The sequence below is a fragment of the Halichoeres trimaculatus genome, unplaced genomic scaffold (genome assembly GCF_033239565.1).
Source record: "Halichoeres trimaculatus isolate MK-OKI-2021-1 unplaced genomic scaffold, fHalTri1.1 fHalTri1_scaffold_15, whole genome shotgun sequence".
In the NCBI taxonomy this organism is placed as follows: Eukaryota; Metazoa; Chordata; class Actinopteri; order Labriformes; family Labridae; genus Halichoeres; species Halichoeres trimaculatus.
The window spans coordinates 12226874-12336648 of record NW_027437193.1 but is presented as its reverse complement, the minus strand read 5'-3'; the positions used below and the strand labels follow the sequence as shown (position 1 = coordinate 12336648).

Below are 109775 nucleotides of genomic sequence, written 5' to 3'. Positions count from 1 at the left end.
GGCAGGTGTTTTTCCTGATAAATTTGTCCCTACTAAAACAAGTTCTGCCTTTACCCCAGAAGTTAAGTTCCTGTTGTCTTTCTTTCATGTTCAACTTACAGAAAAAGAAATTACAGTAAAATCACAAGGTATAATCAAACCTGGCAGGGGAAAAATCAGGCTTACATTCAAGAACACAAAATAACAAGATTGGGGAGCAGGATTTGTCTCTTCTCAGATGTACAATTTTACAACTGTGTTGCCCTGTGTTGCAATCAATGATTACTGTAGCAGAGTGTAGCCCAACTTAAAGTTCAGTAAACACATATCGCCTTCAAGAAAACAATGCAGCTGCTGATTTATAATATTGGGGGTTCTTCTGACTCACATAGTCTGACTCATATCCTGTTTTCTTGTTGCCTGTACGAGGCTAGCCTGTCAAAGATTTAAGAAATCAGAAATCTTATCAATGAGAGCTAAGCATGAAATTCCTGTCTTTATCAGTGTTAATATATTCTCAATTAAAATACAAAATAAATTAAAATCAAACAGTAAAGATAAATTATTTTCATGTTAGATGGGCTAGTAGTTCTTTTATAATTTGAGGTTTAAAGAATGAATCCTGAGTAGGATGTCAAATACCTTTTGTGTTTATCTTCTCTGACATTTATCTGTGAAATCGCCCTTTATTTTCCAGTTAAATGCCATCTGAAGTAATGGCATGGACCAGATAAACATCATCAAGGATTTTCCTCTACATAAGCAAAGCAATGAGCTCCAATTGACAACTCTGCAGAGTCTGAGTGTCCCGGTCAGTCATGTGAATCTCTTCATATACGACTGCACACAGAGAATAAACTGGTCACTGTCACAACCAGAACAGCCGCATGACAGCTTGGCTGTCTGATGCATGACTGTCTCCCTGTCCCCCTACACCCTCAGCCGAACTAATGATGACCTTTGATTCCCAAAAGATGTCAGGAGATGAGAGAAAAAAATGCAAACGCACCCAATTAATTTGGGGTGAAGAGGACTGGAACGTGTGAGCCCGTCATGCTGCTGAAGTGAACGGTGAGGAGCTCCTGGAAAGACAGAGCTCAGTGTAATTAGGATTCAAGAGGCCCATTGTCAAAGATAATTAAAGCTGACAGCCACTGTGGAGTGGAGAGGAAGAGAGCGGAAAACACCTTCAGACTACATGCTTCACTTTTTCCACACACTTCCTTGCAGTCTTTCAATCTTTTCTGCTCACACACACTCGGTCTGCAGTACGATCCATCATCCTGGTGTGTGCCCAAACTGCACACGATGCAATAAAATAGATGACAGATTAATAGAGACAAAAAGTCAGTTGTGGTGTCTACATGTACAGCACTTTGAGATTAAAATCAAAGCATTATTAGAGGTGACAGATAAGGTAGTGTGCAGACAGCTAGCCAGACCTTCAACACATACAGTACATTAATGGAACGCTCAAGAGGATATTCTCTGCAAAATTCAACTTTCTCTAGGTAACTGTAGCTAGAGGTCAAAAGTTGCATTACCATATATTGTAAATTGGCTGTAATGAACACTGTAACTACTGGTATCAAAACTAATCAGCAAATCAGCACCAAGGAGAACCTGTTCCCAAACCTCAATAAATAACAATCAGCAAAGAGGACATTTCAGCTCTGCCTGTTGACACTGTGGCAAAAACATTACTTTCACTTAGGGTGATGCATGACTTCTCTTGGCCACTTGCTTTAACAGTACAATTAGAATAACAAAACATGAGGAGTTGGTTGTGACAAGGTTAAAAAAAAAAATAGTACTTACATTTACAGGATGGTCCAAAGCATAACTCCATGCAGGTGAAATTTCTACATCAGATCCTCTGGATGGGTAAGGCACAAAACTTTGCTTAATACTTAAGCAAGTGAAAAATAGCTGGTAGTGTAACAGCTAAAGGACACACAACCAAACCTGGATCCACTCTTATCCAATCAACCCTTGGGTAGTAGGGATGGGTACCTTTCACATTTGAAACCATACGGTACCGATGCCCCGTACCTGGCAATTGGTACCGGTACTAAACAGTACCAATTTCTGGTACTTTTTTGTGTTTATGTGGTAAAAAATATCATTTTTTTAATAATCAATTATAGGAATTTTTTTTAATTTTACATATGTCTTCTTCAATATATAACCTTGCAATGCCGTGTTCTTGTTCAGCATGAAAAATCACCTACTCTTCCACTCCCTCACAGTCACGATGATCCATTTAGGTACCTAAACATGGTACCTTTTGATATTACCTGAATTGGTACTCTGTATTTTCTAATTTAGTGCCCATTCCTAGTGGGAAGTTTCAGAGAATATTGTTACTCAGCTTGTTGACACTGTGGCAAAATGATCTTCTCCCTTGGTATTACAATTTACAGAACCACCCTCTCAGTATATGTTACCCAGTGATAATAAGAGAAAAATTGGCTGTTTGACATGAGTTATTAAGTCAGTGATACAACAAATAAGCTGACCAAAGTTTTCTTGAAGGCACACAAAACTAATGGCTACTCTAATGAACTGTGTGTCATTTCAGAAACATGAAAAAGCCCCACCATCAACCGTTCTTGTCTTTAATGAGTTACATTTGATGAATGAAAAACTGTATTCCTTGGCATTTAACAATAAAATGATTACAGTGATAAAAAAATCATGAACCACTGTAAGTTTATGTTGCTCTTTAGGAAGAAAACTGTACTTACAAAGGGAACTAAAGATTCGCTTCTGTACAAAAATCATAAAAAACATGAATGCCTCCTAACATCTTTGTTAAAGCATGAAAAATTCAAAGAGTGTTAAATGTTTTTTTCCAGTATACTTGCAAGAAATAAAGAAGAGTTATGGCCATAGCAGTTCATTAATGCTGGCGGTTAAAGGAGACTGTCCTCTGTCGTCTTAATAATAATTCTGAACTGATCCGACAGCTCGTTCCAAAACGAGACATAACACACACTGTTACATTTATCTGGGTTCTAAAAAATCATCTCTGAATCATCATGCAAATGTCTGTCCTGCATATTCTCCCTGTCAGTACTGCCCGCAGGAATAGGATATTTTAAACAGTGGTACTGAAGAATTTAAGCAGCATTACTTTCTCTTGGATTTTTCCTTCTTTTTTTTTATCTTGGTATTCACATTAACAATCTATTACTCATATTCACAAATACATCAACCTACAGTACATACTGTACACCCTTCATACTCTCACAGGATAAAATTGGGTTTTCAATCCAGACTGACCCGTCTGCGAGTTACTTCTTCCTTCATTTCCAGTTCGGTTATGTCTCCTGACATTTAACAGTGCCTTGAATACCGTCTGTGAATGTCCAAAGTAGACAGCTGTTGAGGCTGAAGTGTGTCGTCACAGAGACCACCAGAGCCCCTGTTGAAAAGGCACTTAAAAGTGGCTGATAAATTCTGATTGGCTGAGTCCTTTTGGTTGTAGTGGGTAAGCCCCTCCCCCTGCAGGTGGAGGAGGAAAGAACTTAAGAGTACTGTTGTGTGAACTTCTGGTGGAACTCTTTGACTTTGCTCAGCAGGATCTTCAGCTTGTCTGTTGGTGGCAGGATGGTCATTCTGTAAGGGGAAAAAAGAGCAGGAGAACAGGGTTAAATTAAGAAATGTGTTAATCCACACCAAATTATGGGAATTATTAGCTACAAACTTTGGTAATATTAAAAAATGACTGCTTGCTACCATCTCCTCTTATTCTTTATAAGTGAAGCCAACACACACTCAAAGTGTTCCTCCTCTGCTCTACAAGCCCAGTAAAGACTCAGCAGCAACCTGGATTTGTCTACAGATCTGTTAATCATGATATCACAACCTTTTCTTTGTAATATGGAACAATTTAATGATTATTTGCACAAAATATTTGCATGAGAACTGACTGCTAACAGCTTGTATGTGTGTTTTTATTTTCTATTTTGACCAGCGTTTGCTCTGCTATAATACAGGAAGTGGGTTTAAACCTATACTGCAGACAGTCACCAGGGGAAGCACTTACAGTTTTGGCTTTACTTTGTAGAAGTTGTTTTGTCGCCAACATTTTTACACAGTCTATAGATTAAAAAAAAAAGAATACCAAACAAAACCATTCTCTTTCTTAACATTTAAGGGGAGATTTAGGCAGGAAATGTTATTTCATTACATTATATTAAGATGTCTGACTTCTGTTGTGCAGAGTTGATACACTGTCCGACACGATATGAACTTTATAAGCTGCTGTCAGTTAAGCTTGTAGAGGCGTCTAAATGAGTCTTGAATATCAAATTAATTTTACAAAAAAGGAATATGCACAACAAGAATACAAGTAGGGACCAGGTGCTAACTGAAGAGCTGTCAAAGCTTAAAAACTGTTAAGATAGTCAAGTTGCACAAGTCAGCAAAAACGCAAATATTAGTCAGGAAGCTAGGTAGTAGGGATTTTTTTTATACTTGTTTTGTTTCTTATATTTTAAAGCATTTTTTTTTGTTTATTGGATAGGACAGAAAAAAGCAGGAGCAGAGAGTGGGGATACTCCACTCCCTTGCAGTAAATGGTTGAGGGTGGGAGTTAAAATGTTAACTGCTATGGCGTGGTCTATAACCTCTGTGTATGGAGCTTGCATCTTAACCACAAGGTACCAACTATTCAATTTTAATATTTACACTGAACAATCATAAAAATGTAAATAGATGGCTTATTACTGTTATTATCAGCCCTGAAAAATAAATTAATCTTTCACATTCTGTGCTGCGTACCTGAAATGGTATGTTCCATCCTTCTGGCCAAACCCGCTTCCAGGTACAAGGCAGATCCCTGTCTCCTCCAACATCTTCATGCAGTAAAACATATCTGGCTGCTGACCGATTTCCTATTGAAGGAGGAAGAGGAAGACAAACATTTGATCGAGTACTCTCTAAAACTTCATGTTCCGATCCAACAGGAGGAAAACTCAGGCTGCCCGTAAAAGGAATTTACAAGTGTTGTTCTGCTTTTAGGTCTTACTAAGAGTGGCCTGCTGTGAACATAACATGTATTTATAAGAGACCTATGACTCACTGGAGCTGTATTACTTAAAGTACTATGTGTCCTTTTTTGAAGCACTCCCACTTAACCACTTTCTAGGAGCACATTATTATGTTCATGCAAGGACATGTACAAGGGCTTTTCATTTGTAGGAGATCAAAACTACTCTGAGTGGACAGTATCAAAGTAAGTAAAGAATGAAGCATGCCTATGTTACATGATGTCTATTCTTGGTCTTCACACAAAAATGTGTATTCAGAGGTATTATACAATAATCCTGGAGAAACTCCTCATAATCTAACCAAAGTTCTTTTGTCATTACTCTGTTAATAATTGCTTTCAAGGAAACAGGTTTTGTGTTTTATTAGTATGGTATTCATTACTTATTCTTCACCGGACTTTGAGTGAACACAATCAAGTTCCTTCATCAATGGAAAGAAAACAAAAGATTGGTGGGGAAAATGTGCAATTTGGAAGTAAAATAAATCTGAAGTACATCCAATTTTCCCGAGATAAACCAAGCTTCAGTACATATCCCTCAGTCTTTGAGGTGCTGAATTGAAAGCTCAAGTGGCTCTATTTGAGCTCAGTATGGTAATATTAGAAAGAGTGATGTAAGCCGCTCTGTGTTCATGTTTTGTTTATGGTTACAGCATGCTTATAAACTCAGTTACGCCACAACCGTGTGACGAAGACGCTGTGCAGAGTCACTGACATTGATCAGGTGTCAGTAGGTCAGCTTTCCTCTGACCTTATCCTGTGTTCTGGTAATCAGATCCCCAGTTTGGCTCATCAGCTGCCCCCCCAACCCTCCATTAAACTCCTACTGAGCAGTCAACCTTAGCAGGGACACAACAGCCAACTATTGGAAATCATTTGCGCCTTTAAGCAGACAGGGAGGTGGATACACGGTGCACTGAACCTGGTTAACGAGTTACTTAATGCAGCAGAGTGCATGAGAATGCACTGATGCTTATCTCTCAGTCTCACTCTTTTTATTCCTAAAAAAGTATGTGAAAGCATATTCTTGGTATTTGTGGAGAGGGTGTGATGAGGAGGGAAAATGAATGGAATAATAATAAGAAGCAGTTAATCAAGGCCATTTACTGGAAGTGACAAGAGCCCACTTGAATGACTGAAACCTTTATGAAAAAGGGTTAAGGACTGACCGTGGCCTCTTTGACAGCCTTCTCAGGGATGGTTATGCATGGGAAGGAGTACATGGCACCCTGCACTGGATTGCAGCTGATACCTTGCACCGTGTTAAGAACTTGCTCTGTGAGCCGGGCCTTCTCTGCCAAGGCATTTAAAGTGGCTGTGCGCTCCTGGATGAGGGAGAGAAAGGAGAAAGGAGAAAATCATGACGGAGAGAAAGAGGAAGTAAATCAACCGGAGATGTTACGAAAAGCAGAAAACAAATCATGACATTTGTGATGCTTGGGCGAACTGTTCTAGAGTCAGTCATCTCATGTGGAAATCCAGTTTCGTGAAGCTCAAGGAGGTTGAAAGAAAAATGTAGCGTAAGAAACAATTATGCTCGCGTTTCACTTTGAAAGATGTGTTTTGTACACAAGAAAGGAATCTGTTGTGTTGTTTTTAGGTGGATCAACTCCTGCTGTATCTCTCAACATACATTATATGCTTGATTTTTTTTTAGACTTTGAGTTTTGCAAGACATTAAAAGCTGTGTCAGGAAGTATTAACAATAATCATATGATCTCTTAAGTACAATGACTCCACCCCATCTCAGTTTAATAATATTACCCATGATACAACAGCATTGAGATACACTGACTATGATAATGATTTCAGTCTCTATTACCTCTGGATAATCATTTACATCCCCATTTCTAAAAGCTGGGACAATGAGTAAGATGCTGATGGTTTTAAAAGTGCAAAGACAGCGGAACACTGGAAAAGTTGTGAAATGTCTAAAAAAGAAAAAACCCTTATGGAACATCTTCCAGCTAGTTTGGTTACATGATTGGACATAAAGAGTATAGTTAGTCTCTTGGAGGTAAAGATGAAAAAAGGTCACCACTCCGTTAAAGAAGGTGTGTGCAAACAGTTCAACAATTTCGTAATAATGCTCAATAAACTGCAAAAATGATGATTTCATTGTCTACAGTACAAAATGTTGATAAAAGATTAAGAGAATCTGGACAATCTGTACAAAATGGACAAGTGAAAACCAATACTGGCTGAAAATTGTTTTCAAACTATTTTAACCTTTTCCTTAAGTAGGGTTGTATTATTCACCAAAATTTAGGGACAATTTTTCTCTCAAATCAGAAATAACAAAACATGAAATAACATTTTGTGATACATAATAAATATATTACTTATTTTCCACCATTTTTTTAAATAGTGCAAAGAAATGCAGGCAGTCTGTCAAGTTCATGAACATAAAACCTCTACGCAAAACACTATTTCGTCAACTATGAATAACCAAAAGTTGCAGCATTTTACAGTTGTTGTTTTTTTAATCTTATCTTTAATGTTAGAGAAACATAAAATAAAACTGACCAGTGAAATTCATAATCAGTAGCATAAAAGTGTTAAATAGTAAGTAATACAAGAGGTCAACCTATAGTATGTTGTTGTATTAATTGATTTCCTATGACCTAATGGGAATAAATGCCCATGGGACGTAGAGTGTACCTTAATGAAGTTAGCATATGAGGGCTCTCCTGGCTGTGGAGGGTTAACCACCAGGTCCATTAGGGCCTGTCCAGGAACGGGAGGACACAGACGGACCGACACCAGCTTCGTCAGCTGAGCCTTCACTTCATCGTCCATGTTGATGATTTCCATGTAGCCTCCACGGAAGCCGCACCTAAGAGAGGGACAACGTTTGAATGAGGCCAAGAAAGACGCCAGGAATGAGAGCAAGGTGCTGATTTAAAAGAACTCACTCTCCCATGTAACATTTGGAGGTAGAGTGGAAGGATGCCAGCTCCACTGTGTTGGAGTACTCTGGCCCCATGTCAAAGAGAACCTTCTTAAAAGAGTGGAACTGGCAGCCTTCAGCATACACATTATCCTGGTACACCTGGAAGTCAAACACATAATAACACATTGCAGGAAGCAAAGCTAACAGAGCACAAAGAGCTGTTGAAGTTTAAAGTGATGCAGACAGAGTACCTCATCAGCCATGAGGAAGAGACGCTCCTTTGCTGCAAATCGAATCACATCCTCAATGCACTCTCTGTTCTGAACTTGACCTGTGAATGAGACGAGACATGATGGAGAAAGGTTTGAGACAGTCAGAAAGCGCAAGCAGTTATGTCTATTTGCTGCCATCTAGTGGCTGATCTTTGAGAACTCCACATGGATTCCAGCTAATGGAATCCTATGGGGTTTTTTTTCATAGCCCCAGGTTATTTGTCAAGTGCTGAAAAACCTCAGTGGCCACATTTCTTATATATCAACAAAAATAAAAACGAAACAAAAAAAATCTGCTTTGAGTCTCCGTGCTTCCCTTTATTGTGGTTTTTCAACCACACCTTGCATTATTGCAACAGCTCAGCTTTCATGTTGTAAAAACTGATGACCCAGTCTAGGGCTATGTGATGAAAACTGAGCCGCCACCACAATAAGGAAGTACACAAGATACAGCTGAGAGCAGGAATAAAGTTAGGCCATAGACCTTGCGTTAGGATTCTTTTAAATGCCCCAGTTCCAAAGGTGAACAGTTCCCATGAGCATACTTAAGGAAGCTTGGACAAAGATTGACTAAAGCATTATAGAAAAATAACTGTCAATTTGACACTTTTACTTCCCCCATTTGGCATTTTTTACATGGTTTCTGTGATCTCTTTTCTGTCTCATAAAGCTGACTGTTCTGTATTAGCTTGACTGCTGAACAAGATGCATTCATTTGTGATCATAAAACACAAAAAAGACTTTACCAGTGGGGTTTCCAGGGTTGATAATGCACAGGGCTCGTGGATTGCAGTGTTGCCGGGCCTCATCCAAGGCACGCTGCAGCTCGCTGATGTCCAAGCTCCAGCATTTCTCTTCGTTAAGGTAATAGTTGATCTGCACTGCGCCCAGTTCAGCCAGAGCAGCTGAGTACAGTGGATATTGAGGTATGGAGATCATAACGCCAGTGCGGCTGGTACCCTCGCCACACACAAGCAGCTTCAGCATGGTCTACAAAGGAAAGGATGGAGAGATCATTTCAGGATTGTAGATAAACAATGAGGCAGTCTGCACATTACTACACAGGCATGTGAACACAAGGTTGGGAGGGAAAGAGGTTCAGTTTGGTGCTCTGAAACTGCATTTAGATGTGTGTCAGGGTGACGGCACAGTTTTCTTTTTGGAGATTGTGATTTTATTAACACCAATGACCAAATTCAGTAGATTCAGTGTTGAAACACAAAATTTAGTCTAAAGCCATGTCCACATGTAGCTAGGTATCTGTGAAACTGTATATTTTTTTAGCTTTAGGCCTGTCATCCGCACAAAACCTCAGTTTTAAGTCACTAAAAATGATGCCTTTGGAAAAATGCAGCCAAAGTTAAAAATTTGGAAAACTCCAGTTCCATGGTTCCAAGTAGACGTTGGGAAACAGAGTTTTCATTCTCAAACGTCACAGGGGGTTCATACTGATTGGCTGGCACTGGTTTTACATCTGAATAACACTGCCAAATATGGGTTTGGCATGTTTCGAGCTGTACTTATCAGCAGGTTTCCCCAGTGCATGTGGACGAAAGTATCTTTAAAAACATATGTGGGGACGGGGTATTCGTTTTTGAAAATACCTGGCTATGTGTGTAAAAGGCCTTAAACCTGCACTTTGATATATTAGGAATATGGAGTTACTAAAGGGTGTTGTCATTCAACTTTATAAAAAAATCATAGGTGACACTGCTTTGACATCAGTGGTCTTAATTCAGCATTTTTACCCTTTGAACTTAAATCTTTCCAATTTTCCTTTAATTTGCAGCTTTGATTTTCTTACATGCCTTCCTAAAAGAGAACCCACTGACAAAGGGTAATAATATCTGGTTTGTTAGTTCAACTGTGTGACCAAATTCACCCAGAAAGGTGAAAAGAAAACAAATGCTTTGCAATCTAACACTGCAGGAGTGTTTCACTGTGATCATGATTTCTTGGTAGAAATGAACACACACCATTTAAAGTACAACAGGGACAAAGTCAGTATAATGAATGAGAGGTAATTTGTACCACAATGCCGTCGCTGGCTCCTGTAGTGAGGTAAATGTCGTCTGGGTCGCAGGGCACGCCGCCATCCCTTCGCTCAATGTAGCGGGCGACATCATGACGCACAGCGTCAATGCCCTGACTGGCACTGTAGGAACCTGAGGGAGAATCATGGGAGGTAAGACCAGCTGCTGGAACAGCTCCTACTTTAACACAAAATGCTGTCTGAAGCAAACTTAAAGGCACAATAAAGAGTATAATGATGAGAGCGGTTGACAAAGCGTTTCGTGCTTGGACAGAAATACACACCCATACTGTGTCCCCCACAGGACTGCAGAATGCGGCGGGCTCTACTTTTAGCATCCTCTGGGAATGTGCTGTCATTCAGCAGTTCAGGGTAGGAGCAGAGTGCCAAGACCTTGAAACAAAGAGAGGTGTGCGTATAAAGTGTGAAAGGGATGTTATGCAATTTTCTGCACAGATTACTGCATTGGGCAAGAAGGAAATGATTGACACCAATTTGGCTGAAGTGGAAGAAATCAGTTTCATCAACACTGACAGGTCGGAGGGGAGGTGTTAAATTTAGATGAAAGGTGGGGGTGGAGCATAGGAGCAGACCTGTCTGAAGAATGTGATTGGCTGCTGGCCCATGGCGTGAGCATCACCGATGTTGGCCTTTATGACCTCAGCAAAGGGTTTCTTCATTCCCTGAAAGTCACAAAAAATATGAAAATGACTTCAGGGAAAGATGTAAATGATTAGAGCAACATTACCACAACATTATTTTTTTCCTGAAACAAACAGAGACAGACCATCATCCAAGCTGACTCAAATGATTGAAGAGAAGAGCGTGGTCTTGGAGTCCCGTTACACCCTTGACACTGTGCTTACACACATACATAAACATACATAACTTTGCCATATATATGCATGCTGCAGGAGGCTGAGAGAGCAGCAGCTGCAGAGATCACAGCGGCTTCAATGGTTCACACACAACCACATCTAGAGACAACTCATGTTGGCTTTTAGTTTGACTGCATGTGTGACTCCCATGCAATCAACAATCAGTCCTGGTATCTCTTTTTTTTTAATTTAAATTTGAGCGTGCCTGTACATCTTTACTGCTAAGAAAACATGTTTCACAGCTAAATGGGCTAGTTATAAAACCTATGCAAGCAAAAATGAAACTGCACAAAAAATGCACAGGAAAGGCAAAAACCTGTCCCTGCAGTGGTGGTTTTGTGGGAAACAAATGTATTACACTTGTTCAGCTTAACAGACCTTAGACATGTATTGAATGTGTTTAATGTGAAACATGAGGTGTGAAGAGTAAAAAGTTAATCTCCTGATGTTAAAAGAAGTTTTACAATCTGATTGCATTTATCATAGATTGTGCAATGCTTTAATTTGAGAAAATATGAAGTTTGATGCAAGTCTTATCTTTTACATAAAATGTATTTAACATGAGGGCTTTGAGAAGTCTTTCAGTAAAAACTATTTCCATGTCTGCAGAAACCCCCATTAAAACAGCTTCAGCAAACATGGGAAGTTTCCACCCATTTAAACCACATTGTCCTGCTGATTCTATTGACCTTCTGACACATTCACACACATCATTCAAAGGCTTTTCACTTCCTTAGTGGAGAGTGAGAAAGAAACTGATACCTCAGCAGGAAACTTCAGGCCAGAAATACAGGAAAGACACAACTACCACACTGAAAGGTGCTCATCTACTGTCCTCTTCAACTACAATTAACATTTCGAAATAATCGCTCCTTGAGTTGATGAGATCGCTGACAGAGGACACACAGTGACGCACACACACACACACACACACACACACACACACGCTGTTAACACCAGATGTTGGAACAGCGTGTGACTGCAGAGAGGCCACAAGTTGAACCTCACACTGACATCCTGCTGTAATCAAAACAGCCTGTTTGTTTGAGTTTTCCAATTCAGTACACTTTTTAAGAGGCTCTCCCCAGCGCTCTCATTGGTCACATATTAGAGGCGTATCACAGCCTGGACCAATGACATGACAATGGGTGAATAACACCCCCAGGTCAAAGTAACCGCCTGTTAGTGATGAGGAGGTTTTTGAGGAGCAAACCGACCTCTGCTCATGGGAACTAACTTGTGATGTTTGTCCTGCATCGCTGATAAAACACGGCAACAAACGATGCTGAAGTTCTGACAGATGATACAAATCCGGCACTGTTGGTTTAATTAATTTTTTAACTCGAAAAAGAACATGTTGTCTCTGAAGCTGTGCAAACAAACTACACGATTCATGTAATGAAATAACATAAAAGAAAAAAAAACACTCATTATTTAGATCCGTGTGCTTGAAATACACTCATTTAGTGTCCTGCACAAAGCTAACTCTTTGGCAGATAATGTGAAGAGAATTCGTCAAACCGTCTTTGTTTGCCTCTGGTCTGTTCCCATAGTGACTCCCTCAAAAATGTCCCCTTTCACTATCAGCTCTGCGCTCATTAAGACAAACAAAGACCATAACAACCGTGCGTAAAGCCTTTATCTGTGTTAGCGAGTACAGTCAGTTGGCTCAAAGTCTACCTCATTTCTATCCCCTGATTAATAAAGCTATGAACAACTAACACTGCACTAATTTAAGTGGAGAAATGGCAGCAACAAAGCTTTACTTGTATTTAAAAGGCGTTTAAAGTTACAAACAGCACAGTGTGTGGGAAACTAAAGTAGGGGATCAGCCTGTGCATTCATGTTGTGTGTGATTCGTGAAAAAAGTGAGATTACCTCCATGACCTGTTTCCCAAAGTAATCCGAACCCATACAAACTGGAGCTTGAAAGGGAGTTGTACATATAAAGAAGAAGAGTGTGTTGTGAGGAAGAAAAAAAGATGGGAGGACTATACTTGATGTGAACACAGGGTGCATTTTTTGGCTTCTTGGCTGGCTGCTTTGCTTGTGAAAAGACTGGCACAGGCAGAAAACATCTGTAACTCTTCTGTTGTCTCACGACAGTGGTAAAAAATTGGGTAATTTTCATTTCTTCCACTGAAAACGTCCCTATTTGTTGACAACATGTCTGGCTTTTTTGAACACTTAAATATCAGTTTGATAACACCTAATCGAACGATTTTACAGACAGGAAAGAAATGTAACAAAGACACAGAGATGGGGATCAGCTGCTCCACACAAACAGTAGATAAAATCTATGATGCTGGTGAGCCATCTGGTTAAAAAGGTCACCACTGTCATCACAGTCCCTGCTGGCCTGCATTACCTTGCCTTTCACCTGCGCAAGGACCTGTTGGCATACTCATCTTCTTTCCTGTGCAAAGCACTCAAGAGGGGACAGTTTTCACACCAGACTGCACTCGGTACACTAACAGCTGGTTGCCACATCACCATAAATTGTGCAAGAGGAAGGGATCAGACAGTGATCTATTACCAGAAAAAGAGAAAGTTAAGGATTTCTTTAACTCAAAGATTAAAGCAAAAGACTCATGACGCTCAACGCAGACTACCTCTGATTTCATGGCTGGTTCCTAGATGGCGTAAGACAGAGATAACAGCCTGTGTGTGACATCTACAGCTGTCACAATAAATCGTATGATAAAGACAAGAAAGTCGGACAATGGGAGGTTTCTGATGATAAAGAAATATGAATCATAGTCAGTCAGACAGAAAAACGTAATATCTGGTTTAAACTTTGACATCTCATTGTGGATGTTTCCTCTTTCTGTGACTAAGAACTGGTTAGACATTAACAAAAAGTAACATAGATATCTGATCATTTGAGACGACACACTTTCCAGCATGATCAACAACCTCCGGATCTGCTGTGTTACTGGTGGACTTTGACAAGAGGGTGTGTACGCAGGGCAGGTATTGATAACTTTTGGGATAATGTTTACATGGAATTAGAAAGGCTATAACCAGGAATAGGTGCTTGCTGGTTTGCAGTTTTGTTTACTAAAAGACCTTGCTTGGATATCTACTAGAGGGGGTGCAAAGCACACATGGATAAGACAGCTGGAAATGAGCACACAGTTTATTCCAATTACATCAAACCTATTAATAAAACGTAATGACTAAGAGTTTCAAATGGTCTTTATGGCATGTTGTGACAGGCTTTCTCAGTTTTTAAGTCACAATTAAATGAATACCTAACGTAGACTAATACATTTGTTTTAATTTACAACTTAAAGCCACAGTCTGATCGTTTTAGTGAGTATACTGATTCAACTGTTCTGATTACATCAATATAAGGCATCAAAACATACATTTCGAACAGACAGATGAGAGTAAAAGCTTTTTATCTAGTGCTTAAGAGGGACAAAGCATGGTCCATCGAGGATGTAGATGATGCATACAAACACTGAGATAACAGCCTGTTGTACAAACCTCAGACAGCTCCCTCTCCAGCTCCACCGCCCGCGCCACGATGGGCCCCCGCACGGCGTACTCCACGTTCTTCACCGTGGGGTTCATGGTGTCGATGGTCAACACCTTGGCCCGGGACGTCACTCCATTCTCAGACATTTTCTCCTGGGGAAGCCCGCGCCGCGTCGCACTCAGACTCGATAAGGCTCTGCCGGGAGAGGAGGAGGACAGAGGGGAAGAGGTCAGTGAGCGGATCCTGGGTGCTGCACCGGCACCGGGCCGCTGCGCTCCACTGCAGCCGGCTAACATCTCGCTTCGCCCCCGGCTGAAAAGTCTGGGTGACAGCAGCTGCATCCGAGAGGCTGACATTTTACACGTCTCTCTCTTTTTTCTATCTGAACAAGTTAACTTTGATAACTTTTGAAGCCTCAGCGGTGCGCTGCGACCTGCAATACACCGGCTGCCTCACTCGATAGGAGTGAAATTGAAGTTGTGCAAGTGAAGCAACCTAAAAATGACTGCACTTAGACCTTTGGACCCCTCCGGAGGTTAAAGTACAAAGTAAGGGGTTTCTAAAAAGTTGTAACCAGTTCGAGGATGTTTCTTGCGTTCCTGGCTGCATCGAGAGTGACTCCGCTTCTCACTCTGAGCATTTGGGGGTTTGTTCCCTGCACACATGGCAACGACACAACCCACGAGTGTATCCCACCCCTTTATGTGGATCCATGTCCACCCCCTTCTCCCCCCGTTTTCCAGCACACCGAGTGGCTGTCAGTTCAGGTCCGATCTCCAGTTACTGAGCCTAAACGGCCATGGACGGGTGACGTGGCTCGGAGGGGGGTGGATAATGTAACTCAAACAGGGTGAAGCGTCCAGCTCTGTGCTGGGCTCAATGCACAAACTGAGCCATTCTTTTTGTTCTGAGAGCCTCACGCGGTTTGGCAGGAAAGTTTGAATTCTTCATGATAAAAAAAAGAAAGAAAAGAAAGAAAAGAAAGGATGCTCCTCCTATCCTATTTCAACCGGATCAGATTGGTTTCCTCGTTTTGCTGAGGTGGTGAAAGAAAAGCTACACTCAGACCTGATTTCAGTATTAAAGCTATTTTAAAATGATCTAATTGGAATTCAGACTGAATGAAAATAACATTTATATTATATAACTAGTTAACTGAAATCCCACATGGTTCAACTTTTTGGGACTGTTGCCTAGTGTTTACACTTAGGCTGGGTTACACCACTGCTTCATATTACAGGTTAAACTAGGCCAGTCCTGTGAGGAAATTCAGAAAACGTCCTGTTCACTATCATACACAGAATTAGAAAAGGAATCAGAGCTGTATCTGTGATTCAAAATGGTGACCCTATTTTAAGAGCATGTCACAGTAAATCTCAATGCCTCTTTGCTTAAAGAAATAAATATCTAAACTACAGCCTGTGTAATCACAAGTTAGGCATTCTTTGAACAACATGTCATTATGGCAAAATTCAGTGTGGGATACCAGAGGAAATGCAGATCACTCAGAGAGTGATGGCTGTTTGCTTGAATCAGTGGCTAAAATTGTAAATATCCCAGTATACTGTTAATATTCCTGATGCACATTTTATCCCAGCCCTTTTTTTACACCTACTTCTTTTTATTTATCTTTTTTTACTGTCATGTTTATGTGTCATGTTTGTGTCTACCTCTTGTGCTAGAGAAAACAACTACCGGAGTCAAATTCTTTGTATGTGTTGCATACCTGGCAATAAAAACGATTCTGATTCTGATTTTGAAAATATGAAAATAACTGTCAAAAATGAAAGGGTTTCATGCCAAACAGTAGCAATAAAACATTAGAACACTCAATTTGCTTTTGTATCTTTATGTTTAGCACATGTTTGACCCTTTTTGGGTAGGTTAGTAATAAAAATCCAACAAACACAACCCGTACAAGTGATTTCCTTTTTACTTTAGAAAAAGTAAAATTCTGAAACAAACCAATCAATTTCACAGACCCAGAGAAAGTGACCCATCACCATTCCACCCACAAGACTAAAATACTATCAAACATGTCAGTATCAACAAAAAAAGTTCTCAGTACTTATCTCAGTGTGACTAAGTTTCACATGACTTTCATTTTTTTTTGTATCACAGTACCATACCAGCCAAAATTTTGGTATTCCTTTAGTTCAATGTATGCTCAGTACTGTACTTAAAACCAGTGAAGTTAGACTCAGCAGTGACATGCAACCAAAACACAGAGTAGTTCATTTTAGTGTTATATTTTTGAGTTTTTTCACATTGTGTTAACATAAGATTCCTTGTATAAGTGTGGCTTGCATGTATGTCTCTGTACCTCTTATTGTGACTGTGCATGTTTATAAATAAGGATGCAAAACAAATTTAATGTCAGTAGATTTCAGTATTCAAATGATCTGATAATCATCATCAAAAACAGTGACTTCATCAAAAATTTAAGCTCTTGTGTGGAAATGGAGAACACAGTTAAAACCCAGTGGGAGCAACTATATCAGACAGTGTTTGTGTGGCCACGGTGCGTAACGCGAAGGTGGGCACTGACAGTGGAACAAGCAGGAAAAGCTGGTGTTGTGGTGTCTGGAGTCCAAAGCTTTTACATTCCTCTGTAACAAGATAGCACTGCAGCGGCTGGTGAGTGAATCCCTGCACAAAGTCTTCAGTGTTGCTCCTCTGAGCCCTCTCCTCTGGGGACACACTCACAGTCTCCTCCTGGGTGAAGTAGCGTGTGGTGCTGAAGATGTAGAACAGCTTCAAGAGCTCCCAGCAGCGGGGCTTTGAGGGTAATGGAGGGTCACTGCGGGGTTGATTTGTGGGAGTACGAACACATGAGACTGAGCGACGGGTTTCACGATTGATGAGAAGAAGAGCCAGCACGTCAGGGCGCAGGGATACTGATCCTGGCAAGCAGCGGTCACCAACAGCAAGGCAGTCTCTCAAGGTCTCCACAAGGGGTGTCCAGAACTGACCTACCAGCCTGCTCTCAGCTCTATGCAGAGATGGGGTTGGGCCACACAGCACGCACACATCTGCTCCAGGGAGAAGCTGGAAGCGTAGCAGGCGGTGAGCTACAGTGGGGCTGCCCTGAGGAAGGAACACTGGGTAATCACAGGAGGCTGAACTTGAGGTTGACAGGGAGCGCATCACAGCAGAGAGCAGCACAATTTCTTGTGGGGCTAGACGCCACCACTTCTCAGTTGCTGCAGCTATCCGTCCATGGACTATAAGACAACCAAACTCACTGTCTGCAGCCTGAGCAAAGCCCTGCAAGGCCTCTTGTAGTAGAACAGGGTTTGGGGGCAGCAGTGAATCTGCACAGTGTGTTAGAGCACCCAGGATGCCCTCTTGTTTTTCTTCCAACAGCTGATCAATGAGACAGAAACAGGACCGCAAATCCCTCTTTAGCCGCTCTACATTCCTGACATTGGCCAGCTCATCCTGCCCCAGCACCAGAACCATGCAGTTCCACACATTCTCCAGGAGGCGTTGTAAATGGTACTCCTCCTCTTTGCTGCTGCTGCTGCTGCCTGCACCCCCGCGTCCACCTCCACTCACAGCGATGAGCATCACGCTGTCCTGGAAAACTCTCCACACCACCTTACCCCCGCCTTCAGTATCACAGCAGGATAAAACAGCTCCCTGACCACTACCAAACATGTGAACGCCGTTCAGAGAGCCGATGACAGAGAAGGGCAGCTGTTTAGAGGCTCCTCTGGTGAAAAGAGGAACTCCGCTGCTGGCTGTGAGGCAGAGGAGCTGTGTGGAGCCATCCTGGAGCATCATCGTGGCTAAGCTAGCGTTAGTCCGGCTTCACTCTTGAAGACACACTTCATTAAATAGACTCGCTTTTTAGCTAGAAAGGTTATACACTAGCATTCTTTATTTTACTGATTGTACTACTACGTCCATCACACGAGAAACAGACCATCTAACGGTGAACGTGACATCTACTCCTAGTGTTGCATCAGTGAATGCGTGGATCGTTACCTTGGTGAGCCGTTAGCATCACGTAGCGTCAAACCGTTTCCCTGCACGCGGTTAAACGGGGTTGAACAATGATACGATAGGAAAGAACAGCTTTCTGTGAGAGTGGGGCTGGACAAAAAAACCCCCAGCGAGCTTCAATTAAACAATATTTCTCATGCTAGGTTAACAAAATAGGTTACCGTCGTTTCCACAGTAACGATGTCCCATGATTCATTCTCCAAGCTAGCGAGGGAGGTTACATTCGGCTGGTCGAGCTTCAGTTGTGATTTACGAGCTCCGCGTTAACCGCTAAAAAAGCCGGAAAGTAATACCGACCTGGGTTCAGTCCACTGCGTCCATAGCAGCGCTGCTGTTCACATGGTGCTGACGCTCGTTCGCTTTTTATCTCGCGAGAGCTGGAACAAAAACTTTGCTGATCACAGTCACGCGGAACAGGCTTCTGGATGACGCCTCATTGTCCTTTTTTAATGTTAATTCGAGGGAATTCAACCGTTGATAAGTTGAAATATAGCCTGACATATGCTATGCTATCCAACAGCCAAAACTATCGCTGATTTTGAGTTCATAACTATATATATATTTTTTACTGTGCATGATCACAATAACATTACAAGTATTCAATATTTTCTCATACTTCATACGTCATTCGTACATCTATCCATGTATTTTAAAATGATTAAGTAATAAAACAGTAATCAGTTCCATACAAACCTTACAGTCAGGACAATTTTAATTCGTTATACAGCCCCTTATAAATCTGAAGTGACCTTTTTCAAGTCTCTCAAATTATTAGTATTTAGAATGATCTTTTCTATCCTGAAGGTTGAATGTCACAGGTTTTACTCTTTTCAACTTACATCTACTATTTAAACTTTTGTTAAAGCACATGCGTTAAATTCCATTCATCCAACTAGTTACACACACTCACATCCATGGGCAATTAAGAGTGACAAACTGACCCAATAACTATGTTTTTGAATTGTGTAGAGGAAATCAGAGAGAGAACTCACACACGCAAGAGAGCATGCACACTCCATACAGGAAGCCACCTGTCCAACAAGGAACTCCTGGAACCTTCTTACTGTGAGGCAATGGCACCAACCTGTGCAACACTGTACATTTTTAAATTGCAGTGTTCTGACAGTAAAATGAGGTGTAAGTTTGTTTTTACCTCACAGTCACCTACTACCCTTTGTATGTAATGTACTTGTCTCACATTACTAATGCTTGTTATCTAGTTATGGATTACTTCAAGATTAAGTTAATGGACTGATGTTCCTACAGTATTTCTATTACTATCTGAGCATTAAAAATTAATCATGTAAGGAAGTAAATAGCTTTATATTGCTGATTTCTAGGCAAAATCACCTACACTTTCATTTCTCCTGTAATACTCAAAATAGCTTTTTGGCCCAAGCACACACATGGACATAAGAAGAAAAGAAATGCAACACTAGTGTAGTAAAGAATGCTTTTATTCATTAAATACAAAAAAGTCCAGAACAGTGATGACTAAAATAGAACAATAGAAAAGGCACAATAATTCACTCAAAAAATCATACTGTGCCATGAAAAATAAAACTGTCTTCGTTCTACTGTGGCTTAAAATAGATGGTCATCTTCCTAACATGTTTTACAATACGTTCTACACCCAAGAGATCCTGTGGCAGTACGATGGCTTGGCATGAGGAGCAGTGTTGAGGTCAATTTTTCCCTGTAGCATCAAAATGAAGGCCTGAAGGAAAATAAAACACAGAGGGAAAATGAAATTTGGATTTAATTTGATTGAACTATAGATCTTGTTTTAATTTCAAAATCAACTGAGCTTTTCACTCTGTACAAGGATATCCAAGTCTTTAAAATACATTTTACCTATAAAACTTTAACTTAGCAACACTGAAGCTGGCCATAATTTCTATTTTAATATTAGGGATACCGCTGTCACTGTATTACAAAAGCACACTTGATGATTTTGTCTAGCAAGTACAGTATGTGGATGTGTCAACAGGATGGTGAACTTACCGATGAGCACAGTGATTTTCACAAGAAGGAGCAGACTTTCTGCGGCCTGAAAGGGTTGGTGCTGGAGGACACACCAGTAAGCAGGGGGTCCTGCAAGGCATTCTGCATGCAAAACTGTTGGAGGTCTGCCGCTGCCTGGGAGACCTAGCGGTAAAAAACAAACCGAACCCTTGTAAAACATCATACAGATGTATGACAACAACAACAACACAGGTAGCTACTACTGTCAAAGAGAGTGAAAACACACTTATGCAGTTGTAAGCGGACCTGAAGCAAGCAACATAGGCAATTTACAATTGAAATATAGTTAATGTGAAAATGTTCTTATACTTGTTCTTGTTTATCCCTTTTAATCTTTTAAATGCAAGTGTCAAAATGTGTGAAACAAGTTTATAGTAGTTTGTAATTTGTCGTTGCTTTTATGTATGCTTCAGTGTGACTTTCTGTTTAAGTGTTAGTTTGTTATGCAACTTTGTGAATTCATTCTTTAACCTTTAGACATTTTTCGTTTGTTTGGTCTCCATTGGTGTTAAAGATACCCTTTGTCAGGGGACCAGACCCAAAATGAACACTCAGTATTGCAAATTCTCATACCTCAAATAATCATGCAATTGATAAAGTGTATAAAATACATTTTAACCTTAATACAAATTCAGTGAGAAGTTTACATTTTCTAGCTTGACGTAAAAATGTTTTGCCATTAGTTGCCTTAATATTTTCTTTTTTAATCTTGCATATATTTCGTTTGTATTTTAGTTTCTACTTTTTTAATTCTTTTCTCGGCTGAATGAGTTTTCTTTGGAAACGATGCAACAGGTCGAGGACCGAGTCCAATTCTGTTCAACTATCTTTTCATGAAAACGTCCACTCTTCGAACATTAAAACGTCTTTGACAGTTAAGCGTAATCTCGAAAGTTTAGATTTCAAACTTTTACAAATACTTCCCCTTACAGTACAAGCAACGCCCTGCTCAGCCTGTTGACCAGCAGCTAATGTTGCTATTGCTAGCTTCTGGCAGTCGCTAGCATTGTTAGCGGAACGGGGTAACGGTTGATCCTTTTCCCCCTCGTTATTTGTCAGAAAACAACAGTACGACCATAATTACCTTCACTCTGTTTATGCTCGCCTCGAAACGAAGCTGCTGTACGACTTTTTTCATGGCTACGAGATTAGATGAACCCGACATTCTTGGTGTTTCTGTGGAAAATAGACGCTGGGCGGTGGGTGGGATCGAAGGCTGGCTCTGGATGCTGAGACAAAAGTAAAGATGATCACATCCGGATTCCGGTTGTTCACATTTTTTTATGACTGCAGTTTGTTTTTAAACACACCAGAGGGCGCCAAATGAAAAACAAAACATTTACTTAAAATTCTCTTTATTGTGAAGTTATAGTCATTAATAACAATCCAAGGTCAACATATACTTCGGTTAAAACTGTAATCATAATTTAGCCATGAATAAAATGTAAACAAGTTAGTCTTCAGCTAAACTATCACTACTTGGTACCCTCCAATGAACAGCTCAATGATTTGTCTGTGCTGATTCGTTTGAAGACAAAGAATCTCATGGTGATTAAAGTGCTTTCTGGTTTGTTCTGCTTTGGTGAGTGTTCAGTGCATGTGAAAGCAATGTCACAAAAATATGCTGAAAGATGATCAAAAGTGATGGAATTCTGCCTTGAAATTGAAATGATTGAGTCCATTGCAAAAATCATAAAAAAAGGCACTGGAGGTTCAAGTGAGGCTGTTCTCATCTTCACCCAGGGAGAATATACTCAAGTCCCCACATCGTACTCTGTTTTTGGATTTAAAGCGAGAATCTCCATCTTCAATGGTGCTGGAGTCTTGCCAGCAGCCTCGATTTGAAAGTCTCGAGGAACTGAAAGAGAGGAAAAAAAAGGTATTAAAAAAACAATCGTATCAAGCATTATCTGCAGGGTGTTAATCCTTTACAAGGAACTGATTTATGGAGCTTAACGGCGCTCTAGATTCTTTTTACATATTACATGTATGATTAATACCTGCTATCTGGTATCAGGCGGAGTGTTCGGTACAGCTCTGATGTGGATGGCACAGTGCAACTTTGTGATGCTTTAGGAGTGGAGAATGTTGCGTAGGTTGAAGATTTTGCCAGTGGAGCTTTTGTGGAAGAAATCCTCATCTCTGGTTCACTTCCTAGTTTCAAATAGAAAATACTTGAAGGAACGCCTGTAGTATTTACACCCTGACAGAGAGCTATTATGGTGTAAAGAAAAAATCTAACATTTTCCATAAATGATGATGATAAAAATAAACTCCAATACTAATTTCTGCTACATAATAGGTTTGAACCTAAATGTCACTTCTGAGAGTTCAAAGATAACTTTGACTTACTGATGGATAAGGCACTTTGACCGTCAGATGAGGAAAACCTACTCCTGTCTGTGAAAGGAGTCATGTTCAAAAACTGATTCTTGAGCCAAGAAGCACGATCCTCCTGAAAGGCTTTTTTCTTTTGAAGTAAAAAAAAAAAAAAAAAGAAAGGGTTCAGAAAAGAACTTATTTATGAAGAGAGCATTACATGAAATCAAACTGTGAATCAACATCAGTACCTCTCTTCCCAGACGAATAGCAGCCTCTGTGAAGTTCTTCCTCTCTCTCTCAAAGTTCCTCTTCTGTTCCTCAAACAACCTCCATTCTTCCTTGAGGCGCTCTTTCTCCTCCAGCGTGTAGCAGTCATTAAGAAGGGCTGCTGTCTCATCGTCAAATGATGTGTTGAGTTGTTGCTGCAAAGACAGAAAAAGACAACCACATATTTCAGACTGACTTCGTTTATAGGATTCAGCAATGCTCAAAACAAGCAGAGACAGACCTGGAGGAGCTGCTGCTGTGCATGAATGAACTCTTTGCACTGCTGCACTTCACGCCTCATCCTTTCCATCTCATCCTCATGAGTCTCTCTTGGTATCACCTCTTTATTGGCCTCCAGCTGATTCTGCACCTGTGAGGCTTTAAAAATAGACCCATCAACAGTTTGTCATCTTTCAGGGACAGCTTTATTTTTGACAGAATCCACCTTTCTCATTGTACCTTGGTTGTCTAATTTTTCCATGTGATTCCTCAGCCTCCTCCACTGTTGCCGGATGCTGTTGGTCAGCTGTTCCCTTGCATGCTCACAGGAGTGGTCCAGAGTTTCTCTGCTTGAGTCACACGTCTTCTCTTCCCCATCAGAATCCAACTGAGATAACAGTAGAAAGATAATGAAACATTCAGCATGTATGCACCAATGCTCATTTACACCAACAAGACTGATTAAATATGGGGACATTAAAGGATTAATGTGTTTGTGTTTCATAGCAGAGACAGAGCCTTGCCTCAGAAAAAAAACATGTTGGTGAACAGAGGGCTGAATACTAGTAGAAGCTGTTCATCCAGCAGAAAACTAGCACAACCATAAAAAGATACCTGATCCTGGCTGTCCTCAGCAGAAGCTCCTCTGGTAGAAGCCCGGAGCGGACTCAGGATGTGTATCATCTCTTTCTTCATCTGCTGGAGAACTTTCTTGAGCTCAGAATTCTCCAGCATCAGGGACTTCTGAGTGGCCTCGTAGTCCCTGAGCAAGGACTTGTACATGTCACCCTCATGGCTAAAAGAGTAAAGTAAAGCAACAGTTATCCACCTGATGATTGCACGGCATAAAGAGAAATCAAAACCTCCCTATAAAAGCTTAAACAATACCTGGCTGTTGCTTTAGCATTCTTCCAGTGGCTCCTTTTTCCATCCGAGCGTCCCAAGCTGTTCAGTACATCAATAGCTTTTGAAAAAGAAAATAAAAAGCCAAAATTTGAATCTACTTCTTCTGAAATTCTCTTTGCAAGGAGGGACTTGCAACATTCATCTGAAGACATACCTAGTTTCTTCTCCTTTCTATCAACCAGTAGCTGGCTGAGGCGTTCCTTGAGCTTTGTAGCTTCTCTTTCTTTTCTTTTGGCATCATGACTGTACTGAGAGGCACGACTGGCGATGATGCTCTGAAGCTTCTGAACCTGAACCAGAGGGTTAAATGAATAGTTAGAAGGGCTAAAGCAGGATCCACAATGTTGCATAGTATGTAAAAAGAATCGGTGCTGTTGTTCATTAGTTGATGATAAATTAAAGTTATACCTCATCTTTTTCTGTTTTGAGGCAGCTCTGTAGTGTTTTAATCTTGAGCTGCAGCTGCCTCTCTGTCTCATGCAGACCAGATTTCTCCCTTATAGACAGCTCCAACTGATCCTGGAGACAAAAAGCATATGTAATTTATGGGAGCAGTGAAATGAGTGATATTCTGCACAGACCTTGAGCCCCGAGCGAAACCTAAAAACTCTCAGTCTAATCCTAAACTCTGGTGATTTACTGAGGTGATTTACCCTCAGATGGGAAAGGAAGAGTTCCTAGATTGAGGACAGCTGATCTGGGTTACTTCTAACAAATGAGAGGTTCATTCAGAGTTCAGCACATGCACCACAACTATAAAAAGACAGCATTAATGGAGCTCCAATGAGTCAAAAACCAGAGCAAAAGCAGTCCTCCAACTTTACCTCACTTGAGCTAAAAATCTTTATGCAGCCACACTCATGTATGAACACTTTTTTTTAAAGAGAGAAAAGCAACACTGCAGACTCACTCAATTACCACAGTAATTAACCCAGAACTTTGAGCTGCCTGTCTTTTTTGGAAACAGGCTTGGTTACCCTATTATCTCAGGTTTCACCTACCCCCCTTTACTGCAACACTCATTTCAGTGTTGACACATGCAGTTGGTGTTAAATCTGCTTCCTGAAATGAACCTAAATTCTTAAATTAAGTAAATTCTTCAAGTTACTTTGTGCCACCTGAGGCTCCAAAACAGCACTATTTTAACCCACCAACACGCAAAGTTTTTAATTTTTTATAAAGAAGCTAAAAATGTTTGCTAACTCAAGTACTTCCTGTATCACTCCAGACCCAAAAAACATGGCTTCTGCACTCACAAGTGCAGGTGGATGAGGAATGTTTAGACTTGTGAGCAAACAACTTTTGAGATAAGACATGTAGTAAAACTTTGGACCTTACTTCTTGTAAGGGTTGTCTTTGTTGTACAAAAGTCAAATTAAGTTACCCTTTGAAATTTTGTTTGCTTTCTTTTTGCCCTCTAGTGGTCAGTGAGTTATTACTGCACACATACAACATTAGCCACATTACATTGTGCATATACACTGTGTGGCATACTTGCCTTGAGTCTCGAATTGTTCATCTGCATATGTTCCAAAGAGTTTGTTTTCTTCAGCTGTTCCTTCTCAAGCTCCTCTACTGTGCTCAGGTTGCGCCGATTAATCTGGAGCAGCTCGTACATGGCGTTCAGGGCTGGCACTGCATTCAGGCTGGCGTCCCCTGATGAGGTGGCCTCGATACATGTAGGGGAGAGGCCTAGTGAGGCTAGCTCCTGCAGAAGGAAGACAGCAAATGATATTAGAGGGCGATTGCAAAAAAAAGTCAAATATCAACAAAAACACATTTGCACTTTAATTTAAAGATCACAGGATTGAAACAAGGGTATTCCCATACCTGATTGATGTATGAAATGCAGTTGTGAATGTTGTCTTCAGTGCAAAAGGCACTTATCATACTGTAGGAATTTCTCAACAGAGGGGGTAAAGAGGAATACACAAGGTTGTTCTGCCTTGAAGGCGACATTGTCACATGTGATATGCTGGAGATTTCATAGTTTCCTGAAAAGAAACAAAAAAACAAAGAACAGAAAGATCAAACATCTGGTACATGAAGGGCTTTTACAACTACTTTCTCATATGGGGCAGCTTCAAATAGGTTACTTTTCTAAAACGAGAACAAAAATATGGGTCACCTCCAACAGCTCCCAGAAAAGAATGACAGTCTTTTAAAATTAGAAATTTACCCATAGACGTCCCCAATGGCACAGTTGTCCACCACTCTCCCATATCACCGACACATCAGGGTTGGAGGAGGAGAGGTCATGAGCTGTAAACACGAGGTGGATTAGCAGTCAGGCGGTGGATCCTGGTACAGGGCCCTGCAATGGAACATCAAGCTATGAGCTAAACCAGAGAGGGATAATCTGGGTCTGCCGCTGCCTACCATACCCACACAGGATTAACTGTAAAAAGTGTGCCAGTGGGACTTGGATTGTAGTTTGAGAGGGCTCTCTGATTGGCCACTGGTGACTAAATCACAAGGCAGTAAGATGATCTCAGTCCCAGGCCAAAAGCTTTATCCTGATACAGCTAGAAAAATACTATGACTGAGAGGCGAAAAATGGAAGTGTATTTTTGACTTTGTGCCCCCAGGCCAGTATTATGATCTAACATGTGTGCGGTGAAGCCAGATGAACCACATATCTGCTATTGCCACTCCCACGACTTCTCAGTGAACTAATGTCTGGACTTGTGTTCAGGGCTTTGTCAAGTACACCGTGTTGACGTACAAACCTTGTAGTCATGTTCACTAATGAAGAGGTAGAAGCTTGAGAGAACACAACTAGTACACACAGGCGCTTGGTTCTCAGCAACCCCCTTATCTCACATAGCAGAAAGCTCTTTATCTGGAGTTACACGAGTGGAGGCTTTGACAGGGTGGTTTTCTGCCTCATACTGTCATGTAAAACTGAAGTACTCGGTATAGAAAAAAAAATCAATTTGGCGTGACGTATTTACGTTACAATTTAACATTGGCCACATTTACTAATGAGTGCTAATTTGCTTAACTGTTGTTACCCACAATATCTTTCTTAGTAGCTTTATATTGTAAAATAAAATGCAACAACTTAAGCTGTTCACGCTGAACTCCGCCTGTAACAGCTCCGACTACTTCAAAACTTTACGTTAAATTCGTTGCTCACACGGTTACTCGGGATACGCAGACCTGCTGTTTACGTTACTGACGGCGACTTTAAACGTTATATACCACCTTATGCTAGTTGGTATGCTAACGGCATGCTATGTAGAATATACTCACAAGAACGGCGTACATCAAACAGGTCAACTCAATCCCTTTCCCTTTCAATCCCGTTTTCAACTTCAGCGATGTGAGGAAAAATGAACAAACTGCCCCCTCATTTAAACACCTGCTGGTCCAGTTCCGAGCTCAGCTGTCACCTGCTCAGCAGCAAAAACAAACACAAAAACCCTCAGCTAGTATTGATGTGGAGACAAGCAGAGAAGTCTCGACAGTCAGCAGGTAGGCTGGTTCAGGCTGCTGGTGCAGCAGCTGATAGTGTTTTTGAAGTCTTTTCCCCTGCTGGCTTCAAACCAAAAGTCTTTGTTATTGGAGGCAGCGTTGTTAGGTAACCAGTATGAAAGACGCACATTGGTTGAAAGCGAGTGCCAGGGCGATTATGCTAACCCGGTCAGGTGTGAGAAAGCACTGCGATGGGCTCCAATGGGAGCAAGAGGTAAGGGTCACTGCATTATACTGAGTGTTATCTATGGATTCTATTTAAACTATGCACAATCCAATACACGTTTGTGTGCATTATTGACAGCTTTGCTAACTGTTAACCATTTAAAAAAAAAAAAAAATAGAAAAAAGGGCTCTTTTCTGTTAGTGCTGCTTACCTCAAAATAAATAAGCTTATTATCCTTTTTTAAATGTGTGTTCCTAGCACAAGACAATAATCTAAAACGTGTTCAAAGTCAAATGTTTTGTCAAAAAAGTAACATTTATTTGGTCAAAGGTAAAAAAAAAAAAAATCAGTAAAATCAACATTTCAACCCTCTTAGTTAAAAAAAGAGATGTATTTACATAACTGTGTATTTCAGTGCTTGAAAAACATTACTATTAAATTTACAACAGCTAAGAGGACTCAGGAACTACAATTTATTCTGTGTAAAATAGAATACAAAACAAGCATTAAATTAAAAAAAGTAATTCCTTACTTTTGTAACAAAAAAGAAAGAAAGGTGTACATTTTTTGTTACTGTAAGAAGAAAATTAATCATCAAGTACACTGATGAAAAGATGCCTATCACTTTTATAAATATAAGTGGACTAAGAAGTGATTGGGTTTCCCTTTACAAAAATTACCACATGGTTTTTACACCTGAAAAAATAGATACATTTGTTCATTAAGTTGTCAGTGTTTAGTAACCCTATGCCAAACTTTTTTTAAAGTTCTACTTCAGTAGAAAAACATTTAAAAATTATCTTCCCACATCAGCATCTTTATATTCTTCATAAAGTATACTTGGGACTGCAAATGCAGTCAAACTTCATGTGCCAGCCCAAGAAAATTCTACATTTTTCTGACTTTATCCAAGGCAGCAGCAGGGAGAGAGGCAGCAGGAAGCTGGCTCGTCATCAATGTGGTATCTTCCAGACTCAGGCTGGTCCCTGCACTCTGCTATGAAAGCTTGAAGCTGGGACACTGGCACCTTGTCCTGCTGGTGCTGCTGCAAAACAAAAAAAGTGCAGTATTACGTAAATAGTAGAAAAAGCTTACTATGTTTCTTATTCTAGATGACTCTGACTGACCTTTATGGTCTCATATGTGTCCGTTATAAGAGCGATGAAGAGACTAAGCACCATGTAGATGAAGAGGGAGATGAAGGAGTAGAGGTATAATCGACTGAAGAGCCACACCATGTAAATCTTATCGTTCATGTTCAGAAAGGTGGCATACATGTCATCCCCATTGATGAGAGAGAAAAGGCACTCTGTCACTTTGTCCAGTGTCCGGAACTGGAAAAAAAATGTGCTTAGGTTAAAAATGAAGACACTAGGATCAGAAATTTACACCTTTGATTTCAGTACCTTGTCGTGGTAAGGCCCAAGAACAATCCAACCACAGAAACAGTATCCAAGGTAGATCATGGCAGCACAACAGCAGAATCGAATCACATTAGGAAACGCCGCCCTGAGGGTTAAGATTAAAATCTGAAAAAAAGTAAAGATTGCGTATTCTTTAGATGTGAAAAATGATAAAATAACAGTAACAAAAACCCTGTCCTGTTATTTGTCTTACATTATATTTCTTGAAGAACCCAAGGTAACGGATCACACCGACCCAAACAAGCATTGTGGCTGTTCCCAGCAAGATACTGCATACATCATAGTTTGTCAGGTACTACAGAGGAAAACAATAGAAGATGCTTTTATTCTTACATATTATGCCCAGAAAATAATCATAATCACTTGATCAACTTTGAAATGTGGCTGGTAAAAAAACAACAACAACAACATACCTTTGTTTGTATTCCAATTTTAAGCACAGACCCAGCAATGGTCAGTGTGTCGCTGATGATTATAAGGATGTACCAGCCATTCACAAACTCCATGCGATCTGACCAGCTCACAATTTTACTGTAGTAGGCATGGAAGAATATGTTGAACTCCTGCAACAGAGACACTCAAGATATGTTAATACCTCTATGAAACAACTGCAAAACATTCAAGGATTTATTACTCGTTATGATAAATAGATAATTTAAAGAGGGGGTATTATGCTTTTCCATTTTTGAAACAGGGATATGAAAATATAGATAAACAAATAAAAGGAAATATAAATATAAAATAATGGATGTCCATACCCAACCTGTCCAGAGTTTCCAACAACTACACATTCATATGTTGTAGAAATCCCAGAATCTGTCTGCTCAAATAGTCCATTATAAAAATAGCATGAGGTCTTCACAAGATCTTCATGAGACTTGCTAAAATAATGAAGTCGATACATAAAGATCTCCTAACTGATTCATGACACAATGGAAAGGCAGGCCTCAAACACCGAGGTCTGACCATAGCTCTGCCCTAACAGGCCTCAAAAGGGCCGGCCAATCCGTGGGTATGGGGTTTTCTGAAGCGGGGGGGCTTAAAGAGACAGCAGCTAAAACAAAGCATTTTAGATAAAGGCTGAAATGAGGGCTTTCTAAAAAACAACAGTGTGAGGAAAATACATTTTTAAAGCTGTAAATCAAAAAAAAAACTATGGGGCAACAACAGGGTCAGGAATAACTTTTACATAAAGTATTGATTTATATTGAAAGATAAGTCTTTTATTCTCATTAACTTATTCGGATGTGTCGAATGAAACAGTTACCCTTAATGTATTCACCCCAACATGTATTCATCTATATTTTCATTATCTAGTATGTGCATTGTCGACCTCAAAAAAAAAACTTTGACTGAATTACTCTGTGAAATGTGCCTGTAAATTCATCCCGTTATCTTTTCCCTTGGTCCTCTTGACTTACAAACTGCAGCTGGATGCCGTTGATGACAGACCGCAGGCAGAGGATAAAAGAGGTGAAGCAGGCAAGGATGACCAAAGAATCAAACGACATGAGGAGGTAGTCGTTCTTGTCGGCTGCAAACCAGAGACAAACACAGCAGGTTAGTGATTGCAAGTGCAGTTACACTTTTGAATAGGGGTGGTGTTGGTCCCTCTGACTGTACAGGTGGCAGAATAATGTCACTGCCCCCCCTGCAGGCTGCTGAAATTTGATGTGGACTAAGATTACAGTGAGTTAGCTTTAAAACTTACAAGTTCCTTCCACATTCCAGTCTCTGCATTCAAAGATCCTGACGTTGTTTTCAACATCAACCTTTATCTTTCCACTGTGTGCACGATTGTCAAACACAATCTGTGCAATAAAACAGAACAATCATTAAAAAACACATCATGTGTTTCTGTTTCAGTATCCCATAAATTCAGATTAGGCTGCAGCTTTTTTCTTTTCAGATGATGTCACCCACCATAATATGGAAGTCATAGCAGTCTGGCAGCTCGTGGTGGCGCACAGTCTGCAAATTGATGGTTTTCAGAGTCAGGTAGATCCTCACTGATAGCAGCCTAAAAAACACAAACACAAATTAGGAGGTGGATCTCTTATCACCTGGCATGAAACCAGCATATGCAGTTTGGTCACCTTTTGAAATCTAAGGAGAAGTTCACACGTGACACCACACTGCTGTTGTCAACCAACTGCACGGGAAAAATAGAAATACAATCTGTGGGAGGAAATACAGACAGTGAGTTCAAAGGAGCTTGTCAGTGAGTGTAACTCATTCCTCTGCATGCTTCCTCTTTTTATGCAGTCATATAAATGCACATAGTGATTATTTTCCATTCATGCAATGAATCACTGTCTATAAATACTTCCTGCACAGAGCTTGACAAAACACAAAGAAGTTGTTTTACAAATACCTGTGAATGTGTTTGAGAAATTAGTTTCGTTTAGGACACTTTTACCTTTATCAATATGTGGGTCGATGTGAAAGGTCTCATTTCCAGGATCGATGCTGCTGTTTCTGTAAAACTCTTGACACACAGTCAGAGGAGTGTACTGTCCATTGGCCCTCTCATATGCAAGATTACCCACTGTCACGTTTTGGAGATTTATGTACTGAAAAATAAAATTAAAATTAAAAACTCAGCAGAGAATCATTACCATATTAAAAAGAAGAGACTAGATTTGATGTACCCTGTTGATGATGTAGTACATGTGATCGTACACTTCTGCTTTGGTGTACAGAGCGTAGCTTCCTGGCCGATGATCCTTGTATCCTTTCAGAAACAGGTGTCTAAATGTCATCAGGTTTTGCTCTTTGAAGGTGACCATCATTTCGTTGCTCAGTCCAAAAGAGACTAACTGAAGCAGAGACAGGGGGAAAATTAAAGTTCTCTTTGTGCATTTACATGACCGATGTGAACCAGAGGCTTTTAAGAGCTACCTGGACTGTGATGATTGCAATCTTTAATATTTGTAACATCAGTTTCCATGGCTTTCGACCCCTGGCTCTGTATTTCTCACAGGGGTTCATGAAGAAGTACTTGAGCCTCCGCCTGAAGTCCTCCACCATCTTTGACTCCAGGGTGCGGGTACTCCACCTGCAGTGGCCGTTGAGCCTCCTCCTCTCTGACCTCCTTGCTAACAGCGGCTCAGTGTCCTCCATTGCACAGGATTTCCTGTTTTTGGAGAAGCTTTGCAGAATGTATGTCAGAGATGTGCTGAAGGTAAGGTTCAACCATTCCAGTCATTCTGATGTTTATCGAACTGGTTCGCCTACATACACTCACAGCTGCTGTTCTTGCAAAAAAACCTCTGTTTTAAGTTCATAATAACTTATAAATACGAGCTTAAGTGTCTAAAAAGCACATAAAAGTGTTTCAGCCATTTGTATAACTTACTCGGAGCTCAATGTTTTAGGCTGGCTTGTAGGAGTAACAATATGGCAGGCAACAAAGGTAGATTTAAACTACCTTCATATCAAACAATTTCATATCATACACTTTTAACTTTAAAATCTTTGTAGGACAATGTCAGCTTAGTGAGAGGCATGCCAACTGACAATGCAAATCATACTCTTTTGACATTAATGTTCACTTAAACAGTTCAAGAAATTAAAAAAGACACATTTCCATCATACAATACAATAATTCTGGTAGTAACAATAAATAAATTACCTGTTTCGCACCAGCTGGCCAAAGAGTGACTAGTCTTACTCAGAGCGTCTCCTTTGAATGAAGACCAGCCCGTGCAGTCATCACACAGACTTCACCACAGTGACAGTCACTCTGCGTCATTCTCAGCTTTTCCAGTTTTTCCAAAACATTCGTCACTGTGACAATCTGCACGGATCTGATACCTGAAGTTAAAGTCTGAAGATTTTGTTGATTAATGTGTCAAAAAAGACTCCACACATAATCTTGACAAGACGGTAACACTGATAACACACATAAAAACAGGACACACAAGTTGAGTTGAGACAGAAACCTTTAGTTATGTGATTGATTATTGTACATAACCAGTGCACCAGTTCATACAGTAATAAGCAGGTTATAGTTTGTATTTCACATTTTCTTATTCAAGAATTCTGTAGTGAAATCTTTGCTAAAACTCAGCTGCTGAGACAAACCAAGGCAGCATCCTCCAAGTAGACGTTCCAGTGGATAAGACTTTATCACAGCACATGAAGTGTAGCTGCCATGTTTTACAAGCATGCGGTTCATTGAGAAACCACACCATGGAGAGAAAAAGAACAAGAGAAGAACATATAGATGAGTCAAATCCGTACCACAGTATCAAACCTCAATACTTTCATAAATACAGACCAGTATGCGTTTGAAATATGAGAGCTTGAAATAATAAAGTACACAGAGCTGGAAATCTTCCTCACAGCTGTTTCTCTTTTAAAACTGATTTTTGCTTTAACTTTAAGAAAATCAGACAAAGCATAATTTAAACTATGATGTAAAATTCATGAAATATGTCTCATCAAAAATCTTTGATAGAAAAGCACTAGATAGACATCTAAACATATTTACTGAGACATGATTTTGGCCTTTTTTTTTTTTTTTAATCTATGGCTACACATTTGTATTCTCCTTTCAGACCAAGGGATATGTTAAGAAGCAGTTTTACTTTGTTGCACCCACTGATAGTTTAGAGGTTACTTAAGTTTGGTCTGTCAATAAATGTGAAAAAAGTGGTTTCTTTAAATTTCTTCCTCTGTCTGACCAGCAGTACAAAACCCTAAGACGCTACGTTTTACTATGATGAATGACAAAAACAAGCAGCACATCCTCCCCTTTACGAAACAGCAAGGTGTTTGAATTAGTTTGCTTGAAAGAAACTAAAACAGTCAATAAATGATGATTAGACCGAGCTGCAATGAGCTGCAACTCTTACTAATCGTCTGTTTATTGAAAGAACAAAAGTAGAGGCTTCAGTTGAGCAGATAATGCTTGTTAAACCCAGTGACTACACATGAACTGTCTTTTTGAGATGAAGAATTAGAAAATGCTTCTGTGAGATGTTGGAGTGAGTGAGCGTGACCGAAGCGGCTGGAAGTTAGGGTCTCCTCCGGTACTGGTGCATCCTTGCGCTGCAGCATCTATGTTAGAAGGGGATTCAACCATTACGTCATCTGGTAGAGGAGGTGCACCAGGGTCTCCAGGTCTTGGCAGGCTAGAGGAGGTGGTGGTGGTGGAGGAAACTGCGGCAATGCTAACACAATCCCCTGGCGATATGTCACAGCTTTTCTGCAGCGATGGGAGATTTAGTGAGGCTGATGTGTCGGAGGTAGAACAGCTTCGTTCTCCATCAGGGTGGAAGAGCATGGTAGAGTTGGTCGAGAACGATGTAGGGAGGTCACTGGTTCTGCTTGGGAGGCTAAGACCGCTATCTGATGAGGAACTAGAAGCTTCCACTGCACAATGAAAGGAAAGTTAAATGACAGCAACTCAACACAACTGATGTCAAACAAAATTTCACCATCAAGACTCAACACACTGACCTTTGAGAGACTCAATCTTCTCATTTTTGACCTTCTGCACTTCATCTGTGATTTTGGTAATGATGAAGTTTTGTGAACGCATCTCCCGGATGGAGTCAGTCAGTGCGTCCAGGCCACGTGGATTCTCAGCAAGTATGTCTAACAGCATGGCTGTCCTTTTGGTCTGTGTTGTCCTGCAGCTGATTTCTTCTGCATCATCTCGTGTTAGGATCCTGCGGGCACGCAGGAAGTCCAGGTGGCGTTCAGCTCGGATCTTGTCGCAGAGGTAGTGCCGCAGCCTGGTCAGCACCTGGACATCCACAGTGGCCATGTAGAGGGAGTAAAGAATTACAAATTGAGTCATAAATACCCTGTAAATGAGTGGTTCACTAAACTATAAAAAAAACGCAGCTTGTAAGTATTTTGGCCTAGTCTCTTTGCAAATCTGTCACTTCTTCTATTGACTTTTTCCTCAACCCACCTTGTAGGCCAGGAAGTTTTTTCTTACAGATGAAAATCTCAGCAAAATTTACAGCAGTAGAGACTATTAACTAAAACCTTCAGCAGGTGTTCTTAAATCTGCTGAATAACCCAAACTTCTTCTGCTCACTTTATAACATAGTCCTTAACTCCTATTTCTTTTTTTCTAATAAAAACTGAGCACACACACCCTTTTCTTTGCAAAACAATGCACTCAAAACCTGGCATGCCAAAAATACCAGGTTTCTAAATACTATGGAAGATTTGTGTCAGTGTGGTCACAGAGAAGTGGTTTGGGGAATTTCCCTCTTTAACAGGCCCTGATGTCAAACAAGGAACAAATAAGAAACGCGTCAACAACATTATAGACCTACTATGTATTGTTCTTTATGTATTAACATTACTTGAGTGGTTATCCTTTTTGAGGCCAAAAAAGAGTTTCTTACTCACGTCTTTTTTAATCTCTGCCATTTCATCTTCAGTGAGATGAGGAACATCCATCCCCTCACCCGTAAAGTAACAATCCAGGTGTTCCGGGTAGAGAATGACTTGTATGCGTTGGTAAGATAATATCACTTTAAATAAAACTGTAAAAGCGTGTGTAGCTCAGGTTCAGGTTAGTAAAAAGTAAGTTAATTCATTAGTCATCGTCAATAGTTACGCTACCGACTGTTCATTCAACTTTCTGCCTCAACAATCCCCGGACTTCCTGATACTGTCGAAATTTACGTCGACACGAGAACAAGCGAAGAAGAAAAGCGTAGGCACGGTCACACTCCGGAGGTAAACACTGTGGAAAAAAATCTACATATCAGGTAAAACGTTAGAGAAAAACTGAGAAACGTTTAACAAACTTTTCTCCTGTTGAGTGAGTCATTCTTGATTGTTTACAAGAATACTTAAGGTTCAGGTGACTTGCAGTTTCCAGTGTGTCCACTGAGCGGAGCTGTTGGACCTGTTAATGCTTGAGCACTCAAGTTTTCCAAATTACAGAGGAAGCTTGGGACTTACGTAATAACACTGCAGGTAAAATGCTATTTTAATGAGCAAATAAAGCACTTTTAAAATATTTCTGATAGGCATTTTTCCTACCTTCTGTCAAACCATTGAAAAAACAAAACTTCTTAATGCTCTCAGGGTTTAGGCTTAATGGTTCAAGCCAGCGTGCAGAAGTTGTTCTCTTACCCCAAACAGTGGTTTTATTAGCTGTAATAAGTAAAAAAAAAAAAAAAAAAAAAACGTGCAAGAGTGTGCTTAACAGGGACTTGTATTCGTTTTTTAAGCTGGAAACCAAGCACTAAAATTCTCATAAATAATAACATACTTTTTGCATTATTTTTAATGCAATATTTTTTTTTTTCGGAGTGGTATATCTACAAAATTTTGATTTAGTTTACTATCAACAGGAGTCTGTCAGCTATTTTTCATATTTGCATCATATTTCATAAACAGAATATTTTTGTAAAATGACTATATCCACTTAAAATGTCCAATGTATTCAATTAACCTAAGTTTTTTATTATTATTATTTACAATTATAGGCTACACATCCCAATGTTGCTTTTGTCAACATACTTACTCTTACTTCAGTGTGCGTTAGAACTACTGTTTGTTAACTGAATCAGACAGAATGGGATTTTAGAGGTTTGAACCAGATACATCATTTTGTAGGTGTAAACTTAAGGATAGAGAACAAAGTGCCCTCACACCTGCATCATAAAATACACTACACAAGAGGAACCAAAATAACATCTCAGTAAACATATGATTAATAGTAAATTGTCAATACACAGGTGAACGCAAGTGAAAATTAAATATCCCTATAATCAAGATTCTCCAAGTTCTCCGGTCTTCTTAAGAGATCCCAGAGGAGGTTGTTGTCAGGCCTGTTTTATCATGTTCTGCAATGTGTTGCTGAAAAACGTTAAGCAGTTAAATGTGCAGGTCATATTATTAATGCCAAAATGTTTCTCTTTTTGTCTGTGTTATTGCAATGATTTAGAATTGAGTGGAAAACAGGCCCAAAAACTGCTTGACTCCTGTTACATCCCAGCTATTTCTGGAGGAGAAGTGCTACAGAAAGATGCCCTTTAAATGTCAGGTGCTGAAAGGGCAAACTGTTTCAGGATGAGCCTCTTTTCTTCAACCAAGAAACAAGTATTTGATTCCAAACTCCACAGAAACTGCCCTCTTCATGCCCTCGTTGTTACAAAAAACTCATTATTATTCACACAAACAACAGAGAGCAGTAGCCCGTAAATAATGTCAATTCAGCAGTGAAAGATTCAGATGAACCCAGTGTTCTATCTCATGAGTGGCCTCGTGAAAAAGAGACAGAAAAGGTGAAATGTTTATAGAAGTGATGTAATGTACTGGATTTGTGATCAAATCTGTATAGCTCCTATAGATATTCCAGTCCACAGCGTTCAACCAGCTCTCACGTAAGAGCCAAAACAAGCTGAACCCAGATCCTGTGTGGTTTTACACTGAGGACCACAATGAAGGTAGTACTGCCTTTCCATTCCCTGTAGCCAATACTTCTTCCACACAATTTGAAACCAAGATTTTGCCATTTTCTTCCTGCCTTTATATAATGCATGCTTTCTGCCCATCCATCCCCCCGATCCCATCCCATGTGATCCACGTATCATACCCCATCAGTTTGGGTGGAATTTTGCTCAGTTTTGAGTTTGTGTATCTGACTGTGGATGAAAAAGGTACAGCCTGGTGTCCCTGATGAGTTTATCTCAATGACAGATAAATGTGACATAATGTTGACATGAAAGGTTAAACATCTCCATAATTGCTTTATGATCATGAGAGACTGACATCTGGTTGAAAGGAAGTGATAAAATAGGTAAATTGTGATATTATTTTACATTCTGTAAAATATGAGTGTTTGAAAAACACTGATCCGCGTCATTTCTACCAATAAGTTTCTGCATCTCAAGGTTTTTTTTGATAATGAGCAAATTTGCTTCAAAGAAAGACTTAAAGGTAGAGCTAGCTTCGACCTGTCTGGAACTATTATTAATATTAAAACCTCAAAATGACTTTCTAACTTGGTGTATCTTTGTATATCCCGTACAAAAGTAGTATAAAACAACATTAAGATATTGTGCTGACGTTACAGAAAGCTGTCCTAGCTGCAGTCAATAAAGGTAGCTTAGTTTTGCTAGAGAGCTGTTAGCTAGTCAAGCTAATAGAGGTTTAGCAAGCTTGCTAGCGTGCAAGGAATAATCTCATTAGTCAGTAATTTATGAATGAAATTATGTACAATACCTGGTTTAAAAAGTGAAATAAGAAACAGAAAGAGGCTCAGAAGAAACCACATAATTTATAAACACATTAATTTTCATTTTACTGGACTTTGAGCGACATGTATTTTCATCACTTTCTAAACTAAAGACCTACCAGATGCTCAGGTTAGCTGCCTCCCTAGTATCTGTGCGCATTTTTTTTCTTTCAAAATCTTTTTTTCCTATCTTTTTTTTTTTGGCTGACTTGAGGAAATAAAATCAAAGATTCGGCATCTGCAAGTTCTGCTTCAGCCAAACCCCTATTTAACCAGCATATTTCATTTTTTTCATGTAGTTGTGGCAATATCTGTGGCTGATGATTAAAATAAAATCACTCATTCATCTTTCATCGGCTCCATAACGTGCTTACAATTAATCTTTTGGGGGGATAAGGCTTAAATTGAAGGGAAATGTAGTGCACAAGAATTAATTTTGGAAAATATTCCAGAAATAGGGCTGACCCCACAAAAATAAATGCAAACGTTTTCTGATAACCAAGTTGACAATAAATAGTCAAGTTGCCAGAAAAATAATAAATACAATTTTATGATTTTATAAATGAAATGCAAAAGAATTTGTCTTTGGAATGGTTTAATAGTTTTACACTTCCATTAATAGGCCCATATAATTTGCACACTTTCACACAGTGCTCTGCAGGAATAGGACAAAGTGTTTCCAGAAACATCTTGAGCATAAAATTGTTAAACTGGTCAGTTTAACGTGCAACTATAACTCCTCCAAGTTCTCCAGCTGCAGCCTGACATACACTGTATATTTTTCTGTTTCTTATACTTAACATAGTTCTGCAAATTCTTTATGTCACACCTCTGCAGTGAAAAGGCTGCACTCCACACCACAGCACATCTTTTTCTAGCCGGGAGCCCGCAGCCCGGCTCACTTGTTCACTCTTCATCTGCCTGAGCTGGCTCTGGTTCAAGCTGGCCCTTGTAACCTCAGTTAGATAAGAAGGAGGCCGTGCCAGTCTCAGCCTCTTGTTCTCACAGGTTATAATGAAAGGAAAGGCATGTCTTCCCTGATATCTACCATTGTCCTTTGATGTGGATTGAAGAGGATGCTTTTTATCCTGGCAGCTATTTCAAAGAAACACTCACTGTTCATCCTGAGAGGAATGTTGCTCCAGGCACTGCTTAAGTTTTAGTCTCTCTTTCTTCTTCTTTTGGTGTGTTTCTCATTCTAGGCACTCTTATTCAGACCAAACAAAGGATTTCTAGGGCTCAAGCATTCCAAGAAGCTCTCATCCCTTTCTTGAAATATTTAAGTCAAACAAACTCTGATCCATCCACACCCACAGGTGACAGAAAGGAATTTCATCTGTGACTTTTAACACCAGTGAGGTTCGGAAGTCCAAACACCGATCACAGACATCTGCAGCAGTCTAAACACTGCTTCATCTGAGATAGAAATTCAGTAGCTCATAGAAGTATGTAGCTTCTCTTCAATATTTATGTCAGGACTTGTGGTGCCCTGATGTTGAATGTCTTTGCGGGGCTGCTCACACATGCATAAGGCTGATGATGAAATATTTCTGGTATCATGTCTAAATGTGCCCTCTTTATATAACATTACATAACCATGATTAAACAGTAGTCTCTTCCCACCTTTAATTCAACAGGTCAGGTTGCACAAAGATGAAGAGAGACCTTACCTAAAGAAGAACTGTTAAAAAACAAAAACAACAGCATGAATGTATCAAGCAGAATAGAAAAGGATTTCTTTAATTTTGATACTTGATAACGAACAAAAAATCAGAAATGCACACACTGCATGTTTTGAAAGTACACTTCTATTTTTGCTTCATGGTTGATATAAAAAAGATAATGAAAGCCCTGAAAGAATGGGAGTGAGACAGACTGGGTGGTTCTTGGCTCAGTAAGAGAGACGAGGGCAGAGAGGGAGGGAGGGGGGCCTTCTTATGAGCTTATGGGAGGACGCGTGTAGAAGCATTCCTCTCATAGTTTTGGGACACCTCTTCAGCCTTAGTCTACGTCAGTTCTTCACAGGGTCGGTCTATAAAAGAGGATTGGGACTCCAAAATAAGAAGAGCAACTACCTGTGAACCCACTGCAAGGTCTGGTTTATGGTAGAGTCCTTAAGATGTGGAAAGTCTGGGTGGTTTTTATCCTCTGCACTGTCACGGTGAGCAAATCTGTTTATTCATACGTTTCCAATTCAACTAGAAGAAAGTTTTATACTGGAAATGTGTCCTGTTTTGTGCTGTTCTTAGGTGTCAGCTTCATGCCCAAAGGACTGCCAGTGTCCCCCTGACACCCCCACATGTGTATCAGGAGTTGGTCTCATGCCGGATGCCTGTGGATGCTGTAAGGTTTGTGCACGGCAGCTCTTTGAAGACTGCAGCAGAACTCAGCCATGTGATCACACAAAGGGACTGGAGTGCAACTTTGGAGGGGGATACGACTCCGCTAAGGGCATCTGTCGAGGTACAAATCCCTTTTTTCTTATCTGTTACCTGCTTATAGGGACTTCACTCGCAGTATGTCTTCATTATTTCAATCTCACCTCTGTGTATTTTCTCGAAAACAGCCAAATCAGATGGAAGAACATGTGAGTACAACAACAAGATTTACCAGAATGGGGAAATCTTCCGTCCAAACTGCAAACACCAGTGCACTTGCATGGATGGTGCAGTGGGATGCGTCTCTCTGTGCCCACGTGAGCTCACCTTGTCCAAACAGGCCTGTGCCAAGCCGAGGCGGGTCAAAGTCCCAGGACAGTGCTGCGAACAGCTCATCTGCCCTGAAGACAAAAAGACAGACAGTTCTGTGGGAAAGAAACACAGGAAGAAGCACAGCAAAGACACAAAGTCTGAGGATGAGCTGACCAATGAGAATGAGTTGGCTGCAGTGTGGAGAGGAGAATCAAAGTCTTTACCCGGTGAGCACTTTTATTCTTTCAGACTGTGAAAGATTTTAAAGGAGTCATGTGTCAATTTCCATTCAGTTTCATCTGAACCTTTTGTTTTCTCTCTGTGCAGCTTTCCAAAGCCACCACACAAGCCGCACAATACCCAGAGGAGTCAATTGTGTATCCCACACCACAGCTTGGTCACCCTGCTCCAAATCCTGCGGCACAGGACTGTCCACAAGGGTGACCAACGTAAACACTCAATGCAAAGTGGTGACAGAGACTCGGATCTGTGAGGTCCGCCCATGCAGCTTTATGAATTTCAACACACTTAAGGTACGTTTCACACTTCAAGGGTCAAATTAGAATAAAAGAATAATACTAGAATCATTTTGTAACATGGGATCTTTACCATAACCTAATCTTTGGGATGTCTTTTCTCTACAGAGAGGTCAGAACTGTAGCCACACAGAAACGTCCAGACGTCCAGTTAGACTCTCCTTTGCGAGCTGCCACAGCTTGAAAAAGTTCCTGCCGAGGTACTGTAGTTCCTGCTCAGATGGGCGATGCTGCAGGCCTCACCTCACCCAGACCTCACCCGTCCACTTCCGATGCAAGAATGGAGTGACTGTCACCAGGATGGTGATGATGATCGAGTCCTGCAAGTGTGACCGGAACTGTTTCGGCAGCAACAAAAAGAAAAGTCACCGCAAAAGGCTTTTGAATGATGTCTACAAACTGAAAATTTGAGGGGGAAAGAAGTGGATGAAGATGGTTTTACCAATTTTAGGGTGCCTGGTGGAATCCTGAATAATGTGTTTTATCATTCTGCTTCATATAACTGGAGCCATGTGATCTGCTTCCTTTGAAGCACAATTCCTCACATTTAAAAAATCTGTTTATTTTTCTAATTAATCCAAATTTTGTTTGTTTCATTTTAATTCAAGTGTACTCCACATATTTAAGCCTCTTTGGACAAGACATCATTGAAATGACTATGGCAGCTAATAAATCAGTCATTACATGTGTCGCCCTATTGGTTTACTGATTAATTTTGTTTATAGTTGATGTTCCAGGTTATAGATAAATTAACCATAAAATACTGTACAATGATATTGTTTTGAACTCAACACGTGGATTTTGACCAGTGACTGAAAATAAACTTCACAGAAACTTGAAATGTCTAATATTTTGTTTTTTTGTGTCAAATTCTCAGCATTTCAACATAATAAAGACACAATAAGTGTCATTTTCTAATAATTCTGGCAGACAAGCCTCGGGTTTTGGGCTTGTAGTAGTGTGAAGCAATGTCGAGGGATCTGTTCTGACGCTGTTTGGTTGGAAATGAGCTGTACTGTCACACCTATGTCTGGCTGACCTGCTTCAGAGAAGCTACACGTCACTGAATCTTTTAAGGAATCAGTTTAATGTAAAGCTCAGAGGCTTCTCCTGATGTTGGACAGATGCTAAAGGCAGGTTATAGGGTACAAGAAGAAGCTTTGAATTCTTGTAAATTAGTGTCACATTATTGATTCTAGACTTTATTCAAATGCATCTTTTAGGAGTTAACTACACAAGGAATTACATAAAAGGTCAAGAGCAAGAGTGAACAGGAAGAAGGAAAAAAAGGGGAAAAAGAGGGGGTGACGCACGCAGAGATGAAATGCTTCAATCCCCTGACAGAGAGCACAATAGAGCTTTGTGTCTGAGAACTTTAGAGGAGCAGAGCTCACCCAGAGGGAGTCTGTCCACATCAGAGTCTGGACGCAGGTCTGGACTTATAGGAGACTTTATTATTGTAGATTCAGAGAGAGACCACAAAGAAACAGCCACAGAACAAAAAGTACAGCATTTGAAATCATGCTGCAGCAGATACCTGCACTCTCTTTTATAAAGCTTTAATCAGAAAAGTACAAGAGCAAAACAGCAGCAGAGCTTAAAGTGGTTTGGAAATCTCCCAGAGGAGCATGTAATTCATTTATTATGTTTACAACCCTGCAGGCTTTAGCTCAACAATTGGTCTGCAGCATCACTGATCTCAGTCCAGCTGAAAAATCAGAACATAAACACATTAAATAATCAAAGGTTTTCTATCACAACAGAAACAGACATCATAGGTCTGAGCACCCACAGGACGTCAGTGACATTAAGATCCTGAGAAAATCGTTTTCATATCTAATTTCCCATCTCCAGCATCACGCACTGTGAAACAATTATCACGACACAAAGCAGAGCTGAATTATTTCACAAAAAATGCCACAAAAGTGTATTCTACCTGTTTGATTTGACATATGCAAGGACAAAATTTGTAAGCACTACTGCTGTTGTGTTACAGTTAGTTCAGCTGTGAGTGTGCAGTTTCAAATGATCAGAAGTGGCACCAGTCACCTTCAAAATTGTAGACCAACTTAGTATTCTTTCTAAGACCTCTAAGGTTAACAACATGACTAATAAAAGAGCTCCACCTAGTGGGACATTGTATTCTGATGCTGGGGGACGCTTGCTCTACTTCTTGGGCTTATTAAATGGTTATGAAACACCAGAAATGAACATTAAATTGTTTTTAAAAATACTCGTAGCCCAGGAAAACATCTCCAGATACTTTTGACTAGCAGTTTCAAAACAAAAGTCTCTAATTTAGATCTTTTTTAATGCAATAAAAAGCAGATTATACTTATATTTAATTGCACAGATTACTAGTGTTTTATTGATATGATAAGAGGGGCTTTAAGTTATGGCTTCCTAAGTCACACAAAGTATGTAAATGATTCCACAGACTGTCAAAATCAGAAACCTGGCTGTACTCAACAAACCAAGTTAAAATTTCCCTGCTCAAAATGTGTGACGCTGCTTTATGTGTCTCATGGGAAAAATTCCCCACGGCACCAATATCCAGTCACATGAGTGAAAAATGGTCATCAGAACCACTTGCACAATGTCAGACTTCCTGAAGCCTCTTAATCCTCAGTGAACTGCAGAGCAGCACAGGAGATATCCAATTACAGAGAAAAACCATCCCATGCTCTCTAAGATTCTACCTCCTTTCTTTAAAATTAGGATTCAACAGCAATTCATAAATAAATAAAATAAATAAATAAACTAAAATAAAGGCACATACACCTGTCATCACTTAAGAAAATATGATGATCCAAAAGTTGTGGTCTGCAGCCCCTCGTCAAACATTGTTGTGTATGAGTTCTTCAGGAAGTCCACATAGTTCTGGATGCTCTGTTTGTGGCTCTCTGATTGGTCGAGGCTGTGCTGCAGGTCCTTCAGACGCACCTCAAACTGTTTCTCCGCCTAAAGATAAAGATACAGATGAAAAGATACAAACTTATCATCCAGCTATTTGAGTCTGATCCGTGGCATCAACAACAGCTGCAGACTTACAGTGATCTTTTTCTGGCGAAGAAGCCGCAGCTCATTATCCCTTCTGCTCTTTTCAGCTTCCAGCTCCAGTATTTTGGTCTGAAGAGCCTCTTCTCTGGAAACAGCTTGGTATTTGACTTTATTAACCTGGACAAGAGGAAAAGTAAAACCCATCAGTTTATCAGTACAAACTGAAAACACAAAGAGTCACTGGAAACAGAGTGCCAAAAGCGGTTTAGAAACTTTATTTTGCAGAAATATCACAGCTTAAATACAAATAAGACCTCTAAGAGTGTGCATAGTTACAATTTATTGTTATGTATCTTTCTCTGCTGGTGTGTTGCCTCACCTGTTGTCTGACGTCTGATAAAGCTGCCTCCAGCTGCCGACTGAGGGCCTGACTCTCTGACGTGCGCTGATCCAGCTGACGGTTACTGTAGCTGAGAGCCTCCTCCTGAGCTGCCAGTCTGCGGACCAGCTCCAGGTTCTCCTGCTGCAGCTTCTCCATCTTCCTGTGGACTCATTTTAAAACCCTAAGTTTGAGACTGTTTTAAAAACAGAAACCTGACACTAGTTTAAGAGGAAGCCTTACTTTTGGACTGAGCTGACGGTCTCCTGAAGTTGTAAATTGGCTTCATGAATGGAGTCCTTCATTTCAACAGATGATGACAGCAGTTTTGTCTGACTTTCCATCTGTTTTTGTGAAAAGTGATAAATTCAGAATCACCTGAATTTAAAGTGAGCAGAGAAAAACAGATTCCAAATCACACGCAAAACTAGAGATTAAAAGTCCAAACAAGGTTTTTTAGACCAATCTTGCAAACACAAAGCTGACAGAACATCAACATTGATGCAAACATGTTGATGATGGAAAAGGGACTCTCACAGCACAAAACACAAATATGAATGGGTCCGTATGTTAGAATGGTTTCAACCTCATCTCACTGCAGGACCAGGATCACAACAACAGACACATCACATGACACTACTGTGATCAGGTGTAGGATAAATGTTGACTCTTGGACATTCTCGGACTCCTCACATCGCACACCTTAACCTGCAGTTGCCTAACGGACTCTGACTTTTCTGAGCACTTCCTTTCCGAGCGTCGCAGGCTCTCCTGGCACTCGAAGAGACTCTGCTCAGCTGAGCTCAGTAACTCAGGAAAGGACTTGAGCTCCTCCACACGCCTCTGCAGTTCCTGCCTCACCTGGGCTCCACAGGGCAGCAGACGTGTGGGGGGAATACATAAAATATGAGGCCAGACATTTGTCACATCTTTAAAACAGATGTGTTGAGTGTACAGACGGTTTATCTTTATAACTCCTGTTAGTTATCAAAATATATTTGAATCAGGAGGATATTACCTTCTCAACCTCTGTATCTTTTCCATCTAGAGTTTCCTCTGTCTCTCGTAAAAGATTTGCATATTTCATCCTTAGATCCTCGACTTCAGCTTGAAGCTCAGCAGCCTGGAAAACACAAAACAGTAAACCAAAACCTGCTGTGTCCTTCATTAACAAGTGTGTATGACTACTCAGTATCAAACATGATCATTCATATCGTATCATATGTCCAATGTTCAGCTGTTTTTGGAAATCAGATTATTGGTACACCAGAACTTTTTGCTGATTGCAGAAGTTTTTGTTGACAGAGAAACCCCAATCTCCCTGTATGAGCTCTAAAAAGTGTGAAGGAGCAGAATCAAACCTGAAGTTGGCACTTTTCAGCTTGATGTTTCCTCTCCTCAGACAAAATCTTCTCCTCTATCAGCGCCGACTCAAAATCAGCCAGCTGCTGCTCCAACTGAGCGATTGATGCCTGCAATCACACCAACGTGAGAATCGTTTCCCAAATCACAGAGACTGTTTCAGACTTCCTTCTGATGAATCAACAAATGAGGATGGATGTTTATTTGTTTGCTGCCTGCGGATTAATGACCGGCTGAATGAGCAATTATGAACAACATATTCACGTAGCGAGGTTTCACAGTAATGATTCCCTCAGGGATGCTGTTTGACATCTGGTACCTTGAGTGTTGCATTATTGACGCTGAGCTCTCCGTTTTCAGCACTGAGTTTTTCAACCCGCTGCATCACTTTGTCATTGGCTGCGCTCAGCTCATCCTTCTCTTTCTGCTGCCTTGCTGTCAGGTCTGCAATTTGGCTTAATGGATAAGACACATTTAAAACTCATTAGCAAAAAAGTGAATTCCACTTTTCTACTTTTTGTTGTAAGTAAGAAATGACCAACCTTTTTAGCAACTCTGTATGAGCTAAAAGTTTGTTTTTCTCATCTGTCATCTGCTCCTTTTGTGTCCTCCTGGAGTCTCTTTCTGAGCGGGCATTGGCCAGCTCAGCATCCTGTAAACACAACAATACAAAAAAAGGAAAAATTCAAAGCAAGATCTTAAGACACCTTTTGTTGGAACCAAATCTGACCTCTTACCTTTTCTCTCAGCTGTGCATAGCATTTCTCAATAGCAGCTTCAAATCTCTCAGCTCTCAGTTTCTGTGCCCTTGTAGCTTTTTTAAGACATTCCTTGTCTTGTGCTGCCTTATTAGTGAGTGATGTGATGGAGCCTTTCAAATCATCAATCTCCATCTTCTGCTGCATCAGGGTTCTCTCCAAAGTCTAAAAAAACACAAGCAAAGCACAAATAAAGTCCAGTTTATTAAAAGTTTGCCCGAAAATTGCTCCTAAGTAAGTAGAAAGTAGATTATCAAGGCATTTTTACCCGTAGTTGCACAGTCAGACGATTATTCTCAGCTTCCTTGTTGCGCAGCTGCCCCTGCAGGTGAGCACGAGTTGCCTCCACAGACTTGGTAATGTGAACGGCGCTCTTTATGTTCTCCTGTTAAATGCATTATAGATACATTCTTTCAAATGCTGTCTTATGATTCTGAAAGACAGACATGAAATCTTCTTCTGTGCTTACCTGCTCCTCTCTCCGCTGAGTCATCAGTTTCTCGACTTTTGTCTCTGATTCGATCAAATCTCTTTTTAAATTCTTTAGCAAGAAACAAGCACCAGTGATCAGTACACCATATGAGACTTAATTTAATTTTTTTTGGCTGAATATCAATTCAGAGCACTACAACCTAAGTACAGATCTTAAATCCAGTTATTACCTGTAGTTCAACACTCACCTCATTTTCACTCTCAGCCTGTGAGATCTTCTTCAATAAAGTGTCTATTTGGTGGTCAGCATTAGGTCGCTGAACCTGCGTAAAAAAGACATTGTTCATCGAATAGAAATTATGGACAGCTTTAGGTAAGAAAAAGAAGGATTCTTACCAACCTCTGCATCTTGGAGATGTTTAAGTTTCTGTCGCACAGACTTATTTATTCTTCTAAAGTCCTCCAGCTTCTCCAGCAAAATTCTTCTCTGTTGAGTAATTCTGCGCTTGTCGAAGGAGGACTGTTTTGAAACCTTTATTCAATAAAAATTAAAGTCAAACTTGTCCTCAATTAATGCAAAAATTAATCCAAATGTTTGTTTGAAAATAACACAATACATGAAAACACCCAAAATATGAAAATAAAATAAAACCTACAGCATAATCATCTTCCATGGCATCTCTGAAAGACACAAGTTGTATGGCAGCAGAGTTGGCAGCTGCTTCTGCATCTGTTAATATTTTTAGGAGACTGTTTTTTCCATCCATGTTAAGGTCTTCATTGCTGAATGAATAAATAATACAGAAAAAAATAATTAAAACAGGAAGAAAACAGTTAGGCTGTAAGTCTGATGCTTATACATCAAAGGGTCTCTCACCAGATGATGTCAGCCTCTGAGGCTCTTGTTTGGACACAACTGCGGGCTCTGGTCCTGCTCCCTGGCTCCTGGGAGGTAGCAAGATCAGCACAGCTCAGAGCAACATCTCCCCTTTCAGAGCCGAAACCAAGAGGAGGGCTCTGGAGTTCATCCTCTGGAGACATACCCACTCCTGATGAAAGCAACATACAGATAAGAGGAAGGAGTGAGGTCGCAGTAGGCTTAAACAACCCATAACTTATGTGTAACATTTTCTGTTGATCATTATTGAATAAGAAAGACAAAGTTGCCATGCAAGCTATGTGACCTTACTCCATAGCAACACAAATGACACTATAAAGACAAGTGGAGGTTAAGCTTCGTTACGCTTACGAAAGTCAGCACTTACTAACTCTCCAAGAAAAAACAGGCGACTGTACTTTTGGGTTATCGGAGCTTAAATAAGCAATCCGGGGTCGAAAATGCCATTTAATATGAAAAACCCTACTCACACTTTCGGATTGTCGGTTGGCGAGCAACGCCACTCAAAACTGAAGAGCCCCCTCTTAGCGGATCACCACGATTGGTCAACACCGCGATTGCGTAATGACGTCAAACTTTTTCCCAAGCGCTCATTCGTTCACTGATAAAAAAGGAGGCGGGAAATATTTGATAAAACTCGAGAAGAACCAATCAACACAGGGAAACATAAAGGCGTGGTTGAAACCATAGAAACAAAACGGAAGTTTACTGCCAAGGTATCTGGGACTCCTCATATCGTAGGAGTTACCAAGATTATTAACAGATTATACACAGTGAGAAATCCGCGAAAATCCAAACCCAGCATTGGATCTTCTAGACATACATTATTCGTTTCTTAATTTGTTTGGTGGTGCCTCTTGAATCGTTTTAAAGCGAAGTTAGCTGCAAAGCTAACTCAGCTAGTGCACGTCTGCTTTCGAGCAGAGATGTTCAAAGCAAAAATACTCCTCATTGGTCCCAATGAGGTAAGTAAATGCACAATTTACATGCATTGTGTCATCGCACTCTGGAATAAAATAGGCAGAATCGTTGGTCCTAGGTAGAATCGTACTATCTGTTATATGCTAAATACATTTGCAATTTCATTGCACTTGTTGCAATGACAAATAAAGTTCTATTCTATGCTGCAGCTCAGAGCCCTTTTACAGTGGTTAGTAAACTAACCCCATATTTTGCCCATCATTTCTATGATCTAAAAGATGTTGTCAAGCATCCTGAAAATGTCTTTATCCCAAACGGTAACAATTTAACATTTTAACTGCTATGATTAAGACAGTTGTCCATCTTTTTTTAGAGTGGGAAAACAGTTCTTGCAAATTTCATCGCGAAGGCATCGGAATATTCAGGGGGTGAATACAGTCCGACCCAAGGTGTGAGGTACATATCCTGTAACTGGTTTTACTTTTTCCATATGGTACAGACACTTTACTTAAAAAAAAAACCTATTTGAATAATGGACTATGTTTTAACACCTAACATTTTCTTTCAAAAGGATACTGGAATTTGAATCTCAATCTGAAGGCAGTGGAGATAATGGGCCTTGGGATGTTGAACTGTGGGATTGTTCAGGAGACTTCAAGTAAGATCATTAGAGTAGAGAGGTAGAGTAGTAGGGGCCTACACACTGTATTGCTTTTTTGATTTTGTATCAATATTTATCTCATTTTTGTTTATGAGGGTGGTAACCACTGGACAACTATCATTATGGTAACTAATTTGTTGCCCATGACAAAATCACAGTATGATTCTGCAACAGTCAATGAGAAGCAAAGCAACCATGATACATCAAGATATCTGAATAGCTGAAAAAGAAACTTTGCCCCTGAAAGGTTAAGTTCAAGATTAATGTCACTGTCATTGCAGCTAGTGGTGTCAAATTGAAAGAGTATTGTTATTTCTAAACCATAACACTGACTCTGTAATAGAAAACAATTTTCCGGTCCATTTGTTGTTCCAGGATACAGATTTAAATTCTCTTCACAGATTTGAATCCTGCTGGCCAGCACTAATGAAGGACTCCAGTGGTGTTGTGATCGTTTTTAATCCAGATGTTCCAAGTCACCTCAAGGAAATAGAAACGTGGCATTCGATGTTCATTTCTTCTCAAGGTTTGCAAGACAACCAGTGTCTCCTCATCGCTCACCATAAACCCGGCAGCGAAGTAGAAGACAGACGCCTTCCTTTAGGTATTTCTGTAGCCCACTCAAAACTATTACATAAGTTATTATCATCAGGCTAACTTGTCCTTTCCTTTTAATGCAGCTTCACACTTGAGCAGACTGCCGCTTATACACTCCAACCTGGATGACGAACCAGAGGACGTGAAGCTAGCGTTCTGCAGATACTTGGGAAATGTTGTGAATGCAATGTCAGAAAGTCGAGAGCGAGAGGAGATGTCCATCATTACATAACAGCAGTGGTATTCATGAATCATTTCTAAAGTACCTGAACTTTTCTGTCACTCAGCCTTGCATGAAAACCACCAAAGTCTTTTCCAAACTTTTCTACAGTAAGCTGGGTATATTCTGACAGTTCCCTAAAGTAGACCTGATTTGTTGTGTTTTCTTTTTGTGTCTAAATAAAACATGAACTCACTCTGGAAATGAAGACCCTAGAGACAATGTATTTGTTTTATTACAGACATTTATTCTTCTTAGTGCAAGTTGTTGAGAATGTGACATTCGGAAGTGCAGGAGAAAGAACAGCTCAACATTCAGACATCATATCCAATTAGCCCTCCTTTGCCAATGCACTCGCCGATGTAGAACCACATCAGAATCTCAGTTGTCACCAGTCCATTTCTCAAGGCATCCTGCAAAGTAAAACCAGGAAAAACACGATTGTGCATAAGAAATAAGCTTTAATACAAACAACTCATGGTCTACTCTGGCTATACAAACTTCACGCAGTGTGCTACCTTTGATGTGAACAAAGTCTGTGTGACGGTTAATATTTAACATTGCCTCTGCACATATATTTTTTTGCTTGACGTGAGATTCTGTTCCACTTATTTTACAGTTAACTGAGATGGCATATAATGACAGTTTGCTGCTGTTGAGGTAAATTATCAAATGCACTGTGTGTTTCTGTCATCAGCAATTTGTTATACTCTTACATTTAGGGATACACTCTGATATAAAAGAAAAACTCAAAACTTTAATCACTTCTTGCTGAAAAAAACTACGGTATACACAAACTATTCAGTATAATATTAAAAAATTAAAATACATTGCCATTAAGTAAGTTGACACTGTGCTCCTGTGTTACATCAGATAAATACATTTATCAATTTGAAGTTGCAACTTAAAGATTGAACATTCATTGGCTTAAAATGTATCTTTAAATAGGGTGTTATGTTATTCTAACAACAGTTTGAAAACATTTTTTTTTTACTTTGTCTATAAATAATAATAATGATATCTAATTGAGATAAGCATAATGTAATGAAAAAATAACCAAGACCAACAGATGCTTCTTTGCATTACTTATGACTAGATTATTTTCAAACCCTAACACTTTTTAGACACTACTGGAGTACAATTGTGCAAAAACATGTTGAAATGGGATTTTCCAGAGACCAGACTGATTGGGTTTACTGATTTGAGCAGGTGAAGTTTTATTAATCAGAAACATTTAAGAGGTGTAAACATTGTTAATGCTTTAACATACATCAAATAAACGACACGTCTTCATAAAGTTGTAGGTACCCACCTTTACAGTTGTCTGTCCAAGACGTCCGGCCTGATAGCTCGCATAAAGGCCCTTTGCTGCCTCTATGGCTTTGGGGATCTCAGCAGGTGAGGGAGGGACCAGTTCCACGCGGGCATAGTGCCAGAAGGTAGCGAGTCTGGGTTTTGAGTATGTGACAGCGGCTGCAAGGGGCACAAACATGTATTTCAGACAAACAGTGGAAGCTAGGAGGCTGTCAGATTTAAAACGTAATAGTTTCGTCCCTGAAGATGAACTGCTGAACTAAAATACCTAATTTTCACCATCCTGGCAAAGACCACCTGTATTGGTGGTTGAAACATTGACACCTGAGCTGCCTTTACCTTACCAGAGGTCACACTGCTGCGGCTAAAAAGCTACTACAACTCGGCCTACCAAGTGAGCACTGGACAGTTGGTCCCTTTGCATCAGTTCATGACGGTTCCGAAAAACAAAAGGGAGAAAACTTACCACCCACCAAAGTCGGAACTTTGGCAACGAGTTTCTGGACAGCCTGTGCCATGTTACCGTTTACCCAGGGTAAAACAGAGGGGAAGAAGGAAAAAGTGACGTAACGAGATATCCGGATTGATGATTTCAAAATAAAGACCGTTTAAGGCGACGTGCACAGTACCCAGATACGTAACCGTCTATTTGCCAAGGCAATCTCATCTCAAACCCATAGACTGCATTAAACATTGATATATACCGCCCAATGTGATTTAAAAAGGAAAAGAGAACAAAGACAGATGATTATATCAATGTGTGACAGAAGTCGTATAAATATAAGTTGAACTAAAATCATTTCTATAAAATCAAGATAAGAGCTAATGTGTACCCTGATTCCAGTGAAAACAAAATTAACTGAAACGAAAGAAAATAAAATAGAACCAACATTAACTAAATTATTTAAGATAATAATAAGAAAAATGATTAAAACGAATTGAAATAACATATAGTAAAATGAATGAATTAAAATGAAAAAGTATAAAAAATATGGCAAAAGGTGAAAGCTTGCTGTTCTGATGTCCAGTGGCAAAGAATTCCAGAGTTTTGGATAAATAGACAAAAAAAAAAATAAAAAAAATAAAAAAAAAAATTAAAAAAAAAAAATTGACCGAGTAAATAAAATATCTCAATCTGTGTCCCATTAGTGGAAAATTGACTGCTCCTGTTAATAATCTGAAAGTGAAAGACAAAATGGATTTGCCCTACCGAGTTTTATTCAGAAAATTATAGAGAAGCAAACTTTATTTTTGTTGGGCAAGTTAAAGAAAGAAGCAACTCACTGCAAAGTGATTAAACTAAAAGTAAAAACAAAAACAAACATATAAAAATGTATTTCAGTAGGTTAAAGTATAATCTCAACAAAAGTGCAATGTTTTGTCACTGGTTGTTACTGTTTAAGATGTGCAGAGGTCAGTAAAATGTGTTTTATTTAAATTGCAGGAAACATTAGTAGCAGTAATTGGTAACTTCTAAGTAAAAGAAGCATATTAACGGTCACATTAATAAAGTTACTAAAGGTATGACATCCTCCAAAATAATGTGTGAATAAAGTTCCTCAGACTGGCTGTAAAAGAAACTATTCATGTGTATGTGCACTGAAAAAGTGGCAGAAAAAAGGAAATAAAGTTGTGTACTTTGTGGTCATGACACAGATGACTCAGTTGTTAATCACTCTCCTCTGACTCACCCTGCAGCCCACATTTAACTTAAAACTGATGCAGAACAAGAGTGCAGGTTTGAACATATTTCACTGGGCAACTAATGATGGACTTATGGTGCTGTCTGTTTGAACCACAGTTAATAAGTTTTGCACTTTTACCGTATAGTTATATTTTACCCCCGAACTAAAGAGGACATCCCAAAATTTGATTGCAACTTTGCAGAGATGAGATTGTAGAAAGACTTCTGAAGAAGTCTGTGATATTTTGTGAATGTGCTTTCATTCCATTTTTATGTGGAGTACAAAGCTGGAAAACTACCAAAAGCAGCAGCAGTAGGCGCATTTTGAAATCTAATTTTCAATGTATTAATCACTAGAGGGAGCTCTCTAATAGGTTATTGTACCAGTGGCAGAGGAAGAAACTTTGTGCTGCTGGTACTAACTTCTAGAAATGCCTGTGCTCACTCACTGCTGTTCAGTGGTGGAAAGTTTTGTCAAAGTCTTTAAGGGAGTGATTATTTATTTATTTATTTATTTATTTATTTATTTATTTATTTATTTATTGTAGTTTTTTTTTTTTTTTTTTTTACGTTGTTTCACTTTTAAAATGACTCACCTACTTCTTTAATCAATCTTTGTCATTGTATACAGTGAAATCCATGAACAATATCACAGAATTTAAGAGAAAATTAACTATCATCTCATGAGTAAGACAAGTTGTTCTAATACTAATGTAGCTCTCAGTGTTATTTAGATGTCACAGCATCTTATTTCCAGTGTAACTCATTTTGTTCAAGTTTTCAAAAGTATCATAAATGTCAGCCTGAATAAAATGGAAATGTCATTTAAAGGAAGTGTCATTTAACGGCATTAGATGTCTCGTCTAAAGTGGCTATGCAAATGTCACCTTGGATTTCAGTCAGAGTTTTGGTGACAGCTGTTCAAAGCATTCAGCATTCATGAAAAGAGAAAAGTTTGATACCGTCAGAAAGTGTTGGAAAATACAGAGCTGAGTGCTAAAATGTTACCCAGCAGGTCTGTTTTTCATTTATTGGTTTACTGCCAGTTGAGTTTGTAACATTGTTATTTTTCTGCTAGCATGAAGCTAGAAGGCAGTTAGCTTGACTAAACTTTGCATAAAAGCTTGAAACTGCTAGTTTAGCTACAAGGAAAGAACCATCTGGAAGATTTTGAAGTCACAGAATCCAGCTGAGACGGGATAACTTCTGGTGTTGAAAATATTTCAAATCATTTTGTTGCTGTTCATTAGACCAGGTAGCTAGCTGTCCCTTAAGGTCTGGTAACACTTAGCTTTAGCTTTGTTGTCAAGCAGTTTTTGAACTCGAGTAGCCTAGTGTCATGGTGCTTTTGTAAGCTGCGTTACAGCATCTTCATTTTGTCTCATGTAACTGCACAAGTGCAGGCATACATAAATTTAATTGATTTAAACCAACTGTTTTAGACAATTTTAAAGATGAACAAATAGCAGAAGTGCACCCAAAAGAATAGCAGTGAATCCTTTTAGAAGGAGGAGTAGTCTGCTAGCTAGCTGACATTAAAGACTTAAAATGTTTTGAAATGCTTTTCATGTTTTATCAACAATACTGAGAACATAAGAAGTTCTTGTATTGATAGAGTCTCATCCTGTGTAACTCTTGGCAGAAAGAACATTATCATAAATCTTAAAATGAATCTGATGAAGTTAAGTATGGATGTAAGGACTTACTCAGCTGTCAAATTTAATCAGCTACCCCTTAAAAAATAGCTTACAGGAAATTAACTTAATTTCTCTAGTGACTGAGTAAGATAAGAAATTCATTCTGAGAATCATTCGAGAAAAGTCAAAAACTCTGTGCCCTTCATAATTTTTCTGTGTCCCTCCAGCGCCGCTCTTCATTTAATAATGATGAATTAGTTCCACAGAATGAGGCAGACAGACTGTGTGAGTCATACAGACAAAGATGGACAGAAATGTAGACAGGAAGGCAAAGACAGAGGGCTGCAGCAAGTGAGCAAATCCTTCCTTTCATGGCCTTAAACAGCTAGAACATGCAGATGAGATTAAAACAAATGACATCAATACCTCAGCCTTGGCAATCAGCGCAGACTAACATAGAAAAGCGTCACAGAGCGGTAATCTGTCTTAGCCCTTCAGGGTATGAAGGCAGATAAGGACGTCATCCAGCTTTTTGTGTATATCTGTGGGGAAGTGTCAAGCTGATTGCCAAAACTGAGGTTAAAAAGTCATTTGCTTTAATCCCACATGCAACTATCTCATAATAATACACCAAACAGATTTAATTGCAGCCTTCATCCTAATGATCTGTTTTATCCTTATTGGTATTTTCATTCTGTTTCTGCTCTCTGGCCCTGTTCAGATCTTCAATCCACATACCCAGGCGGCTTGTTGATAACCCAACAGCCCACAGGTCACAAGTTAAATCAATCTAAAGCATTCTATGATTAGATTTTGTCCCCCTGTCTGCGCATTTTATCTGCAGGAATCTTTTGCTCAAACAAGCAGTGAAGATGATTGTCATGGTTATTAGCATATTGGAAACTGCTGTGGAACTTCAAATGAAGAAGAGTTCAAAACAAGGCTGAAGAAGAGAGGAAGCAGTCTCACATGTAAGGTAAGCTTAACACCTCCACAGCCCCTGCCATTTTCAACAAAAGTAGTTATTAAACTCTAGTTTTAAAATTGATCCAACTTCGATTAATATATACCAAACCGAAACTAATCATAGTTTTAATTTTTATAGCATAGTATGATGACAAAGGTAGTAAAAGTCTGACTGAATATGTGGAATGAATCAAATACTTTATTTTCAGTTACTCTAATCAAACTACGGAAAACAGCCAAACACACAACTAGACAAACAACCAAAAGGACAATGCTATGAGCACAAATTACTAACTCCAGCCATCAGAACTTGTATCATGAGCAAGGTGGAGACATCATGATGCCAGACAGGAAATAATGAAGAGGGTGTTGAAGAGAAGGACTGTCTGACTGAGCTTCACTCATACCACAATTTATCATTCTGAGCTGACAGAAAGCCACTTCCGTTTTGTGATGTGTGCATCAAGCTAATGTTAACCACAGCTTTCAGACAGCTGCTGGTTGGCCGATGTTCACTGATGCTGTTTCCATCACACTGTATGATTGATATACAATATGTCATAATATGGAGTTTGATCTTAGCTCAAGTATATTATTCATTTGTTCATTTGTTAAAGAGACAATTAACATTTCAGCGCAGCATCCAGGAAAGTATGCTAGAGTTAGCCGTCAGGCTAATTTTAAAGTCAGATTCCATCAATGCCTTTTTAGTTGTATAGCATGACTGTATTTGTCAATGCTACATAGAAAAGGTTCAGCTATACACAAACAGCCCCCGTAGCTCCCTTGTACATGAGCCTGTACTATCAAATGTTGAATTTCAACTCATAATTTGGGTCACTTGCAACCACAACAGACTAGATTTACATGGAAAACCTCTAAAATAAAAACCTTCCCAGCTTGCCAAGCACTAAACACCTTATGTGTACTAGCTGAAGAGAGTTACACTAAAAGGCAGATATTACCTCAGGATCAGGTTGTTGGCAAAGCTAACCCAAAGGAGAGCCAGTGTTAGACCTTTATTAATTTAGTGCTGACCCTAAACTAATGCTTAAGAAGCTAATTAGCTTGCCACTTGAACCCTGGATAATGATGATACTGTTTGCTAATCTGTCTAAGCTGTCTATTAGGACATCGGCAATATTTGGATATCTATGCAAATTTATTCATTACTAACAATTTCTTGTTACACGTGGATGCTCAAGGTGCTCAAGTGTGTTAGCAGTAACGTGAATGTAATGTTGACACACACACATACGAGTGCTAACCTTGGGGCTTTATAAGTCTGATTTAACAGATTGATCTTGGTTTCATCCCTCTTTTGTAGAAAGAAGCAGGGGAAATTCAGGTCACTCCACAGGGTATGTAGTTTCATTTACTTTGTAGCTCAGCAGGGAGGAAGATCCACAGAGTAACATCATTACTCGGCTGATGAGAGTAGATTGTTGTTTGATTATTACATCCCTTTCTGTGGAAAGACTTCAGGCAGACAGTGCTTTGAGGACTGATGTCCCTGTGATCTTGACTACACATAAGGGGATGATTGTGTTTTATTACCAACACGGTTGTTACTCAAAAAAATCAGGCATTACAGTTCTTGAACTCTGTGGATGAAACAAAGCAGAGCATGTTGGTGTACTACTTTAATAACAGCATAATTGCTAACATGCTAACAATAAGAAAGCACTCAGGATAACCATAGCTCCATCAAGACTCTTTTTACCCTTTTTATCTTAGTTTTCTAGGACGCATCTCTTGCCATGGTTTGCACCATCACCCAAATTGTCTATCCCAGTAGTTTTCCACCCGCCCCTCCCCTCTGACCCACTCTGTCTGTAGGCCACTCCCAGATAATCAGCCCACTCAGCTCACCTGTGCACAAACAACTCCTCTCCATCTCCAATCAAGCCAGTATTTAAGCCTCTTCTCCTCAATCACCCACTTTCTGATTGTCCTTTTCAGCTGTACAGCTGACTCACTGGGTCTAATTTTTGAATTGATACCCTTACCTGAAGTCTTTCCCCCATTATGAATCTACCCAAGCAGTCCTGGTTCGCGCAACAACACCAATGTGTGAGTTTTCTTGACTACTTACTTGTGCTTACCTGTAGCTGCGAGAGTGATTGTTTTCCAAACTGCCTACCATCTACAGCATTTTATACCAATCAGTCCACAGCAAAACACAGTCTTGTGTTGTTTCTTCAAAGATAATATGAACACTTGGAATGTAGATACGCAGAATGAGAACTTACTAAAAATGTCAGAAACTAATTTGAGAATATTCCATCTGAAAACAAAGGGGAGTCCTCCTAATCTATACTACAGCCAGTCAGAAGGGGGAGCTCTAAATCTTTGGCTTCATAGTTGAAGAGCACTTTTAGTGTCAATTCAAATATAAAGTTTGCAGGCATTTCTGTCATGCTGTGATCCACAAAATGTGTGTTCTTGTTAGTACTTCATGGCTAACATAAAATGTTTTATTTTTCAAAGGTGTTGTACCTGTAAAGTTAATGGAAATGAAGCAGCAGATTTCTTACACAACACACTCCTTCCTTCTGCAGTCAATTCCTTTTGACTTGAGTGTCAGACAGCTTACCCTTTTCAAGCATCTTTTTGCCTTTTGAAGATAAGAATTATTTTATCACCCGAGAAAGGTTATCCTAAATGTTACGAGTGTGATGCATTTTGCAAAGATTGAAACACAATACAGCTTCTTTTCTTAAAGATGTTTATTTTTAAAGTGCTTATGCTTTTCTTAGGCCATGTTTCTTTACAATATTTTGTCAGTATGAAAGGCCTGAAATTTTTCAGGGTTTGTTCTCTCTGAAAATGTGATTGAAGTTAATTCTGCCCATTAAGGGCAGAGCTTTAGAGCCTGTGCCCACTAGTGGCATTTTTTTTTTTACATTGGCAGCACCTATAACACCAGTTATAACGGTATAGACTGGCCTTTACAGGTGCCTACTGTCTCCAAGTTATTGAAGTTGCTCAGTTAGATCCCTCAACATATAGGCCACAGCCATTGTTGGAACAAAGGATCTAAGGGTCACAATGCTGTCTTGATTTGAACTGGTTGGTAAGAAAGAAGTGACTTTGCTAAGTGCTGAGTGTGTATGCTTTTAGGACACCCTAGGGTGTTCTTTTGTGCTTGGGATACTGAGCTCTAAAAATGTCAACTGCATGGGGTTTGTATATAAACAGATGCTTCAGGAGCAAGAAAAAATCATAAAAAAAAGAATTGTGGACACAGTCCCTTGCATAGTAACTAACTAATGTATTTATTTTCAATTCAAGAAATCTCTAAGCCTTAAAGGCACTTAAAGCTCTCTTGCTTGAACAATTTTTTTCTTTAACTTTTCTTTCGATCTTTGAAACACTACAAAAAATGTCAGTCAATTTATTCCTTTTTAATTGTGACCATCAAACAATGCTCATTTCTCTCATTCTATTTCTGAACATTGTATTCATACAAATGGCACCTCTCTTTAAGCACCATACTTATGTCATGATCATTTTTTTCCCATCACCCTTCCAATGTGAAGCCTGTGTTTCCTGTTTGTGCTAACGTGCATACAGCTAAGTGCTCATGTGCTTGGTAATGGCAGTGTGTTACGAGACTGCTGATCACGCCGTCTGTTTCTGTTCCCTTTTTTTTATGGCTCTCCCACTGATCTGCTCATGGGTGATGTCATGGCGTCTGTCTGCCTGCCTATTTATGTGTTTTGCTGCTGTCAACAACCTATAAGTAGAAGTATTGCAGCTAAGAGTGAAATACTTATTTGAGAGGCGTGGCGTATTTTCTCAGGCAGATGCAATGATGGAGTCATGCTTTTGATTCAGATGAAGATATTTCCTTTTTGTTGAGCACAAGGTCACTGTGAAGCCCTCTCTTGAAGTGACATGTAAGTTCAGGCATACCATCCACTCTTTGCCCGAGTGGAAGCGTATTGCTTGGGGAAACAACTCTGTTCCCTTCTTCTTAAATACAAGATACTGGTGCCTCAAAAATCTCAGATGAAGCTCTTTTTTCAGGGTACTTAAGGAGACAAACATGCCCTGACTGTTCAGTTTAATCCAGGATTATTATGGTTTGAATCTGAGACACTGGTGTGTACTTGTGTCTTTGGATCATATTGTTATTATTGACTTTGCACAGACACATTGGGACTTTGCACATCCTAAAGCCTGTTCTGATCTGTCAGACAATTCAGTGTTTTTATTAGGATCAGCTGAACCAATCCACTTGCTTCAGGAGTATAAATTCAAAGTTTTCAAGACTTTAGAGAGCACCTGGTGGTATTTTGATCTTGTTAATTCAGGAAAACTGGGCAGTTTTTTATTTCAACTCATGGATGCCTTGAATCTCATTTAGGCCTTGTACACACGTAGCCGGATATTTTCAAAAACAAATATCCCCAACTCATTCATTTTTAGAAATACTTTTGTCCACACACCAGGCAAATCCACTGGTATGTGTGCCTCGAAACATGCGAAACCTATATTGGACAGTGTTCTTCAGACATGAAACCCATGCCATCATCAGAATAAACCCCGCCATTCAGCAGTGCGTTTAAGAACCAAAACCTCCGTATTCCAGTGTACATGAAACCATGAAACTGGAGTTTTCCAAAATCTTAACTTCTACCAGAGTTTTCAGTAAACATCGTTTAGTCAGGTTGCTTAGGTCAATATGTAGGATGAAGACGGAGATTCTTAAAACTATAGATTTTTGGAAACCTTATAACGTAACAAATCAGAAAACCAATGTTGCCATTTTTTTCTGAGATCGTTATGGCAGCCATCTTGGATCTTTAAATATGGCCTCTTTCAAAAACAAATTTCTCCATATCTTGTCTCCTATATGACCTAAATTCATGGTTTCAATGGTTAAATCTACATTTTTGGGGGCAAGGAATCCAATGGAGTTGACCTTCCTTCTAACTGAGGCGTTTATGGTTGTGTATTTTGCATCTTTACACAATAAAATGGTATTTTATGGTCATTTGGATATATATGTCGTCCAAACAATGTAATATTTCACTAACACTCTTCATCACATCTTACAGAAGCCATTTTTAAAGCTCCAAGATGGCTGCTATAACAACCTCAGAAAAAATGGCAACATTGGTTTTCTGATTTGTTACATTATAAGGTTTCCAAAATGTATAGTTTTACAAATCTCCGTCTTCATCCTACAAACTCATCTGGCTGTACTTAGTGTCCCTGACTAGTTGTTAGTGATGTAAAACTGTGGTTTCTTATGGAGAAACAGGCCTATGCAGTTTCTCAGTTACCTGGCTACATATAGATATGGCCTTAGTGGGCTCATAACATTCTCACATTATTTATAATTAGCACAATTCTTGTCTACTGCTAATGGTAATTCATAACCCAGCACCCGGCAGTAACCTGAGTCAAAGCGCCCTGAGGTAAAAAATATATTAATCACATGTCACAATGCTCCACTGAGCTAATGTTTGCTCTCAGAGAGTAATGGAATCAAAGCCTACAGCAAAAGTGGTCTGTTATGTAAGAGCCTCTGTTTGACTGTGAATATTAGTTTTAATTCAAAGAAATAAGCTTCGCCTACGAAAGTGTGTAAAATGCACCCCAAGGTCGAGGCCACTGAACCAGGCTAAAAGAGAAAGTTCTGCAGATTCACTTAGGTCACAGCCATGATCCGTCTCTGAGTTTGGTGAAGTGCACACTGGAACCAATTAAAGAGTCTTAAATTGCCTCAGACTGCGTTTTGTTTATCTCTTCTCTCATCCAAGCTGACGGAGGAACATTCATAAAAGATTTCAGGAAAATGTCCAAATCTTAACTCTAAATCTGATTTATTCTGACACGGTTATGCGGAACTTTTCAAGTACACACATTATGTATAGCCTACAGTAAAATGCAATGATTATCCTGAAATGAACCTTTTAAAATACATAAAATGACAAAAGCTTCACAAAACTCAAGGGAACAGACTCAATGAAATCAAATTAAACTCCATGAAACAGCAATGCTTGAATCAGGCTTGTTCCAATCCATATTTGTTCAACTTAAAAAAACATTCATCGGTGTTTTATGTTTGTTGGTCCAGTCTAATTAGAGAGCAGAAATCGTTTTAAATTGAACCAAACCAAGTGTTGTGCATGGAAATATGAGTGCGTCTACCCTAATTAGCCAAATTTGAGACCTCGCGCTGGGCTTGGCTTTGACGCCGTCACAAACAAGCCTGACACACACTTACAGAAGATTAATGCTCATATTGAATACAGATTGCACTCTCACACACACATATCCAGACATACGCACACACAGCTGCTGCTGTGGTTTCTCTCAGATATGGAAGATGATCCGTAGTCACGCAAGCAGGCTTCTCCTTGGGTGTAATGTTACAGCTGTGTTTTTACTCTCTCACCAGTAAGAAAACCTCAGACTGGTGCTGCATTAATGTCCCACGTCCACAGTGTCACAGTGAAAATGTTACCCACAGTGTGGTGCTGGAAAGGATCTGCAGTCTGAGTTTGTGGGAGTTGGCACACTGGATGTACCTGTGAGAAAACCAGAGTTATGTAAGATTGGACTCTGTGTGTGTGTGTGTGTGTTTGTGGATGCAGGTGTGTGTTTGTGCGCATTAATGTGCAGCTTTTTTTCCCTCAGTGATACGTCAGGCCAGAGGACAAACAACAGGCACATGACTCACTGCTGCAGAATCTTGATGGCAAAAAGGACGTAGGAGGCGCAGGTGCTAAAAATATTTGTTTATCCTTCCTTTGCAGGTGAGATATGACAAGAATAAGGGCAAAAAAACAACACAAATACCCTTACATGCTGCTTTCTGGAGTTTTGTCCACAAAGCCTTGCATTACATAACTTAAAGGTGCTCCCTGCACATATTTATTCCCTTAAACTAAATAATCAATGAGGAAAATCTATTTCTCAACAAACAAACATACAATATTAACTCTTTACAGAAGGTGTTGTGTCTTACACTCCACGCTGTACTCTCCAAAGAAGCTTTTACACACTCATTTGTAATCTTATAGAAAATGTTCATGGTACAGGCCCTTCTTAGCTTGGTAATATATATTTATATTTTCTATATCTTATTTTTTTCATATAGCAGTGCATTATTGTCTTATTAACCCCTTACTGCCTGAAATAATTAACAGTTATAAAAATACACTGTTTTATGTGTTTTTTCATTCTTACAGATGTTAAATTAAGTGGAGGTTTTAAATTTGAGTATAGCACACACAATACTTATAACTAAGATATATTGTATATAGACATGAGAAGTTCATCCCCAGACCAATATATTGCTGCATAGTGGATCTGATACAATCTTTGGTATGTGTAGATGTGAAGATGAATCAATCCGTAATAATTAGATACTAAGGTCATTTCAGCTGCATCAAGACCTGACAGGGTATGTCCTAAATTTGCGAGAACATGCATCAAGGGGTTAATGATGTGAATCAGAACTTTGTGCTAGCAGCAGGCTATCCTCTAGGCTTAACCACCAACTAATGGATACTTGGTTCATTTCTTCTTTCACAAAACTAACTTTAAATCAAAGAAGGTTTCAATGGAAAGTGTAAAAGAGAAAAACGAAGAAGAAGAAGAAACATCTCGATTATGTTTTTCGTGTGTTTCTAATTAACGTAGCACAGCAGCAGTGTCTTATTTGGAAGCAGCACATTTCTTTCACAAGATTTCGTCTTCTCTCCTTCCAGATGCTGCTACAGGAGTTGGTAAACACCAACACAACCAAAATCTTGGCTGATTAAAATCACATGTGTCACTGCTTTTTAACACAACTCTTTGACCTTCCTTAGTCACCGTTTACTGGAAGCTTATTTTCAACAGTAGGATGTTTGGGCTTATCTCAGTGCCTACAACTTTTTTTTTTGAAAAAAGAAGACAAAAATGTTTGCTACAAATTTACTACAGTTAATGATTTGTTTTGGTCAACTTTGAACCCATTAATGAGGAGTTATCACCCAACAATAGATGTTGGTATTCATCTTAAAACTTTAATCAATATGGAACAAACATGTTTCATAAAGAGTTCAGATAGACAAGGGTGTCCCCCAAAGTTCTGCCCCCCTCCCCTGAAACAGATATTGCTCTGAATTTAAATACAGAGAAAAAACTGACGTGTGTTCAGTGCAGCCATTAAAAACATCGTAGGGAAACAACAGATGCCACTGAATAATTAAAATAAACCTTTTAAATTTGTAGCAAAATAGGTAAAATAGTTGGCAAGAATCAGGAAGAACGCAGAGTGTCATAACATATGGTTCCCATCTTCTCTTCTGTCAGTTTGAGCCTCTAACCCCAGGGAGGCGCTGTAGAGTCCATCATGCAGCTAAAAAAAACTATTTAAAAAGCCATTCACCCCACTAAATGAAGAGTTTGCTCATTGCAGCTTAAAAGGTATTAACCAGGAAAAGGTTGTCATAGGAGAGCTAAACTTTAAAAGGATAGTATGGAACAGGCGACAGCATTTATTAATCATGCGTTTGGACAATCCACTGCACTCTGGAAAAGATGTGTTCATTTTGTAACTTTCCACAAGCTTACTACCAATTACTACCAAACTGTACATAGTTTTTGTTATGTTTTTGAGACTCGTGGTGAGAATTAAAGAAAAAAGTCATTCATCCACAGGGGGATTAACAATTTCAACCTCACAAAAAGACTGAAATCAAAGACACGTGACATGACATGAACAGTTTTTAATTTAGTGTCATTTAGTTGTTCTGTTTGTCTGCTTTACTGATTACATAAATGTGTTTGTACCATCATTATGTATCTGTAGAGCCAGAGACAAATTTCCACCTCAGTACGTCACAGGCATGTTCTGAAGACGTCGCAGAGCCGCCCATTAATGTACCCTGTGTATGCCAGCAATAATAATGTGCATAAAAATGAATTCATCTTAACAGCAGGTGGATTCTTGATTTAAATCTAAATTGAGGTTTATAACAAACCATAGCCCAAAATGTGTATAAACCATCTCCATTATGCCTATCCTCTAATATGTTAACACAACTGTAGCTTTGTGTAACATCCTGAAAAATTAGGTATCAATAATATATGACCCAATCAACTGTTTGTATTCTGCGTGAAGTTTGCTCACCATTTGCTCTCCTTCTGCTGGCTCTCTTCACCCTTTCTTCACATTTTTATGAATGGATTGTGTTGTCTCTGAGGGAGGCATGACGCTGTTGCATCAATCATTTGGAGCTATTTATTGGCAGTTGAATCCAGATACCTCAGAGATGGGCTTTACATTATGTTAAGATAAAGATTCAAGAGTTATCGTCATATATTTAACCAAGCATAATGAATTCATGATGATGTAAATTCCAGGGTGTCATGAAGTATCATGTTGTAGAGCATAAACAGAAATGGGCTCAAGCTATGAAAGTAGTTGAATACAATTTAGTACCACGCACCATCCCAACATACCTGTATCAGTACAAAGTGTGTGGTTGAGGGGAATTTTGTCTCCAGGCAACGCAGGCGTCTGAAGTAAACAACAATAAATACTACTTATTGGTTATTTGCAGTTATCTCTAATTATGACAACGAAGTAAGAAAACCTCAGATCCCTTCGTGACAGTGATGCATGAGTATTCCAGTCTTCGGTCGTTCCCATGACACAGACAAATGTTTATAAATGTGTTGTGACTCAGTAGTTCCCACATTTGCTGTGACGCAGTTCTCCCTAGCAACAGTTACTCTGTGAATTTGTGTATTTGACTCATCGTTTCACAAACCCACGCTTACTTCCCATCACCATTTCCTTTTGGGGAATCCCAACGGTGGCTGGTCTGATGTCTTGATGCTGAGAAAAGCTGCGGTTGACTCAAAGGAGGTCAACGTTTGAAGGGCTGATTAGTGAGTGGACAGTTTGCATATACAAGCTAATTTTAATCTGTGATGCACTTAAGGGTTCAATGATTCCTCCTGCACCATGTGTCATGGGATCAAAAGCTGTAGTTAAAAAGGATTTAGGTCCTTTTCTTGACGAGAGGTACCAATGATGCAAAAAACATGCACTCTATCAAACAGAAGTCACTAAATCATTGCATGCTGGCTCTCTGCTTAAAAAAATTAGCGGTTTAGTGTGGCACTGGTTTTTCATATATCATTGTTAGTATCGTTTCACTGTGAAAACAAGGCCCTATGATCAGGCGTCTTAGGATTACTAGTGAGGTTGGAAAAGTGGACAGAAAAAGTCCTGCCACAGAAATGTGCTCATCAAGTTTTTAAGTTTCAGTAACTTGATAAATGACTGCAATATGCAACTACGTACTTAAATATTTAGTTGTTCAAATAAAGAACGCATCTATGTTTAATACCAAGGATGTATTTTGCAGTTTGTATTTACTGGGCTTCTGTAGAAACATGGTCATGCAACATGCCAGACAGACGGCTCACTCTTGCACACTGACAGCAGGTTCAAGGCAGGATATTTACACCCCAGTTACACCTACTTTGCAAAGTGTAAAGCACAGAGGCTGAATTGTCAGGCCAAGTTGTGCCGCTTCTGATCTGCCCTCTGAGGTAGTGACATAGGCAGAATAAGAAGAAGACCGCAGGGATGTTTAACTGCTGAGCTGGCAGGGCGGGACAGCACTGTGTGTGTGTGCATGCTCCCGCTTTGTGTATAAACACTCTGCCTCTTGCGCTTCAGTGATGCCATACCGCAATGTTAAATCCCTCACTGGGACACCCATATTACGTCGTTGCGGGATCACATGTGAAGGAGGTTAATGAAAGGGAGCCAGCTCCCGCTGTTGATCCGTGGTTCCAAGGTAACGAAAACACATGAACACAAACAATGATTTGAATGCACCACATGACTTAAGAGGCGTCTTCCCGGAACCTTTGTGCAGTCTGATGTGGAGAGTTTTACTGGAAAAACTCTGCTCCTGTGATCTTTTAGTAACACCAAACCAACAGAAGCAGATTTCCTCCATCAGGGGCTTTACAGCCAGACGTTTACATTCAGAGAGGATGTGTGGGTGCATTTATGTGAGTTTTGTGCTTCCTCTGCTTTGACTGGAGGTTCACCTGATTACATTCTTTAAGAAGTGGCCTTGATGGACCTTTGTGGAAGAAGTCTTTAGGGCTCTTAAGAGTGGTAAAAAAATTGGTTTCCTTGGAAAACAGCTTGTTCAGACATTGATTTACAGCACTCTGGCCAACACAAAGAATGCACAAATCATTAACATCAAATATATGTCCTCTTCAGCGTTGAATGCAACGCATGATGTACTCCGTTGATGTTTCTAGAGGGCCTAACTCCGGTTCCTGCTGAACTGAGCCAGTGCTTGTTAAACATCAAACTGTTATCAGCTCAGTAGGCACAGGAGGTTGAGCCCAGGTACCTGCACCACCACACTCCCACCACTAGGGGAATCAGAGAACAGGTATACCCCACAGGAAGTCAGACAGCAAGGACAAATATGTTCATTTGATGTAATGGTTTAAATAAGCAAACAAAATATTAAATTAAGAATAAATAAATGAAGAAATATAAACACAAGAAAACATAAAAAGCAAACAAACACACACAAAAAAATCCTAAAAAAATTAAAGGGCCAGTTCACAAAGTGCTAGATGTGTAGATGTCTTTTTGTAGTGTTGGTACTTTTTCTGAGTTTTAAACTTGTACATAAACAGAGATCAAGAAAATATACAAATTTAAATTAAACAAAATAAATTGTTCAACAGAGTTTGGGCACATACTGTTCGGTGATTTAAATCAAGGAATAACACTTTTGTATGGAAAGACTTGTCAGACACACTCACACTTTAATATTTCAACTACTCGGATGGAAATATCAAAGCTGCAATTGTACCAACACTAAGAAAAAAAGTGCCCAATTTCCAAAGCAACTTAACATCAGTTCAATTTTATATGGTGACTGCTGTCAAAATGATCCCCTGATGATCCTCTATTTTTAAGCTGATTGATTCCCCAGCTGTCAGACAAATTATCCTGCTGTATTAAAATCTTGATTCTGTTTAATCAAAATCCCATGAGACCTTTCCACAGTATCAACATAAGAAATTGATTAGTGATGTTAGATTTGGAAAAAATGATGGTTACTTTGTATGAATATTAAAAGCAGCCCAGTTAGATTCTGGGCCTTAACCATCTTTGATAGGAAAAAGTGGAGCAACATCCTGTCAACAGCAGTTGCAAAGCTAGTAAGCAGCTTCTTCTCACCTTGTTGGGATTAATTTGCCTTACCACCCATTAACAATACATAATGCTTTTTACAATAGCTCCATTTAAACAGCACATTTTCACACATACAATTAAAAAGACTCCACACAATTAAACAAGTCATCTAAAATATATAAAGAGAATCAATACGCTCACAGCATAAAGTCAGTGTAGAAACCAACTAAGTAAGGGTATGAAATGTCTAAAAAATTGTGAAATATTTAACTTGTATTACACAGCACATTCTAAAATACCCAAACAGCATTAATGGCATAAGACACAGAGGTGCAAAACACTTCTTTGTGCCAAGTTAGGTCATCTTCTATTTAAAAGAGTCCCTTATTTTAGACATACATGGGTAACTGCATGTTTACTCACTCACACAGATACACACACACAATCAGTGCTTGGCTTTCGTGACCACCCAGACAGTAAATGAGCTCAAGAATCACAATTACATTGCTACTTGTTCTCCCTGATGGGACATTTCCTGTACTTCCTTCCTGTATGAGTAAGCTGTCCCCTTCCTGCTGCCTGCCCTCCGCTCTTACCCATCTCTCTCATGTTTCAGGGTCCTTGACTTGAAAAGGGCAAGGCCAACGAGAAAAGAAAAAGCAGGCCTGAAAGTCTTCTGGGCTATAGTGCTGTTAACACATAATCAATGTTACTTTGACATCAGTGGTTTTCTAGGAAATGCTGTACTTTTCTGATGCATTTCAGCAGCACAACTGCAGAGCTGCAATCATAGCCATACAATTTAAAATGTTTTTAGTGGAGCTGTGGAGAATATGGGGATGATAAACCACTAATTGCGACAACATCATCAAACAGAACTTTGCAAAAAAGCGATACATGATTCAGGGAAATGTTTTTTTGTTTTGTTTTTAAATGTCAGATGTTATTGAAAGGTGGAGAGGTTTGTGAGGAGCGGAACTTAGCCACTGTGAACACAGGCTTTCACTGAACTGTTCACGGAGCGAGCTAAGTCCTGACCCTCAGTCAAACTGGAAACAAACACATACTGAAGACATTAATAATACTCTATCACCATGTTCTCTAACGTTTGTGCTAGTGCTGTCTTCTGAGCGTAAGCTAAGAGGACAAATACCACTCTTGTGTCTGTGTGTTTAGCTAGCATGAGCAACCAGTAAAACACTCAGTGGAACTAGAATAAGGAAAAGAGTTAGCTGGGCTGCTAATTCTGCATCTTAAGCTGCATCTCAGCTGGTCTTTGTCTCAAAAACAAAAAAAATGTAGCTGAAAAAACTGAGTATTTGTAAAGCTAGTTACAAAGATGTCTGAGAGTTAGCTAGCTTACAGCAGCTAGCTAAGCAAGAAGCTAACCTAGCACAGGACTCCTCTGCCCTGTCAACATTTTTTTTTTTCAATATTTCTGGAAAGCACAAGCTAGCCTGCTTTTTTATTTAACCAAAGCTAGGCTAATTAGCTGCTATCTTTTACAGGAAAAGTGTATTTCCCAAAATAATGCACTATCTCTGTAAAACAAAATAACATTACGAGGCAGATGTGATGTAAGGGATATCTTCAGGAGGTTTGACTTCTGTCAAGAGGGATTTCTGCCAAGTAGCCGTCAGGTGTGGCAGGCTGGTGTGAGTTTCAGCTGTAGCTGGTTGGAAATCCCTGGCAATGTGATTTACATTACATCACAATCAAATCACTCTGCCAGGAATCCCTCCAGCTAAACCAACTTTTCAAAGTCCTGTTGGGAAAGAAAGAAAAAGAGGACAAGGGGGTGACAAGGGAGGGAAAACTGCAAAAATATCCATACTGCGGTGAGGAGAGCAAGAGGGTGCAGACTCTCTGCAGGTGTCTATCTGTGAACACATCAGTGTGGCACGACACATTTACTCCTTCGTCACTGTGTTATTACTGGAAACACACACAGACACACACACACACACACACAGACACACACATGCTTGTGAGAAGAAATGGCATTTTTCACTGACACACCTGAACAAACAGAGGCGTGTTTTTAATTCTATAGACTGTCATTGATTTTAGACGTGTACAGGTGTGTTTCTGAGGCTGTCAGTGTTTGAGATCTGAAGGTTACACATTTTAGTGCCCCAAAAACCACCAAAATAGCTGAAGTACTCCTGAAGTAAACATTAAAAATTTAACATCAACTCAACTAATATGTACTTTTTAAAATGACTATTTGATATTTTACTCTAAACAGCAAAGAATTATGGGAAAATAGACAGTAACGATACTTTAAACAAAGATATAATCAGTGCATTTACATGCAGCTTAAGAAATTGGACTATGTGCTTAGTCAGCACAAGATCAAACGATTAAGATGCATGTAAACAGCTTAGTCAGACCAAGCATAGACTATGTACAGCTCGATTGTCACACCTAGAAAATGCAACTGTTATCGGACTGTGGTTGGATTCAGCGGGCTTGGTATGTCTCAGTACACCATGGCGTTGGAAGAGGAAGAAAATGAACACAAGAAATGGGGTCGCTGTGCTCTAACACAACAAACACCATGCAATCTTGATACCTTATATAGTATGTCAGAAACATACTGGCACCTTGTTGCCAGTAACTAATGTTTTTCCTGTTTCTTTTAAATAACTTGAAAGCAGCAATTCTCCCAAAAAAATAAAATAAATAGCACAAAGATTTTGCTGCACTTCTGTCTCGCCTGTCATCCAGTTACCTGCACAGGTGATGTAACTCCTTGTGTAAGGCCCTACTTTTTGGCTCTCAGCTACAGATCTGGTTTCATTCACCCTTAATCAGCTTAAGTAAGTTTCATTTTAATATTTTCAAACTGTTGCTACATTAAAATGTGCAGAATATTTCATGCAGGTGAACCTCTTTCAAACAGCATTTGGAGCACATAAGAGAAAAAGAAAGAAGAAAAAAGTGCCAGAGCAGTAATACCAAAACGGCAATTAAGCAAAAAAAGCAACCATTACTGTGAATGGCATTCAAGTAATTATACACCTTTAAGCAAGCAGCTCTCTGTCTCTTTATAGAGGATTTTAAACAGACTACCTTCATGCTCAGTTATAATTGAACAAAAATAATCTTGGGCAAAAGTGAACACGATGAGTGGAAAAATGTGCCTGTGGGAAAACACTGACTTGTTTCTTCATTTTTATCCAAGAGAGTACAGAGGTGCGTGCTTCTGCTTTTGTAAATATTTATCAGAACATGGTGTTTGATAAAACAGAAAACGTGAGACCAGTCCAGAGTAAACAGTTGCATCCCTCGCCTCCTACAACTTAAATGTTTCAGCTGCTTGAGATTGCTTTGAGAACAGATCCATTCTTCCACATGGAGAGTGCGATGGGTGGTTTGTGTAGGTGAATGTGAATATTCAATATGAGTATTGATATTTAAATCACTTTTGAAACCAGTGCATTTAAAGAAATCATATCTCTAATAAAAGCTTTACTGTATTTATTGTGTAATCATTACTGGATTTGGCTTGATGCTTTGGAAATACCCATGTCATCTTTTTCTATGAATCATATAAGCTATTAGTTTGATTCTACCAAGAAACTTAATCTGATGTCATTTCCTTTTTTTGTCTTTCACTTCAACAATTTAAAATCCACCAAATGTGATGGATGTAAAACAGTTCCAAGAAAAAATTAAAGTGGAAAGATGATTAAAAATATTTTTGTCCGTAGCTGTCACTTAATGGCAATAGTGTTTATAATATGTAGCTGGAGACAGATGTGTATTTTACCCTCAGTTTTACTGTAGCGTTTGGTCACTTATCAGCTGTTTTTTTTTTTTTTTATAAAGCCTGTAATTTTTGCTGCACTAAAATGAATCTTTTTCAAAACAAGCAGGCAGGAATTAACTGCAAAAGGCTAAAATCTTGAACATGAAAGTAGCTTTAGCTAGTGGCTATTTTGAAGTACATAGAAGCTTAAAGGCCAAATAGTTTTCTAAGAGGTCAGTGGAGACGAAAAACTGAGTTTAAGGAACATACTATACATTGGGTACTTGTACTTGAAATACTGATATATTTCATCAGTCTAAATCTGACATCTGTTTGTTAGCATGTTAACCGTATTACGGAGGCTCCAACTTAATCAGCCCACAGGTGTCCAAACTATAAGTTATGTATTTGTACTTTCATTATCATCTCCTAGTTTTCCATCTCGAGCTTATTGCCTTAAGTAAAGCTGAAGCTCTCTCCTTTCTCAAACTTTCTCTTTCTCTGTCACATTTACATTCACAGCTGGCTGACAATAATAGCCCGCAGTTACTTGTCTCTGGGCTCCACTTTGACAGCCAGTCACGGTAACTTAATAGCTCGGTGCTGTCTGCCTGCCTCCATCTATGTTTCCATCTCCCGTGCTCTCTTGCCTTCTGTTCACCACGGACCGGGTGGTATTTTGGGACAGTGATGGGCACTAATGCAGGACTATTGTACTGCATTAACGCTACTTAGTGTTACAAACCTGCACATGAGGGCTTGTTGAGCCTGGGTTTCCATTTGTTGGATTTTTTTGGGCACCAGTGAACCAAAAACAGACAAGCGAGACACAGCAGCTATTTAAACAATCAAAATGACTCTGTTTCAGCCTCCAAGAGTCACCAGATGTCCCCAAATCCCATGGCAGCACTGAGTAAAGTCTTACACTTCAACCAGTATAAAACTTGTTCACCCCTGGCCTGAGGCTGCCTCTGGGCTGTGGATGTTTGACAGCTAAATGAGCAACAATTGGCTTGGCTGAGCTCCAGAGCGTCTGAGCTACTCAATAACAGCAGGAAGTACGTACATGACTAATGCCCTCCGCTTACGCTGCACACACATTTTTCATCTCTTTCTCTCATTTTCCATCCCTGATTCTTCAGACTACACTCAAGACTCAAGGAAAGAGTGTGTCAATTCACAGCATATGACAAGATTCACAGAACATGAGACTGAAACAAGGAGGGAGTCTGATACTGTACGTGTTTGACTTTCGTCTTGTGACAGACATGAGAGCTCTTAATTCATCGGAGGAATCTCCTCAGTTGAGACCTTAGACCCTAAAGGGTGACGTTTACAAGCTCTGAAAAAAATCTGCTTCCATACCTGCCTCTTCTCCTCCTGGGCTACCTCAGCAGGTAATAATCGAATAATGTCAGCAAGCACCGGCTTGTTCTTTAGATTGACAGTTGTAAAGTTTGCAGAAAATTGCCTTCTGCCATCCGCTTTTTCTTTTTTTTTCCAGTAAAGAGGTGTTGAGTGCTGCAATTGTTAAACTTAAAGCCATTTCTGAGCAGACACTCCACATGTCGACTGTTCTCCTGCAGAAGGATCTTCAAACAGCCTCCTCTGCTTACCTTCCCATTCTCTGCAGAGCTGCCAGCCGGCCCTTCTCTTGTGATTATCCCGTGATTTTAACAGCCTCAGCTGGGCTGTATTTTGGCTAGACGCTTTTCTTTTTGGGACCAGGCCAAGGGCACACATGATTGTTCAGGGTCTGTCTGGGGTATGCACATGGTTGATTTATCCTAGTTTGACCTGCAGCGTTCAGTAGCACGCATTAGAAACGCTGCAGCGATGGGACGCTTGGATTCATATTTGCTAACTATGTTGAAACTTTTGGATCAGGAATCGGTAAGTCGATCTCTCTGACCTGTGGGAGGGTTTCCCCAAAACAGCGATAAGAGCTAAAGAGGGGGAAAAAAAGAGGGCGGGAGCAAAGAGGAAGGAGACATGATGTACGAGCAGACAGTGACAATTTTAAGAGAGCAGCTTTGGAGATACAGAGAATTATCTTCAAATAGCCGGTAGCTACTTATCGGCAACAGATCTTGAACTCCTTTTAAACTGCTGTGCTTTTCTTTGAAGGTAAAATTTGGAGCTTTTTAGTTAAATAAAGGTTCAAAGTGAGATCTTCTGGACACAATGTCATAACTAACCCTCATTTTATAAATATTCCCTGCTCATTATTTCAATCATTACAGCTATTTAAACCATTTACCTGTCATGTCTTTCACAGGAGCTATCAATTTTTCTCATTAATCTGTCACTTTTGGCCAATTATTCCTACCTTTGGTACACTACCTGAAACAGTTATTTCCCTGTAAGCTATAATAGAGGCTGTTTTTAGTGTATATTCATTTTTTTCTGGTGTTTTATTCTTTTAACACTTCTTTGTATAAGAATTAAGAATTAATTACTTTCTTTCTTTTTCACCATCCTTCAAATTTAGCACAACATTGTAATTATCTTTCCATGACTTAAATTTGTAATGCGTAATTTCTTTCATAACATGCTTATTTGTATTTGATCTGGTTAGTTGTGCCGCTCGGGCCGGCTGTGTGTGTCTGGAGTCTCTGTTTTAAGTTGCAGCGTATGGGTTAGTGATAAGTGCAAACAGGAGACAAGAATAAACAGGCAGTCCTCAGTCGGTGTCAGTCATCACGTAAGGATCATGAAGGGTGTTTTCTAATTCTTTCCCTGGTTTTAAACAGTTATTTGTTCCCTCCTGTGCTTATTATCAGAGTTTTATAACAAACATTGGGAGACCTCTGTTTTTCTCTTCAAATAGGACACAGTGGTTTCATATTTTGTAGTTTACAGATTCCCCATCTCAAATTCCAAATCCAACCCAAAACATACATCTATTCCCAGATTAAGACTCAATCTCCACCATGTGTGTAAAACTGAATGAAAAAGAGCCCTGAAGTCGGCCTAATTACAAACCTGGGGATGGTTTACACATGCCTGTGAAATAAATCAACAAAATAATTTAGCTGAGGTTCTGCCGCAGCAGCCAAATCACTTCTGCAGAGACTCCGACCCTGCTAAATCTGTAACAGACCAACGTCGCAGCCAATCAGAGCGGCCCTTGAGGAGCTCTTTAGGCTTTATTTACCTCTCAACATGGTTCCAGGGGCGACATAAGCCTGTGCAGCTCTTTAAAGGGCTCTCTGTGGACTCAAAGTCCTGGATCAGGGCTGAGAGAGCAAATTAAAGCTTTGGCTGCTTGGAACCAAACAGACCCTTTAACTATATGGAGCCTTTACGTCAGGAGGAGGGGACATACAAACACATTTGACTAGCTTAAACCTCCTGTTACACTGTATAAAATCAAATTATGGCTCACAAAATAAAGGGGAGCAAATGAATTATTTCTAAGACTGATAAAACGTTTTTTTTGTTGTTGTTTATAAAATATATTTCTTTTATGTTTATGAAATTGGTACAAACCACCATGGGGAGGAGGGAGAACTCAGTGTGTCACTGTGGATTATAATCTTACAGTAAACACAGGGACCGTTTTGTCAACAATTCATCAAGAGCAAAAAAAGTTTTAGTTGCCTGAGAGCCTCTTTTTTTAGAGATAATTTTTGCTTACATTTTTTTTAAATTGGTAAAAAAAAAATAATGAAACACCAAAACTTTACAGAATAACTTGTATGTCTTTGAAGGACTAATGTGACTTTTTAACATTTATTTGATTTTTTTTTATCACTATCTCTCCATATCAGTATTTACAGGACGCATATAAAAGTTAAGATGGATGTAACATGTTTCATCAAATATTCGACTCATGTCTTGTTTTAAATATTTGGACAAAACAGATGAAATATTCACAATGACATCATCAAGTTGCGTGCAGGATTATTTCCATGACGGCAGCCCAGCCATTGTTTTGTTTGAGGTCTTTGTGTGGAGTAAGTGTTACAGTGTGTTAGTCGGTCAGAGGAGGAAATGAATTCTGCTTCTCCTTGTTTGTTGTTAAAAGCACGGGCCCTCTAAAGAACAGGCCGAAAACTCATAAACACTCAAAGCAAAGCGTACGAGCGCCTCACACACTCCAAACACACACTCCAAACACACACCCACACAGATCCAGACACAGCCCAAAAAAAAAAAGAAAAAAACAGCATAAATTCTTCAGAGGTTAGAGACTGTCGGCTGTCAACTAGCAGCAATCTTTGTTTTACGAATGCTCAGAAAGAGTCCGACCTGCAGCCAAGCAGCAGCAGCAGCAGCAGCATTCGTAGTTTCCCACACATAAATGAAGGTATAGGCAGTTTATGGGCCTCGGAAAAATGCAATAAAAAAGCCTTTCTGTGAATGCAGCCATCTGTGGGACTTTAAAAGAACTTCCTGTAAACAAGACTGAGGAGAACAAATCCTCTCACACTCTTCCAACACTCCACTGCCGCCTAGAATTACACTTTCATCCTTGTTTTTCTCCGTTTTTCTCCTTTTGCTTTCAGATCTCTCAGCTTTCCCTCGGAGTCCTGTTTCCTGCATCAGTTTTCCTCTCCGGACCCTGATGTAAACAAGGTCCTTGCTCTTCTTAAATCCTATTCTTTTAATCTGTTGCTTCTTAAAAAGTGAGAAACTTATGCACTACTTTAAAATAAATAAATAAATAAAATCAACATCTTCAACAGTTTGTACAGGGTGGATCACACTCGCTCGGACTTACAATCCACACTATTTGTAAATCAGCAACAATAATCTTCAATTATTCTTAATCTAGATATCCCTCCTAATTTCATCTGTGTGAATTCCTCTAAAGACCCTCAATGAAATCCCCCAGAAGGCTTATTTTTAATCCAAGTTTTGCACCATTCCCTGAATTTTCAGTCAGCTGGTATTTAAAACGCCATCGCCCATGAAACAGCCTCATGTCACATTTGATTTGGTGTGTTTTCCTGCTTCCGACTGTGCACATCGAGTATCAGGCCACTTCAAATTAACTCAGCTTGGCCTGGAAATAGTCTCAGTACACCTCCACTCTACTGTCCTGCTCTGTTAGGTTGACTCAGAGTAGTTTTACAGAACAGCACCTAAGGACGACTGAAGTAAACATAAAGTATATTCCGTTTTTTTGTTTACATTTTCTTTTTGTTAAAGTTACAATAAGATCAAAGTTGTGTGTTCCAGGAGCAAAATGCTAAAACATGCTGTCCCACACAGAAACGTCCTGCTGTATCATCACCGCTGCATATGACCACTAATAAAATTTCATGCATAAAAAAGTGGAAATATGTGTGAAATATGACTGAAAGAACTAGACAGCTGCAGACGCTTTCCGTATGCAAGTCATGTTACAACTTATTTTCACGTCAACACTAATTTGTCATGGTGAAAAGCTACAGCTCCTTGCAGTCCTTTGTTCAGTGCTTGGCTGTGTTAACCCTGGCCTGTCTCAGCACACTCCGTCCTGACATACAGACCATGGCAGGTGTGTGTTTTCAGACTTCAGAGTGTTTGGCTCCAGTTTTCTGCTCAGTATCAATGTAGGGATACTTCTGTGTGTGTGTGTGTGAGAGTGTGTACGCCAACACGTGTGTAATGACGAAGTGATGTCAGGTGAAAAAGACTGGCTGCTGTCTCTGTCTGTCTGTCTGTCCGTCTATCTGTGCCAACATTTGAGGTGTGGAGAAAGGAAGGAAGACAGAGCAAGACAGAAAAACAGAGAATGCGTGAGAAGGTCGGCGGCAGAGTCTGGGTTTCATATCCAGTTTTCAGCCTCTTAATCTTCATCGTTAACCAGATCACACTGATAAATCTGTTTCAGTTCAACAAGATCAACCTCGGATGACCCTTAGCAAACAGAAACTTAGACCAAGTCTACATTTGGAGGAAAAAAAAGGAGTAACGATGAGGAACTCTGCAGGTAGCCAAAGAAATAATGAATGGGGAAGCCATTTCTCTTCCCATTAGTACGGACAATGGAAAGTCTTCAAGCTTTGGCAGAAACTCTGTCCAAAAGTACAGAACAGGCCTAAGAGAATGAGGTGAGTTAGAGTTTAAGAGTTGCTATGAGCAAAGTTTGCCAAAAAACAGTTTCAAGGCTTTAAGATGAAGTCGCCATGTTCAACATACGTGTGATAAAAACTCAGTCAACGAATATCCTAATTAGCTCGGATCATGCGCTTTCGTGAGTCATATCGGTACACAGAGTACAGATTAAAACAGCAAAGTATGAAAGCAAATTCAGTTGCAAAGTGAAAAACAAAACAAATTTCGGTATTCGTGAGTACTGGTTTAGCTAACTTTGCATTATCTTTAAAAGAAATGACACCGAAACATTAAAATTCAGGCTAATTGTCACAGATAGTAGCACATGTGCTTCAAATTGAAAAATATGATAAGATTAACAAATAAATAAACACAGAACAAAGTTTTAACGCTAGACCAAAGCAAATTATCAGGAGAGGATTCATTTTCAGGAGTACCGAGATTATGTTTTAGCCTAAATTTTAAATGAAATATTAAACTGTAGTTTTTCAGCTGAGGTTACAACTTTTCTATTAGAGCAGAGATAAAGTACACGTAAAGACACTTTCAAACCAACTCAAGTCCCCAGAAGTCACCTGAATTCCCCTGCTTACCCAACTCTTACATCCTCACCTTCACAGCAGCCGCCACATGCAAACTTCACTCACCTCTGAAACTTTACTGAAGTTCAAACTTCAGACTCACACACTTCTCAGATCTGTGAGCAGAGACAGTTAGAGAAAAAAAGAAACCCCTGATGCCTCTACGAGCTCAAACCGAAGAGATCCCAGAGTCACAGAGCAGCTCAAAGACAGCACCGCCGCACCAACATGTTGCCTGAAAAAGCCTCCGAGCACAAGTCCAACCTCAAACTGTGCTCCAAACGCCGCTCCACCTCCTTCAGACTGCTCTCCAAGTTCAAGGGTGTGGACTGTGAGTCAAAGCCACGGAGTCCCACATCATTCACACAAGTTTCCCTCTTGAAAGCCACACCCAGCGAGAGAGAGAGACCCAGAGAGAGACAGAGAGTTAGAGTGAGTGTGTGAGTGTGAGGGGGGAAATACTGAAGTTTTCTTTAAATAACAAGAGAGGAGGAGTGAGGAAACTTCTGGTTTTAGGGTCACCCAGAGCCTCGAAATAACCCGTCAGTGGGCTCTGCTTTGAAAAGAAAATTATGACGCAGAGCAGCGGTCATTTTCAGGATGTTTATATTATCTGCCAGGCGCTCTGTACTTCTTTAAAATGGCGGTAGGCGTTTGGTAGGCCCTGACGTTAAACATGGGATCATTGAGATAAAAGGGATTAGTTTGCTGAGCGTGTTTTGTGCCTCCACACGTCCTTACGTTCGCCTGCATAGAATATACATGTGCATACATTGGCGTGTGTGTTTGAGTGGGCACGGCTGCGGCCTATCGTTTGGGGCTGCTGATGGCTAACAGCTGCCATCTCTTTCCTGTCTGAGTGGGTATACAATCCATGCTATAACACAGTAATCATACAGTATGCCTACATCTGTTTGACGTTAAGCAAACACGTGTGATCCCAGAGCAATTCCTCTGCCCCCGCCGTTTATTTGATCTCACTTTATTATAACATAACATAAGGAACTCTGGTGGCTGCTTTCATCAGAGGTTTTTTTTTTTTACAGAGCTGTGAGTGTGGAGTAAAGGGCTTGGCGGGAAGAAGACTCCTATTCCTGGCACTGTTTGTGCCACGTTCTACCTTTTATAAATAGACTTTTACATCACGGGCAGTTTCACACAAGTGTGGATTAAAGTCGTCGAAAGTCTCATGAAAACCAGGCAGAGCTCGTGTGTTTGAAGCAATCTGTGCGGTTTTTGCTATGTCTAACTTTAATTTTTCATCAATATAATTCACATTTTTGATTTCTTATTCATTGAATCTATAATAAGACCAAAACAAACAACATCTGCTCATACTTTACTCTTAAACCCTCAACTCTTTGGCTATTATTGAGAAAACACATCACTTCATATAAATACAGAAAATTTACTGAAGCATCTCCGCACTGTGGATTCCAAAACCACTTAATGAGGACTAGCTAATGCAGCGGATTGACACTCATTATTCAAATTTACAGCAGTAGAACTGTGAGAATAGGCTTCACCCAAGCATAGTTCCACAATTCCCTTATTAATCATAGAAAAGAACAAGTTCAAGTGGCTAATTTATATTTTTTTGGTTGTATTATTAGCTTTATCCACCAGGAACACTCTACAGAAAATTGTTTTTATTTGTTTGTTTATGCTAGCTAGCAGAAAAAGCTAATTCTTTATCTCAGTGAGAACCAAAAGTTCAAAACCCAAACATCAAAAATAAAAGCATTTAAAATCATCAGTAGAAACAGTCTACTTTCCATATAGATAAAAGGGCTTAAACCACAACATATAAAGTGTAAAAAGTTTTTTATTTATTATGCATTTTTGCGTTTTATGTAATATAATATTCTTTGACACTCCTCTAATAATAATTGAATAAAAAGACTTAATGTTTACATTCTTCACAAGTCTTACCAGGTGTTGAATCATTTCAAAAACAAATAATTTCTGTCTGCACCTGAAGAAGGAACGCTCTGCATTCTTCAGACCAAACAATGAAGACTCATGACAGATGACTTTGTAGCTAATGTGTTAAAACAAACAGCTCCTTTCCCTTCTGTTTAATATTTCCTTTCCAGCGACTTCCTCTGGCTTGTATTAACAACACAATCAGAGGCAGAGTTCAGACTTTTAGGATTTCAGCAACAATCATTCATAAAAAAATGACCAACGAAACCAGAGCTGTTGTTTGGAGGACCGCCAGGCCAGGCGATGTTTGTCCATTAGTTTCTATTTATGGCCAAATATTATGTTGCTAGGGAACAGTCCGCTCTGTCAAAGTTATCAAATTAACATTAAGAGCTCGGCGAGCGGCAGCGATGTATATGCCAAATCTCATCATTTCCCTCGTTCAGACCTCATGACGCATCGGGAGACTCAAAGAAATGTTCCAGGCTAAGACGCACAAAGCTGCTGCTGGAAGTGAAGCCGACAACCATCAGCGCTCACAAAGAGACAAACTCCAGTAAAGAGTGTTTATTTGTCTGGCTGGCATAACTCACTGTGACCAAATGGATGCTGAAATATTGACAGAGCTTTTTCTAAGGCCTTATAATGTGCTATCTCACAAAGAAACAAACTATAAAAAAGTCTTATTTGGTCTGGCAGGTTGCCTGGATGGCAAGTGAAAACAAAGACAGCCTACGCACAAACTATCAGTAAGAAAAAAAGAGAAAGAGACAGAGGGCTAGACGGAAATCCCAACACTTTCACCTGCGCAGAAGTACAAAAAGATCATGGAGAAATGTGTGAGGAGGATTTAAATTCACTCTGACGTTTCTGTTTATCCTCTCTGTGCAGATTTCCACGGTTGCACATGTTGCCTTACAGAACAGACACTTTTAAGGAAGTTTTCAGTATTAACAGTGCTCACTCTGTGTGTGTGTGTGTTCCTGTTTCCCTGTGTGTGTGTATGAATGAGTCATCCCGGGGTGACCCCACCCTACGTGGGCGGTTGATTTGGCGGGCTGGGAGTATTTGGCCTCTGTCTGGGACCGGCAGACTGACAGAGCTGCTCCCATAACTGGCCCCTTTGTTCCAAATGTCACTCCTCTCAAAGGAAGAGAAGGGATCCCGTCGCCGCCTCTCGTGCTCTTTCCTGTCGTCTTTTCTTTGTTTCTCTGTGCCGCCACGACTGTACCCAACTCACAAAACACTGCAGACAGCCGCCATAACACACATGTCATCAAACCTCAGCCTTTTTCTGTTTTGTTTCAAATAAAGCAGCCTCGGGGCTTGTCTTGGGAACTAATTAAACTTGACAGAAATACATTTTTGAAATGAAATGCACTATTTGTGTTTGCCTGAGAAAGAATATCCTCCACAGTCCTCTTCTGCATTAGTTCCTGGTGCACACTGCCAAGTGAAAAAGTGCTTTCGCTGTGAGGTGTGAAGTTGTTTTGCAACTCATTGTCAACTTGAGTTACATAAACGTGAAAATTAACATTTCAGTGCTCCAGCTGAGAGGAGTCACTTGCACTTCTCGTGTGGAGTCAAACTGGTTCAAAAGTACTTTGGTGGAGCTGGATAATAGACTGTGGCTTTGCATAACCCACTTTAGTGTTGAGTATCATGTTTGTGATTTCACATTTTATCTCTTCTGAGTATCAAAGTTACACCATTGCAAACGTTTCTTTTAGGCTTTTGCACCTCACCTCACTTTCAATCATCTCACAGGCTGGTTAATTACAGATGAGTGGGAGGGGACTTTAATAAACAAAGTTTAGGTTTGGGTCAGTTTGATATCTTATGTTTTTACACAGATCTAAGGCCATTCATTGTCTGTTTTCATTCGTGCAATGTTGAGGCCAAACTTACTTCCAACCAAGGAGTTTTGTTAAAGATATACACTGTATCTTAGTATTTAATCCTGGATTCTCTACATGTCCAAATTATTGTCTTTGCTCCAGTAATTTCTGATCGGTTTGTACTTTTATAAAGCTGTGTTTATATTTATCCTGAAGACATCTTGTACAACTTCTGTTATGATGTTCTGACTCTGATCAATCTCTATACCAGAGGTCTTCAACAGGGGGTCCGTGGCCCCTAGGGGGTCTGTGGAGGTACTGCAGGAGGTCCATGACATTTTTAGTTGATTAGGCTTTTTTTTTTTTTTGTATATTCAAAGAATTATTTCCAAATATTTCAAATTTGACTCCTTATTGTCTTTGAACGCACACATCAATGGATACATAGAGGCCAAATACGTCAGAAAAGGGCTTATTCAGCAACACAGCAACTCTCTAAAACTGCACACAGGTTCACTTAACATTCACTTCCAACTCCTCAAGACAGAGGAAGACCCACCTTTATTGCTCCTCTGCCAATCACATGGCAGCATGTTTCATACTGGCTCTGTCAGGTAAATGCACAGTAACAAGGTATGTAGTACTAGGCCTAGTTAACTATAACACACACATACACTAACCTACAAATGTAAAGGGGTTCCCATCTCTGTCTCTCCATCAGTTAGGGGGTCCTTGGACTGAAAAACATTAAAGAGCCCTGCTCTAGACGTGTCTGAATATTGTTTGAGAGAAGCTAATACCTGAATACCTGATCCCTCTGTCATCACAGTAATTCACTTTTTTAGTTTGGGGAAGTCAAAGTGAGGCCCAGTTAGTCTTCAGTACCACTCTCTCATCAAAAGTGATTAATTATTTGCATGCAGTGAGTTGTATTTGACTGTATGGCTCTGTTATTGAGCTCCCAGCCCTTTCAATAGCTTGAGTGGAAGCCAAAGCCTGAAGAGGGGATAACATACTTTCCTTTTCTTTCATGTGTGTGAAACTGTACTTCCAAGAACCTAACGTGGTGATGTTCTCCTCTGTACAGACCTCCACCACTGCAAAGTTCAAATCAGTAATCCCACCCCTTCTTGATCTTGATTGGTGGATGATGTAAAAGTGACAATGAGGAACAAGATGTTGGGAGTTCAGTGGACACTGGCTGACACTGAATCTTGGTTTATGGTTGATGCGTCTGCAAGGTCCCCATGGCTCCAGATGAATTCTGTCATTTTAACAGCCTCGCTCCTTTGCACAGACCTTCGCAAGAAGTAAATTTCTGCATTTTACCCCTCTGAAAATGTTAAACTGTTGGACAGACACAAGTCAATAGGCAGGAGCTCCAACTCTCACTCTACAAAATACTGGCATTTATATGATTCATCACATAGAGATCACAGTGGTAAATGTGTGGTGAACAATTTCTGGCGTGAAACTGTGGCCACGCTCTGCAGAAAAGAAAGGAGGAGGAACTGTCAAAAAAATGTTGCAAATGCAAACGTCTTTTTACTCTGGTGTGGTACTGTGGTAGACGTGTTTGGGATATACCGTCCTCTACAAGTTTGGAATCGGATGCCGCGTGGTGTGTTAAAAAGTATAAAAACCACACGCGTTCTCTCATGTTGATTTGGTGTGGAAACCATAATCTGGCCTTAAGGGTGTTTTTGTGTCATGGACAGAGTGCTGAAAATACTTGTGTGTTCACTTTGACTAGGAAATAGCCGACACAGCCGCTAACTCTTTGTCTTTAAATCTTAAAAAGGCACCCCTTGTTAAAAATGGGCGACTGACGTTGTTTTTTTCATCTGTTGACATGTTAAATTTTACCTCAAAAATAGGCATGTAAATACAGTCTTCCACAGGGATTCTTTGGCTGTTAAAGCAAGCCTCAAGTGGAGAGGAACTACAGTTTTTGCACTTCTACAGTGTTTTAATCCCTCAACACTGGAGTTTGCAGTTTGGACTAAATGTACAGTTTCTATCATCAGTTCTCATACTTGAACTTTGAAACATCTGCACTTTGCGAAGTACAGTTGGTGCTATTAACAGCACTGAAGTGTCCTAAATGCGTACTTCATACAGTCCAACAGAAAGCTTTAATATGAAAGGGTCACTCCGATCAAAAATGTCAGAACATGTTTGAGATGTTTGTATGGCAAATGAAACAAAGAGGTGATTGTTGTTGTCCTTTCCCTGTCTCTTGTACACACCCCTGTAATGGTGAGAATATGATGTTGTAATTATGTGGCTCATTCTTGTATTCAGGACAGGACTGATTGATGGCCAACATTTACGTACAGTTTCGGTTCTTCAAAGGTGACAGCAGGAGGATTAACATGTCTGCTAAAGAGGTGTGGTCATCATTAGATGAGTAATGATCCAATAAAATGATTTTTTAATCACGGTATCAATTTTGGGTCATTAAAACAAAGTACTTAAAGGGGCTGTGAGGAGTTTGAAAGTAATCTTGAAAAAGTTTCCCTCCTAGATATATACCAGATCGTAATCCACACTTTACAATGAGATTATCTGCGCCAATATTGCTGGTTACAGGTTATTTTTAAGTGCTATGTCTTAGCTTCCAGGTCGGGTCCAGCAGAACTGGATCAAGGTCTCTATGACAACACCAAGCTGGGTGACAAAGTTTAGTAGTGAAAAAAGAACACAGAGATTTGTGTTTTTCTCTGCTAAAATGATTTCTGTGACTAATTTTGTAGTGATGGTGGACACAGGAGCCTAACTGTCAGACAGAAAAAAAGACGGAAGTGGAGAAGAAAGCTAAACAGGAGAGTGATACAGCCTAAGCTAAAGGCTAATCAGTGGTCTGTTCAAAAGTGAGAGTCTATCAATAAAATGAAGAGTGAGGTTATGTTAGCTCTGCTTGGAAGATGATTGGCAGGACACAGCTAACCAGGATTTACTAATGTTACACATTATGGACTTGTCTTAGGGCTGCCAGCTGTGCGTAATATAATCGGCCACTAAGCAACATACAAACTTACAGTGTTAACTTGTTGTCACATTAGCCTACAGATACGTCGAAGCACCAGGCTGACGATGTTGATAGCATATAGCTGGCTACTACAACGTTTGCTTGAAGTTGCTTTTCAAACCGGAGCGCTATGTAACTGTATTGATAAATACCTTACATTGGTGCGTTGTATCCAGTAAAAGTTGTCTTGAACAAAAAAGATTTGTTTTGATCTGATCTTCATTTAATTCCAAAACAAACACACACTTCACTAAAAGTAATTTACGACAGTGTGCAGAGACTCAGGGCCAGAAGGTGGCGAGGGAGTGCAATTAAAATAGATCCTCCTCATAGCGTCTTTAAAATTACATGTCATGTAAGACTTTGAAATTCACATTTTGAAGACAAAATGATCGAAATAGAAACATTTACATTTATTATGTACTTGTAAAAGTCTTTGCTCACAGTCATATAAATTTAAACAGATCACACTGACCACAGGCTGAAATATTTCACAAGCTTATTTTCAGTTTTCAAAGAAAAAAATCCAGCTCAGGAAACTCTGAGATAGACATAGGGACATTAGTGAGAGCTTTTACTGAAATTTGTAACACACTATAGATTCCATAAATCATTTCACAAATAGGTTTAGACAATGAGGGGAAAACACGAGTCGTAATTGAGGAAAAGAGATAAAGAAAAAAAGTCCAATTCATTCTTTCATAAAACTCATTTACCACCAACTTTTTGCCCCTTGTGCTGTATTGAGTTACAAGTTGTCTGTCATGCAAACCTCAATTTTGCTTGTGCTCATGTCATATCATGCCCTTTAATTAAGATGCCGCAGTGAATGCAGCCACGCATGTCAGCATCAGGTCATAAGCAGGTGTAGTGTTACACTGACAAGTGAACGAGGCACCCTGTGTAATCCGAAAAAAAAAAAACCTTAACATATGAGAATCTGATGAATTATTTATTAAATATTGCTTTATGTTGAAAAAGAACTTCATGATAACTTAATACTGTCGATGAACACACCTTGTTATTTCACTGTACATGAAGTTTACAGGATGTATTGATTGTTACTTAGCAGGGTGGGCATAGCAAAGTGGGCACACTTTTCAGTAAGTCAGTTCATTAAATAAATTCCAGCAAGGTAAATAACATGAAGAGTGAAAAAAATAATCACAGGCTCGAAAAGCTTCTGAGGCTTCAGCTCATTCTGTTCCCAGTTATGACTCTGTGCTGCTCAGGCTTTGACGTCATCTTCTCTTCATTCGTTAGCAGAAAGCAGATTGGCTGGTGAGTGTGGGCCCCTTAATGTCTCTTTAATGCTTCCATTAGGTTTCCATACCACCAGGAGTAGATATGGTTTGAATTAAAAGAGTGCTGCAGCAGCTTCCAGCTCAAGTTGTTCAACATTTTTACAAAGTATCATCAAAGTTTCCTCCTGTATCCAGCTCAGTGTCACTCAAACTGAGCAGTAAGCTTGTTTTTCTTCTGTTTGATAGCTCATCATTGCTTTCATACCTGTTACAGATACTGAAACATTATGTAAAAAAAAAGAGCCTACAGGAGTTTATAACTATCCCCAATGGAAGCATAGAAAGTCAAAAATCATCCAGAACAGACCTGTCATTGAAATTCATAAGCGCACTAATATTCTGGCAGCATGCTCACAAACATAATGGCTCAGCTTTTCTTTATCTGTGTTCCAGTGTCAGGGAACATTAAGCTGCCCGAGCATTGACGTGAACTGGCATAGCAGAAAGGTCAAGTGTTTGATTGTCCGACTTAAAGGCAATCTGGCAGTATGGAAGCACTTCAACAAAGGCGCGTGCGCTTCCATCAGAGCTACACTGTGTGTGCAACCGCTGAATGGAGACGGCGCATTCATAGGTCAGATTCTAGACAGGCAAATAAGAGTTGACACCTGAATTGGATTACATCTTAAAGAAACAAAACATGTTTAAATATTCAACATTAAGGCTGGGCTGGACTGAATGTCAATAGTCTGGATTAAATCTGTCGTAAGGTCTGAACAAGGGTTGAGTTTCCTGCATCCTGCATTTTCCCCTACAAATAGTTGCCTAGACAAAAGTCAAAATATCTTGTCACAATAAACAAGAGCGTCACTGAAAGTTACAAATCCTATTTCAAGATATTACAAACAAAAATAAGGAGTCAATTTACTGAAATGACTAAGCGCCTTGCTTTGCAGCAAAAAAAACGTTAATTCTCTTGAGTCAAGATGTAAAACTTGAGCCATGAGAAGTGGCCCCCATTTTAAGCTTTGCGTGGTACAGTTTAATTTTTCAAAGGTGGACGTAGCAACCATGATCACAGCCTATGCAGTGGTTTCCACTACAGAGCCAAATCAGGTTTTAATGCAATAGCCTGGGAACTTGGAGATTATGATCAGCCACTGTTGGCTTTTGGCTTGCTTCCTTTTGGACAGAGATTTCTAAGGATCCTCCAAGTCCTTGTAGTATTTTAGGTGACGAAATAACAAAACTATCCCTTTTTTTTCTTTCTTACTTTTTTTTTTTTAATTTGGGGAACATCATTCTGAATAGGTTAAGATATTTGCTCATGCAGTCTTCCAAAAAGAAGTGAACCTCTTCTGAGCTTTATTCTGACTGATATAAAGCCCATTTATGCTCAACGTTATATACGGATACAGACACTAATACAGATACGAATGGAGCCCACTGTCTGTGCTATACGATAATTTTGTCCATTTTTCTGCGCATTTCTACAAAGCTTACAAATATGGGCAAAACGGAGCAGTACCACTAGAAACTGTGGGGGCAGTGTTGCTGTTACTACCCGATATGTAGCTTTAGTAAGACACAAAGAAGAGATGACGATGCAACTTTGTTGATGTAACAACACTGCCTTCTTTTTGCCTTGTATGCAAGCAGTACATTAGCAACACCCCCTCCACAGTCGCCATGTTTGTTATTGAGTTTGTTGTCATAAACTTTTGACTATGGGCTGCCCCCCTGGTGGACGCATTGGTTCACAGCAATGCCAATGTAAAGGACGCACAGAAGTATGTAAGCAGTGACAATACCATTGTTTGAGAAGGACGGATACATTTTCCTACTTAGAGGGAGTATAAATAGGCCTTTAATCCCTCTGGAGAGCCCTTTTGTGTAAACTGTAATAGAGTCATCTTATTATTTTGGAGATATTCCTTTTCAAAGTAAACAAATGAAAACTTTGTGCTGGTATCGACTTAAAACATGCGTTTATTTTTTTTTTTTTTTTTACAAAAGATCATGTTTCAGCTTGATATTTAATAAGCTGTCTTTACAAACTTTCCAGTTGAATGTAGGGTTTGAATGATTATATATATATATATATATATATATATATATATATATATATATATATATATATATATATATATATATATATATATATATATATATATATATATATATATATATATATATATATATATATAGAGTTTTATTTGGGGTTGCACTGATTCAGGTTTGTGATCTGGTACAGGTATTTGACACAAGGCGTTTTGGCACAATGCAAGGACAGGTTAATATTTCAACCAGATTTCCTGGCAATGCACCAAACATTTGGTGTCATCCACATTTGCAGTCCTTTCTTGTGCACTCTTTAGACCTGACGTGTTGTGATGGTAATGGCATGGGCCCAGGCTGAGGTCTTTAAAGCTTGTTTGTTATTGAAAGGTGGCAAAGATGAAAGGGAAGAAAGGTGCAGCTAGGATATTAAAGAGAAAGCCTGGCAGATAGGGAGAGGCAGAAATTGATAATCTTTCAAAAAAGTAAAGTATGGTTGAGGAGTGAGGTATCAAGTGTCATGATTCACAGCAGAAAAATGCTTCATAATGCTGAAAAGACTATCTGCATTTTTCTTTTCTTCTTCATGAATTTTAATTTTAAGCAGGGATTTCCTTCTACTTTTGGCTTTTAATTTATTGGAATTAGCAAAGAAAACATTATATGACCTTACTTCAGGCCTGCCCCAAACATTAAAGTTAAAGTTCTCATCTTTGGTAATCAATTACACTTGGGGAGTATAACAAAAATATGCTACTATGGGCTGTTTTGTTCAGGATTAGGCTTGCTAAAAGTATCTTAGAAAACTACATTCAATGTTGTGCATGATTTGTGTACCGATAATGGACAGTTACTGACATGGTCAACAGATCTGTAAATCTCCAAATGCAGCGACACTGCACATCATTAATACCCCAAGCTCTGATCAAATGCATGAACGTGAGGCAGAAATCTTAAACAGGCAATGATTCTTGTACATAGACAAACACAGATGACTAATGCACACAAGAGAGCAGAAAACCAAAAACCTGACAACTACAGTGCTCAAGGCCTCTACAGTTTCTCTATGCAGCACCCAACTGTGTTTACAGAAGTTGGTCTTTATGGCCCATGCAGTGATTTCCACTACAGACTCGAGGCTCCTTTTAATACAATGCCGCCTAAGAACCTGGATATCATGACCATCCAGTGTTGGTTATTTGACCAAGTCTCAGTGGTAGGTTTTCACAACAAAGTCTGTTAACTTAAGAGCTTTGTTGCGCTCAATCTTACTGTCAGTGACACGTGATTTTGGGTTATTTTTGTGCAACCAAAGCGCCGAGTTAAAATCCATCAACCCGACATATATGAGTTGACCCAGCACCTGTTTGTGGTTTCAGACGTCGTCACATCATCACGTCATCACGTTGACAGATATGCTCCATGCACCAAGCACTCACACATATTAGCACCTTTTCAATTAGATATTACATCTAACTCTGTAACCAAAACTTCAAATAACTGCCTTTACATTAAAATAACTGCTCCTTCACATTTTTAAGACATTGGATTTAGCAAAATACTTATTTGTGTTGAAAGCGTTTTGTAACTGTGAGTGGGGTGGGAAATGAGTGGATATGGTGTACCCCATGTTAGCATGCGTGCTAGAAGCACAGACTGTAGCCACTAAAGGGTGGATTAACTGTGTGAATACCTCATCACAGATCTTTTTTTTTTGCAATCCGCAGCAGACTGGCTGTCTGTGCTTTATGGCACGGACCTGTTGTCCATGTTTCACAGCATTAACTGGCTGTCAGTGCTCCATGGCTTTTTGAAATATGTTCAAAATGAAGCTAAATTGAATCACCCTTTTTTTATGCATAAGCCAGAATTAATATGACCCAGAATTTGGGTGAAATATTTAACTCATCTGTTGGGTTGAAATGGACCAACCCATCTTGATAGCTGGACTGCTGGGCTGGTGATATAATAACCTAGTGATTGGGTTACAAAACAACCCAAATTGGGTTATTTTTAACCAAACTGTTTTTAGTCTATAACATTCATGTTCAGCTCTGACAATTCAACAAGAGATGTTCTCATGCTCCTGCCATGAAACTGTTTTTATGCAGACAGGAATTTAAAAAATTGCCAAATGACTCAGTGAGACAAGTTTAAACAATATGCTGACGACTCTGCTGTAAACCCATTATAATTGACCTCAGCCACACCCAACACCTACTGTCACTGAGCCCTTTCACTGTGCCCTTGTGTGAAGAGAAGAATGTGGTGGAAAATGTAAACACCATGAGTCACATTGGGGTTCACGTTAAACTAAAACGTGCACAAGCAGCAGCAAATATGTGTCAGTGACTAACAAATTGGAACCCTCTGCATCTGTTTATAATGCCCTCATTGTAACTCTTATTACTCGCTGACAGATGAGTTTCAGGTTACAAAAGTCCAGGTGACTTTTTGTATTTATCGCACAAGTTGCTAAACCCAACATGAGCACACCAGGTCTGAGTTATGACACTTTAGTTGTCAGTTTTTGGTGTTTGTTTGAACAGTGCCATCCATCAGAGTGATGGACTGAATGCCGTCTCTGCACAAGGCTTTTTATTTTGTGAAAACATGCTTTCAGAATATTTACTCAAAACATACATCATTCAAATAAAAAACAAACAAGTTTGGGTCCCTTTTTCAACATCTTAATACCACAGCTTCTAATTACATCTTCCTCCCTCCGTACACTGTGATTATGTGTCACACAAAAAGACAGGTTTAAAACTGCCCCCTCGGGTACAATGATGGATTACTTCCCTGTTGTGATTAACAACAAATGACAAATGACTCTGAAGGCACAGGCATATTTTGGATTATTTATTCCTCTCGTCTGTGTTCTCCAGATGTACAGAGCACTCTTTGATTTTTGATACAGCTTGCTGAAACTTGAAACCACACTTGAGCCGGGCTGTGCCAGATGCAACGTTGCATTGTGGTACTCGGGGAGGAAGCCTCACTGAAGAGAATTTTTTGTTAACTGGAGCATCTTTTTTTCTCCTCTCCTTCACTATGATTCATTGAGATGATTCATCTTTATGTGTAGTCCACATTTTCTGGATTTTCACGCTGAATTAGAGTTTTTGCTGCGCCCTAGACCTGCGTGTGCGTGGTTACTTCCCCCATTGTGGTGGTTAGAAATAAAGATGCTGTGCAACAGTTTTTGAGAATTCTTCCCCATTTTTATAGTGAATTAAACCAACTGCATAGGCTTTTGCAGCAGCAAAGAGAGAAAAAGGAAAGAAGCCATTGAAATAAAAATATCTGCTCCTACTAATACACACACACATGGTGAAATACAAGAGCAGTTTGCAAACAAACTGTTCATTCTCATTGGAAAATTACCTGAACTAAAGTGTTTGACTGCAAGGAACACAAACACACACCTTAACACACAGTTTTTAACTTTGCTTAAGGCTACCAGGAGAGCTGCTAAAGTCCAGCTGAAATCACACTTAATCTTCCCTTTTTGTTCTCAACAATGTCAATAAAGCCTTTTTTCAGTCAGTCCTGCAGTTTGCAGATGTTTATAATAATTACAAGATGACAAAGAGGATTTTAGGAATATATAATAACTTTTTAGAATGTAAGAGACTGAACAAACAAATGTGATTACAAGCCATGGGAGTTCAGTCTTTTGTTGGCAGTGGTATTAAATAGTTAAGCATGCTTGTCATTTAGAAGTCATGTTGACGAGTTAGAGCAGCCACACAGCTCACGTGAGCGGCATGCCTCTGGGAAGGCTGCGCGACGCGTTGACTAACAGGACAGGCATCTTGATTATTCTTTCTATGTGCTGGGCTAAATAGGAAATATATTCTCTTTTCACCAATCTATGTCCTCTTAGCATTTGCACACAACATGGTAACTACACAGGCCAGACCACATCTTTTTTTTTGCAGCTGTTTTAACCTACAGAAATGTTACTTTGATGGATTTGAGAGTGGTTTATAACTGGTCTACGAAACATTTCAATACCTTTTGTTTTTATCTATTTATTTATTTTTTAAGTTGACTGTACTATATAAATATCTGTACAAGTAATATAACTGTGTCATGTTATTTCACCCAGAAGAGGGTGCTTCCTTAGTTAAAGCTTTGTTACAAAGGACTCAGCCCTTTGTTCCCATGTGTTAAGACTTTTTTTTTGTTTGAATGAGAATAAGGCCCTGTGTAAGCACAGCCCAGAAAGTATAAAAATCAAAATCAATACAAGACAAATGATCTGAAGCAGAACTCATAGATGTTAAACACTTAAGGTCCCTTTTTAAGTCAGATAAAAAAAAAAGATTTCAGATAGAAATCATGGAACTATGGGAACGTTGGGGCTGTAGGAACATAGGGATGTGGGAACAAAGAGCTATGGGAACATTGGGCTGTGAGTACAAAGGGCTGTGTGAACAAAGAGCGGTGGGAACACTGGGCTGTGGGAACAAAGAGTAGAGGGAACAATGGGCTGTGGGAACAAAGAGCAGTGGGAACAAAGGGTTTTGTGAACAAAGAGCAGTGGGAACACTGGGCTGTGGGAACAAAGAGTAGAGGGAACAATGGGCTGTGGGAACAAAGAGCAGTGGGAACAAAGGGTTTTGTGAACAAAGAGCTGTGGGAACAAAAAGCAGTGGAGCCATAGGGCTGTAGGAACATTGGGCTGTAGGAACATGGAACTGTGGGAACATAAGGCTGTGGGCCACACGATTTTTTATCTACACATTTAAAATCATGTATTGTGTGTGCATATGTATGTGTGTGTGTGTGTGTGTGTGTGTGTGTGTGTATGTGTGTGTGTGAATGTGTGTGTGTGTGTGTATATGTGTGTGTGTGGGTGGGTGGGTGGGTGGTGCTTTGGGGTGGAGTTTGAATGGGGGGGCGGGGACTGTTTTTAACATGTATAGCACTTTGTGCTGCATTTCTTTTAATGTATGAAAAGTGCTTTATAAATAAACTTGATTTGATTTGATTTGATTTGATTTGGGAACATAGGGCTGTAGGAACATTGGGCTGTGAGAACACGGAGCTGTGGGAACATAAAGCTGCGGGAACATGGAGCTGTAGGAACACTGGGCTGTAGGAACATGGGCACGCTTCCGTTACTAAAGTCACACAACTGATACCAGTTAAAATTCACCCTCTAACACTGACTATTGTAAGGATCCACTTTGCTGCACGGAACAGGCTTCACAGCTTTTCTCCCTAAATTCATCACAATTATGCATTCAAAGAAAACATAGCTATACGTGTAAATAAATAAAACTTGTGGAGTCCTACTTTGATTGAACAGAGCCCTTAATTTGAGATGGCAAAGACAAACCCTATTGGATTGTGTGACCTTACCGGTAATTTTTAGTGGGCAGTTCTTCACCATAGGCTGAGCTCTACCATTAATACGGTAGCTGGCAGGATTTCAAACTCCACAAAGCACAAAAACAGTACAGCACAGTAACTTCACATTGTGAAATTGAATGAATGTGATAGAAAGTGTTTGACAGAAAGAGAATGAAGATTCTTTAAGAGATCCACGAAACAGACTTTGTCATAATGACTTGTTTCACTTATATTCTAAATTTTACGGTACATTCTGATTTATCTTCATCTGATCACTCCCAGTGTAAAGTTCTATCTTGTTCACACAGGTATCTCATAAAAACAAGTAATAAAAACACATTGTACACACATTTCAATTGTAAAACTAATTATATACTTACTTGCAGGAGACATGATGGATGGATGATTCACGAACATTTGTACGTCAAAGAAAAGAGGCAGCAGATACTTTTTACCGTGAGTACTCAACTTCTTTGTGTAGCAAACACTGCTTCTTAAGTTTTAACAATTTTTAAGTCACAGCACAACATCAAGTGTCAATGTTTAAGATTGAACCCAACATCTGCAGCAGATCTCGAGTACGGCTGATCTTACAAATTTGCTAAACCCGTTCCAGCCGACACATTTCAGCAACATCAACAACAACAAAAAGAGATTAAAGCATGATCCATAGTACCACTACTGTGCACGATTCCTGGTATCACTGTGTTTGTATATTTTTTAGGTGCTTACTGTAAATTTTGACAATTGTTAGCGTATTGTCGGGGTTTTGACGTAAAATCGACACTGGAAAATCACCTGAATCCTTTGTGTACGACTGCTGGGAATATACACACACAAACACACACCCACACACACAGAACGCGTCTGTCGTGTGAGCCATGTGCTGGTGGATATCTGTTGGCATCTGGCTCTTATTTCCTTTCTCTATGTCACAAGCGCAAAGGCTTTGAGCATGAGTCACAGCCCTCAGACCTCCCGGGCATCCAGGCTTGCCTCTAAAGACACAATACACCATCACTGGAAATGTCATGAGCATTTAGCTGAATTACAGTAACACAAAATCTGACACGTTAAAGAAGTTGTTTCAACACTATGGGGGATTCTTTTTGCCACGTTGAATGCAAACGAACTTAGTAACTTTGTGTACAGTGTCGTTTCAAGCTGGCTCCTGTACAAGAGTTTAACTTTTTACGATCCTCGTCGGATGAAACCCAAGATTTAGTACCATACAGTATTTAAATGGTGAGTTTTTTCTCCCACACACTCGTGATGAGCTGTTTTATATTTCGTGCACAGATAATGGTTTCTTTTGATTGCTAAAAGACCTTGGTACACACATTCACAGGAAAACAAAGGTACGCATTGTGCTAAAAGGAAATGATTGACACATCAAAAACACTCCACTTAAAACATGAATGTCATTTCTGGAACAAAACTGGGTTCAATGCTTGAAGGAAGTACAAAGATCTGAAAATGAACTCAGAATGATCCTCCTGTTTTCCCTTTTGCTGCATTATATTACAGACTGTTCCCTCTATAAATACGTTTTTGATGCAAATGCCAACACGGTCATGTTGGCCTGTTTCGTCCTGTGTTTCAAACTCTCTGTGATTAGCGGTGAAAGTGTGGAAACAACACAGAGGCCCAGAGGCCATGCTTTGTTCTGTCTCTGCTGTGGTCTGCTCCAGTCTAGTCTTCTGGGGCTGTTTTGAGGAAGGTGGTCAAAACAATGATGCACTGACTCACCGTTCATTTGCACAGGCGGCTTGGCAGTTTCCACAGTGTATCCAAATCTGCGTCATGATGCCTGAAAAACGTGTTCATGGATTATACAATGAGCAGACGGAGGCACCGAGCCAGCTCCACAGCAGATATCACAGACAAGCTTCAGAGGCTCAGTGCTGGCAAGCAGGCAGGATGTGTCAGTGCTCTGAGTTTTACTGCTGTAGTGTGTCGGCTTTGGCCCCTGCTCTTATCTCATCCAGGACTGGATATAAAGGAAATACAGAAGGCCTCTGCTCCCAGACTTGATAGCATGAAACGGATAAACACTACTAACTCTTCTAATATATGTACGTTGCAAAAAATAGACAACTGGTTTTGGAAATGTGTGTTCAGGTCCTTTAATGCTTCAAAAGAAGTCCAAAACAAAAAAAAACAAGTTCAGCAGCCAAGGCTGGCAACCTTTCAAATATTGATCCTTTAAATAGTTAATTTTGCTGTATTCAAAGCATAATGTAGCTTTGTTTACCAATTTGAGGATTGTTTGGAGGCGTTTCATGCTAAATTGAAAAGCACGACAGTGAAGAGATATGAATGATGTGTGGAAAAATAGCTGAAGGTCAGAGTTGAACCCGTGGCCTCTGTTTTGAGGGCTTAGTGCTGGATTTAATAGGAAGAAGCTTCTCATTTTTTGTTCTTTTCTCCTAAAGCTAATTTCTGAGTGTGAGCGTGCATCTTTAACCCTTTAACTACCACTCCTTATAACCCTGTAACTTTTACTTTTTTAAATGCAAAGGACATGAAGTATATTTATTTTTTAAATAACTAAAAAAGGTAGCATTTTTTCCTAAAACTTTTTTTAAGTTTTATGTTTGCACTAAAAAAATGTGCTATAAACAAGAATATATAAAATATTGAAAAATAGGCCACAAATGTAAATTTGCATCAGTCATAGCCTTTAAGCACAGATATAGATGTTGATTGTGTATATTAAGTACATTTATCAAAAATGTTGGTTTTAATGGAGTAGGATATGTTTTCCTTTAAGTGCTTTGTTTATCTCGAAAGGTATTATTTGACTTTTTCTGTAATATCTTTACTGTGTTGATTTACAAAATCATTACATTTACATAAACTGTGTGTGCTGATAGAGAAATAAGGTACTTACACCAAAACTCATTTCCTGCTTTTTTTGAGACTGTATGTCTGTGGTTTTTAGTGTTTTTTCAGCCAGCCTCAAGTGGACACTCGAAGAACTGCAGCTTGATGCAGTTTTACAAAGGCTTCATTTTTTTGGGGGACCAGACTCGTCTTTTAACAGTTGTATTTAGTCGTGTATTTGTATTTTATTTTTCTGTCGAAAATGCATTAAAAAACAGTTTGGCAGTGCGCAATTATTTCAGTCAATACAGCAAGAAAACAAATAGAAAACCTGAGTATTGTCACATTTGCTTTATATATACAAAAAGGTAACATGCTACATTTAAAAAGTAGTGAAAACCTCCGACAGGAAATTCAATTAAAAACAAAATCAGAAAAAAACAAGAAAGTAATTTTCTGGACCAGTGCACAGAGTGGTGGAAATTGCATTAATCAGCTGTTTTATTTTTCCCTTTATTTATTTATTTATTTATGATAAATAATGTACATTATTTCAACATGTTGCATCTCTCACATGGTCAAACCCCCTCAGACCATCAAGCATCAACATTTTCTGATTCAAGCAGTAAAACAGCATTTCTTCATGTAATTCTTCACTAAAAATCGTTTCTTTTTCCTGGAACTTTTGCTCATAGTCTCTTAATTAATGAAGAAAAGAAATCATATTTCTTTTATATTTCTTTTAGCTTGCATAATTTTTTATTAGCTTGTATACATTTCTTACATTAACTATGATTATTACTTGTTTTGGTGCCTCCAACAACCTCCAACAGTAATATTGTTAGTGTTTGCAACTCCATCTAAATATGCCAGATACAGGCAATGTGATGCAAAAATGTCTTCCCAAACTAAAATGCGAATGTAAATTTTTATCTTTTCATTTTATCTACAACCATCTGGCGACCCCAAAGTGGGGCTGACCCATAGGTTGAGAGTCAGTGGTTGAAAGTGTAGTAGTGGTCTGTTTGTACGCATATTGTTTTTGGGTCGACGGTCAATTGCTTTGACCCTCTCAGCAGTAACCTGCCTGTGTCTGCGTCTGCTCTGTTACAATCACTCTGTTGTCCAGTCAGCCAGCTGGTCCTGACTGTCAGCAGCACCTCTGCATGGGCAGCTGATGGCGGCCAGATGGTGAGGCGCACAGACACTCACATGGACCCAAATCTATAAACACACAGTTAACATGCGTGAGTAGAACATCCTCCGTTGGAAAGAGGAGTGGAAGCTACCTCAGCCGACCTCTCTGCACGCTGGTTTTATTCAGAGGGAAGCTCGGAGGGAGAAACACGAGCTGTGACTCAGGAGTGAGGTCACTGAAACGAGTAACATCGGTGAAAAAAAAGATTTCACAGATTACAGACGAGTCAAAACAACTTCAAAGCACTTAATAATTGCCTTCAGGATCGGGTCAGAGAAATGTCACTTAAAAGTATCAGTAACCGTAAGCTGTGAACTGTGTGTTTCTGGAACTTATTTCATGGTTTAAATCTGGGGTCTGAAAACTTTGTAGCCTAAGATCCCCAAAGTAGTGGTGACTCTCTGCCGTGGCACTAATATGATTGTAAGACAATCCAAAAACTAACATTAAACATTACAAATAAGGCCTAAGATACTTAACGTACACAATCAGTAAAAAAATTAATGAGCTACAATCATGTATTGCTGTGATTCCTAAATTAATTTGTCACCACTGATACAGTCCCCTCTGGGTCTCGTGGCAACAAAGAAATATGGAAGACAAATCAGTTTCTGTGTGCATAGTTTTCTGTGGAGTTTAACCTGTATTTTTACAATAAAATGGATGAATCAATGAAATGTTCAATTGTAAATATTTTCTCTTTATGTTGGAAGGCTTTTTGCCACCCCCATATCGGTGTTTCAGGTACCCCACGTGGGGAACCACTTATTTGAATTAAGTGAAATTTACTCTATGGTACTTTTGAATTTCTATTTGATTTTTCGATCTTATTTTGAAATTAGCTTGACTGTTTGAGGCATTTTCTAATTGAAGATTGGTTTGTATTATCTTCACAAGCACAACATTATTGCTTTGATATAGATAAATATAAAACCTTTTTAAGCTTAAAAAAAAGTAAAATTTTACAACAAAGCAGTATTAATTTTGACAGAAAATTCTCATAATGTCTTAGTCTTTTGAATAGCAAACCATTTAGTTTTAGTCCTGTTTTAGTCATCTGACACCTTTCAGTCTTAGTGTAGTTGAAGTCGACTAACTACCACAAGATTTTAAGTTTTAGTCTAGTCTCTAGTCTTTTAGTCTTAATTATAAAATATCAGCAGATTTCAGTCACATATAAAGTAAACAACGTAACTATTGTGAAAATGTTGCTAAGTTTGGCACATGTGGTTGTGTCAGACTGTTCTTTTTTTGTTGTTGTTGTTGTTTCTCACCTTTTCAGCGCCACCCTTGCTCTTCCTACTGTCAATATTCTTGTGTCAGAATATGGACTGTGTAATAATAATGGTTTGTAAGGCAACATGCAGCTTCGTATGAGGAAAAAAAAAAGAGCTGCCAGGGCAGGCGGCTCAGGGACTGCTTCCATTATACATTTAAAACCCAGTGCCACACCTGGCCTGCGTCCCTCCCGAACATTTTAGCCTCATCTGTATTCACTGACGAAAGTATCTGTCATGTTTCGCCACAGTCTTCATCACCATGTCTAACTTTTTATTTAGTTTGTATTTAGTATTCATCCCTGAAAAACGTTGGTTGAGAAATATTTTCCGTCATAGTCTTCGTCAACAAAATTATCACTGATTTAGTTATCTTTAACTTGATAAAAATGTGTCTGTTGCAGCAGTTTCTTGTTCGTACAATTCAAAACATTACAATAAATGTTTTATATTTTGGAGTTCCCTCCCTGTCTGCCACAAACAGAGATACCCGACAGATTTTACGGTAAAAGGTTCAACTGGAAAGCTTGTTAATCAAACAGCTGTTTGATGCAGCACAAACATCTGTTCTATTGTTGAATGTGTCACCCCGACTGGCTGTGAGTCACGTTGGTCTGAACTCTATTATCACCTCATATTAACTGTCATTGCTCTCATTAATGAAGGGTTCACAGAGGCTTTTTCAATGCTATGTTTAACCAGCTGAACTGAACACTGTGTTCCCAAACAAAGCCGTAACCTCTGAACGGAAACCACGGGGCAGAAATGAGTGTAAAAAAAAAAAGCTCAAATATTTTATGGAGTTCTACATTATTTAACTGTGATACAGGAGAGGAAGGAAAAGCTTTTTGCCACACCATGTGTACACAAAAGCAGCACATCCTGATGAGTGATAAATTACAGAAAGTCAAATCAGTCAGAATGCTCTTCCACTTCTGTTCCCCTAAACTCATCTTGTCCTCATTTCTTGACCCTGTTTGGCTGCTGTTTGACTTAGAAACTGAACAGAAGTGTTTTTTTCCCCCCACTCTTGGACACTCACCAGCGGAGAGGATTCTGCTCTGGATGGTAGTGCCTCTGGTGAAGTGGGCTGGCAGACTGCCGGGTTTCAACTACAACCATCTGGAGATGCTTGAACACTGGTTGTCAAAAACATCTCAAGCTACTCCAGGCTTCTTACTTCTTACTTCTTTTAAGAGATTTCACAGTGATTCTTGTTGAAAGAATATTTCCTCACTTTTGTTTCTTTTTTCAAAATGTGCAGTTTCAGATTGTTGTCTTGCTTTTTGCTATGAGTAGTTAAGAAACTGAACAAAAAAAGCCAGCTGTAACCATAAAAAACATTTTGTTCTTGTATTGGATCCACTGATCGGCTGTTGTGAGAAGTTTGTTGTTAGTATCTGGTCACTAAACTAATGAATATCAGATTCATCTTTGTAAACACACCCTTTTGTTCTTGTCCTAAAACAGTGACATAAGAGGCAATGATGTTAAGTAAAGACGTATTGAGGCGTCAACATGCTCTTTGGTTTTTACATTTAAGGATGAGTACATATTTTTATTACTGTCAAAAAAGCCATTAATATTTTCAAACCAACGTTTTGACCTCAATTGAGATGATTTCTTTAAAAGAAATGTTATAAAACTAGGTAACGTTCATGTGATTCCCTGAAACTGCCCAACGTGGTAGATTTTATCAGATGTGACTCACACAAGATGAAAGCGGTAGTAGGAGGGACTACTTTCAGCTGTGGATTAATACACACTTGATGCGGTGGAAGGCTTGTTTGTTTTTTGTGGTATAGACAGGCCATGAGTCAGATTGCCTCAAAGTATAATTTTGTGTCAGCTGACAAATCACATAAAAAACCCAAACAACAATGAACTCGTCGCTCTGTAAATACTTTCTGATTATCCGAGTCTGTCTGCGGTATTCAACCCAGAGCTTTTAATCTTATTTCTGTGAACTTATTTGTTGAAAAGTTTGTTGACAAGTGTCTATTTTCACATTCCAAAAAGCTTTTGTTATTTATTATAGGAATGTCTGGGTTATTTTTTTTTTCCCAACTGGATTCAACATTTATGTTCATTTCAATGAGGGATGAGTTGGGACTTCTGAATGAATTTTGGATTAATGATTAAAAAAATCAGTTTTATCCCATGACTTGGAAAATAATGGACAAACAATACATTTCTATCAGTCATGGGGAAAAAAAACACGAGACAAAAAATCAAAATGTTTTGGAAAATCTTGTGCTGTCCTGGAAACTAAAACAGATGACACTGCTGCCTGAAAGGGCTAAACTAAGTTAAAATCCCTGTGAGGAGTTCCCAAGTGATCTTGAAAAAGTCTCCCTTCTAGATATATGCCTGATTGCAATCCACGTTTAAAATGAGATTAGCGGCTATTTCTAAATGCTATTTCTCAGCTTCCTGATGGGGTTGCCCAGGGTGAATTATGGCACGACCATGTCTCTATGACAACACCACACTGGCCAATGAAGTTTAGCAGTGAGAAGAGAGAACTGTGTTTTTCTCTGCTGAAAACAATTTCTGTGATTAATTTTGTAGTGTTGGTGGATACAGGAGCTAAACTGTCAGATAGAAAAAAGACAGAGGAGCAGAAGAAATCTGAAAAGGAGAGTGATAGAACATGGGCTAGAGGCTAAAACGCTCTCTGGTCTATCCAAACTTGAGAGTTTATCAATAAAATGAAGAGCGAGGTTGGTTAGCTCTGCTTGGTAGATGAGAACTGATGGGAGTAACACTAAATATAGCTGTTGACTGAACTAACTGATTTCACAAAGTTTGCTTGTTGTCACATTTCAAATATAGCGCTTTGTAACTATGAATAAATACCTTACCTTGTCAAGTTGTACCCAGCAAAAAGTTGTCTCAAACAAAGTTAAGTAGTTGTAAGAGTCAAAAACTGTTTGCTAGTCGGTAGACGTAGTATACGCCTGTCTTCTTGTGTCTCGTAGCATTAATTCACTTCACGTCTCTTTAAGGATCAAAACACACGTTTATTTTCAGAAGTGTCACATGGACATAGTATAAAAACTGTGTGACTCCACTGCTGGCCATTGTCTAACTGAACTGGACAAAAGCGCACCAGCCACACTCCCAACACCACAGTAACTCACACAAGTCCCAAAATCCGCAGCCAAACACCACATCAAAATAAAGTTCTAGCTGTGTCAACAAAACCCATTCCCCTTGGTAGAAAAACAACAATTTCAAAATTATGCAAAGCACAATATCAAGATATTCATTATTTAACCACACTAAACAACTACAACTTGCCTGATACAGTAGTATCAAAAAGAAGATCTGCTCTCCTTTCATTTGCTTCGTAAGGGTCACGTCCTCATGACAGTGTTTGCGCAAGCATTCTTGGGAAATGGAGTTTTAATCCCGGAAAAACACTAGCTCTTCCAGAGAGTCCTCACATCCCCTTCAAGGATCACATCAAATAGTCATGGTGGTTGTAGTACGAATAGGCTGCAAGCTACAAACACCCCCAAGCTACATCACAGAGTGGCACCTGCAGCGCTGCACAACATCAAGTAACTTCACAACTTTGGTTCCTGGAACGAAACTTGTGAGGAACATAACGTCTCAAATATAACAATACAAGTCTCTGCTGGCTGCTTGCTGTAGTGAATTCAGTAGCATTACTTTTTCTCATCTTATTTGCAAAAGCAAGAAAAACAAATACCAATTCCGGACTTGAGGTTTGTAACACCTGTCACCTTGTTTCAAAGAACTGTTGACTCCACTTAGTGGGCATGATACATTGTCATACCAGCTAAGAGGGTGCTGAAAATGTTCTTGAAGATCTCTTAAAAAGAGCGGGCATACTGAACATGTCTGGGAGCAGTTTTCTAACAACCATTAAATAACCAAAGCGAGCGCTCAGGTGCCAGTTAGAACAAGAGAAACATGGACAGAAATGCGTCGAGTGCAAATATTGGTATGCAAAACTAGCAAATAGATCATAACACATCAACTATGATATATGACTACCTGGCAGGACTAAGTCCGGACCAAAACAGCCCGGTCCTGATGTGAGATGGACTCAATTTGACTTCTTAAGGTTTGCTATGGTTACAGGATAAGTTCGGTTCATACAGCTTTTACATTGTTTATAGAATGAAGTAGAACAAAATACTCACCCGGAAGGCTTTCCTGATCCAAGCAGTGCTTCGGGAGATATTTGGATCCAAAATCGTGCAGCGGACGTCCGTGTAATGGGATCCATCGGGGCATAGACAGCGCTGCTCCTAAAACTGCATTAATCGTCCAAAAATGTTTTTCACCAATATTCCATCATGGTCCGCTCCGGGTTAGTCCACTGCTGCAGTCTGTGTCACTCCAGACACCGCTGTGTGGCTGTAATGACCTCTGAACTGACGAAGACTTTGTTTACGATTGCCCCTCCGCGCACGTGCAGTGCGGCTCATTGTTACAGGGGAAGACGGCAGGCTACATGATGATGCACGGAGGGGCAATCGTAAACAAAGTCTTTGTCAGTTCAGAGGTCATTACAGCCACACAGCGGTGTCTGGAGTGACACAGACTGCAGCAGAGGACTAACCCAGAGCGGACCATGATGGAATATTGGTGAAAAACACGAGTTTTTGGACGATTAATACAGTATCAGGAGCGGTGTTGTCTATGCCCCGATGGATCTCATTATATGGACGTCCGCTGCACGATTTTGGATCTAAATATCTCCCGAAGCACTGCTTGAATCAGGAAAGCCTTCTGGGTGAGTATTTTGTTCTACTTCATTCTATAAACAATGTAAAAGCTGTATTAACCGAATTTATCCTTTAAGGACACCTGTCACCAATACATTAGCAGCACATTCTTTTCACAGCCAAGACAACTCTATTAACTCATTGTATCACCCTAGGTGACACCTAATTTTTGAGGTTCATGTGACAGTTGAGATGCTGTCTGTGGTGCATCACTCCCCATGCAAATTAATGAGCCTTTATTGCTTGCAAAACTTTTCCCACCTTGGACCACTTTTGGTAGGTACTGATCCCTGAGGACCAGGAACCTTCCACAAGAGCTGCTGTTTCTGAGGTGCTTTGACACATTCATTAAGTCATCACAGTTGTACACATGCCTATTTTTCCTTCTTCCAACGCGTCAAGTTGAAAGACAGAATGCTCATTCACAGCCGAGCATGTCCCACCCGTTTGACAGACAGCCTTATAAAGAGGTAATCAATGTCATTCACTTCATCTGTCAGTGGTCTCAATGTTTCGGCTGTCTGGGGGATTGAACCAGCATGTCTGGAATGGCGCTAAACTGTTATGAGACCTTTTGCTTTGGGTGAAACAGACGCTTCTTGGTGGTTTTTGATAATATCAGGAAAACCAGATAAATGTCTCTGTACTACCATTGATAAGACAAACAGTTTTTGTAATTGAGGCCTTTTTATTGCCTGTTTCAGTTTTAGGATTTCTTTCAAAGTGAGATTCTCTTTAAATTTTAAAAATCCACAAGCAGGGAAAACAGAATCCACAATGTTGTCCTTCTGATAAATATGAATGAACGTGGTGTTTCATATTGTTCGTTAGTATTCATCACACTGTTTTTACGATCCTCTGTGGACACACGCTGGATGACTTCCCAGAAACCTTTCCAGAATCAAAATGAAATCAATCTTTTTCCATTTTCCTCAGAGAAGGATCTACTGTAAAAGGCTTAGCAGTGGAGACCACCATCCATGCCCGTCACACTGACAGTTTCTGTTTGTTATTCCAGGCAACTGCGCCGCCTGATAGGCCTCCAGCACCCTCAAGCAGTCTCATTTAAACTCTGTGTCTCTCTGAATCCACGCCACAGACCGTTCTCTGAGACTTAATCTGTCCGCTCTCTGTCCTCCCCCCCCTACGCTCCTCTTTCAGCTCATTTACCCGTGAGTCATCACTGCGGTTTGGACCGGGGATCAAGAGACTGCAGAAGGATGAATGCGTCTCGAAACAGAGATGGAGTTAAACCCAAGGGTTAAGGGGAAGCCTGCATGCAAACCGCTACAAAATTTCTTGACTTAATGATGTGCCAAAGTTGCTGTCCAGCCATTTTTTAGTTAGTGGTGAATGAGAAAGTGAAAAACCAGGATGCAAGTTCTTTTTTTCTATGTGATGGGGTTGACAATATAGGTCTGAGTCCATCATCTGTGTGCATCCACCCTGAACAGAAGATGAGGGTTGAAGAGAAAAATATCACATTGCGCTAAAGCTCACGGCTGAGATGAGATTCATTTCAAAGTGAGTTCCTATTCAGTTTTTATCCTCTATAATTACTGTAGCTTTGTTTTTTTTCATTGCAATTACAGACAAAGCTTTGAAAGTTTTTGTATACTTTTTAAAATATTTTAAACCAAGATAGATTTTACATTATCATTATCTCTTCCAGTCTTCCTTAGTATCCATTATACTAGTGCTGCATATGAAAGTTCCAACTGAATAAATGAACTCAATGTTCTTATTTTATTTTAAGTTTTTCTTTTCTTTAGAAGTTTTAGATGAAGCTCTCTTCGGAGATAATAACTAAAATGAATTAAAGGCAGAAAAGCTCAGTCCAGCTAAGGCGAATTTTCAAGTAGGGGCCAAGGACGAAATACAAATCCCTTTTCTGCTGATGTGATTCAGCCTGCAGACCACATGATGCTGTTGAGAAATGTCACCTCACCTTGAAGAAGACCTGATCACGGTTGAACTCACGTGTTGTCCACACATGGATAGGTGTTTTTTAAATGTAGCTTTTCCTAAAAATTTTTGCCTGTCCACAATAAAAAAATGGAGCTTCACATCACTAAGACGAAGGTTTTCAAAAAAAAAACAACAACAACTGGAGATTATGTGAAACTCTGTCTTGTGCCGGTTCATGTTGACTGAAAAAAAAAAAAAAAATTTGTAAAGCGCTCAAGTCATTATCTTAACTCGCACTTAAACAATTTTGAGTGTCTTGATTTTATTTCTCTCGCTATCAACCTGTTTAATTTTAATAAACAGTTACCAGCAACAACATCACTATTTCAGAGATATTGTTTCAAGTAGGAAGCAATAAAAGCTTTTCTTCACACCCACTGCAGCCAAGGACAAAATGAAAAACCCTTTTTTCTTTTACTAACGAGGAACTCTCCACCTCGCTGCTTTTTGACCTTACCTCGGAGAAGACTCTGCCTCTTGAAAGGCAGGCGTTGTCCACATGTAGATGGGTGCTTTTGAAAGCGTGGCTTTTCCTGACTGATAATGAAGGTGTTGAATAAGCCTTCCAATTTCAACTTTGAAATGTTTTGCTGTGTGTTAATGCTAACGTGAGGCTAACATCATTACCTCAACTTGCACACTGGCGTACAGCTTGGTACTGTTATATTTCATTTCTACCATAGCATGCCTTGGTTTTGGAATAGGATAGAATATAACGTGTCATTGTATAACAAGTACAACTAAATTGAAGTCGCAGCAGCAATCAAAAAAACAAAAGTAAAAAAGAGTAAAGACAGTGCAAAAAGGTCCATAAGAAAATAGATGATGACAGCTTGTCCATCATTCTCCAGTTCAGCCAGCCTCCACCTCCACAGGGTCCAGGACTGAGCTTCTTCAGTCATGCTCCATCTCTGTCTCCTGGATCCTGTCTGCTCACAGCAGGTGAAGCTCTTCCAACGTGGTGTTGGTGTCTGATGTTAGCTTCATTTGCCATGTCTGTGAATAGCATAATGCAACTCTGCCCTCTGGTATTTCCTCTGTTGCTGGGTTAGCACGGCTAGCTTGTCCATTTTACCGGAGATAGATCTTACGTGCCCAATAACGATGGATGGAAGGACAGGTTGATGTCCTCACTTCTTAACTCACACCTGAGAACCAGCACGTCGTCCTCACCTCCCTCTCCTCACTTTGTGGGAAGACATCAGGCCTCACACCAGTTAACATCGACATGCTACAGGCTGCTAACAGCTGAGTTCACATGTAAACAATGCAGCCATGGTTACATGTAGGATCTCCAGACAAACACAGGAGAAAATGTTGTAAAAATATCACTGAAGCCACAAAAAGTTTGGTGTTGAGGACCAAAAATCAGCCATACAAAGTAATCCTTTTTATTCATTTAGTAAACACTTTTTACAGTGATGAAGACCAATCCTCATCATTGTGTCACATCATGGGGGTGAAGCACATTATTTCTTAAATCACCTGTCCGTATGTGACTTTATGAACTATGTATACAATTGCTGTTTTCTCAGAAGATGCTCAATGCACATGCACGGGATCTTTTTCTATGGTAATTAGGATGTCAGACTTATTGTTGCTAACTTGGTACATCGTAGAAACAGAGTTGTTTTTTTAACACTTAGGAGTAAAACCTGTCAACATGTAGTCTTGGTTGTAGTATGCTGGTGTTTTGCCTGACTGGTATGGATATGCCTGATTAATGAGACTTTTCACATTATGCTTGGTTCTAATGACTGCGCTGAAATTAGTCATCATCGCTCTCTTCCATTGACAGTAACTCTTGAGTCTTCAAAAGCACCTGGAGTCTTCCCTCTACCTCTGTCAGAACCTCATACTGTCTTTTATCCTGTGTTTCTTTTGTGTATTATAAAGAACATAGATATAAACAAAGATCCTTGAAGAAAAGTGTCAAATGTGAAAATTCTAGTTAAAACTGTGAAATGTTGACGATGATTGGATCCATGGTGACCATCAGCAGTGTGAATACACAGTGGCTGGTTATATTGGAAATTTCAGCTAACCTCAAAGATTATCTACTAAAAAAACAGCAGCTCACATCATGGCAAACTCAGAACTATTAGTCCCAAAATGATCCAGCCTTTGACCTCTCAGTAATAGGCAGCAGTGAGCCTCAACATGTGCAGCCAATCTCTCTCAATGATGTGTTATCAAGTGCTAGCTTTGCTGTGTCAAGCATAATGCCATGATAGACTTTTGTTGTAATATACATTTTGACAACCCAGCCCAAAACACACAGATTCTTGTATCATGTGTCAGTCATGATCAGAAGCAGGGTTGGTGTGTGTTTGGGTGGTCTACTGCTCCTGATGTTGGTGCACCGTGGTGTGTTGGCAGCCATATTTATGAGCCTCGTGCTTCACGTCTTGTTGAGCTAAGGAGTGGAAGACTAATATAAAAGTTTAGTTTACAAGTCACAAGTAGCAAGATGCTTCTCATTATGCCTTAAAGCATCATATTTGACTTTTTTCTCACCGCGATCACAGACACCACCCTGGATGAGATCAGCGAGCTAGCTGCCTGAGATATTCGTATCAATATCTGCAGCTAACTCTGATCCTGGACAGACTTTCATTCTTTTCCCACTAATAAGGTTTCCTTCCCGGAGATTTCCATTTATTTTCTGTTATTGGGTGTAGTTTTCATGGCCATTCATTCAATCCAGGCTAATTAGGTGTTATTTTGCTGAACAGACGTGAAAAATTAGGCGAATGAAGGAGCCACCCACATTATAGCCCCACGTTAAAATATTCAATCTTGATCCGAAGCTCGTGAAGCTGCTGGGGGGTTAACGTAAACCAGATCGCAGTTAATCTCTGCTCTCGTCAGCCTTCATTATAAAGCAACAGGAGAGAGATGCAGCAGACCTAAACCCCAGACTGCAGCCCTGTCGTCTACATACGCTTGATGTGGGAACATTGGTACTGACAGGGACATATATTCTTACTGCTGAAATTGCTATGTAGCACAGACTG

The 109775-nt window shown here is 39.6% G+C and overlaps 10 protein-coding genes and 1 long non-coding RNA gene across 16 annotated transcripts; 3 read left to right on the top strand and 8 right to left on the bottom strand.

Moving 5' to 3' along the window:
• Positions 1–2581: 2581 nt before the first annotated feature.
• gpt (glutamic--pyruvic transaminase) lies at positions 2582–18942 on the bottom strand. Of its 3 annotated transcripts, none has more exons than XM_074687961.1 (12): positions 18764–18942; positions 14603–14789; positions 10826–10915; positions 10517–10625; positions 10232–10365; positions 8947–9190; positions 8180–8259; positions 7951–8087; positions 7697–7871; positions 6205–6360; positions 4768–4880; positions 2583–3600 (listed from the first exon to the last, which is right to left on the bottom strand). In XM_074687961.1, exons 1-12 carry the CDS (start codon positions 18796–18798, stop codon positions 3510–3512), a joined length of 1551 nt encoding a protein of 516 aa, XP_074544062.1. In that variant the 5' UTR covers positions 18799–18942; the 3' UTR covers positions 2583–3509. The 3 variants fall into 3 exon arrangements, with proteins under 3 accessions (XP_074544061.1, XP_074544062.1, XP_074544063.1); XM_074687962.1 differs by lacking the exon at positions 18764–18942 and adding an exon at positions 18585–18734; XM_074687960.1 differs by lacking the exon at positions 18764–18942 and having other exon boundaries at positions 2582–3600; positions 14603–15282.
• On the bottom strand, positions 16283–18577 carry fuz (fuzzy planar cell polarity protein). The gene has a single exon (XM_074687963.1). The coding sequence runs from the start codon at positions 18378–18380 to the stop codon at positions 17067–17069; it is 1314 nt and encodes a 437-aa protein (XP_074544064.1). The 5' UTR covers positions 18381–18577; the 3' UTR covers positions 16283–17066.
• Positions 18943–20043: 1101 nt separating the features above from the next.
• Positions 20044–21872, bottom strand: LOC141803898 (guanine nucleotide-binding protein G(I)/G(S)/G(O) subunit gamma-5-like). Its single transcript, XM_074687964.1, has 3 exons — positions 21712–21872; positions 20607–20750; positions 20044–20319 (listed from the first exon to the last, which is right to left on the bottom strand). The coding sequence occupies exons 1-2, from the start codon at positions 21790–21792 to the stop codon at positions 20625–20627; spliced, it is 207 nt and encodes a 68-aa protein (XP_074544065.1). The 5' UTR covers positions 21793–21872; the 3' UTR covers positions 20044–20319; positions 20607–20624.
• Positions 21873–21977: 105 nt separating this feature from the next.
• On the bottom strand, positions 21978–27891 carry ssx2ipa (synovial sarcoma, X breakpoint 2 interacting protein a). Of its 2 annotated transcripts, none has more exons than XM_074687957.1 (14): positions 27597–27891; positions 26521–26655; positions 26172–26335; positions 25840–26049; positions 24750–24860; positions 24496–24631; positions 24324–24399; positions 24051–24231; positions 23676–23823; positions 23458–23594; positions 23198–23371; positions 22980–23097; positions 22628–22781; positions 21978–22485 (listed from the first exon to the last, which is right to left on the bottom strand). In XM_074687957.1, the coding sequence occupies exons 2-14, from the start codon at positions 26561–26563 to the stop codon at positions 22341–22343; spliced, it is 1797 nt and encodes a 598-aa protein (XP_074544058.1). In that variant the 5' UTR covers positions 26564–26655; positions 27597–27891; the 3' UTR covers positions 21978–22340. The 2 variants fall into 2 exon arrangements, with proteins under 2 accessions (XP_074544058.1, XP_074544059.1); XM_074687958.1 differs by having other exon boundaries at positions 26521–26603.
• Positions 27892–28888: 997 nt separating this feature from the next.
• mcoln3a (mucolipin TRP cation channel 3a) lies at positions 28889–32531 on the bottom strand. The gene is made up of 12 exons (XM_074689024.1): positions 32310–32531; positions 32060–32227; positions 31828–31981; positions 31505–31586; positions 31332–31428; positions 31120–31219; positions 30830–30942; positions 29822–29971; positions 29602–29703; positions 29391–29513; positions 29112–29318; positions 28889–29029 (listed from the first exon to the last, which is right to left on the bottom strand). The coding sequence occupies exons 1-12, from the start codon at positions 32529–32531 to the stop codon at positions 28889–28891; spliced, it is 1659 nt and encodes a 552-aa protein (XP_074545125.1).
• An 816-nt stretch (positions 32532–33347) lies between these two features.
• bcl10 (BCL10 immune signaling adaptor) lies at positions 33348–36216 on the bottom strand. The gene is made up of 3 exons (XM_074689014.1): positions 35784–36216; positions 34875–35163; positions 33348–34787 (listed from the first exon to the last, which is right to left on the bottom strand). Exons 1-3 carry the CDS (start codon positions 35832–35834, stop codon positions 34372–34374), a joined length of 756 nt encoding a protein of 251 aa, XP_074545115.1. The 5' UTR covers positions 35835–36216; the 3' UTR covers positions 33348–34371.
• Positions 36217–40609: 4393 nt separating this feature from the next.
• On the top strand, positions 40610–42534 carry LOC141804546 (CCN family member 1-like). Its single transcript, XM_074689018.1, has 5 exons — positions 40610–40789; positions 40878–41091; positions 41195–41545; positions 41646–41851; positions 41963–42534. The coding sequence occupies exons 1-5, from the start codon at positions 40748–40750 to the stop codon at positions 42263–42265; spliced, it is 1116 nt and encodes a 371-aa protein (XP_074545119.1). The 5' UTR covers positions 40610–40747; the 3' UTR covers positions 42266–42534.
• A 760-nt stretch (positions 42535–43294) lies between these two features.
• LOC141803818 (outer dense fiber protein 2-like) lies at positions 43295–49230 on the bottom strand. Of its 3 annotated transcripts, none has more exons than XM_074687831.1 (17): positions 49154–49230; positions 48663–48834; positions 48442–48568; positions 48186–48317; positions 48034–48108; positions 47823–47894; positions 47622–47738; positions 47333–47518; positions 47138–47247; positions 46915–47050; positions 46595–46705; positions 46252–46356; positions 45936–46094; positions 45477–45577; positions 45234–45396; positions 44906–45031; positions 43295–44815 (listed from the first exon to the last, which is right to left on the bottom strand). In XM_074687831.1, exons 2-17 carry the CDS (start codon positions 48824–48826, stop codon positions 44642–44644), a joined length of 2058 nt encoding a protein of 685 aa, XP_074543932.1. In that variant the 5' UTR covers positions 48827–48834; positions 49154–49230; the 3' UTR covers positions 43295–44641. The 3 variants fall into 3 exon arrangements, with proteins under 3 accessions (XP_074543932.1, XP_074543933.1, XP_074543934.1); XM_074687832.1 differs by having other exon boundaries at positions 49051–49169; XM_074687833.1 differs by lacking the exon at positions 45936–46094.
• Positions 49231–49360: 130 nt separating this feature from the next.
• ift22 (intraflagellar transport 22 homolog (Chlamydomonas)) lies at positions 49361–51303 on the top strand. The gene is made up of 5 exons (XM_074688310.1): positions 49361–49648; positions 49978–50060; positions 50176–50262; positions 50667–50869; positions 50946–51303. The coding sequence occupies exons 1-5, from the start codon at positions 49610–49612 to the stop codon at positions 51092–51094; spliced, it is 561 nt and encodes a 186-aa protein (XP_074544411.1). The 5' UTR covers positions 49361–49609; the 3' UTR covers positions 51095–51303.
• A 9-nt stretch (positions 51304–51312) lies between these two features.
• LOC141804065 (ATP synthase F(0) complex subunit g, mitochondrial-like) lies at positions 51313–53022 on the bottom strand. The gene is made up of 3 exons (XM_074688311.1): positions 52863–53022; positions 52395–52555; positions 51313–51495 (listed from the first exon to the last, which is right to left on the bottom strand). The coding sequence occupies exons 1-3, from the start codon at positions 52912–52914 to the stop codon at positions 51397–51399; spliced, it is 312 nt and encodes a 103-aa protein (XP_074544412.1). The 5' UTR covers positions 52915–53022; the 3' UTR covers positions 51313–51396.
• Positions 53023–58588: 5566 nt separating this feature from the next.
• Positions 58589–106273, top strand: LOC141804066 (uncharacterized). Its single transcript, XR_012599628.1, has 3 exons — positions 58589–58756; positions 95113–95182; positions 105952–106273. It is a non-coding gene; the product is annotated as an uncharacterized LOC141804066 (long non-coding RNA).
• Positions 106274–109775: the final 3502 nt, after the last annotated feature.

Excerpts from the sequence above, each read along its gene's own strand:
- gpt (XM_074687960.1), bottom strand. The coding sequence starts at position 14,950 with ATGTCAGCCTCTCGGATGCAGCTGCTGTCACCCAGACTTTTCAGCCGG. Across the intron at positions 10,366-10,516 it reads CTGTGGGGGACACAGTATGG|GTTCCTACAGTGCCAGTCAG; the intron begins GTGTGTATTTCT and ends ATTCTCCCTCAG. Across the intron at positions 7,872-7,950 it reads TCCAAATGTTACATGGGAGA|GTGCGGCTTCCGTGGAGGCT; the intron begins GTGAGTTCTTTT and ends TCCCTCTCTTAG.
- fuz (XM_074687963.1), bottom strand. The coding sequence starts at position 18,380 with ATGATGCTCCAGGATGGCTCCACACAGCTCCTCTGCCTCACAGCCAGC.
- LOC141803898 (XM_074687964.1), bottom strand. The coding sequence starts at position 21,792 with ATGTCGGGTTCATCTAATCTCGTAGCCATGAAAAAAGTCGTACAGCAG. Across the intron at positions 20,751-21,711 it reads CGAGCATAAACAGAGTGAAG|GTCTCCCAGGCAGCGGCAGA; the intron begins GTAATTATGGTC and ends TTTTACCGCTAG.
- ssx2ipa (XM_074687957.1), bottom strand. The coding sequence starts at position 26,563 with ATGGGAGAGTGGTGGACAACTGTGCCATTGGGGACGTCTATGG. Across the intron at positions 24,400-24,495 it reads TAGAAAGGAGAAGAAACTAG|CTATTGATGTACTGAACAGC; the intron begins GTATGTCTTCAG and ends CTTTTTCAAAAG. Across the intron at positions 23,372-23,457 it reads CACAGCAGCAGCTCCTCCAG|CAACAACTCAACACATCATT; the intron begins GTCTGTCTCTGC and ends CTGTCTTTGCAG.
- mcoln3a (XM_074689024.1), bottom strand. The coding sequence starts at position 32,531 with ATGGAGGACACTGAGCCGCTGTTAGCAAGGAGGTCAGAGAGGAGGAGG. Across the intron at positions 31,982-32,059 it reads TGTACTACATCATCAACAGG|TACATAAATCTCCAAAACGT; the intron begins GTACATCAAATC and ends TTTATTTTTCAG. Across the intron at positions 29,972-30,829 it reads ACGGCATCCAGCTGCAGTTT|GAGTTCAACATATTCTTCCA; the intron begins GTAAGTCAAGAG and ends TCTCTGTTGCAG.
- bcl10 (XM_074689014.1), bottom strand. The coding sequence starts at position 35,834 with ATGGATGTTCCTCATCTCACTGAAGATGAAATGGCAGAGATTAAAAAA. Across the intron at positions 35,164-35,783 it reads TGGCAGAGATTAAAAAAGAC|GTGCTGACCAGGCTGCGGCA; the intron begins GTGAGTAAGAAA and ends GTGGATGTCCAG. Across the intron at positions 34,788-34,874 it reads GAAGATTGAGTCTCTCAAAG|TGGAAGCTTCTAGTTCCTCA; the intron begins GTCAGTGTGTTG and ends TTCATTGTGCAG.
- LOC141804546 (XM_074689018.1), top strand. The coding sequence starts at position 40,748 with ATGTGGAAAGTCTGGGTGGTTTTTATCCTCTGCACTGTCACG. Across the intron at positions 40,790-40,877 it reads TTATCCTCTGCACTGTCACG|GTGTCAGCTTCATGCCCAAA; the intron begins GTGAGCAAATCT and ends TGCTGTTCTTAG. Across the intron at positions 41,092-41,194 it reads CGCTAAGGGCATCTGTCGAG|CCAAATCAGATGGAAGAACA; the intron begins GTACAAATCCCT and ends TCTCGAAAACAG.
- LOC141803818 (XM_074687831.1), bottom strand. The coding sequence starts at position 48,826 with ATGTCTCCAGAGGATGAACTCCAGAGCCCTCCTCTTGGTTTCGGCTCT. Across the intron at positions 45,578-45,935 it reads TTAGGCAACTGCAGGTTAAG|ATGGAAAGTCAGACAAAACT; the intron begins GTGTGCGATGTG and ends TCACAAAAACAG. Across the intron at positions 45,397-45,476 it reads ACCGTCAGCTCAGTCCAAAA|GAAGATGGAGAAGCTGCAGC; the intron begins GTAAGGCTTCCT and ends ATGAGTCCACAG.
- ift22 (XM_074688310.1), top strand. The coding sequence starts at position 49,610 with ATGTTCAAAGCAAAAATACTCCTCATTGGTCCCAATGAG. Across the intron at positions 50,263-50,666 it reads GATTGTTCAGGAGACTTCAA|ATTTGAATCCTGCTGGCCAG; the intron begins GTAAGATCATTA and ends TTCTCTTCACAG. Across the intron at positions 50,870-50,945 it reads AGACAGACGCCTTCCTTTAG|CTTCACACTTGAGCAGACTG; the intron begins GTATTTCTGTAG and ends CTTTTAATGCAG.
- LOC141804065 (XM_074688311.1), bottom strand. The coding sequence starts at position 52,914 with ATGGCACAGGCTGTCCAGAAACTCGTTGCCAAAGTTCCGACTTTGGTG. Across the intron at positions 52,556-52,862 it reads AGTTCCGACTTTGGTGGGTG|CCGCTGTCACATACTCAAAA; the intron begins GTAAGTTTTCTC and ends TGCCCCTTGCAG. Across the intron at positions 51,496-52,394 it reads TTGGACAGACAACTGTAAAG|GATGCCTTGAGAAATGGACT; the intron begins GTGGGTACCTAC and ends TTTACTTTGCAG.